This window comes from Emydura macquarii, unplaced genomic scaffold (assembly GCF_026122565.2).
Source record: "Emydura macquarii macquarii isolate MOO-44397 ecotype Brisbane River unplaced genomic scaffold, CSIRO-AGI_Emac_v2 contig_2473, whole genome shotgun sequence".
Taxonomy (NCBI): Eukaryota; Metazoa; Chordata; order Testudines; family Chelidae; genus Emydura; species Emydura macquarii.
This window is the reverse complement of record NW_027132610.1, coordinates 10,168,886-10,290,781: the sequence shown is the minus strand read 5'-3', so window position 1 is coordinate 10,290,781 and position 121,896 is coordinate 10,168,886. Positions and strand designations below refer to the sequence as shown.

Below are 121,896 nucleotides of genomic sequence, written 5' to 3'. Positions count from 1 at the left end.
TTTTTTTTATTTTAACCAACCAGGATATTTTAAGTATTACATACAATCATTAAAATTCAATACTGTATGTTAAATCTTACTCAGTGCTGCAAATTCAGGGCCAAACCCTATCTACCTTAACTGCCCTAAGTAAGGTGTGCACAATTATGCTCTTATTTACCCAGAAGGTAAACCCTAAAATGTGCTATCACCTTAAATGGGCAAGTGTCTGATTTCCAATCCCTCTTTCAAGTTCAATCTGAGTGGCATTTACACAGGAAGATCTGGTAAAACAGCAGTTGTGAAAACAGTAACAGAACTCAGCAGAACACAACTCCCTTGAAATGTTACATTGATACATAATCATTTTTGCATAGAGAAAGATGCAAATGTCCCTGCATCCCTGCAAAAAGAGTCAGTCTTTATTTTGCCTAGTATTTAAGACACAGATATCAGAAATCTCAGTAGTCTGAAAAATAATCCACTAATTTAGAGTTGTTACTCTTATGGTCCAGAAAACAATGTGTTTTGATTTTCACTTTTCTAAATTAAACACAAACAAATGCACATTGAAGCAGAAAAAAAAGTAAGATTCACAGGAACTTTTAATTAACGTTAGAAAGTAGACTAGAATCTTATTCACCAGTCATAATGAAATGTAAGAAGCAAATACTTCATTTTAAATGTTCAAGTACAGTCAGTGTGCAAATAAACTAGTATGAAAATATAATTTAATAGTGCTTTGTGTGAAAGGTAATATACAAAATTCTCAATATGATAAAAACAAATATTACAATAATTCAAGTTTCAAACAGAGTTTCATCAAAATGAGGTAAATCTAGGTCACCTACTATTGAGTTTAACACTGTTGTGGAGAAAAGATCTTCAAGGATATCTTCCTTACTGGGACTTTCAAAGGAAAGTCTTTTCAAGCAGGATTTGTTCATTAGTGAATCTGTATGATTTTCATACTGGCTTTCCTTTACAGGACTAGAATAATTACAGTTCTTGCTTGCAGCAGAAACGCATGTGAGGTTGGTTCTCTCATTATGCACTGGTGCTGCAATATTGCTATCCACCATTTCCAAATATCTACACTCTTCTTCATCTTTTGGAAGCTCTGAAGAAGCAAAAGTTGAAGTAGGAGACAGTAAGTCTGTTAAAAACTCTGTATTGCTTTGGCTACTGCATAGTGACATATTGGAGTTTGTACTATATACAGATTCACTATCTGCAACTTCAATCTGATACTGCAGTTCCTTTAATACATTTTGTACTGATTCACTTTCATTAGGAGATCCAAACTGTAACAGATCTTTTACATCTCTATTTGGAGAGCTTCCATTTCTCATCTGAGTCTTTGCCAGCTTATCAAGGGAAGCCAACTTGTTCTTTTTAGCCTTCAGCTTTTTAAGTAGTTTTAGACGAAGTTTGTGAGTTTTGTTGGCATCTGATTCTTTATCCTTTGCATCAGATTTGTGATTTCCCTTTTCACCATGGCTAAGTTTGGGATTAAAGATGGGCGTGTTGGGCTGAATTATTTTACTCCATGTGCTCAGTGAGCCTCCACACTTATTCAAAGTTGGACCATCTACAACAGGGTTTGCTGCAGGTAGACAAGTAGCAACAGAAGGACCAGTGATATTTGATAATGAAGGAGGAAGATTTCCATGTTGAGAAACAGTTGATTTAGGTGCCGCTGTTGTTTTGCTCGTACCTTTGGCTTGAAAGCCACCAAAATTAGCTGCTCCTTTAGTAGGGAGGTGCAAATCAGTCACCCTTAGTAAAGAAGAATTGTTGTGACTTTTCTCATTATTATGATTTGCTGAGGCACCTGAAGGCATGAAGGTATTATGCTTGCTTAGTAAACCCTTTACCCAACTTCCTACAAATCCTCTCTTTTGATCTTTATGCAAAGACTGGGTGGAATTATTTGTAGCAGACAAAGTTGCAACCTGAGAGTCTGCTACAATTTTGCTTGTGTTTCTAGTGTTAGATGATTTCTGCATAGTACTCTCCATTAATGGTAATTTCTTGTTCTGCAAGAATTCTGGATTTAACCTGACATTCTTGGTGTTAACAGGGCTAGTTTTGGCCTCTGCCTCATGAGGGTGTGATGGTGCTGACAAGTCACTACCATGGTTTATTGGAACAGCAGGAGCAGTATTTGCTAGGTTAAACTGTCCTAGATGCAAGGAAATGCTGGCATTTTCAGACAGTGTACACTTGTTCATAGTCAGACTACCTCCAGCAACATCTTCTGTACACGGAGCTTGATCTGAAGAAACTGACTCCTGCTGTTTCAGCATGCCTGTTTCAGCAGTGAGGTTATTTCCCACCATCTGTCCATTGTCCAATGGTTTACCTTCAGAATCAACTTGAACTTCTACAAGTGTCAGAGTTATAACATGATCATCTGCCAAATGTTCTAAGCCAGAAAGCACGCTATTTTCATTATGTCTGGCTACATTTTGTTGTTCATTAGTTGGAATGCCCACAATGTCTTTTTTGTAACATACTGTAGGTATTTTGTCTATGGCACTATCACCATCACACTGCAATACTAAACAAGAACTTGACTGTGCATCAAGAGTAAGATTTTCAGGGTTTTTACTTTGGATCTGTGCGCTCAGTTTATCTGGCACTTGGGATATCTTCCTTTCCCAGATGACAATGTGAATCTCTGAAGGAGAAACTTCAAATCTCTCACGCATATCACAATATGGACCTTTTACATCATCACATTCAAGCCAAGTTCCTGAAAAATAAAGGAAGAATAGTTTAGAGGCTTAAAAGGTACACAATGGCCATTGAAACTCAGATTATTCTTTTTTTGGGGGGTCACAAAACCCATTTTTAACCCTTTCCCTGTTATGTGACAATGCTGCGTACACCCTAGTGAACCCCCCTGGAACTAGTGAACAAAGTTGATTTCCGTATTCCATCACCTGCCCCAAAGAAAAGTTGGGGGTTTTCCACTCTGCAACAGCAAAATTCACTACTAGGTACAAACAACATGACCAAGATAGAAAGTAACTCCTTTTCCTTGGCCACACTGATGCTCTTGGCCAAGATAGTGATATAGACATCTTGTTCGAGAGTATCTGGGCAGACCTGACACATAGACCTCTCTCATTAAGATTTCATTTGGGGAATTATTTTTCATAAAGACATGGGGAAGGGGTTTTAAGAGAGAAACTAATCATATAGATAATTCCCTCCCAACCATCCCAACAGTTACAATGTTTATACAATATTGTTTTTAGTAAGGACTCTAAACATATATATCCCTACGTGTGTATGTGTTGTGTAAGTGTACACAGCATAAGTGGTGTACAGGCTAGCGTGGACAACAGCAGTGCTGGAGGCAGCACAGTATGAGTCTCAGAGTGGGCTAGCGAGATGCGTAAGCCCACACTGTGCTGTCTTCATTGCTACTGCTACCCTTACTAGTTGGATTCAAGCTAGCTTAGGTCTGTGGACAGCTTTTGTTGTGCAGACATATCCCACTGTCAATTTTAATTTAGGGTGTTTCTCATCCTGCCTCTTTTTCCCCACATAATTTAAGTAGACAATTTTTCAGCTGCCCAAGATGTTTTGATTAAAATGATCTCTTCTCTCTCTTCACTCTGTGGAAGCTAGTTTCCATGAATACTGAATAAATTTGACCCCCAGAAGGGGAGTGTTTGGGTTGTGTTCTGAAGTTGAGGAACCAAGGAGAGAAATTTACAAAAGGGTCCCTGCACAACAACCTCTTGCCACGAGGGGGTGCTCAGGAGGTGGCTGACCCTACAATACCCATGTAATCAGTACACGTTAGAACTGACAGCACGCCTAGATTATGTTTCTTGTAATTTTACCAAAGTGTAATGAACAAATGATAGTGTCCAATTGACTTTTTCCGGCAAAGTTAACAGTGTGGCAGCAAATTATTGAGTTAGTCAAATCATAATTTTAAAAAAAGACCAAAGAACGTAAACCGATTTGCAAATATTTAATACCTAATATGGATTATACACAAAAAAAGCCTTTTAATTATGTACCTAGATAATATAGTGATTAATCCAATAACCCTAAAATTAGTAAAAGAGGCAACTTTATCTGTGATAATTATAATAAAGTTGTAATAGTTACCATCAGGATTCAAAGCCCAAGTTTTGAAATGTTTTGGATCTTTTTGATACTGAACAACAGTTGTTACTTGGTAGAAATCTCCTTCAAATTGAAATGAATAATTCTTCAGGTCGTTATGTGGCAAACCTTCTACGAAATGTACCATAAATATTGGGGGTACTCTATAATCAAGACACAAAGCATTTTATTGGAACAAAAATATTGGCTCAAGCTATTAATGAAATCACAAGCAATGCATTTTGAGGATGATAGTTAGCTCGGAGCATTACTGTTCTACTGCCCCAAACCTCCCCGCACCCACTGCCCCAGGAGGAGCAGTTTGCTCCCCACCACCTGCCACCGCAGCCCCAGGGGCTGGTACTGGCGAGGCATGTACCCCTGCTTGCCCCCTCCTTGGGCATGCCCCTGATTGTTTATTAATCTAAGATTACTTATGAATTATACAGAAATGGCTGGGGGCTCATAGGAAGAGGGCACCCCAATTTTAATACAAATTCCACTTTGAAATAACCTTTTGTGAAATAGAGGTGTCAGCTTATAGCTAAATTTGCTATTGGGGGGAAAAAAAACTATAAAGAAAATTTTGTTTTGGGACAAGGACAGTTCTGCCAAACCCAAACAAGGAAGGCTGACAACCACAATTCAGGCCAAAAAATATAACATTATACATGATAGTTTTATCTTCCTTCAATACCAGATGCTGGGGAGAGGCTGATATTCAGTGTTGGGCTTTACAACCTGGCTCAAATAAAATGTCTATTTAGAGTGTTAAACTGAATAAAAATATTCCACATATACTAAAGATTTCTTACAACATCAGTGAGAATTTTAAGAATGGGTAACTGAACATTTAGTGGAAACTTGCACTTCAGTGTCTCTCAACATGTCAGAGTGACAGAACATAGCATTAATGTTTAAATCTACACATGGTAAACTTAATGTCAATCTCTTTTTCATATTCAAGATCTCAAGTGGTTCAAACTTACTTTTCCAAAATCATTTTTCTTCTTTGAGATTTATCTTTACAATTATTACATGGTGCAATATGAATAGCATTAAGTGGGTGCCAATCAGGAATTATATTTGTAAATGTTGTTAGTGTCTTCCTGCACCTGAACAGAAGAAAAAAAGTTCGATCAGTTGTCTATTTGAGATGCTCAAAAAAAGTATTAGCATTTACCAGAAAGAGGTCACAAATTTACGGGCTAAATGCAGTGTCGATTTACACCTGGCACAATTCCATTGAGGTACTGCCAATGGCATAAATATAAAGTGAATTTGCCTCAGTCTGCCAATCAATAATCAATCAATTAGTAATCTTTTATACAGAATATAATAAAATGAAACAACTTATTTTCTGCCATTCATCTGTTCACCACATTGAATGTCAATTTTTTTATACTCAAATGAAACATGGTTTTAAAGAAATTACTGAACATGTTTTTACAGAGTGCATAACCATTCAGGACACTTTAATCTGTTACACTAAATGCAAGTGCCATTTAGATAACCTGCAGGCACATCATCAAATCTGCCTTTTAACATTTTAAAACACCAAAAAATAGGAAAATGTGAAAGTATCCTCAATTATGTGAATAAGGATTAGATTTATATTTCAGATTTTACGCAATTTAGATGAATACTAAACAGAAGATCATATTCTATTTAACAGTGAAAGACATACTTATTTATTGGTCAGGTCTGGTATGCTATTCATTATAGCAACAGCAATTTGTGCACTTACAGTGGTGACACCAAAAAGTCAGCATTGACAAAAGAATCACAGAATTACCAGTTATTTCTCTTTTACACACAGGATACCATTGTGTCATTAGCCATTAGAGCAGACGCTAAATGTATACGAAACTGTTTGCAAATGCTGACTTTTTAAAGTGATGACCAGATCATTACACCATCACAACCCTTCCCCTCCCACCAAATGTACACTCTTTGTGCACAATGTTGATTTGAAGAAAAGTATTCATCAAGTGAAGACTGAACATACAATAATATAAATAAATGTGGCTTAGGTAAAAACCTAACCTGTCTCGGTGGCTGTAGCCACAATGCAAACATTCAAACATCCATGAAAAAGAATGCAGAAAAAGCATCTCGGCTTGGGGATCCTTTTGCAAAAGCAGAGGGAATGCAAAGACGGGACTCTCCTCCTTACCTTCAAAGAAAAAGAGGGAAAACAGGACTATACCTTAGAACACTATGTCAATTTGCAAGGTTATCATCTCACCCCCATGGTAGAACCATGGTTACCAAGGGAATAAACAGCATCTACACAAGTCTACATTGCTGATACTGAACTATGGGCTTCACATGTGACATGCAGCCTTAACTCTGACTTTTGTTTCCCATATTATGAAAAAATAGTAAAAATGTGCCATTTACTAATTTAAGGCAAGTTGCTGTGAGCACTTTCCAGAGGACTAGAGGATGTCAAGCCATACAAAGCCGATAGAAGGTGGGGAGCTTTAGCTGCTCTGCCTGCTTTCTGCTACTGCTGCAGAGCATCTTAAATAGCATTCATCAAGAGTTCTGTATGAGTGAAGAGTTAGGGAAGAGGATCTAACAGCCTCTATGCACATGCTGTTTTGCTATAGCTGTGGATCTCACAAAACATAAGCTTTCATAGAACTACTGCATTTTTTCGCAATAAATTACTGTTACGATGTGTCTGTCTTATAAAGAGTTCCATGCTCCAACACCAGATCTCCTAGGGACCACAGATTATCCAACTCTTTGTTATATTTTAATCTGCTTGTTTAAATGTATGTGCCCATCTTGTATCGCATGTCATCTATATTTGTTATCCTCATCATTCACAACACTTCTTCCCCATCCCTATTCTTTCCAAAGCTGTTCTTTTCAGTTAAAAGCTCTAAAATGACTATACCTAAAAGATGAGGGAAAAGATTTCTCGGTTTCTCAGAATGGTTACTTTGTGCATTTAGCAGCACTGTGTAGAGTCCGCTTCAGTGCTTTTTAAACAGTGTGTTGCACTTTGTGTGTCAAGCGCTAATGGAATAACCATTCCCAGTTAGCAGCAGGCATTGCCATTAAGTATCATTAACCCTATAGCAAGTCCCTGGAGGGCATCCCAATTAAGCAGAGTACAATGCAGTAGCCAGAATGACAACCTGCCCTGCCCCAAAATGAAAAAGCCTTCTTAAGGTTTTGAAGTTATATTCTTTCATATGCACATGTGCATTTGTAAAATGTTATATACTATATTCTCATTTTTTCCACTGCCTAAATATTACAGTTGTAGGAACTTAAGAAGTGTTTAGACAAAGATCTCCCACACCCCCCAAAGTTGTGTAAGTGTTCTACTCATACAAGAAACAGACTTTGCCTTTTGCAAATTAAACTTCTGCTGCCACTTGCACAAACACAAGTGTTTTTCATATCTGCATGCACTTAGCAGAAGAATTCCTGTGGGCCTGTAGGCACTATAGGAGAGAAGGGAATAGAGACAAGATATCTAACAGCTGCTCACTGAGTGATGGAGTGTGAGAAATACCAACGATTAACTACATCAGCAAGTTGTTTGTATAAACTTTCTTATAGAATGCATTTTAAGTATTGACACAACAGCAATCTCTGCATTTAGAGAACTGGAAAACAGACTAAATTGCTTAGTAATTACTTACCCAATTCACACTTAAGCTGGGGTTGAAGTTGAACAAATATTGTATTTCTGATTTCATTTAGATGTGACTCAGCTTTTGGAAGAACATCTAATGAAAAAAACATTCAGCCAAAAAAAAAAACCAAATCATAATTCAGATCATATGCTACATACAAAATTAATTCTCTACAAATGAATGCATTTTCTATTAACGTTTGTTTACCCACAATATTTGGATGCCACTTGACAACTAAAGTTTTCTCATTTAGGTGACTTGTAAAAGATTACATCAGAACACGTGAAAGCTGTACAACTACTTAAAGGAACCAAATTTCTACTATGAGCCATTCAAAGGAATATTTTAAATGAATCCTGTCTATAGCATTATAAATATGTTTAGACTACACATGAATTAAACAAATAGTCAGGCAAAAAACAACCTTAAGATTAAGGCTGTCTATTGTTAAAAAAATAAGTCAATCTAATACAGGTCGACTTACAGCCAGCACTGTAATTACAGCAGTGGCTGATGTACACACTCCCTTCCATGGGTTGGAGGAGTGTATCCTCACCAGGAGCACTTCCACCGACCTAAGGGGAAGTATGGGGAGTTGAGAGCCCTGTGCCTCAGCTCCCTCCCGGGAGCCCACAGGCTCCTAAGCTCTTTGTGGCCTGCCCCCCCACTCCCAGCCGAGAGCCTGGGGAAGGCATGTGGGGCTTCTCCATTCCCTGCTCTCCTCCAGAACTGGCAGCCACGTCAATTTCACAGCTCAGCAGTATAATTGACAAGGCTGCCCTAGCAGGGAGCAGGTGTACACCACCTCTGTTTTGTTGACCAAAGCTGACTTTGGTCGACAAAACTCTCTATGTAGACCAGGCCGAAGTGAAGGTTGGGAGTATGCATCAGTAATTTAAGGATAAAAAAATTAGAGATGCTATAAATATCCCCAAACCAAGCATTATAATCTCAGAAAAATCAGCGTGAAGGCCACACTTAAAAATCAAAACATTAAAGTGAGAAATGTTCAGTTAAAGCCTCCAAACAAGCTTAGCTCTGTGTTGTGGTGATGCCATGCAATACCATATGATAACAATTCAGACATTTTAATGCTTGTGGCCTCAGATTAAATGCTAGATTTCTTGAAGTACAGTTGTTCAAATTATTTTTAAACTCAGAACAGATTTTCTTGTAGGTTCTCACAATTAATTCTGTACTTAAAGTTCAGAGGAGGGCATGCTTTGTTAAGTGCAAAACAGAACTCAACCTTAACTTTGGAGTCAAGACCAGAGCATCCATAATTAAAGAGAGTACTTCAAATAATTTTGGAAACCATTTCTTCATTAAAATTTTTATATGCATAAATATATAGCTAAACTGAAATACAGCTAAAATCCACCCCTATGCTCCAGCCACTTCTGACACATCGTTAAAAACAAGGAATACAAAGGAATAGATATAGCTCTCTATTCCATCACAGCCCAAGTACATTGATGTTGCAGTGTTCAAGATCAACAAGTTCAAGTTACAGTAGAACCTTAAAGATACAAACACCAGAGTTACGGACTGACCGGTCCACCGCACACCATATGGAACCGGAAGTAACCAACCAATCAGGCAGCAGCAGAGACCAAAAAAAGGCAAATACTGTACTGTACCTTTATTGCCTCTTACAGGTAGATACATCTGGGCTGCCTGTCCCAGTCTCCACTCTCACCCCTTCTCACGGGGTGAAGACGCTCAGGTTTGCTGGCACTGCTGCCCACCCAAGGCAGCAGGAGCAGCGCTGGGGTCTATGCCACTTTCCTATAAGCCTCTGTTTGGCTGGGAGGGTGACAAATTTGCAAGCTCAGTCTGAGTCCAGGAAAGAAGCTGCTATAGCCCAAGCTGCTGATGCTGCAAGGAAGCTGCGGTCTGGAGTCTGAGCTGCTGGCTGGAGCTGGAGCCTGAGCTGCGGCTAGTATGCTGCGCTCTGGAAAAGCATCTCAATTTTAAAGGGCCACAGCCTGTACTGAGCGTGCACTGATGCTGCCCAAGCTTTGCCCACGGCTGCACTCCTGGGTCTGCGTTTTGTTCAGACTTACGAACATTTCAGAGTTACAAACAATCTCCTTGAGTCCTTTCCCTAGGTGTTTGTATCTTGGAGATTCTACTGTATTAAATATGGGAGATGGGGAGACAGTAAATTCAGAGCCCAGGACCCCTCCTGGGGGGGAGGAGAGGATATTGGCTGGACATTCCTTCTGTTTTAAACTAAGGGGGCTCAAACAAATACAGAGTATCTCAAGTAGGTAGGTCCCATGTTATCAAAGACTTTATAGATCAACACCAATCAACACTTAAAAACGTCCGCTCAGAAACCAATAAGCAATCAACACAATACTAGTGATTTCAGTGCGACTCATGTATGATTTTTCATCTCGGATAAACAGCAGATGTTAATATAAAATCACACACCTACTCCCTCCTGCCCTCAAGGCTGGAGCTGGGGCTGTGCGCCTCCCACTGGGGCCAGAGCCTCTGCTGTGTGTCCCCATCCTGAAGTTGAAGCCATGACTGTGTGCCCGCCCCAGTGGCTGCAGTGGAGGCTGGAGCCGGGCCTGTGCCCCCGTGGCAATGAGGTTGGGGGCTGTCAGTCCCCTCATGGGGCTCCAGCCGTCATTCCTCTCCCTTGAGCACCTCCATTATTTTTAGTCAGAGTCTTGGACAGGTCACAGCTGCCATTAATTTTTGTTTATTGCCCATGACTTGTCCATGACTTTTACTAAAAACAACCATGTCAAATCTTAACCTTATTTAAGTTATCTCTGGCCTGATTAGAAGGGGCTCTGGTCTTTACAATCTTTTTCAGGACTATCTACCAACAAGCACCCCTTCCAATAGATTTTGGCTAGTTATAGATCTGCATTAGTTCCCTCAGACTCATAGGAACATCTCTTTTTGTTGTGCAGACTGCCTTTGTTTCCCACTAGCTGATGACTTTTTCATTAGTCGCTCACTTGGGGTAAGAAAGGAAGTCCCTGCTAATTTACAACTTCTTAAGCTGAATCAAGAACTCACAAAATACTTAAGGCTATACTACTAGTACTGGTATGATGGGTCAACTGCTCATTTATACTGCAATATAAGACATGTTAGAATCCAATTTTTTGGAGATGAAGCGTTAGTACGTGATCTCAATACAGGAAAAAACAAGACTCAGATTTACATCAGTGATGCACAGTTTGTTTTCTACTCTTATTATGATGAAGTAATCCACAAATGAAATCTTTATGTCTACACTATAAGTGCTACAGCAATAACTATGCCACCGTAGAAACTTACTACAGCGACCAAAGAAGAAGATTTTCTGTCACGGTAGTAAATCCACCCCCTTGAGAGGTGGTAATTAGTTGATGGAAGAATTCCTCCATCGACCTAGCTGCATTGATGGGTGTGTGTATGTATTTGATCAACCTAACTACATCACACAGGGCATGAAATTTTTCACAGCCCTGAGCGATGTAGTTAGGATGACCTAACTTTTAGGCACAGACCAGGCCTCAAAATCTGCTTTTAGAAAGGATGCATATCCATCCTTAGAGAACATGTAGAGATGTCACCACATAGTTTCACCAGTTACCTGCTGGGAAAATTACATCTTTATCTTAAATTCCATAACAACAAATTGCAGCTCATCCATAGCAATCTTGAAATAGAAGAGAATGAAAACTTCTGTAAACACTATTAAATTCCTCCACATACTCGTATCAATATTCCTGTACATTCAAACTATTTAGAAATAAAAGGAAATAGGGACATAGTTACTCACCTTTTAGCTTATTTGTCTGACAGGCATTCAAGAGTTCAGTCGCTTCATTATATTTTGTAAACAGCCTCTGGATTACAGATTCTTCAGTGCATGCTTCAGTCACAGCAATCTTTAACGTTTCTAAGTGTACCAGTGCTGACAAAACACAATTTAACCAACACAGCGCATATACGTTCCTCCACTGAAGACACAAACGCCCCATGAACAATGAAGGTTTATTGTCTTCATGCAAGATTTCAGATTTCACTAAACAAAGCTCAGAATTTGGCAAAAGCTGTGTTTTGGAATGAGAGGTCTCAAGAGGACTTTCTTGTGTACCACCAACAGTAATAGCAGTTGCTAAGTCCACATTCTGCTCCAAGCACTCAGCCATTCTATTATGTTTCTGCTGATCATCAGGTAGGCAGGGCTGGGTCATACATAAATTATATCCATTATACTTGAAAACAAGATCTGTGTTTAAAGTGTGCTCAGCATCTACCAAATTGTTGTTAGTCCTAGCTTGTTTTGAACATGATTCAATAGGGGAAGCTGTAGGGCTGATTTCAAAAATCTTCCTTTTTCTCTGAGTATACGGAGGTTGATGATTTTCTGAATCAGCAGAAATTATTATGCTGTTTAAAGGTTTACAGCCCAGAGGGTAGATGCACTGAAGGGAAAAGAGATTACAGTGATGTCTATAAACCATTTATGGGTGAAAAAATTGGAAATTAATACTAACTATGCTGTTCAAATAGAGTACAGGACATTTGTACATCGATAGGTTATTAAAAATAATATAGAAATCCAACATATGCATAAGTACTGAAAGTGCATTTTTTCTGATAATATACAATCATTTTATAAGAGAACAAAATGTACTTTGATTAATGGCAATAACAAATATAATTCTCTCTATATCCCTAGTTCTCTTCGTTTCACCCCTTCCCCATAGACCTCATAATATGCCCAGGAAAGGATTTCCTCTCCTATACCCCTGCTAATTTGTAAGAACAACTCTATTCCTGCAGACCTCCAGAAGATGGAAAATGACTCAAGTCCTCTGCTCTTTCAGTCCCAAGTTACGACTATTTAAAAAGAAAACCAGAACTTAGAATTTTAACATGACGTTACATTTGAGAATTCATTCAATTAAGTTAAGGGTAACAATACTTATAAAACCATGTAGCTTGTAAACAAACAAAATCAAAAAACCACCACACAACTCCAAACACACCCAACTATTAAAAAAAACTAGGAAATTCAGCTAAGATTAAACTTAAGAAAGAAAAATACTTGAAAGTATGGACATTTACGTAGGAGAGTAAAGAGTTAAAAGCTGGACAAGTGGCCAGGCCTAAATTACAAGGAACAGGGTCAAGGCAAGGGCAAACTTTGTTTCTGTTAATTGGTGTGAATTTTAGTTAGAGTCTGTTCTCTCTCCTTCTCCTCCCTTCCTGGCCATCTGCGCAGGTGATAAGTTTATCGCTATTTCTGTGCAAGGCCTTTTGGTGGGAAAGAAGTATTATCTTCCTTCTCCTCCTGGCATGCCTTTACTTCAAAAAAATGTCAGTGTAAAATGTATAGGTTTTAAGGTGATGTGCCTGACCTCTGTATGGTAATCCTGTAAACAACAAACAGGGGTGGGTATAATTATATTCATTATGTAGTAGTTAATATTAATTTTATAGGTGTCGATGTAACCATATAAGTGTCTATGGGGAGTTGCTGGAAATGTATTCATTTACATACTGTTATGGATAAAAGAATTGTAAAGTAACCCCCTCGTTGCTCACTCTCGGTGTTGAGGTGGAACGAGCAGGCAATAAAGGGTTCCATCTCCCCAATCCACCCCCAGGACAACTTGTTTGATTATTTCTAACAATTTACAGTGAAGTTACCAAATTATTTGTAATCAACCCCCTGGCAGATACAAGCATCCCATCTTCTCTTCTTTGTCTTGGAATATTAGAAACGCTAAGAATAGCTTTGTAATGTTTCACACACGTCTTTAGTACTAAACGTGATACCTTGTCTCACAAGCAACCCTTAGTTCTTTTCATGTAATTCCCATTGTTTCAAGAACTGTTCCTAGACAGTTAGTACATGTTAGCTCTGTCTAACCACATGTGGATAATCGTCTAGCATAAGGATCCAAAGGGTCCGGAGATGTGTTGGGCTGGGGGCACCATTTAAAAGATGGCGAGTGCTCAAATTTAGAGGATGGGGTTGCTAAAAGAAAGGTCTATATATGCAATCCAACAACACAGGAAAATGATGCAATACCTGTGGATTTTCACATAGGAAAATAGACTCTTGAAAATTAACACGGTAAGTCCGTAAAGCTTGTATCTGGCCCTTCTCTTTGCAGGCTGGGCAGCACTCATCTGACGTTACTTCAGCAGAATTATAGTTCTAAAAAATAAAGTGATGTAAAATGCATACAATGATATGTTGTTTCTAAAGAGTAAGATGTAAACAACAACACTGAAAACCAACTGTATTTTTTTCATAATGCAGAAGCTATGTAATTGTAAGTTAAACTTCACAGTTTAGGATTTGATCATAGCAAATAAAATACATATAAAAGATGGAGAGTTCTAAATTTGTCTCCTGGTTACCAATTTAAATAAGATATTTTGTTTTAAAAGCTTACATATTAAAATGGTGTTCATTTTATTTGCACTGAACAAAAAGTTATTCATTGCTCATGAATATAACTCTGAACTCTCAAAGACAAATCACAGATTTTCACAGGATTAGATCAAATACTTTTGGAAAAAAAAAGCCAGTAAAAAAATTCAAAGAGGTAAAATTATTTAAAACAGAACAATCTTTCGCCATTGCTATAAGATTTCCGTGGAAAAGTAATTTTTTAAAAAGTTATTTTTGTAAAATTAAGACCAATTTTAAATATCTCTCTCAAAAAAAAGAGAAAAAATGAACTTTGCACACATGAAAAATAAGTTTGAACTGACTTTTCCCAAATACCCCACCATGTGGAGTGTAGATATCCCTATACCAGTCCCTTGTCCAATTACTTGCAAACCATTTCCAGTCTTCTGGGAATCCATCATTCTGTGCCACTGGCTAATTTATGTCACTTGTAACATTGTCAAGACCACTAAGGATTTTTCAAAGAACTCTGAAAAATAAGAAGTGAATACAAACAGTTAAATAAAAATTGTATTAATTTTTATTTAAAATCTGAATATTAAAGCACATTTTATATTTTCTCTAAGAAGCCATGGTGCTTCCCTGATTAAGATGAACAGTTATGGGTTTATAACTAGAACTGGAAAATAAAACAGCACCTAAGTGTGACTTTCATATTCATTGCAAAACAGATGAACTTTAGGTCCTGCTCCTGCAAGCTTCTCCATGTGGCAAACCCCTGCACCCATGAAGTTCCCTACTTACTTCAAAAGTGCAGTGCTCTGCCCAAACATAAAGGTCTGCCTATAGAGAACTGTTTGCAGGATCAGGTCCTAAATGGTGAAGAAGGACTATTTTCTAAAAGTGCAGACTGATATCAGAATTAGCAGAGGTAAAGAATTCTACACTGTCATCGCTCATCAAGTGAGGCACATGAAAGATCTGCTATGCACTTTCCAAATGCTAAATTTAATTTGGGTCCATAATAAACTATAAGAAGTTGCTCCTCCAAATGTGAATGTTTGCCTCCTAACTGCAAAAGGCAACTGTAAATGTTGCCAAAATCTGGATTTTTCTGACAATATAAAGTCATACTTTTACAATACTGCTACAATAATGCTATTTTACAACAGGGAGTAACATTTCACTATTGATAGCATCTTTAATCTCAAATAACTTTACAAATTTAGGGCCAAATTTTGCCTTTTTTATGCATGTAAGCAATCTCTCACAGACGTAATTAAAAGATATGTTTCTGTGGGCAGAATTCAGTACATGCCACATACAACAGAAGGCACAATCCAGCCTGTACACTGATAAAGTTATGCAGAAATCATTTCAGCCAGCAGTGAAATTCAGCTATGTCTATGATGAAAGGTAGCAGAACACATCAATTTAGGACAGCCATGTCCCAATACAGCACCCACAGAAATCAACTGAAAACTCCCACTGAGTTCACAGGTGCAGGACTGGAGCAAATGTAAAGAAAATATCATATCCCTTTGAAATTTTAGGGAAAGTTTAGGTAGGTGAAATATAATTCCTAAACTGGATCTTGGACAGGTCACTGAGGTGAACAACCTCTTTCATGCCAGGGCTATTTTATTTTTTTTAACATCTCATCTGAAAGATGACATTTCAGCAGCAAACCTCCAAGGCTACCATGCTGGGGCACTGGTTTATTTTTGACGCAGAGGAAAGGGTAGCACCTACTAAATCACCAACTCCCCTTCCTGCAGCACCTGAGTGTTCTTTGGAGTTTCATCCAAATACCAATCCTGCCCAAACCCATTTAGCTTCTAAGGTGAAAACTGGCAGGACCACTGCTTAAAAAAGTACAGCTACAGGCCATAAAAGCATTTATTCTCTATTTCAACTCCACCACAGTTCTGAAGAACACAAGCATCAGTTATATGTAATTAAAGCATATGTGTGTTGTGGAGAACGTTGGGCTCAAAAACAAACTATAATTAGAAGAGTACAACAAATAACATTGCTGGATTCACTCAAGATAATATCTTAATGAATTAACAAGAGAAAGCAGCTCTGCTAGACTATGAAACAAGCTAAGCCCTTCAACTCTCCAACCAGTGGCACAGCATTACCAAGGTACAGGGTTTCATTGATTTATCATTGTTAAATACAGAAAAAATTCATGGTTTAGATTAAATCATATGACAAGTCAGTAACTTTCAGCTGTTTGCCTCCTAAGAGATCAAATCAATATGAATTCCTAGAAAAATGTTAAGCAGAGCATGTACACCAATAAAAGCTTCCTGACTGGCTCAAAGGTCTATAATTGTTTAGTCATGCTCCCCGACCTCTAACATTATCTTTCTAGAACTTCATCTTAAACCTCCCCTCTTCCCCCCAAACCCTATCACTCTTAAGAAATTCTTGACCAGACAGACATCTAGATATTTCTGATGAATACATTCAAAATATGTAATATTACCTATTCTGGTTTTGTTTACATCAATATTTATCTTTTAACTTAACAAACATTGATGTCTACCTCAGTGGAAGTGTTGGCCAAAATCTTGTTTTTGAAATATATGTAAGAACAGAGCCACAACACGGCCCCCCCGCTTCCTACCAAAAGGCAAATCAGTCTGAACCAAAAGCTAAAACCTCAAACTGACTCTTACTGTTCTACCCTTTTAAATGTTAATTCAAGTCTGTCTGCACTTTGTATAATTTTAAGATTGTTTGTAAATGTCTGTACTATGTCCACTGGCCAGTTTATCTGTTAATTTTACCTGCTTCCAATATATTTGTAAAAATCCTATTCTAAGTACAAAAGTCACACTGTGCAATGTAATGTATCTATCTAATTGTGAAAGACACTGTCAAAAATGAAATAAGGTTTGCTCTAAAAATATGTAAGTTCTTCAGCTAGAAGTTGGCCCTGAGTGATTGAAGTGTGAATGGCCGAGCAATTGAGTTGGGTGTAGACAAAAAGAGTGATTGAACAATTGGTCTGAGTAAGGGATATGGAAACAGACATGAAGAAAACACCAGCCTCACCTAAAACGCTTGAGGAAAAAAGAAAGAAGCAAAGATGATCAAATGGCCGAAGAGGAACCCACCCTGATGACTTTGGAGCCAGCCCATTTCAAAGGACAAAATCTGATCAGGCTTGCAACAATGTGGGTGATTGAGAATCACACCAAGAATGCAGTTGCAGCATGACAATGCAAAACCCATAGACTTACATGGGGTCCTTTCCCTATAAAATGGGACAAGAGGATGAAGGCTGGAGGTTCGGGTCTACAACATCACATCAGCCAGGAGTACCGATGCGCATCGGCAGAACCTTGCTCCTCATCCTCATGCTCTAGTCACCTGGCCAGTGACTATCATGAGCACCAAGAGGCTGGTAACTATGACATCTGGAAAATCCCTATGTATGTTTGTCTGTCTCCCTGTCTGTGTATGCCTGTCAGTGTGTGTGAGTGTGAATGAAAGCATCAATTGAAACGTGTCTCTGTAATTGTAGTATTGCTATAATGTTAATACTGTTTTCCTAGTGTTTACATTATTATTAATGCTATTTCACTAAGTAAAGCACAATATTAATGTTATTACAGTGTTGATACTTTTCTTTTCTTTAATACTATTTACCAAGTTTCTGTGTTCACAATAAACGTGGCTTGTTGCCTTATCCCCTAATAAGATCCTGTAATATTTGTTATTTGGGTAACAGAAGTCCTTATCTAATTACTGTTCTACTTTTCTCAAAAAAAGCTCCAAGTACTTTATTAGGACAGTATTCAAAAGCTTCCTGTGTACCTCCTCATCCAATACCCCTTCTTTTTTAAAACACTGAAATGCTGTTTTGTAACGTACGTCTCTCAAGCAAATCACAAAGACCCATCTATATCAATGAACACTAAAACGTGTGTCCATGTTATTTATTACACATTTAAGAGTCAATACAATATATTTTAACTACAAATATCCTTTTATAGTAGGGCTGGCAGAACTAACAGAGGGGCACCACAATATATTTTTCTTTTCAAAGTGTGCAAAACAAAATAAGGCACAGGAACATCAGCTGAACTGCCTAGGCATTTACATCTGTTCAATGATGTTGGAGTAGCCTATTTGTAAGGTATGGCAATTCTATGTGAGATGTTGGTGTACTGCAATAAAGATAGGCTGCTGCTGACATGATGCACAGTGGAAAAGACTACTTAGAAACTGTTATACTGAATGTTGTATTCTGTGTTGTTCCAGTCTGACCATCACCTCAATATCACAAAGACAGAACTAGTGTATTTTCAGATTCAGGGGGCCTCATTTTTAATCTCTTGTACTCTTTCTTTCCTGCTCAGCACTGGGACACACCATTTGCAAAACATAGTACTAGAGCTACATCTAGCTCTTCCTACACAGATATAAGCAGATCCTGCATTTAAATAAAAACAATGAGAGGAACACAGTTTAAAGACTGTTTTTTAAAAAAACAGTAATTCATAAGTCAGTTTACATCTCAATACATATCAAATACATCTAAAAATAGATAACACAAACATTATAAACTGAAGTAAACATTTGACAGAAATGTAGTTAGCATTTTAAAACTATTACTCCAGTTTCTTTGTTTCAGAAGAAAGACGAGTTTATTCTGCAATATAGGATACTCCTATACTACAGAGTTAGGTCATTGTAAGGCATCTTCGGTAGACCTAATGATGTCAGTGTCTACACTATGGTGCTGCTTACCCCGAAGTAAGTGGCCCGCTACACCGACATCATAACTCCACCTCCATGAGAGGCATAGCACTTATATCAATGTAGTTAGGGCGACACAGTGTCTGTGTAGAAACTACATTACTTACATCAGCTCACAATTGGAACTCTGCTCTGACCCCTGCCGCCCTGGGGCTGCCAACCCAAGCTGAGAGCCTGCCCATGGCTCAATTTCATAGCAGGGAATCTACCAGCAATGGAATCAACATTCTTGTCAGTTTCACAGCTGCTATTATTTCACATTTTGGCTCTTGTAAGTCCTGGAGCCCAGGGGCTCCAGTTGTGAGCCTGACATGGGTCTGACAGCTTGTGATGTCAGCCCTAGGGCAGGGGGCTCCAACTGTGAGCTCCCTGCAGGCTGACAGCTGTAGACTAAATGTGAAATAAAAGCAGCTGAGGAACTGACAAGAATGTCAATTTCACTGCTGGTAGGCTCCCTGCTGTGAAACTGAGCCCAGCAGGGGTTCACAGCTTGGATTGTCAGCCAGCACCCACTTGATAGCTGGGGGCGGGGGAAGCTCTAGCTGTCAGTGTCCCACAATGCCCCACTCCAGTTGGTGGAAGCACTCCTGGTGAGGCACGCACCACCGACCAAAGGAGCAAGAGTAGACATGAACCATCGCTTTAATTACGGTAGTGGCTGTATTTCGATTTTACTTAAATCAACTTAATTTTATAGTTTAGAAATGCCCTTACTTGGAAAGTTTCAGCCCAGATTTTTAGGCAAAGTATGAATCCTAGGCCAAAAATCCCAATATCTGTGAAATTCTCCTCTCTACTGTTTGAAGGTTAAAAGAATAAATTTCCTGCAAATCAACTTGCTATTCTTCCAGCCCCCTCCCCACTTTATTTTTAAGTTAATATCAGTCGGAAGGCGTGGGGGAAAAGAGAAGGTATGGAAAGAAAATTAAGACCATAATTAAAGCTCTAGTGGAAAAACTCCAACACACACTGACCACATTATTAGTTATACATTCATTCTTTAAGCAAAAGGAATTCATTTCCTTTTCTTTGCTTGGAACACAAAATAAATCATTCATTAACTAACATGGTTTATTCAAATCATAATATGTTTAAAAACATAGGCAATTTCAGGAACACAACCACAATCTACTTTAAGTGCAAAATGAATGAAACTTATTGTTGATATCACATAAGCTACAACAAAGGATCTGTCCTATACTGTCAACACTACAGTTCAAATAGCCTGCCAGAACCAAGATTCTTCTTATGAAAAGGCAAACAGTATGTGATCCTGCAGGATATTTTGTGGACTCGCACAGATTGGGGGGGGAAAAAGGGCATGCACAGGTGAACGGTAGTATAAACTGGTTCACAGCACCATGCAATAGTTAAGTGTGCCCAGAAGCTCCACCTATACTGCTAAAATTGTTTGTAACAATGGGATTGCTAGGACAGACAGGGATTAATCATTTTATTACCATGTCAACTAGACTTGGTCCAAACAGGATTAGTTCACAGTGGTAAAAAAGCTCCATCCATATTAGCATACTCAATTGCAGCTGGAGAGAAAAGTGGGGAATTTTGGAAAAAGGCTTAGTGCAGATGCACCCATATTTTATGGCCCCAATTTATGTAGTTAATGAAGAGCATTTGGACATAGTTCCAGCTAGTGGGGTGTCTAATATACTTTATTGTAAAACTGTCATAGTAATGATATTCTAGACCCTATCCCATATGCAACAGCCAATGAGAGTGTTAGGCTTTGTCTACACTGCAAGCACTATAGCAGCACCGCTGTAGCACGGACACTTGCTACAGAGACAGAAAGGGTTATTCTGTTGCAGTTGTAAATCCATCCCCTCCAGAGGCAATAGTTAGGTTGAGGGAAGAATTCTTCTGTCAATGTAGCAGTGTCTATGCAGTGGCTTAGATCATCTTAACTATGTCTCTCAGGGGTGTGAATTTTTCACAACATTGAGCAACACAGGTAGGTTAGCCTAGATTTTAGGTGCAGACCAGCCCTTAAAGTCTGATTTACATATGATTATGTTGAACAAATACCTTGACTTTCAGCCCATTGTAGACTTGTCCAGAGACTAGAGAAAAAGCATAATTTTGTAAACTGGCAAGAACATAACTAAGCCATTATACATTAATGATGGAAACTGTACTAGCCCCATGATTAAACACTGTTTCAGCTGACACAGTTTGAATAGGAAAAGCAAGAATTCAATGTTACTTACATGGCTGTTGACAAGAAATATGCAGTCGGCATTTGAACACACACAGAAGTAAACAGCCATATGTCAGCACTACCCACACAGCATTAGTCTGCTCGCGTTAGGTCTGGTAACAGCTCTGGGAAGGAGCTGAAATGAGTTTATACTTTTACCAGGATTTATGCGGTAACCAAAGACGGACTTCCCAGACATCCAGCCTAACCCGACCTGGCGGGGAAGTTTTACCAGCCGAGGCGCACCGGACACGGTCGGTATTTGGAACAGGTCCCGACCTGGCAGCTGATCTGCCAGCGGCCTCAGTGCCCACCACTAGGGACTGAGCAACGCGGGGAGGCCCGGCAGTGCCTCCAGCTCACCTGCTCACGACAGCAGCCCGGCAGCTCCCCGGCATTTCCCCTTCAGCGGCCGCAGCGGCGGCCCACCCCACTCGGCGCGTGGTCGCAGGCGCCCATAGTGCCTGCAACCGAAGACAAGTCTGAGCGGCCGACCGGCCCGGCAGGGTCCCGGCCTACGCAGCCCTGGGGAGCGCGGAGCCCGAGGACGGAGCAAGGGGCCGGCTCGCCACAGGCCGAGCGGTGCCCGGCCGAACTGAACCGCGCCAGCCCGGCAGCGGCCCAGCCACACCCCCTCCCCGCGCCCCGGCGCACGTGGGCCCGGCCCCCGCGGGGAGCGGCCCTCCCTGGGAGAGTGCCCGCGCCCGTTACTCACCGGCCCCTCCTGCGCGCGCCGCGCTGCAGGGCGATGTACCCCGCTAGGTAGGTAGGTAGCCAGCCCTCACCCTCGGCCCCTGTGCGACGTCCAGTCGGCGTGCACCCAGCTTCCGGCGCGTCAGTTCCGCCTGGGCCCCGCCTGCAGCACGTGTGGGGAGCAACAGCCAATAGGAGGCGAGCGAGTTAAGTTCGCGCGCAGTTGAGCGGGGAGGGGCGGGAGGAAGGAGGGTGCAGCTGCGTTCTATATAGGGCCGGTCCCGTGACGTGCAGCTTCTAGAGCGTGACTTCACCAACCCCTCCCCCCCACGGGTCTAGAGATGGACTAGCCCAGCCCCCCGTCGCTGTGAGGAGGGGACGGTGGCAGTCCCCACCCCTGCTCCAGGAGAGCCCCTCCCCCCGCCGGGGAGCGAGCCCAGCAGCGACCTGCCCGGCTGGGACAGAGCGAGACGCTGTGACGCGGTCGGAGGGAGAGACGGACCGATCGCCCCCCGCCCGCGGGACAGACACCCCCGGGGCACGGAGATCCTGCTCCCAGCCGAGCACGGCGGGGCGGGGAACCCCGCTGCCGGGCGGGGCCGGAGGAGGAGAAACTCCCGGCGCGCCCGGAGCAAGGGAGCGAACCGAGGCCCGGCCCGGCCCGACCAGCGCTCGCCCCTTGGACATCTGCGTGGGACCCCCCGGGCTCGGTCTTCACTCCTGGTCTCAATACCTGGTGTGCTGGGTCCGTCCTTCCCGTCACTGATTTGGTTCAGCGGCAGGTGGCTACCTAATAGTGAGAGGCTGCTTCCGCCAGTCCCTCCCTTGCGCAGGCTTTTGCAGTTTTTCTTTCTCTCTGTTTAATTGAAAGTTGGATTATATCTGGTATTTTAAGAAAATCTCTCACACACTCACTCGTATTATGGGGACTGCCGGAGAAAATACTGCTCAGTTTCAATCTGGCGTTTGGAATTGGTGGGGAAGCTGCTGTTCCAGTGTTACTATACACTGCATTTTTTCTCTCTCAGTTTCCATCTCTGGTTTATGGACACTGCTTCTGTATTTGATAAGTCTGTTTTAGCTTTGTGTATTTTACTGTAGTGAGGGAATCTGCTACTGTGATGATTCTGTGCATGGATCTATATAGGGTTTTGGGTTTTTTTACCTTTGTATTTGTTCTTCCCAATAACTCACATATTAGTGTTTTAAAGTTTGGTCCAGTGTTCTAGGTTTTGTTCTGTTTCAAAGGAGGTTGTTTGCTTCATTTGTCAGCAGTGTAGAGATCTGGTAGTAATGTCATATAGGAAATAGCTTTTCATTTGGGTTTGATCTTTAGTGCTTTGTGGTGGAGAGCTGGATGGTGTATGTTGGCACCAGTTGTTCAATGCATTTTCCTGTAAATAGATTGGGAGAGGAAATGGATTCAGTTCCACTCTGAAGCCATTGATGCTGAAGTTTCAGTGTGCATAGAGGATTTGTTTGCAGAACTTTAGATACAGGGTTTATATTTTTTCTCAGCTGGTGTAGTTGGATATTAAAGTTGGGCCCCATTTAGTAGAATGAGTTGAATAACATTGTTGAATAGTTTCACTGGTGTTTATGTAGTGGGTTTTTTATGGCATTTAGTGCTATTACATTATGTTAATGTTTTTATAGCCTATGCGATAGAATCATACAAGATTGGAATTGGAAGGAACCTCAGGAGGTCATCTAGTTCAACCCCCTGCTCAAAGCAGGACTAACCTCAGCTAAATCAGCTCAGCTAGGGCTTTGTCAAGCCGCACCTTAATAACCTCTAAATATGGAGATTCCTCCACCTCCCCAGGTAACCCATTCCAGTGCTTCACCACCCTCCTAGTGAAAAACATTTTCCTAATATCCACCCTAGACCTCCCCCACTGCAACTTGAGACCATTGCTCCTTGTTCTGTCATCTGCTACCATTGAGAACAGCCTAGCTCCATCCTCCTTGGAACCCCCTTTCATGTAGTTAAAGGCTCCTATCAAATCCCCCCTCATTCTTCTCTTTTGCAGACTAAACAAGTCTAGTTCCCTCAGCCTCTCCTCATAAGTCTTGTGCTGCAGCCCCCTGATCATTTTTGTTGCCATTCACTGGACTCTCTCCAACTTGTCCACATCCTTTTTGTAGTGAGGGGCCCAAAATTGGACTCAATACTCCAAATGTGGCCTCACCAATGCCAAATATAGGGGAATAATCACTTCCCTCGATCTGCTTGCAGTGCTCCTACTAATGCAACCCAATATGCTATTAGCCTTGGCAATCAGGGCACACTGCTAACTCATATCCAGCTTCTTATCCACTGTAACCCCTAGGTCCTTTTCTGCAGAACTGCTGCCTAGCCCGTTGGTCCCCAGTCTGTAGCTGATGCTATCTGGTAACTTGATTATGGGGTCCAGTTATATAAAATTTTATGTATATGCAATTTATGAATCTCTGTAATAAAATTTCAGTTTGTTTTGATAAGGATTTGAGCTTTTAATTTTTTTTCCATAGTGACCAATGGACCCCATTTTTTTGCTTGAAGTTTCTAGCAAGTGTAAACTCTTTTTCAGGGACATTCTGAGTGAGAAATCATTTGCATATAATAGCTATTACATGCCTTTTTTAGCACATATAACATAGATAGGATTAGGTATTTTTTCAATTATTGTGGCTTTGTTTAAGAAATACTTCAGTAGAGACATTTCATAGGTCATTCATACCTATTCAAAAAATAAGATTAAGGTTGCATCCGTTTTTAGCCTTTCTTATCTGAAAGCCTGTTTGCAAGTTGTTGTTCTATTTTTTGTAGATTGGTATACGGATTTGATTGTCATATCTTTTCCCATCATTTCAGTTTTGTAACCATTTACAGTTCATGCCCAGGTGCTCTTTTAAAGTCTATACAACAGGTAAATATCACTCTACTCTTGTAGGTTTCTGGTCTTTTGCTTGAAGAAGTAGTCAATAACTTGTATTTTAGGGAGGAATCCAGTCTGTCTTTGTGTTTTGTGTTGTTGCTCAGGTATCTATCTCATTCTTCTATTGGAGATGTCACTGGATAGTTAGCAGCTCTTCCTGCTAACACAGATGCCTGTTTGTTTGTTTGATTTGAAAATAATCTTAGCTTAGCTTAGTCTGTTGTTACAGAAGAGTCTGAGGTATATAATGTTCCCAAAGCTCCCACTCAGAGTCAGGGGACCTCCTCTCCACCCATGACTAATCTGATAACTGAGTCCAAAATCAAACATTCAATAGGACCCCCAGGTTCGCCCCTCATAGCATCTATCATTTGGGTTTTGCCAAAGGAAAACCAATGAGTGTAATAAGTGAGAAAAGGAAGGGATTTATTAAGAAAATAACACAAAGTCCAAGACCCCCAAGGGCTTAAAGCCTGGAAACCCAAAGATGACAATAATATGATGAAGAGGTAAACGAAATAACAAGTATTTCTGACTTACAACCTCTACGCATATAGGATGGATGGAAGGAAGGAGCATACCCAGAAACCAGGAAGATGAACACAAGACAGCACAATCAGGATCAGGGACAGCAGACAGATAAGTGACTTTATGCAGGTCTCCTCTTCAGTTTTTCTTGGTCCGTCAAGATGAGAATACATGGCTATATGGTGCTATAAGCCTTATGCACATTGTATCAACCAATTGAATTTTTCCATTTTCCCAACTTATGCACATGTCTCACTAGTTATACACGCATCTCGCTAAGGTTTGTCCACACGTCTTGCTAGGGTTTCAGATCCCCTGTGCTCAGACTCACCCAGTCAGGTGTGAGAAGAAATTGAAAGGCGCTAAATTAGATTTCAGGGTCAATCAAAGTTCAGAAAAAATGAAGGGTATCTTTAATAAAATAAAGGAACTGGGTTACACTGTGCCTAGAGACACTCCATCCCCACAGGCATATATCAGAAGAGGAGGGAAAACCAGGGTTGCGGGGGGAGAAGGGAAATTTTAGGGAAAAACGTTTTCCCCTCCTCCCCAACACATAGGGGAGATAAGCAAAAGTTTGGGGTTGAAGGAGGAAGAGCTCACACCCCACATACATATATGGAGAGAAAACTCTCTTGTGTGCTTCCTCCCCTCTCCCACTGAGGAAAAATTGATGTGAGAGCTAGAACCTTCTATATGCATGTTGGGGGCACAGGTGCCAGAGATGGGGAGCAAAGGGCCATTGCTCCTCCCTTTTTAAACAGGTTGGGCAAAAGCCTGGACTTGGCTGCGACCAAAGCGGGGTGGTGTAAGGGCAGAGCCCCTTCCCTGCTGGCATGATGGATATTTGAATGTGGCGTTGTGACCCTATGTCTAGCACTGGGGATTGTAGTGGCACTCAAATGTGGGCCAGCCACCCTTCCATTGTGACGGCTCCTGGCTTCTGGCCAAATTTGAGTGAATGGCCTTGTGACTGGGTTGGAGGTTACCCATAGAAGTTGTGCCGTTTTGACTAAAATTGATTTAGCCAATTTGGTTTAGTTAAACAGTGCAACCACCATAACATGCACTCCAGTCTACAACTGGCCATATTGGTTTAGATTGCATTGGTAACTTAAAAACAATTGTATTAAATAGGCACAGGGCCTGAGACATTTTCCCATTTCCCCTTTTACATGTATGCATTCACACAAGAAGAGAAAAGAGGTTTTTTGACGTGATTGTGCAATATTTTCATTTCAGGCTAATTTATTATGTATCTAATTTCAGGACACAGCTTCAGTTCCACCTCTTTTAAAGTATGATTTAGTCACTCAGTAATTACAGCTATAGTTATATCTTCAGATCAGTTTCATTAAAAAAATTGTTTCCACGTGCTCATACATTTCTTTTTGGGCTGAAACTTTCCATGCTTAAAGTATAATCGAAGGTGAACATTTTGTACATGTGAGGTGTTTGAGAAAAATCCCTTTCATCTTTTTATTTGCAAGTATGGGGAAAAATTGTCACACACCTCCCCTTTCTTTTTTCCTAACGTGCAGAGAACTCTAAAATGACTGAACACCGAATCTTGGTTTGTAAGCCTAGTTCAGTGAGTATATCATGTTCGTGACTAAGCTGGAAAAGAATTGGCTTGAAAATAGTAACAAATGTTTGGAAATAGCATACTGGGCCTGCAGTGTAGAAAACTTCACTCAAACTGAAAGTACATTCTGTTAATTTATGCCTTTCACAAGCATGCACCCATCTTCATAGCTAGATGGCCATTGCACGCTGTGCTCTGACAAGTTGAATATGAAGAGCAATCACCATCTGACAAGCCTGACTCTTAATCTTTCATCTCTCAGGGGACACTTTTTGTACCATTGTTGTTTTTTTCTCTTTGAAAAAAAAATTTTTTTTTTTTTTTTTTTTAAACTGACATTCAGACAAAGCATAGGGTCCAAAGTTAAAATCACAGAAAGTCTAGTTGGTGCATTCTTTCTTGCATTTCTTGACTGTAATTTTAACTATTCAACTTTGAGTATTGCATACATTTTCCCTGATGATGATTTGGAACACCTGGTAGCTGAACTTTGTGACTTTGTCTTGACCCATAACTACTTCAGATTTGGAGGCAATCTATACCTCCAAGTCAGTGGCACAGCTATGGGCACCCACATGGCCCCACAGTATGCCAACATCTTTATGGCTGACCTAGAACACTGCTTCCTCAAAACTCGTCCCCAAGTACCTCTCCTTTACCTACACTACACTGATGACATTTTCATCATCTGGACCCACGGGAAAGAGTCCCTTGAAGAATTCCACTGGGATTTCAATAATTTCCAGCCCACCATCAACCTCCGCCTGGACCAGTCCACACAAGAAATCCACTTCCTGGACACTACAATACAAATAAAGGATGGACACATTAATACCCTCCTATACGTATACCCTCGTGTGTGTGTGTATGTGTGTACGTGTGTACGTACACACCCCCTATCTGATTTCTATTTCTTGCATCTGACGAAGTGGGTTGCAGCCCACGAAAGCTTATGCCTGCAGAAATTAAATTTGTTAGTCTTTAAAGTGATAAGGACTAAAGTGCTAAAGGACTCTCGTTTTTGCTGTATACAGACTAACATGGCTACCCCTCTGAAAGTATCACACAATGTTTTTATCATAAACTTGAGAGATTGTTACACCAAACAAAAGCAAAAATCACTAGCCAAAAAAGTGTGATAACATAACAGTTCATGTCAGATTTATTTTGCTCACCTGCTGAAATACGGAGTCTAAACTCTTTCCTCTGTGGATAGGGGATTTTGTTGTCTTTTCAATGAGACATTTAGCACTTTACTTAGGATATCTTTAAATCTACCCCAATTGTATTGCTGGGTAGCTTGACAGACCTACTTTCCTTACTTGCAAAAATAAATTGCGACTTTACTACCAATTTACATATTTTTAAATGTTTCTATAATCTTTCCACTTGCATTACTCCTATAGTATAGAAAGGAAACCTTTTTACTGCTCCAGCAGGTGACGGGCAGATGTTTTTGTCAAGAGGGTACGCTCTGCTTTTATTAACCTTTATGGTGTTATCACTCTTAATGCAAATGTTTGTTCTTATGGGACGGAGGAGAGGTGTCCCAAAGAATAGAATCATCTACTCTGCTCACTTAGGACCTGATCCAATTCTCACTGAAGTGAATGGAAAGACACTCATTGACTTCAGTGGGAATTGGATTGGACCCATAAAATGGCTTATTTTAGCAGAAAAAGACAACTCTGAAGATTCATAATAGAAAATTAAAATCTTTGACATCTAGGCTGTTGGTTCAGATCCAGTAAAGGCTGGTAAGGATAAAAAAAATCATTACAATCTAATAGCTCTTCTGGTCTTTGTGAAGTGAGTTGTGCTCAGCGCTATATTTAGTGGTCAAGTGTCTGCATCTAAACCTACCTTCACAACTGATATTAAAATAGCCCAGGTTCACCCTTGTTGTGGATACTAAACGGTCTCTCCCCCCCCCCCCCTTAGAAGTGGTCCCTCCAGTATATTTGCGGGCATGGTGGGGAAGGTGGTGTTACTGCTGTCTGTACTGGTACAGCACAAGCAGAGGAATTCAGTTTCCAGGGCTGTGATTTTTGCCCATTTTACAAACATTGAAAGTCACTTCCATTTTTTAAAAGAAAGAAACAAACAAACAAAAAAAAGCCCACCCTGCTTCTGTTGGCCCTGTCTTTCTTTTCCTAAAGTAAAAGTGTCATTGATCAGATTCTGTTTTGTTAACTCTATTTTGGTCACACCCTCTCCTCTTGCATTAGAGTAACCCAGTTTAACCGATCTGCTCTTAGAAGTGGTATAATCATGTCCATGTATTTGGTGTATGTTGAAAAGATTGTCAGGAGCACCCAGAGCACTAGATGGAAGCTCTTTCATTATAGTTTGTAAACATCCAAATAAATGTCGACCTGATTGAATAATGAAAAACATTATTCAATAATTTATTCAGTAGTTGAAGGAAAAAAGGTTGAATGTATTATTCAGCTTTTACCCATTATAGAGCTGGTGAAATACTGAAAAATGTATTTGCATATCATTTTTTTTTTTTTGAAGTGTCAAAGTTCATCAGACTAATTATTTGTACCAAAAAATTGAACTGCAGGGGTAATTGTAGGTTAACAGTATAACTACTAGAGTTGGCCTACATCCTGGTCGAATTCCAACATCCTACTTTTGAGAGAACTGATATAGGATATTTATTGTCTACAAGTGGGCAGGATCTCCGTCTCAAAGCACCCTGCAGAGTGCTGCATAATGGTATGCTCTGCACTTGAGTCAGTACTGATTCAGAGGGAGGAGTGTGGCCTGCTAAGGACATGCTCCAAAGCTTATTGAAGTCAATGGGAGTCTTTCCGTTGATTTCAATAGGCTTTGGATCAGGTTCCAAATCATCATCATTGTTTCCTGAATTGCCTGGAGTTTCCAGCCCTGACCCTACTTTAATGCTTGTAGACTGTTCAACAGGGAATCTAGATTAAACTAGCACTTTTATGACTTGTTGTTTCCCCATAGAAATCTAATTTACAGGTTAAATTGCCCACAAACATTCCCACTCCACTTTCCAGACTCTTCAATAAATATTTTTACGCTCACAGAATTCCCTTTAATTAGCAACTCCACCACTCAATCAGCACCTCAAATTAGGCCTGCTATAGTAAATAGTGTTAGAATTTAACACAGTGGTTCCCAACCTTTTTGGCTCGAGGGCCACAGATATCATTTTTACAACCATGAAGGGCCACCAGTCTCTGCCAGCAAGCCTCCCTCTGCCCCGCTTCCCCCCCACTGCAGCCAGATGGAAGGAGTTCAGCGAGGAGGCAGCCTTCCTCCTTGCTGATCTCCCATCCCCCTGGCTGCAGCAGGGATACCGCACGCGTCCTGTAGCCCTGTGCGCTCCACCTGCGTCCCTAGGCAGTGGCTCCGTTCTGTATCCAGGAGGACGGAAGATCAGTGCTCCTCTCTCTCTGGCTCCAACATGGGCCCCAGCGCCTATGGACCTAGGCGGAGCGCTTTTGCCATGTTCCTTGCTACAGCCGGGGGAGTGCTGATTTCCCATCCCCTTGGCTGCAGTAAGGAGCCTGCACTAGTCTCTTAGCCCTGCAGAAATGCGCACCCCCTGCGTCCTTAGGCAGCGGTTCCCTTCTGCAGCCAGCAGGAGGGGAGCCGCAGGCCACTTTGAAAGCCCCTGGGCCACAGGTTGGAAACCACTGATTTAACAGATTACAAGTGGTCCATCACATATCCAGTGCTGCATGTCAGGATGCTGCAGTCTTAGCAGCAGAAAACAAAAGACCGTTTTTCTACTTAAACTGCAAGGTACTTCGTATATTGATTTATTTCTTTTTTCTTCATCCTTAGGTGACCTTTCAACTGAATTTCTGTCATTCTCTATGGATGTCTGAGACTTTCCTGAGGCCTTCCCTCAGACGTGATAAGACACCAGCCTTTTGCAGAATTCAAATAAAAATGGTTGACAAAGCTTGATTTTTGGAGGTAGCGAGCCTTCACAATACCAGCTGAGGTCAGTGATTTTAAGAACTTATAAAAACATAGATGGAGCTCTAATCTCTCACAGACCTGATTTTTATATGTTTTTAAATACATGAAATCAACCTAAAATGACAAGTGCAATATTTGAAATAACATGTGACTCTTAAAAAATAGCTACTCATTCTATGCTGTTTTGGAAGCTATTTTGAAGACCACCTGTTTTTTTTTTCCTGCAGTAATCAGCATTTGTCAAATATGTAAATAAATGCAGAACTTTTGTGACTCCTGGAAAGAGTTTCTAAATATTTTGTCTATTGAACCAAACTCAGATATTATTAGGGCCCAGATTGTTAAACAATTTATTAGCCAACTGAGAAATCATTTTCTTTTTAAATGCTAAAACTTGCCTTATAACATTTTCAAATATTCCAGTTTCCAGTACTTTAAAAGAGAGGGAGACTTCTGAGAGTAGATAAAATGCTGCATTGTTAAAATGGCAGTCATACAAAGAGGGAAACAATGATCCATTTAGTGAATGAGAATATTAAATTGATGACTGGTATCTCTAAAACTTTTGAAAAGTTCTTTGTGTATATATAATATAATGTGTCCATAACATATATTAACTAGATAATTGATCTAGCCTGTAACTAACTACCAGAGTTTTCCCTTAACGTAATTTTAGAAACAAGTCAGGATAGCCAAACTCAGGCCTATAGCTATCATAATCTGATGGCCTTAGCCTTATTTAGTACTTTTAATTGATTTTGCATTTATATACAAAAGATAAAAGCACCTATTATGTGCTTTAGATTAGTTCATTGAAATAACTGATTTTTCAGTTTGCTGACAGTTCCCTTTCTCCCCATTGACACAACTGACCCAAACCAAAACCAAAACTTTTCTGAATTATTGGAAAATCAAAAAAGTTATAAAAATTGTTTTGTTTTGGGTATTTTTAGTCTTTTAAAATAAAAGTAAAGGAAATGAAGGGCTAGATTCACAAAAGTGAGGAGGAGGAGTTGATGATGCTCCTTCAATTATACTTAGTTGCCCAATGATTAAGATGCTCACCTGGGACGTACAAGACCTGTGTTTGAATCCTCGCCCTGGAGCAGGGATTGGAACTCAGGTCTCAACTTCTGCTGTTGAAGCTGTTCCAGTTTCTGTGTCAATTTAGACAGTTTCAAAAAAATCTTTTGTTTTTGTTTGTTTCAATCAAAACAGTTTGAAATCAACATGAATTTGCTAAATGTGTTGGTTGACCCAAATATGCATTTTTGGCCAAATAAAAAAAGTTGCCACTGAACATTTTTGCCCAGCTCTACTTTAGATGACTTTGACGGATCATAATTATTATTTATGTTATTGTAGTGACCCGAGGCTCTAATCAGGATTGTAGTAAATGCTGTATAAACACAAACAAAGGCATAATCATTGACCTAAAATATTCCAAAAAAGCATTTAATAACTTATGGTCCTGAGTCTGCACAGGCTTATGTATGTTCATAATTTTACACAGGTGAATAGTTTTATGAACTCTGTGGTTTACTTGTGTATGTAATTAAGCATGTGCAAAAGCCTTTGCAGAAGAGCAATGTAAAATTCTAATCCTGCAAATGTACATCAGAGGCCAGATCTGGCAAACAGTTAGTAGAACGACTATTAAATCTCATACTGTAACATCATTCAGCTGGGGCTGGTTAATGAACCAACAAAAAATAACCTTTTTGTGTAGACAAGGCAGGCCAAAGTTACATGAACCTATTCCATCTTGTGTATCCTCAACAGAATTGTTGATTAAATTTCAGTCAGTAAGACCTCTGCAGACTGAGTGAATGAACTCAGTGTTGGTGAGGTCATAATTTGAAGGCAATAGGATTGCAAAGCCTTTCTGAGGGTAAAGTTTGGCTTGCAGAACCTTCATTGCTAGTGGTGATGCACAAATAGGAGAGAGACCAATTTGACTCTCAATTCCAGGATGTTTGCAGGATTGGCAGATAATGCTAATGGTAATGCTATATATGATGTTTGTTTAGAAGAAAAGGGTGGAAATTCTTGGAAGATCCAAAATACAAATCTCTCTCATTGAAACAGTGGAAAAAGCAAAGTAAGGCCCTAATCATGTAAACTTTTGGGCACATACACATGAGTAGTCATGTAATCCTGTAAACTTTTGGGAGGGTCTAAAAATTTCTTTGCATGACCTCGCAAACCCTTACTCACATGAGTAGTCCACTGAGATCACTTGAACTTCTTGTCTGAGTAAGGATTACGTGTGAGTATTGGTTTGCAGGTTTAGTCTCATGGTCTGTGTCATTACTGAGCATTCAAGCATTAATAATTGTGTGCTCTTCTGTCATACAGGTAGATATTTAGAGAGTTTTAAAAATATATATTAGTTTAGTATCCTGTCATTACTGGAGCTCTTAGATATTTTTGATATAACTTGTAACCTGCTGTATCATTTTGTAGTATGGAGATGCTCAAACTTATTGTTTAAATCTGCATACCCTCTATAAGAGAAACAGAAATTTTTGGGAAATACGTAGCTTTTGGAATAGTAAATTGAGTTCATTCACATCTTGTAGAATAAAACTGGCTCAGAGATATGAAACAGAGTGGAATAACTGGCCAATCTCAGTGTTGGAACAGGCTAAGGGTATGCCTACATTAGAAACGTAAGTTGACCTAAAAAAGATGGACTTACCGCCAACGCAGTAATTACCGCTGTGGTTCACATCCACACTACCTGCCTTGGGTTGGTGGTGCATATCCTCACCAGGATTCCACTGACCTAAGAGGAGAGCGAGCCTGGTTTCTCAGCTCTGCTGGCAGCTCCCTGCTGGGAGCCTGGCTGCCCCACAGACTCCTGGTCTTCCAGCGGGCTTCCCCTTCCTCTGCTCCCTGTTCCCCGTGGGGAAAAAAGGAAGCTGTTGGGGCTTCTCCCCTCCCTGTTCCCCACTGGGAGCCAGGGGAAGTCCCCCAGGGCTTCTTGCCCCCTAGGGAGCAGAGTCCAGCTGCTCTGGCTTCTCTGTTCCCGCCCCATCTACTCCCCGCTGGGGAGCTGGGCAGCCTTGTCAATTTCGCAGCTCACCGAGGTGGGCTCACCAGCCAGGAGCGCAGGGAGTGGTTCTGAAGTTGCCCAGCTCTCCAGAGGGACAGCTGGGCTCTAGCTGCCCGGCTTTCTTGACAAGATTGCCAACAGCCAATGTAAGGGACACAACGTCTACCCAGACACTGCATCGCCCTAATTACACCGACACAAGCCTTACATTTCTCATGGAGATGGAGTTGTTATAGTGGTGTAGTAGGACATTTATATCAGCGGAAGTGCTGTAGTGCCTTAAGTCGACCTAACTATGTAGTGTAGACCAACCCGAGTAGTGGGCTGCTTCTGAAACTGGCACTAAGACTAGTGCTGGTGTGTTAATGATACAAAATTGTTTAGACTAGTCAGCAGTATGGGGCTGTGGTGAATTTCAGAAAGATTTAGCAAAATTATTTAGTGAACATGAAAGTAGATGAAATACAATATTTTGCAGTAACCCAAAATGTATGTTAAAAATGACATCTTACATGACTAAAAATATTATTGAGGTTCCTTGTTTGTTTTTTGGTTACATACAGATACAGTATGCATAGGACTATTTCAGGTTTTCCCCAGTCAGCAGTAACCTCTCATGGAGGGCAGTCTTCCACTGTTTGTGGTGTGACCCTGTTTGTGTTTGGGGAACGGGGTTGGCTGCACTATTAACCCTGCAGACCAGAGTGTGTGTATGGACTGCTATTAGAGAGGGGATGGGGGAAAGAGGACTGTTGACAAAATCCCAGCGGTCGACAGAGCAGACCTTCTCAGGCTCAGAGCAGATCATCTGTGAAGAGCTGTTTAGTATGGCATAGAAATAGCAAGGGCTTTAAGAGGGAGAATAGTTTAGGCACCAAAACTGAGAATTTCAGTTGCCTTCTATGGCCATTGTGTTCAGTTAACTCATTGTCCAGTTACAGAGGACTCTTTCTTGTGAGACCATTCTATTGAAAAACACGAATGCCTATTTTTAGTTATGAGAGAAAACTATGCACCTGTAATATGACTAAACTTCTTCCTTTTTCACTAAATTTAGATACATCTGACCCAATTATCAAATTGGAAAATCTCCCCTTAAATCCCGGGCTATGATCTTGTCACACTTCTCAATGGAGCAAATACATAGAGCAAAGTTAAGAGACCCTTGAAATATCTTTGTGCCTGACTCTAAGCCATAGTGACTCTGGTGGTCCCCAATATGGAAAGTAAATGAAGATGTGAAAGAATCCTTCTTCAATTTAATCTAATTTAAATGTTTACTTTTCCTGTACAGAACAGAGCTGTTTTTAATTCAGCTGAATACTATGAAATACTAACCATATGGTACTGTTATTTAGAAAGTCCTTGGTAGACTCCCATCCCAGAACTCTTTTCTGCCTTGATGAACAGTTCAGTTATTAAACGAGATAATCCTGGAGGACATCAGCAATAGGCTAAGCAACATAATTACCTGAGTTCATTAGAAAACCTAAGTTTAGACTCCTGAATGGCTTGAAAAATGGAAAATGTTACTTACACATGAAGCTTAGAAAGACTTCCGAAAACAATACTGCAGGACGCAGGAGAGAGAATTTCTATTAAATAAAATCTTTTAAAACAATGCACTTTATGAGCTGCATACATGCATAAATGTTGTCACAACCAGATCAGATTAATGAACAAATTAATATGAAAATGAATAAACAGTGAAGCATTTAAAACGTTCTTTTTAAAACAATTTTTCTGCAGCAATGCTGTGGCCATACTTGTCGAGGTGTGTAGAGATTTCTGTTTCCTTCCCCTATTGGGATGAGAATATATACCTACTATACATGTTTAATTGTTTTTTATTAATAGTACTAGTGATAATTATTTCCTTTTAAGTAACAGTTAAAAGAAAGAAAAAAGCCACAAATTATTGGCTGTAAGATGTCAGCCATTTTCAAATAAGGACTTGCAATAATTTTTAACCTTTCATCCTTCCAAGTATACAGACTCACCAGAATAATAGCTGATGGACATAGTCTTCATATCGTGATGAAAGTATATTTCAGGTTTGAGTGTACCTCTTAAAACTTACTGTGTTGTACTCTTAATGACTAGCTCCTCAAAGATTTTGCTGTTAATTTACTTTGATAAGACTAGTTTATAATTACTATATTTTATCAGTATTTGCTAGTTACATACTTTTAAAGCTGTGCTGTCTCATTGATATTTTTAAAACAGTGTATTGAAGCTGATTGTTGATGTAATAGCTTTACTAATTTGCTATAATTTTTACTAGTTTTGATGGTGTGACGTTTGGCCTCTAGGGGAACCATGATGAGATACCTTTAAATAGGGCAAATCCCCAAAGAACTGGGCAGGCAGACCCCTAAATACTGGTGGTTTTCTTCCGTAAGATATACCAAGCCAGCAACAAACAGCATCTGATCACCTCACTGGTTATTCAGAAGGTAAAAATACAGTTTCCTTAAAGCCATCCAGCCCTTTGGCTAGCACCCAGACAGCCAAGTCAAATATGATAGGGATTATTGAATCTTTTCTATCAATATGTAAGAAAAAGTTCTACCAATCCCAAAGGATTGGATGCATTACCAAACAGTCGATGAATAGTTCAGATCTTACCCAAATACATGCTTAAAGCCAATGCTTATTAACTAAACTAATATGTATTTAAAAAAAGAAAAAATGAGAATAATGGTTGAAAGATCATTATACATACACAGATGAAAATAAAGTTCTTAAGTTAGTTTCAGAGTAGAGATGATAGCTGAGCTTCAAAGTTTTTAGTTTGAAAAAGGGTCTCTGGAAATTACCCAAACAGCTTGGGGGTTATCAGTCCTTGTTTAAAGCTTCTTTGTTAGAAATCTAGTCCAGAGAAATGAAGACTAAATAGTCCATGTACAGAGTTTGTTCAAATTCTCCCATGAGAATTATCAGGATGATTCCAGGTTGGTGCTGGGATCCCAATCCTGCAATCCAAACTTTCCCTGACAAAAGTTGGACAGATTTGCGATAAAAAGGATCAGGCCCAAGGCTCCTTTTATAGTCTTTTAGTAGGCTATGACAGTCTCTTGTCAGCAAACATCACAGCAGGTAATCCTTGAGTGCATAAATATTTAATTACCTGTGGCTTTGAAGTATCCTCTATTTTATTTATTCACACCGATAACTAGCTACATTAGTATAAAGTAATCAGCAATTTACAACCATTCACAGTTAGTTACTACTTAAACTTCAAAGAGAAATAAAAACAATAGTATTGTTACATTCAAGTTCCATCTAAATGTTAATATCATCTTTTGATTTTTTAACTAACAGACTGTAGTGACACAGGAACTATTTGGTTACATTGATAATCACTAGCAAGATTATAGTAATTACAGACATATATCTACTTCCAAACGCTTAAAAATGCAAGATTTAACCTCAAAGTCTTAGCTATTTACAATGAATGGCACTAATAACCATTTTAATACCTTTAAACGTGTCCTCAAAGGTTGAGTTTGGTTTATTTCAGCCTGCTAGGCTCAACCCTTCCTGGCCCAGTGTCACAGATGGTTATGTGAAGAATTTTAAGTAGAAATCCATCTGTTACTGTAGCAAAACCTATTCTTAAGGCCACCTGCGATCTGTGTCCAGGTTCACCTGTGTTAACAGCCACTCAGGCCTGGTCTACACTTACCTGGAAATTCGGCAGCAGTCAATGGGAGTTATGCAGAGTAGTTTGTGTAACTCCCGTCGATTGCTGTGCTTCTGTTCTGCATGGTGTCTTCACTGCACTGTACTGACGGGAATGGTGTTCCCGTTGACACAGTGCTACACCACTTGAGGAGGTAGTTTTACTAGGTCAACTTCCTGATTGATTGAGCGGGTCTTCACTGACTGCTCAGTCGATCCAGAAAGATCAATCTGATGGCGGCGACTTTGTTGCCATCAATGTAGACATACCCTCAAATGCTTAAACGCTCCCCATGAATGCATTTCTGACCACTTTCAAACATGCAATTGTGTAAATTTACATTTTAATCAATCTTTGGAGAGGTCTGGCAAGCTGCTTCAGAATAATGGATAGTGTCTAATGTGAAAAATGATTATTAAAACTATTTAACTTTTAAATTGTGAAGCAAAAGTTATGGTTTATCTGTTCATTCTGATATATTTTTTAAAACTGAATATATCAGAAACAAGTAGGTCTGCTGGACTATCCGGGAGTGCAAGGGGCAACTAAGGAGTGTGGTGGTTTGTGTACCCCATGCACAAGGCCTGAAAGGGTTAATGTGGGCCTGAGTGGCCAATTTTGTTGTCAGGCTGCACCTAGAGGTGGGGCAGGCTTAGAGATGAAACCCATCTGGGGACTTGGAGGAGCTGGATAGTGATTATAAAGGCAGGAAGTTTTGAGCAGAAGTTCTAGGGAGAGAGTCTGTAGTTACCCTCTAGATTAGAGAGAGAGAGAGAGAAGAGAGCCTTGGGATGTTATCTGAGTAGTGGAGGCTGGCAAGTGGCCAGGAGTGACAAAGAACAGCTACTCGAGTGGAGCCGGCAGTGGTGGGAAGCCCTGGTGTAAGATAAATAAGATAAAAAACTTAAAGAATTAGAGATATTTTAAGTTTGGTTAAGGAAATATGTACGTGTTGTAAAGAAAATCCCTGGCTAGTAGGAAAAAGGAAGGCCTTGAAAATAAATAAGTGGTAAGGCCAGAAGGAATGAAGTAGGGTGGATGTCTGGCTTAAAGAATAACTAATGAGGTACGGGAAAGTTTCTAAAAAGAAGACCACTGACCTATAAGGGTTACTACAGATGGTTTTAAATAAGACAAAGAGAATTTGTTTTAAAATGAGGGGTGAATTGGTTGGGGTTGGTCCTGCTTTTGAGCAGGGGGATTTACTAGATGACTTCCTGAGGAAATCCTAATATTCTGTGATTCTATGAGTCAACAGGGCCCTTTCCAACCCACACACCAGCGGTAAAAGCCTATGTGAATTCAGGTGCAATGGAACTTGTTTTCTGAAGGGTATAAAAAGTAAACTCTTAAAGAATTCATTGCTAATACTTACCTGACCATGTCGGAGCTGACCAAAATGGGTCTAGGCACCCCCGGATTTAGCCTGTTTGTAAGTATCTTGATAAAATGCTTATAAATGTTTTGTTACTGTTTGGATGCAATCAGTTGCTTCTTATTGAGGTTTTTAAAGGACTGTTTAGAGTAATTGTATAAGTACCATTTGGATTTAATAAAGGAATTTATTGTTAAATTAGTGCTTTGTGGCTTTCCATATTAATAATTTCAACTATTTATAATTCCAGCATTTTGAAGACCCACAAAAGAATCCCAACATTAATTTCAATTGCTCTAAACGCCCAGAGCAACTTATCTTCTGGGGTTACTATAATTTCTCTCCTAAAGGCAAATTCAGTAACATAAGGGGAATAGAGGGTGGTACTTTAGATACCTATGAATGCCACTTAAAATTTAAAGAATAAGACCCATGGGTGACCCTGGAAAGAATGGTACATGTAGCAAAGGAATGAGTGCAAAAAACCCACAAAGATAAGCCCAGGTGCCACCAAGAGGAATCAGCTGATGAATGTGTCACTTTGGGAGATAAGTAAATGATTTAAGGAAAGAGAATGAGAAGTTAAAAGGAGCTTTTACACAAATTAACACTGCAGAGTTTAGAGGGAATTAAACAACCATAGGTTGTGGAAATGTTAGTGTTAAAAAAGAGAGTGCTTAGTTTGATGATAAAACCCAGTTATGGTAATACAACTTGGTACAGTGACAGCGGGTGGAAGCCTCATAGTCAAACAAATTATACAACAGGGCAAGGTGGTAGCTACTAGTGCCACTAAGTTTTGTCCCCAGGAGCCTTTATAACCATTCTGAAGGAAAATAGGCCATTCCTTTGGGAAAAGGGCCCGTAAGTAATCCGTTGTAAATGGCTGCTGCAGGCAGAGAGACAATCTGATTGGAATCATTTTATTGTGGACAATTTAGTCAAAATCACTGAAAGGAAATAAGGGGTTTCCACTGAAACTTGACTGCCTCTGAATGTACAAGAAGGGCATGTAATCTGGGAACAGTTGTGTAAAAAATAATTAGAGCAGTGCAAGGGATGTGAAGCAAAAATGTTTTTTTTTTAAAGTAGCTTTATTTGTGTAATTATGGAAGGTTTTAAGGACCTAAGCCAACACTGCTGGTTTGTAAAACCTTATTTTGTATAATAGTTCCAGAGGGGTAGCCGTGTTAGAGAAACTGCTGAGTTAGAAATGATCTGCAAATTTGACACATTCAAACTGGGTTTAAACAGAGACTTGGAGTGGCTATCTCACTACCAAAGGTAAATTACTTTGCTCACCCATTCTCACCTCCTACTCAATGGTCATCATTAGGTCTTAAGTACTGGACTCCACCTCCCCCATTGTTCTCAATGCACCTGGATATCTATAAGATGCCTCTGTGTTACCTATTTTCTGTATTACTGCATCTGAAGAAGAGAGCTGAAGTCTCTCGAAAGCTTATGCCTGCAAATATTAAATTTTGTTAGTCTTTAAAGTGCCACAGAACTCTTGTTGTTTTTCCTATTTTGTATGTTTAAAATAAATTGGCTTTTTCAAAATTCCACTAAAAATCCATCTGAATCTTTCATTCAAAGTTGCAAAATGGATGGACATTTTTTGCCAGACATAGGTAGCTAGTGTTATTTGGCATTTAACCCTTTGGGTATTTTTTCTCATCTAAAGTTCAATATCCTTCTTAAATAAGGACCGGAGGATCGTGATTGTGGCAGGGGCAGCCAGAACCAGGATAGTGGGAAGAAAGACCCTGATCCTTTCTCAGTAATAAAACAGCAGCTAAAAGAGCTGCAGAAGAAAAATGAAAAATTGAAAAGAGAGTGCACCTCTGGAGTAACAGCAGGGTAAGGTGCACAAGAGAAGCAGTGTTGGAGAGCACGGAGTCTTAAGGTGGCTCTCAGTAATCGGACAGTCACTTTGATAAGAGCACATGGGAATTCTAATTACAAAATAAACAGTTACACTTCATGTGAAAATTGATATGGCTAATGTTATAGCAAATAATAGTGCAAGTTAAACTCTTGGAAGGAATGTGCATTCCCCCCAATAGAATATGCAGTATATACAGTAAAAGGGGTGAAAGAAATGTAAATAAAACATGCTACTTAATTAAAATCCTATAAAAACTCTGAAGAGGAGCCACGATAGTTTTTCTTTTTCAGATGGCTGAATGCTTTGGAAGCAGAAGCCAATCCAGTACCAAGAAAGATCAGTGAATACATACCCCCCCAAAAAAGTGCTTAATCACTTAAAAATCTTATCCAAAAGTTATGATTAACTATGGCGTACAGTAAATGTCATTAGGGAGTGAAAATCTATATGGTGTTTTGTAAGTAAAAAAGAAGAATTAAACCAAAGTTATATATACAAGATTGAAATGCCCTAAACTGGAAACAAATCTAGCTAATGGTTTAGGGTAAGACCTATTAAATGTTGTGCAACATGTATGTAGATGATATCCTAGTGCATACTCCAGCCAGGGAAAGCCATTTAAAAATGTTGGAAGCCATGCGTGAGGTTTTAATGAAAGCTGAAGTGAAACTAAATCCAAAATAAAGGCCCAGCTGGTAAAAGCAGGAGACTTCTTTCCTGGGACTAACCCTGCAACCTAGCTAGCAAGCTCCAGACAAACAAAAGGTTAAAGTGATTTTGATGCTATCCCTCCCTACTCAGAAACAACACTGCAATCTGCTGGGCATGATAGGCTTTGTCATGATTTTGTCCCTGATTACACAGCCACTGCTGCACCCCTCTACCAGCTCCTGCAGAAGAAGTGTGAGTGAGAATGGACCCTTCAGCATACCCAAGCAGTATAATTTAAAAGAGGTTGTGGCATAAATTCTACTCCCTAGCACCCCAGATTATACAAAACCTTTGGGACCATTTAAACACATCTGCAATGGCTACACTCGAGACTATCATGATAGAGAAAAACCTAGTGTTTCTACTTCCAGCATACTGAAAGGAGTTAAAATGTTGTATACCCACCATGAAAAAAAATGTATTGGCTGTGTGGTGGGCCCTGACACAGTCCAGGTACCTGGTGGAGTTGGGATACATGAAACTATACACTGCTCTCTCTCCTGTAAAGACTCTTTTATCTGGTAAAATTAAAGATGGTACAGTGTCTAGTCTTAGCTTGACACAGATGTGCTGGCTGCTGGAAGAACACCAAATTGCAGTCTGTCCTCTTAAACAACCCTCACCTCTGCAACCAGGTTTATTAATTGATGGTACTCTATGTGAGTGTCCTTGAGAAATTGCCTCGAGGGGGCCCTCTAACTCTTTTACCCCAAGTGCAATACATAATTTAAATTCTGAAGGGCTGCAGCAGGAGGGTGTGACAATATATGTTGAGGGGTTGTCCTGTCACCAAAAAAGGACCCCAAGCGTAGGATTAGCAGTTTGGGCTCCCTCAGTTCGGGCTGAACCTGTGCAATACAGATGGAGTACACATTCAGCCTTGCATGTCAAATTGGCTGCTGTAGCAGAGACATCATCATTCTGTAATAAAGGACAAGCACGGGCTGGTGTAAAATATTCAGACTCTCAGTGGGTTTGTGATGCCTTGACAACATATCTCCCTTGGTGGAGTATGAATTTATTTTGCAATGCAAATCCCGAGCCTTTATGCTATCAATCCAACTAGCAAGTAAATTGGGTATATCAGTGATATATGTGGTTAAGCAAGAAAAACAGTGGAGGAAGCTGCTAAAGAAGCTGTGGCTGGCGCGGGTCCGGTCTGTGTCCCGCCCTCTGATTATCCAGTCCTTGCTGTTACCATGTGAGCACAAGCAGAAAACATTTGATTTAAACATTACAATAATCTGATCCAGAGGTATCTGCTCTTGAATGAAAAATAATGCATGGGGAATTAAACCAGCTAAATGGTAAATCAGAAAATTGGTGGCTCAATGAAGGGGATGATTTACCTTACCTGCTCTGGATTCAACCACAGCCCCTTAAAAAGGAAATGTTAAGACTGGTGAATGATGTGCCATTAGGGGCTCACCAAAATGCTTATGCCATTTTTCAACGACTGATTAAGATAGTCTGGTGGCCTGATTATAAAAAAAGATGTAAAATTTCTTAACAATTGCCTGGTTTGTACTAAAAATAGTCCAGCAGAAAAAACAAAATGTGGATTTATCCTGGCATAACATTTCAGGGATCCTTGAGAGAGATTGCAGATTGACCATGTTGGGGAATTACCGCTTACAAAAAGGGGCAACACATTTCTTGTAATTGTTGGTGCCTTTAGTATATGTATAGAAGCCTTGCCTCCAGGAAAGCCACAGCTCCTGTTACAGTAAATGTATTAGTGGAGTATGTCTTTTCGAAGTGGGAAATGCACCAGACCGTAGAGAGTGATTAAGAAACAACCTTCACCAGGAAGGTGATGAAAGATGCTTGCATCATGCTGGGAATAGAGCAAAACTTTCATATACTGTATTACTCACAGGCTTCTGGCTTGGGAAAAAGGACAAACAGAACAATCAAAACAATGTTGAAAAAAGTGGGGTGTGTGTGTGTGAGTGAATCAGGCAAAGATTGGGATGAAAAATTGCTTATTTTTATGGCTTTAAGGGGGATCCAAAATAAACAACTGTTGTTCCTCCCTTTACTGCTGTGACAAGCAGGGAAATGAGACTCCCAGAACATTGCTTTGCTGTCCCCACGCCAAACCTAATCAAATAAATGTTGGTCACAGAACAATGGGTAAGATAGCTGGGAGAAAAAATTACAAGATGTGTATGTGTCTTGTGCATAGTAGCAGGGGCAGGATCATGCCAAAATGAGGGCATACTTTAACAAACAAGCCCAAAATGTAAATTGGCAAATGTGGGGCAGATTGATGGTGTGCAGTTAACTGTGGAAAAAACCCTGTTTCCAGCACCAAGGTGGGGAGACCCCTACTATATAATAAGCTGCAGGGCTGGCTTTTTGTGTCTGGTCTGAATAAAAGCAGAATCTAAAAGCAAGGATCGAAGGCTACATGCTATTCGATTAAAATTGTTTAGAGGTTCCCACGAAGGCAGCACCAGAAACTGTGTTTTGATTTTCAGGCTGTTGGTAGTGTACACAGAGACTGAAGTGATTGTGCATGGAGAAAGTAACTCAATAGGTGAATAAATAACAATCGAAGTTTGGGGATATGAGGAAGTCTTTGTTATTGAAGTGATAGCTGGAAGCCCATTTCAGTTATGGTGCAAAATAAACAATGCCACTGGATACCTTATGCAATTCTTCAAGTGGCCTGAGGACAAGCAAAAGCATGATGATTGTGTAAGGATTGGCAATCACATAGCATCAGTCCCTTGTTTAGGAGAATGGTACCTTGAATTTTCCATATGTGTATGCTAAGCATGAAGGGCATTACACATGTTTTGTGTTCCCTGTAAAATGTAAGCCCTTGTTTGATCAGTGATATGTACCCTTTTCGGAATCAGGAAAGATGGCAGAAATACCATACATTGAAAAGAAAAACTCAGAGGGCCCATTGATGGATTGGTATTAAGGCTCCTTAAAGAAGTTTTGTGCAATGATATTCAATTTATACATGTACCTGTGGTGTTTAATTTGATTTCATTGTGTTTGCAAAAATGATTTTGTCTGCCAGAGCTTTGCCAATTGTATGGCAAAATGATAAAGGATTCTTGGGAAGACTTTGTTAGAAATGCAGAAGTAAATGCATCCAAATCAATTCAAAGGCAGTGCCAACCGAGCCTATCTGTCAGTGATGTAGCAGGGTAATTTGGAGACGGAGCATCAGTCTGGAACCAGATGGACACTGAGACCCTGTGGGAACATGACCAAGCCTTCCAACACATGGTGGCCATGGACACAACTAAGCCAGATAAATGAGCAAAGCGAAGAATTCATTAATCAAGAACTTTGAATGTATATAATACACGTGATGTAGTTAATTTGTTTAAGAAGTACATCATAAAGTGAATGAAATAACCAAACCAATGAGGATCATCAAAAAGAGAAAATAGCCAGGGTCATGACATGTGTTGTGTATGGAGGGTAGGCACTAGACAAAATCAAAGCCACTCTAACTGTTTCAGAACAAGGGAAACTGCCCTCTTTTATCACGACAGAGAAACAGAAAACTTGGTATGGCAAAGAGACTATTGATGGGTGTTTTAAAAAAAAAAAAAAAAGAAACGCCTCACAAGGATCCGATACCATGGGGTTAATTGTGAAAAGGATACAGAACTCCTTATCCTACTCACACTTGATGATTGCTTGTTCCATTCATTCCCTCTGAAGCACCTGGCATTGGCCACTCTTGGAAGACAGGATACTGGGCTAGAAGGACCATTGGCCTGACCCAGTATGGCCGTTCTTATGTTCACTGTCCATCTCGGTAGTTGCAGAACACCAGGTCATTCAAAGTATTGTTAAAAGACTACCAGTTGGAGCACTGCAAGGCACTGCAACCTGTAAGGTTTGAAAAGAGTTTGTTTCTCCTCTTCAAATATTGTGGCAAGATAATGACAAGGTCTGGAAAGCCTGGGACTTGTCCTGTTGCTTGTACCTGGGGGACACTTATATAGGCAGGTGCAATGTCTTGCAGAGTTGCTGGAATGGGGGTTTGCTTTAGGGGAGATATCTCTAAACTGCACAATACAGTTGAGATGCTGAGGAACTGGTGAAGTAAAAACAGTTTATGCTGGGAGTGGTAACGATTGTGTGGTGGCTGGAAATAACAACTTTTGGTGTGGATCCAAAGACTGTTCCTGTGGTTGGCCAGTGTTGTATTTCTCACTAAAATTCACTGCGATGATAAATGAAAAGACTTTACATCCCATACCCATTTTTGTAATGTAATTGAATTACAGGCTGTATTCAGCTTACAGGAGGAGGCTGCAAAAGCAGTACCCAAGTTGGGACATCCTATCCTTCCCTGGATTCTGGATTTTATAAGTTTAATAGGCAGGAAGAGGGAATTCAGGAGTTAAATAACCTCTCCTGGTGGGAATAAGCATACCATGTGGGATTATATCCATGTTAAAAATTGTCGATCAAAGCTTAGGTCGTTATCAATATAACTGTGGAAATTGTAATTTTGGTTTTGTATTGTCAAGTTTATTAGATGTACAAAATGTTGCAAAATCAAAACAAATATATTTTAAAATGCTTAATGTAGTAAATCCCATGTAGTATATAGGGTTTTAAGATGGGAAATGTAGGATAAATGTGAAATTAAAAAAATGAGAGTTGGCTTAAATTTGGTTAAGGAATTATATACGTGCTGTGAAGAAAGGCCCTGACTAGCAAGTAGAAGGAAGGCTTTGAAAATAATAAATGGTAAGGCTGGAAGAAATGAAGTAGGGAGGATGTCTGGTTCAAAGAGTAACTGAGATAAGGAAAAGTGTCTTAAAAGAAGGCCTCTGACTGATAGGGGTGTCTGCAGACAAAGAAAATGTGTCTTAAAATGAGCCAACAGGGTCCTTTTCAACCCACACACCAATGGTAAAGCCTATGTGAATTCAGGTGCAATGGAAGAACTATTGGTCAGCAAGAAGGGGAGGAAAGGCCTTGGGAAGAAAGGAGGTGGTAAATCTTTCCTGGATGAAGACTGGAAATAAGGGTGAACTGTCTCAGATTGGTTTTTAGCTGAAGTCAGTATTTGGCAGTGGCAGCACTTGTTTGTTGAAGGGCATAAAAAGTGAACTCTTAAAGGGTTCATTGCTAATACCTGCCTGACCACGTTGGAGTCAATCAACATGAGTCCAAACACCTCTGGGTTTAGCCTGTTTGTAAGTATCTTGATCAAAGGTTTATAAGTGTTTTATTACTGTTTGGATGCAGTAAATTGCTTCTCATCCAGGCTTTTTAGGCATGTTTAGATTGGGATTTAATAAAGGAATTCATGGTTAAATTAGTGTTTGTTTCCCATATAAATAATTTCAAATATTATTAATAATTCCTGCACATGGCAAAAGTGCAGGAGCTGGACTCCCAGGGAGGCAGCCCTGAGAGGCGTTTAAGTGAGAGGATGTAAAGTCAGGCCCAAGGAAGTTGGAAATGGCCTTTTGTGTTTTATTCTGGGGTTTTGTTAGGGGATTCCAAGGGAAGAGCCCTGAGAGTCCCAACCCTGAAAGAAGGGAAGTGTAGAGAGACTGTGAGGAGAAGGACTGAGGTCTTGTCTATACTAAAAAAATAAGTCGACATAACATATGTTGACTTTCAGCCACCACAGTAATTACTGCAGTGGCTGACGTCTACACTGCCCTCCTTGGGTCGGTGGAGTGCGTCTTCACCAGGAGCACTTCCACCCACCTAAGAGGCGCAATGTGGGGAGCTGAGAGCCAGGTCTCTCAGGTCCCTGCCAGGAGCCCCACAGACTAGCTCCAGGCAGGCTGCCTGCCGCCATTCCCCGCCAGGAGCCAGCCCCAGGTTTCCCCCATCCCCGTTCCCAGGGGGAAGCAGGCCAGGGCTTCTTGCCCCTGGGGAGTGGGGTCCAGTTGCCCCAGCTTCTGGCACCCCCACCCCCTCGCCTGCTCCATGCTGGGAGCTGACAGCCTTGTCAATCTCATGGATCAGCCATGAAATTGACAGGGCTGCCCGGCTCCCTGTGGGAGCAGGCGGAGAAGCTTCCCAGGGCTTCTCCTCTCCCTGCCAGGAGCTGGGATCCAGTCTCCTGCTCCCTGCCAGAGCCGGCAGCCTTGTCAACGCAGCCAGGAGCTGGGATCCAGCCACCTGCAGCTTCTCTGGTTCCAGCTCGCAGCTGGGAAAGGAAACAGCCGCCCGGCTTTCAAGAGCCAGGGCTTGAGCTTTCTTGTCCATTGAAACTGACAAGTATGATAGCCCCACCACCTATGTAAAAGGACGCAGTGTCCACATTGACACTGTGTCGCCCTAAGCAAGTTGACAAAAGCCCTACACCTCTTGTGGAGGAAGTTTTATTTTGTCGAAAAAACAGGACGGTTTTGTTGGTGGAGGGGTGATTGTAGTGTGTACACCAGCCCTGTTTTGTTGACAAAATTCATGCAGACCAGGCTTGAGAGGTTGAGTAGGAAGAAACCCAGGGAAACAGCAGCAAGGAATTAGATTGAGCAGACTTTTGCTGATGGTTATAGGGTCATTGGACTGGAACTTGGTTGTATCGAGAGGTTCCAGGTTTCCCTACCAGCAGTAGTTTGGTGGCTTGGGGCTGGAGACGGGGACAAGGATGACAGCTGTAAGAAGAGGGAGTCGGGACCATGGGGCCCAAAGTCAGCCAAAGACATGGTAGAAGATGTTGTTTTGCTGGAATTCTTGTTACTCTGAAAAGAGTGGACTAAACTATGACCTGGCCAGATGGCCAAGTCATAGGAAGGTGGACCATCGGAAGACCAGAGCAGCCATTAGAATGGAGTGCTGGAGGGGGAGAGAATTGCTACACCACCTTTGGCCAAGAGGAGGCACTGAAGCAGTGAGTCCACTCCTTCACAATGAGAATAAGGACACTGAAAAGAAACTAAATGATTTATTTGCATTGGTTTTCACTGTAAAGGATTTTGGGGAGATTAATAATCTTTTCAGGTAATACAGATTAATTACTGTGTCAGACTGAGGTGTCAAAAATTAGGTGCTAGAATAAAGTGATAAAGATCAACAAGTCACCAGGACCTGATGGTATTAATTGGTGAGTTCTGAGGAATTAAGTGGGTGAGCAGCTAACAAAAACAGGAAATCTAATTAAAATCAGCTACTATAATAGAGCATTGAAAGCTAGCAAATGTTGTATACCCCCATACCATTATAAAAAATCAACAGACGTGACCCTGGGATTTATAGACCCATGATCCATGCTTCAGTACCAGACAAATTGTTTGAAGAAATAATTAGAAAAAAAAGTGACATACCAGCATGGGTTCTGTAAAAGAAAATCTCTCTAGTCTACTAGAATTTTTTTGACCATGTCAACAAAATAGTGGATGAAGGAGAAGAAAAAAAGTTGGCATAGTATATCTGGACTTTCAAAAAGCTTTTGACAGAGTTCCTAACAAGAAGCTATTAGGAAAATAAAGAAGTCATGGATTGGGAGGTAAAGTTTTGCCATAGATTAGTAACCGGCTAAGAGCCAGAAAACAATAAACGGTCAATTTTCAGTATTGTGAGTGGCTAATATTAGGGTTCCTGAAAAGCTGCATTCAAACTGGTTTTAATATGTTGGCAAATGATCTGTAAATGAAAGGAGACAAAATGTATAGGTGATAAAGATTATTTACGTTCTTCAAGATTAGGGAAGATTGTGAGGAACTCCAAAGGGACCTAATAAATCTAGGTGAATGGGGGCAGCATGATGGTAGATGTATTGACAAATGGATGGTAAAGTAAGTTTCAGGGAATGATTTTCAACTACTTAGATGTATTTCTCAGCTCTAAGTTAACTGTAATCACTCACGAAAAAGAGATGAGTGTCATTGTGGATAGCTTATTGAAAACCTCCTCTCACTGTGCATTGATTAACACCTCTCCCCATGCTAAGTTTCCTCTTAGCACTGCTCAGAGGCAGCAAAAGTGAAAGTTCACTATATTGTATTTTTTTGGCCAAAATCATATTAAGCAACCACCAATTTTAATTGCCAAAATAATTTGGAGCCACTTTGTCAAGCAATATTAATAAGTTTCCTTGTATAAGATTTAAAATGTTATTTATAAAATGATAAAGACATATTTGAAAAACTTGGAGTTTTTAAAGTACACTTACATAGCTAAAAACAGATCAACCGTTTTTACTTTCAGTTCTGTTTTCTTTAGATGAGTTGTAAGATGAGCTTCCCCTCCCCAATTGCAATACATTGACTCTGCCATTTGGAGGAGTCTGTGACACATAATGATGAGTTGAAGGAATCTAAGTTATTTGCAAAGAAGAGTCTTCTCTCGTGAAATAATCCAAACGCAACGGAGAAGTACTTGATCAACACAGGTAAACTCTATATCCTGATTAGATTTATTATGTTTTTAGCATATTAAAGTTTAACATAAGTTACTGTGACTTTTTGGGCTTTGTGCTGGTCATTTGGAACATCAATTATTCTTCAAATGAAGTGCCACCCACATCTCATCAGAAGAATGCGTAGTTGCTGGACATTTGAGAAGTAAATTGTAGCTTTAGAAAATTAGCTCAGCGTCACTTCAAGCCCTCGTGCTTTTTGAAAGGTGTGGAGTTTATCATCTTTTCGTAATGAAACAGTTCTGCTTTTGCTAAGTCTATTCAGTGTTTTCCTATCTGCTTTTTTCATTTCACTAATCAGTGTTAATATTTTTGATTTAGTGCAGCAGCGCCTGTGCATCTGTCTGAGTCTGTTTAAAAAACAAACATAAAGTTTCCTTATCTTGGAAAGCTGTAGAAGCTCTGAGGAAAAAATCTGCTTCTGCAGCTTTCTGTGACATGGAAGCCAGATAGGTTTTGTGCTTAACAGGATTCTTAAAGTTTTAGATACTAATATTGGGTTTGTTCTTTCATAGTTGAATGAGGGTTATGTGTTGTTTGTGGAATTTTCTGTAAATCAAGTGAAACTCTGTTTCCATAATAGTAATCTTGATTGATGTTTTCCACATTGGAGTATGATTGCTTTTACACTGCAAAATTGCCACTAACCTATATGAGCACTGTACCTAATTTAAATCTTCACAAATAAATATTATTTTACTACTCTGTTACAAAGGCTTCTTATTTAAAGTGCAATAGTTAAACAGGTACTTGAACTGTTTTACTTTCCTTTGCTTCCATTCACATTTTAACTCCAGGTCCCCCCTCCAACCACCCCCTCCCTCCTTCTCTCCCTTCCCCCCACCCCCACCTTCTAGGAATTTTCTATTTGGCCAACCCAGGTTGAGGCTTTGAGCATCAATCAAATAGGGGGGCACTTAAGAGTAAAGAGAATAAACTCCTCTCAAAAGGGTTGAGGAAGTGGCTACTGTAGCCTGTTCAACTAACCTGTTCAACAGGACAACCAAACTTGGAACCTGTGTGGCAGCAGTCTGCTTTGTAACTAGAGCATTGGGTCAGGTACATATATAAAAATACATTTGTGAACGTGTGTGTATAATATATATATATATATATATATGTGTGTGTATGTGTCTCTCTCTCTCTCTTAATGTTAAAAGAAATAGAAGAGTCTCTAAGAATTCTACTGTTGAATATGAAGTTTTTGTAATTTTAATACATTAACCTCCTTTGCATTTCTTTCCACAGTCACTTTGTAAATGTGGGCTCCAGTTTTTCAAATATTTTTATGCACATGCTTGGCTTTACTTGTTTATGCAGTCCCATCGACTTCAATGATATTACTCGTGAATAATGTTAAGTGGGTGTGTAAGTATTAGAGAGACCAGTACTCACTTCTCCTTGTTAGTATAAATCTTTAACTGACAACTTAGTGTAACAAGTCAGGAACCTAATGACAATATTAGGCATGTTCTGCTCTTCATAAATATACTGTGTTAGGTGTGCCTCTATACAATAACATTGCAGGCTTTATTCTTTCATTCTTTCTTTTCATTTCATTCATTTTACATCTATGGATTTTATTTAATTTTCTCATCTGTTCATCAGTATCTTCTCTGGACACCATCAGGCCTTATAAGGGCAAAATATAATAGAACTAGAGAGATGAAAAAATAGTAGATGCCATTTGATTGGGAAAGTGAAGTGGTTAACTCTAGTCCAAAAGGAGCATAAACTTCCGATAGTCAGAGCTAACCTTTTGACTTTACTGAAGGAAGAAATCTTAAGGTTGGGAACAGAGGTGTGGCTAGAATGGTAGTTTGGAGTAGCTTTAAAAATGTAATTGGTGGTAGTGTGTGTGATTATATATACATATAGACACTTTGTAGTGGTTATGCATCAAGTTTCTTCAATTTTTAAAAACGTTGCTGGTTTGAGAGACGTTCCCAGTATTTAAAATAGGAAAAATTGCTGGAATGAGTGAAATTTTATAACGTAAGAAACTTAAGTGCACTTGTATCTGTATGTAGATGTATGTGCTGAGTGCATTTGGGCACTATTGTAATACAAATAATAAATAAGGGGGAAAGTACCTGCTAATCCTATCAGATAATGCCATAGTATTATCATAGGTGAATAAGTTAGGACATGCTGGTCGTACTTCAGTGGGAAGAATGTCCTCTCAGTTCATTATAATCAATATATATACACAAAGGATTGAGAGTCAAACTGTGGACTAGTTCAGATAGTTCCTTATGATGCCTGATAAAACACAGTTATATTTACAATGCTGAAATAGGCCACTAAAAGTTAACAAGAACATCTGTGTCTTATGTTAGTATGAATGCAGAAGTTCTGTTTTGCAAATGATGGTTCAGAAATGATTGACCTCTACAAATTAAGGGAAAAAAAGCTCAAGAATGGCTTTTAAACACCCACTTCTGTGAACTAGTCTCCCATTAAAAACACCTTTTACTGTTTGTACATGTGAGCAATCATTACTAGTATTTCTGCCACTACATGAAAACAATTTTTTGCTGTACACTGCTTCACAGATTTTTATGTAATCCTTAATAAAGTACCATTAATTTGCATACCCTGTAAAAATAAATATTATTTAATTGAAATCATCTCAATTTTCAGAGAGATGTAGGAATACATTGTATTGCGGGTTATTTGTTTTTATTTCATAAATTACTTAGAAGAAAAAAATTCTTACCGGATGATCTCTTTTCTTGGAGAGATCATGTCTGCCATTTTTCTCTAGAGGTTTTCTTGCTTCTCTGTCTCAAGTTTGGGGACAGACTTCAGATTGTTGCCTACACAGAAATAAATTGCACACCCATCTGTCTGCACGGGATCCAGAGAGGCATTGTGCTCCTGCACTGCCTTCCTGTTCTTGGCTTCTGAGCAGTGTGGCTGTGATGGAGCTATGCTGACACAAACTCTCCAGCCAGCCAGTACCCAAGATCCTTCAGAGGGTGAGACCATAGTAAAAGAAGCACCTAGAGCAACATTAAGTTAAGCCTGGAATCCCTGGGAGAGCATGGAAGGAGAATATATGGAGCGTGCCTGTTCCCAGGTCTTGCCCATGTGGATGAGCTTCTGTAAGATCGTTGGAAGGACTGATGCTCCTAAGGCCTTTTTTTACACACACAAATTGCTCTGATTTTAGATCAGTTTCTAAATTGAGTCATATCTGAGTAGCTTCCTTGCTTGAAATGGAATTGCTTTAAGGTGATTTATGGCTTGTCCTAAACAATGGGTTAATTTGTTCTATGAAGCTGTGATTTTCTAAAGCACACTAATGTGCTGCACATCAATTGGTCCATGTAGACCCTGCTGATGCACTTTAACGTAATATTGTTACAAACAGCACTATGTTAAAGCACATGAGGGACCTTTTAGTGCACACTCACAGCAGGACGTAATACTTTTAGTGCACACTCACGGGAGGACGTAATACTGTTACAAATAGCACTATGTTAAAACACACGAGGGACCTTTTAGTGCACGGTCACAGCAGGACTGTCAGGCTATATGGACTCTCTCCTCAGGCCCTATGCCACCAGCACTCCTAGCCATCTTCATGATACTGCTGACTTACTGAGAAAACTACAATCCATCAGTGATCTCCCAGAAAATACCATCCTAGCCACTATGGATGTAGAAGCTCTCTACACCAACATTCCACACAAAGATGGACTTCAAGCCATCAAGAACATTCTCTCTGATGATCATATGTCACACCTGACAGCTGAACTTTGTGACTTTCTCCTGACCCACAACTACTTCAGATTTGGAGCCGATATATACCTCCAAGTCAGTGGCACAGCTATGGGCACCCGCATGGCCCCACAGTATGCCAACATTTTTATGGCTGACCTAGAACAACGCTTCCTCAAAACTCATCGCCAAACACCTTTTCTTTACCTACACTACATTGATGACATTTTCATCATCTGGACCCACGGGAAAGAGTCCCTCGAAGAATTCCACCAGGATTTCAATAATTTCCAGCCCACCCTCAACCTCAATCTGGACCAGTCCACACAAGAATTCGCTTCCTGGACACTACAATAAAAATAAAGGATGGTCACATTAATACCACCCTATACTGAAAACCAACTGACTGCAATATGTATCTTCATGCCTCCAGCTTTCACCCTGGACACATTACACGATCCATTGTCTACAGTCAAGGCTTAAGATACAACCGGATTTGCTCCGATCCCTCAGACAGAGACAAATACTTACCGGATCTCTATGAAACATTCTTAAAACTACAATACCCACCTGGAGAAGTGAAGAAACAAATTGACAGAGCCAGACGGGTACCCAGAAGTCACCTACTACAGGACAGACCCAACAAAGAAAACAACAGAACACCATTGGTCATCACCTACAGTCCCCAACTAAAATCTCTCCAACACATCATTAAAAATCTACAACCTATCCTAGCAGATGATCCGTCTCTCGCTCAGGCAGTGGGCAGCAGACCCATCATGGCTTACAGACAGCCCCCCAACCTGAAGCAAATACTCAGCAGCAACCATGTACCCTACAAAAAGTCCAATCCAGGAACCTATCCCTGCAACAAACCCCGTTGCCAGCTCTGCCCACACATCGACTCTAGTGACAGCATCACTGGTCCTAACCACATCAATCACACCATAAGAGGCTCATTCACCTGCACATCCACTAATGTTATATATGTCATCATGTGCCAGCAATGCCCCTCTGCCATGTACATTGGCCAAACTGGACTGTCACTACACAAAAGAATAAATGGACACAAATCAGACATAAAAAATAATAACATCCATAAACCAGTCGGAGAGCACTTCAATCTCCCAGGGCACTCTGTCGCTGACTTGAAAGTTGCTGTACTTCTCCAAAAAACTTCAAAAACAGACTTGAAAGAGAAACTACTGAGTTAGAAATGATCTGCAAACTTGACACATTCAAACTGGGTTTAAACAGGGATTTGGAATGGCTATCTCATTACAAGAAGTAATTTGCTCTGATCACTCATTCTCACCTCCTACTCAATGGTTGTCATTATGCCTCAAGTACCCGGCTTTTATCCACCTACCCCATTGTTATCTATGCCCTTGGATATGCATATGTTGCCTTCTATATATGTTTCCTATTTGCTGTATCATTTCTACCAACTGCATCTGAGGAAGTGAGCTGAAGCTCACGAACATTTCAGAGTTATGCCCAACCTCCATTCCTGAGGTGTTTGTAACTCGAGGGTTCTACCGTAGTCTAATTTTCAACAAACTTGGCAGAAAGCTCCTCAATACAATTGATAGTGCAACTATGTTCTCAGAATAATACTGTTTGGGAAATATTTAGCTCCAGGTGATATTTTATGCATTTTACTGTACTTTTTTGCCTTCAGTAAAAGCAAAAGTCTGTCACATGACAGTCTGAGCTTGTTTGTACCATGTTCCAGTATGCTCAGGTGAATTATGCTACACGGGGTTGTGTAAACGTAGCAGAAGCCAGATGTCAGGAGGAGACACCAAATTGACAGCCAGGGAGCAGTATACCATACCGCCAGACCCTTCAGTGACATATGGCTCTGCAAGGACTGTGGGAAGCATCTGCATCTTTGCACAAAAGATAAGGCTCTGACCAAACATTTCCTGACTGCACATTTTAAGGCAGCTGTAACAGCTATGACAAAACAAATGTATAGCAAGCAGCCTTGAGCACAGATCACAAAGAAGCTACCACAAAGCGCCTGGTTGCAGATTAAGCTGCTGTTGAAGATACTATAAAAGTTGTGACCGAAAACATGACACATACTTTTAGCGTTGAACCTGGATCAAGCCCAGATAACAGACAGTCACTTGTGAACATTGCAACATCTACTGTGGCCCCACCTGAAATCGCAGGACGTTTGTGCCTATGAAAGAATGGCCCACAAGAAATGAAGCAGTTTGTAACCAGTAGGCTCCAAAGGGGTGAGGTACACCTCTTTGATATCATAAAAAGGCATAATCTCAAATCTGTTGCTACATCTCAACAAAACAATCAGACAAAAGAAGCAGCAGACAGCACAAGCAATATCTATTGATTGGCAGATATTGAGCAATCTGACAGTTATTGCCCAGTCTAGAAATGTTGATATCCAGGGTTTGTTAAAGTATGAGCTGTTCAACTTTCCCTCTTCATCTTGGATGGATCGCTAAGAAAGACCCAAGAGCAACACACTGTCTTGGCTGGAGAAAAATCTGATGAGCCAACAATAGCTATTACTGACCTATGGTGCTTCTGCAGATTGTGTGCGCTGATAAGTGTAAAACTTTTGGGGAGCTGGTTGATCAGCTGCTGAACATTATCTTTGAACTAAAACATCAATACACTGCTGTTGTTGGCAACAAAAGAATCAATCAAATCTGCTGAGAGAGTCCTCAGAGGGAATGTCCAAATGCAAGACGTTTGGAACCCCACTGTGTTAACACCATTATCAAAGCAATACTTGCAGATGATATCAAATTCAAAGAGGAAATCAAACATTGCAACTTTCTCATCAGTGACTGGATCATTAAGTGTGAACAAAGTTTGTCACCTGAAGAGTATATTGCTGGTGGGTTTCACAACATCTCACAAGCAATGAAAGTAGTGCCTAATAACGATTCTGCATACCAGAACTTGAAGCAGATCATGGGGAAGCACATTCATGCATGTTATTGCATGTTACCCATGCAAAGCAAACACTCAAAATAAACAGGATGCTAATGTGGAGCTTGGACTCAAATGTTGCATCTATCTGCCCCAAGACATTGCTCTATTCTTGGGATAGATAAATTCTATTTCAAAACTGTTGTTGGCCAAAAGAAGAAATTCATTCCCATGCATAGAGTGGCTATGGAGCTGGGAATGGACATTGTCTTATACTGCCAAATATTCATGCTGTTAATGGATGTGACTGTACTTCAGCTTTCAGTGACATGGGGAAAAAAGAGATGCTGAAGACAACAGCTGAGAACCAAGAGCTCACAAAGGGGTTTGAAATGTCTTGGGGGGAGTGTATTAAGATAGGCTGCTTCTGTGTCTTCCTCTCTCTCTTACTGGTATCTTTACTGTACTATGGTAAGAAACAAGCACTTCTGGATAATGTGCACTATGCATTGTTTGCTAAAAAGAACAAAACAAGTGAGAAACTGCCACCAACAATGGACTCTTTTTCAGGCAGTACCTGAAACATGCAAATTATTAGTCAAACACATGGAATTATGTAACAATTCAGTATCTTCAAGCGTCCCTTGCCAACAGTGGATGGGTGATAGATAGCACAGCACTTCTTTTTCCTAATTTGATGGTGCTGCCACCTACTCTAGAAGCCATCCTCATCTTTTGTGCAACGTGGCTGTGAGAGTACCTGTACAACAAGGCGATAGAAATGCTGCAGGGAAGATTTGGTGTGTTCCGATGCATGCAACTGTGACCGTGACGAGGGTCATAGCAGGGAATTGAACACATCCGACACAGATTCTGAGTAGAAATGTTTCAACTATTTGTAAATTACTGTGACCATTTTTGTGAATAAATATAGCTTGAAGGGGTGTTGCATTAGACAGTCAGCTCAGTTATATGTAGGGGTTACATAAGAGTACATGGTTATATTTTGTTTTTTGCATGATATAGTCATACAGGACATTCTACAGCCCTTCTACTAAGAGGCATTGCTGTTTATATAAGTAGTTTACATGAATTGTCCTTGTATTCAGTGATAGTAAGAAGATAATTACAGGTGTGCCATGTGTGCTTTACACTTATGTCCTCAGCTGAGCAGATAATATCAATTACGTTTTATAATTAGGAGATAGGGTCTTATCTGTATATTTTCATAACAATAGGAGACAGAAAAACTTTTCTCAGATCAGTCCATTCTACAAATTACAAATGCTTTGCTGTATTACATGGTACAAACAAGCTCATAGTGTTGTGCGACTACAGACTTTTGCTTTAACTGAAGGCAAAAAGTACAAGAAAATGCATTAAATATCAGCTGGGGCTATATATTTTCCAAACTTTCCCAAACAGTACTATTTTGAGTATATAGTTGCATTATCAGTTGTATTTAGAAGCTTTCTGCCAATTTTGGTGAAAATTAGACTGTTTTCTTAAGTTGTTGTTTTTTTTAACGTTTTATTTTATGATTTTTTCAGATTGGAAGCCTGATCATATTTGAACATTATGTGATACAGAAAAACTGCACCATTTCCGGCATGTACGCCCACCCTGGTCGTGAACACCAGATATGTGTCTATTGGGGCAGCAATGAAATTTTTCTAGCTGATGGGTCACCCCTTGGTGCCCAACATGGGCCCGGCCTGGACTATAAAAGAGCATCGATAGAGAGACATTCTAGGCAGGCTGGTTTGGAAACAGACTGTTGGCATACAGCAATGCATAGAATTGAAAATGTGCCGGCTGGCAGCCTGACTCAGCAAACCGGTCAGATTCCTAACACTGATTTGTCTTAATTAAGGACAGGAGTTAAATGGGAGGATGATAAATGTGTACATTTCCTCGGACGTTAAAAACTGTTAAAGTAGTCTTCTATTTATTGTGCAACTGTCTCTGCACCTTCTTCCATGCTGTCTCTTCCACGTGGAACTCCTGCCAAGAACTGATGTGTAAGGCCTCTTCCCTCTGTTCCTTCCAATCCCTCCTCAAGAGCTGCTTCTGCTGTGATGCTGGTGAAAATCACCCTGTCAGCGATGGCTAAGTTGAGGAATAGATGGGAATAGCTGACTTTTATTTTATCATTTTTTAAATAAAAATTTATAGTATATAAAATCTAAATTGATGTACACATCTAGTTTCCTATTTCTCCCCACCCCCCTTTGAATGATGCTTGTCTTCTTAGGCTTTGTCTGTACTAGAGAATTGAACCATTAGTAACTGAGGTGATGGGTTATCCCCACTGTAAGCACTTATAGTGCAGAATATCTGCACTACCATTGTTTCAGGTGTTGCCCTGATTTCACACTGAGGCCACGTCTACAGCTGAAAGCTTGGTCAATGTAAATTAAATCAGTGTACAGGCAGTGACTTTTGTATATGGTTCAAGTTCGCACGTACATGGACACTTGTGTCAGTGTGTACTCACCATGAGTGGTTGTGTCCAGGGCCCAAGCATCATTGTTTTGGGCCTGTACAAACTTTTAACACGGGCCCCCTCCTGTAATGGGGGTTGCAGCCTGGGCCAGCCCCCCCAGGGCCTCTGGGCCCTAGTAAAGTGTACCCTTCCCCACTCCCTATGTGGGGGCTCTAGTTGTGTCAGTGTAAGATGTGGTGTACTACGGATAGGTATCCCAATGTGCCTTGTGCTGCTGGCTGGGTCAATGCCTTGTGGGACATTTTCACAGTGCTTTGTGGGTTACCAGTGACTAACCCAGGGATTTCTGGGGACTAGGAGTCAAGTTCCCACCTTGCCATCCTGTAATGCTTACTCCATCCCATAATTTTCATGCTGTTTTTTAAAACTCCCACAGTCCCGTGTGCTACTTTTCTGCTGTTTCTCTGGCAGAAGCATGGATCCTACAGAGCTCAATGTAGTTCTAATGGCCATTGCTAATCAGGATGCATGATTCTCCTGTAGTTGCAGAACTTAAACAAGTACTACTACAACAAGGCATGTGATGAGGAAGATACGGACATGTTCAGGCACAATAACTGGATGCTAATGGACATAGCAAAAGAAAATGCCAGGTTGCTGTTGGCATTGCCGGAGCAGCTCCACATCATAGAGCGCCACTTTTGGGGCCAAGAAATGAGTACTGATTGGTGGGGTTGCATTGTAACGCAGGTTTGGGATGACAAGAAGTGAGCTGCAGAATTTTTGGATGCAAAAGGCCACATTTTTGGATCTATGTGCTGAGCTTGCCCCAACCCCCCAGGGCAGGGACTCCAAAGTGAGAGCTGCATTTGTAGTGGAGAAACGAGTGGTGATCACACTCTGGAAGCTTGCAACACCGGACTGCTGTCAGTCAGTGGGCAATCATTTTGGAGGTGGAAAATCCACAGTGGACATTGTGATCCAAGTGTGTAAAGCTATTAAGTGTATCCTGTGACTGTGACTCTTGCTAATGTGCTGGAAATAGTGGATGGATTAGTAGCAGTGGGGTTCCCGACTGCAGTGAGGTGATATGTAGTGCACATATCCTTATTCTGTCATCACCCCACGTTGCCACTGAGTTCTTAAATAGAAGGGGATGCTTTTCTATGGATTTGTGAGTGCTATTGAATCACCAGGGATGTATCACCAACATCAGCGTGGGCTGGTCTGGGAAGGTGCATGATACTCGCATCTTTAAGAGCACAGGGCTTTTCAAAATGCTGCAAGCAGGGATATTTTTTCCTGACCAGTGCATTACCATTGGTGATGTTGAAATGCCAATGGTGATTCTGGGGCCCCAGCCTACTCCTTGCTCCTGAAGCCATACATTGGCCACCTCAACATCACCAAAGAAAGAGTCCGCTACGGGCTCAGCAGATGCAGCATGACTGTTGAACATGCTTTTGGTAAACTGAAGGGTTGCTGGCGCTATTTACTGACTACGCCCCCCTCTGCATCCCATGTCTCCCACTGCCTGCTGTTTGTGGCAGGGGTTTTCATCTTGGGATCCTAGAAAGTGGGGCCCCTTCCAGGTATGGCATACAGTTTGTTGTAGAAGTGGCAGGTCTGCAGGGCAGGTCTGCAGATTTGTTGGTGCCTTCCCTTACCGTCTGGTAAACTTGGCAAAGTTCCTTCGATTTTTTGCAGCACTGTTGCTCATCCCTGTTGTGGCCCAGTTTCAGCATCCCTTATGCAACCTGCATGTAGAGCTCTATATTTCAGCAGCTGTTCTAGAGCCACGTTTGGGCAGTTACTTCTCCTCACATGCCGAGCAGATCCAAGACTTCTTGCCTCCTTCAGGCAGGAATGTTTAGTAGCTCTCTGTGCTTATGGAGCTGGCATTGCTGGGTGTACACCACAAAGGAGAGCTTATAGGTGTGCTTGCCAAGGTGGACAATCAGGAAAAAGCATTTCACAAATATGCTGGGGGATTTAAAGGGGTCTTCTGGTCTCTCTGACCCCAAGCATTGGAGTTCAAAATTGTGACCAGAGTAGCCACTATTGTGGGGACAGGTGCATTGTAGGGCAGCTGCTGGAGGACTGTCAGCGTCCACACAACTAATACACTATGTCAACCTACGTAGGTTAACTGTGGCTGTGTATTGCTTGGGGAGGTGGTGCTTTGTGTTGATGTAATCGGATGCTTATGTTGGTGGAAGACCAATTTTGGTGCATACGCAACTAGGTTGACACAAACAACTTAGGTTGACCTGACTTGTAGTGTAGACCAGGCCTAACCCTGTATTCCACCCCTGTAGCTGGACTGTCCTCTGGGTACCTCTCAGTTCCTGGCACAATTCCCTGAAACAGTGGCTTGTGAGATATTTGTATAGGCCTTGTCGGATATCTTGGGGAGCTCAGGGTAATTGAGAGAGAGGAGATCAACTCCCATAGTTCCCTAAGGTAACTCCCATTTAATCCCCTGGACGCAACATAATTTCCTAATATTATTCTCAAAATGAAGGCTACTATGAATTCCTAGTTCTCTCTTGTTTAGCAGGAAAGATTTTGGCTGGAGATTTTGAAAAGCAGTTATGGGGTGGGGCTTGTGAGACAACCGGGATTGTTTTGCTAGTATCTACAGAGAGCCAGAAACCAAGATAAATAGGTTATGGAGTTCATCATGCAAATGTTCACTCACCACTGCCCAAATAGATAGCTGGGTGCTGTTCTTGGGGATGATCTTAACTGGAGCATCAGTTTTGAGTCCAGTCATGACCACAGACTGGCGGGACTGAATTGTTCTGGAGATTTCGGGCAGGCAGCAGTGGCTGGACTGCTGATCTTTAGAATGAGGAAGGAAACTTTTCTGTACCTCAGTGATGAGGTAGCGACAACCGTGCAGTACCAGATGACAAGAGTGAGGGTTACTCTCACTCTGGAAAAGTGTGTTAACTGTCTTTGTTAATATTCTGGGTTAGCAAGATTCCAAATCAGTTGGCCATCAGATTGGGAAATCCATGGTAGGTGCTGTTGTGGCTGTGGTTTCCAGGGTAATTACACAGTGTGTTGTGGGGCATGCGATCCTGGTGTCTAGTGTGGCAGAAATCAGAAGGTTTTAAACAGTTGAGCTTTCTGAACTGTGCAGAAGCCATTGATGGCACATGTGCCATTCTATCCCATACCCCCATCAAGGTGAGCCCGTTAACAGAAAAGGGAGCTATTGTATGTTGATCCAGGGCTTAGGGGATCATCATGAGGAAAATTGATAATACTCACTTTCACCATAGTTCATGTAATCTTTTCTTGAAGATGCAAATACCAAAAGATGAAGGTTCAGGGTGTGTATGTATTCACCCTTTCAAGCTGATGGTAGAGAATTGTATACAGAGCTGAGGTAGGACTCTTCTCCTCTGATGCAGCTTTGAATTTTTAATGTAATAGAAGTTGTAGTGTTAATTATGAGCTTCTATTTATTTATATGGTGAGAACTCAGACAACAGGTGTGGCTGTACCACGGATTTATATAGTGGGCATTATGATATTTTCTGTCTTATTATCTGTGTGTTTCCTAAAGGTTTCTAACATTCTGTTAGCTTTTTTTGACTGTCACTGCACATTGAGCAGATGTTTTCAGAGAACTATCCACAATGACTCCAAAGATCTCGCTCTTGACTGGTAACAGCTAATTTAGACCCCATCATTTTGTATGAACAATTGGGATTATGTTTTCCAATGTGCATTAGTTTGCATTTATCAACATTGAATTTCATCTGCCATTTTGTTGCCCAGTCATCCAAGTTTTGTGAGATCCCTTTGTAACTCTTCCCACTCAGATTTGGAGTTAACTATTTTGAGTAATTTTGTATCATCTGTTCTTTTATTATAGTTTCAACTAAGTTGCCAGGTATTAAAGTAGGGTTACTGGCTTGTAATTGCCAGGGTTGCCTTGAATTTTTTTTAAAAATCTTCTAGTCATCTGGTACAGAGTGATTTTAAGCAATAGGTTGATTTTAAGCAATAGGTTGAATACCACAGTTAGTAGTTCTGCAATTTCATATCTGAGTTCCTTCAGAATTCTTAAATGAATACCATTTGATCCTGGTGTGACTTATTACTGTTCAATATATCACTTTGTTCCAGCACATCCTCTATTGACTTTTCAATCTGGGGAAGTTGCTCAGATTTGTCACCTAAAAAGAATGGCTCAGGTGTGGGAATCTCCCTGCCATCCTCTCCAGTGAAGACCAATGCAAATAATTCATTTAGCTTCTCTGCAACAGCCTTATCTTCCTTGAGTGCTCTTTTAGCATCTTGATCATCCAGTGGCTCCATTGAAAGTGTCACAAGCTTTCTGATTGTAATGTACTTTAAAATTTTTTTGCTGTTGGTTTGTGTCTTTGCTAGTTGCTTTTCAAATTATTTTTGGCATGCATAATTATACTTTTACACTTGACTTGCCAGGATTTTTATGCTCCTTTCAATTTTTCTCAGTAGGATTTGACTTCCAATTTTTAAAGGATGCCTTTTTGCCTCTAAGCACCCGTTTTACTCTGCTGTTTAACCATGGTGGCATTTTTTTGGTCCTTTTATTGTTGTTGTGGATAGAAACCAAGAACAAGACGTTTCAGCTAGAACCTGAAATGGTGAAAAAGGTAAATTTATAGTCAGTTATGTGATGATTTTCATTCTTCTTGTATTTCATTCCTATTTCTTCTTATATTGGGGACTTTAAACACATAACCTTAAAATTAGTTATCTAAAAATATATTTGCAGATGGCCTTTAACTATAGTGTCACTATTGTGATAGCTAGTATTTGAAACCAAACTTGAGGAAAAGACATTTGTATTTAGTTGCTAAGATGATGTGAGTAAGGATTTAATAATCAAATCAAACTGTTTATCAGGTTTTGATATTTTTACATAGGAATGTCGGAATTGTCAGATGGGATCAGATCATAGTCCAGTATCGTGTCTCCAACACTGGCCAAAACCAGATGCTTCAGAGAACGGTGTAAGAATCCTACAGTAGGAATATTTTGAATCTGCCCCCACTTAGGTCTCATTCTGATTTCTAAGGCCTTGTCTACACAAGAAAGTTGATGCAAAGTTGTTGATGCAAGTCACAGTGATGATCAAAAAGCGCTGTAATTACAACACTTGCACCTGTCCCTACAGTACTCGTGTTGCCGAAGCACATCGAGCGTTAGTGCTCTAGCATTGACAGTGAGAGCAGTGCACCGTGGGCAGCTGTGCAACACGTCACCTTGTGCTGCTAGGAGTTGTGGGAAGATTGAGAGGATCGCAATGCATCATAGGTGTGGGCTCAATGTCCCATGATGCAGTGACTTCCGACCTGTCATTCCATGGGTTTCCGATTGTGTTTTGCGGCATTTTTCAATGGCCCCAGTTTCCTGAGCTCCCGCCATTGCTATCTGAAAGGATGGATCCTGCACTGCTCTCCACTGTTGTTGTCAGTGTTCTGAACACATTGCGGCTGGTCATGCTGTATATCATGAGTTCCCAACTGGAACTGGAATCCGAGGCACCTGACCTGCTGTGTGCCATGCAAACAAACAATGCTGGATTACTGTTTGCATTCTTGGAGCATCTGCACACAGTGCATCACCGCTTTTAGGTGTGTGAAACAAGCACTGACTGGTGGGATCGCATCGTTATGCAGGTCTGGGATGATGAGCAGTGGCTGCAGAACTTTTCAATGTTCAAAGCCACCTTCATGGAACTCTGTGCAGAGCTCACCCCTGTCCTGCGGTGCAAGGACACCAGAATGAGAGCTGTCCTTTCGGTCAAAAAGCGCATGGCGATCACCATGTGAAAGCTGGCAACTCAGACTGCTACCGGTCAGTCGCTAATCAATTTGGAGTCGGGAAGTCTACCATAGGAGCTGTGTTAGTGCATGTGTGTCAGGCCATTAATCTCATTCAACTATGAAGGACTGAGAGTCTTGGAAATGTGTGCAAAATAGTGGATGGCTTCGCAGCAATGGGATTCCCTAACTGTGGTGGGGCAATAGATGGCACGCATATCCCAATTTCAGCCCCGCACCATCTTGCGATGGAGTATGTCAATAGAAAGGGGTACTTCTCTATGGTACTCAGCGCATGTGGATCACCGGGAGCATTTCACTGACATCAACATGGGTTGGTCAGGGAAGGTGCATGACACACATGCACCTTTAGGAAAACTGGCCTGAACAGAAAGCTGCAATCAGGGACTTTCTTTCCAGACCAAAAGATTCCAATGGGGATGTTGTTACACCCATAGTTATCCTGGGAGACCCAGCCTACCCCTTACTGCCATGGCTAATGAAGCTTTATATGGGCAACCTAGATAGTTGCAAGGACCGCTTCAATAACAGGTTGAGCAGGTGCTGAATGACTGTTGAATGTGCTTTTGACAGATTAAAAGCTCACTGGTGATGCCTTTATGGCAGGCTAGATCTAAAAGTAAAATATTCCCATGGTTATAGCCACCTGCTGTGTGCTGCATGATATTTGTGAAGCTAAAGGTGAAAAGTATCCCCCTGGGTGGAACGGAGAGGCAGATCGCCTTGTGGTTGACTATGAACAACCAGATGTCAGAGCTATTAGAGGGGCACAACAGGAGGCCATTTGAATCAGGAAGGCCTTGAGGGGCCATTTTGACAATGAGTAACAATAAGGTGTTTTTGTAAACAGCAATGCGCCATGCTATGACTGCTAGCCAGCTTGTACTGTGTATCAATGTGAGGTGCAACCACCATGTGCAAGAGGCAAAGATTGCTTATTCTTCACAGAGCATGTCTTTATTAAATGACAATTATTCACAGCACACACAAAAAGCTGGGCTGGAGAGGAGAAAGCAGTGACGGGCAGTGTGAGTTATGACAACTGGATGTAAGTCCAGCTATCGTTCTGGAAGCTGTCTGAAGGAGTGGAGTGAATGGGGTACCAAGACGAGCCGGGGGTTTGGTAGAAATGTGTGGGTGGAGTTTGGGAGGACATGGAAAGCAATGCTGTACTGGCTGCAAGGGGGGCAAGCACGCATGAATTAAGTCTGAGTGACTAGCAGTTCCGTTTGCTCCTCCCTGGCTTTTATCATGTGCTCATGACCTGCTATCACTTGCTCCTGGTTTTCCCTCCTCTCCTGCCTATCAATTTTCTGATTTTCAGACACAGTATGTCTCTGTGCCCTTTTTTCTTTTTTTTTCTCTGCAGAGAACTGGGGGAGTTCTTGAAACATCTCTGTGATCGTTTTCTTATCAGCTGCAGGCCTTCAGCAGGTGGGTGTGGGTGTGGGGGGGGGGTTTCCCCTTCAAGGACACATCTGTAGGAGCACCGGAAGCAATGAACAGAAGTATGATTGTGAGTGCAATAACAGCATTGATGCGTTACTGTAAAATACACCTCTTTCTCACTGTCCCCTGGCAAGCGGACAGCTCGACAATCAGCCAGGGCATGGTGTGTTATGACCAGGGCGAGGGAGCACTCAAGCTGGGGAAAAGGTTCTGGGTGACTGTTTGGGGTACTGATGCCGGTAGATAGGGACAAAATTTCAAATTGTGCCCCCATTTTCCACAGGCGGGGGCCATAGAAGCTGATATCTCACTCCTGAGAATAAGCAGGGATGGTAGGGTGCATCTTTTCCATGTGAGCAACTTTAAACCGTTCCTTATGTTGCTCTCCAGTTTGTCACTTTGGTCCCTGTGCAAGTGATTGCCAATTGATGTGGGAAAGTCTTACAACGGGGGAAGAAATAAAGCAGCTTTGCCGAGGAATCTCCAGCAGAGAATTGGTGAATACCTCCAGGAAAGTTTCCTAGAGATCTCTCTGGAGTATTTCAATGAAAATTCAGTGTGCATTAACACACTTTTCTGCTGCACTGCCTAGCTGAACCGTGGAATGGGAAGCACATGCAAACACAGCTACTCTTGTGCATTTCTATCCCTTCAGCCACCTGTATAGTGCAACCAAGCAAAAGACAGCTGTACCTCAAGTAACTGAGCAGCATCAGCTCAAAATAATCACTTACCCAAGCTCCCCTCTCCTGCATCCTGCACGCCAGAGCTGGAGGGCTGGGACTGGCTCAAACCCCCCAGGGTCGAGAAGAGGTCCTGGCTCCTCATGTCACTAAATGACCCACTCCCCTGCTCCACATCGTCCTCCAACTCAACCTCCTTATCCACAACTTTTTATTCTGGGTTGAATCTGGTGTCCGCTGCCTCTGGGCCCGCAGAGATATCCACAGGTCTCTTGGTGGTGGAAGTGGGGTCGCTGCTGAGGATGGCTTCCACCTCTTTAAAGAAGCGGCAGATCTTTGGCTGTGCACCAGAGCAACGGTTTGACTCCCTGGCTTTTTGGTACCCCTGCACAGCTCCTTGATTCTTACACAGCACTGCAACGTGTCCCATTCATAGTCTTTCTCCACCATTAAAAAAGAAATTTGACCAATGACCATATGTATCGAAGTTTCTTCGGCTGGAGTAGAGCTGGGACTGCACAGCCTACTCTTCCCAAATGCTGATCAGATCCAGAAGCTTCGGTGTACTCCAAGCAGGAGAGCGTTTGGTGGGTGGAGATGCCATGGTCAGCTGGGAAGATGAGATGTGAGCTCTCCACGCTGACCAAGGAGGAAGTAGAATTTCAAAAATTCCTGAGATTTTAAAGGGGAGGGACAGATGGTTGCAGGGCAGTGGAGTTCAAAATGATGGCCAGAGCGATCAGGATGGGCATTGTGGGACACTTCCTGGAGGCCATTTACCGTGACAGAACCAAGCACGGTGTGTACATTGACGCTTTGTTGCTAAAAGTTTGGTGCAAAAAGCTCTATGGCTCTCATCGAGGTGGTTTTATTTTGTTGCAAAATTAGTGGAAATGGGGGCACAATTAGTGGGCGGAGGGAGGATTGCAGTGTGCACACCACTGTTTTGGTGCAAAAAGCTGACTTTGGTTGACAAAAGTCTGTAGTGTAGACCAGGCCTAACAGGTAGAGTTTGTCTCTTGCCCTGAAGCACAGGATTTAATATCCCTTCCAGAATGTAATTGTCAGTAATTATGGCAACTTTGGATATTCTTAATATCCACATAATTATCTAATCCCCCTTTGAATCCTGCTAAATTTGTGGTCTTAGTTTCTTCCTATAGCAGAGTTTCACAGCTTAATTACACGTTTTGTGAAAAAGTATTTCCTTTTATGACTTTCGAATTTCCCACCTTTTAATTTAATTGAATGTCCTTGCTCTTGTGTTATGATGCAATGAGAATGGAAGCTCCTGATCTACCTTTTCTAAACCATTCGTTATTTTATTTATCTTTAACATGTCCCTTTTATTTGTTTCCTTTCTAAGGTAAATAATCTCAATCTTTTCAATCTCAAGAGTAATTTAACCTTTTCCCTCCAATATTCATTTATTGCATTTGTTGACATTGTTTTATTTGTGATTGTGTTGCCCATTCTTGTAGCTCGATTAGGTCTCTCTGAGCACCTCACGGTCCTCTTTGGTCCTGACTAACCTACATAACTTTATCTGGAAAATTTTCTATCTTTCTATTCACCTCTCTTTTCAGATGATTAATAAATATATTAAACACCACAGAACTAGTATGGTGCCTTGAGGCACCCTGCTGTTAACTTTTAACCATGATAAGAATTGAACATTTAATCCTACACTTTGTTTTCTGTCTCCTTGCCAGTTTTTGACCAAGACAATACTTTGCCTCTCACATCATGACTGAGCTTCTTCAGAAGCCTCTTGTGCCGAACTTTCTTGCAGGCCTTTTGGAATTCTAAATAATGTCAAGTGGTGCTCCTATATCCACTTCGTCATCGATAGTTTCAGAGAATTCCGAGAGAGACCGTTTTTCTTTTGTTGAATCTGTGCTGATTAGACCCTGTCAGCTCGTGATCTTCCAGATGTTTTGTTATTTTCTTTTTAATTCAGTCAATCAGTTTGCCAGGTACAGATGTAGGGTTTATATACTGGTTTATAATTTCCCAGATCACCTGTAGAGTATTTTTGAAACATAGGTACAATTTTTGCTACTTTCCAATCCTCTGAAATAGTAGCTGTTTTTAATGAGAGAGTTCCATGTTTTTGTTAGCAATCAGCTATTTCGTATTTGAGGTCCTTCAGAACTCTTAGATGTAAACAATTTGGGCCTACTGACTTATTGCATTTCAAATTAGCAGTTTGCTCCAGCACTATTAGTTCTCTTTCCTCGGTTTCTGAGAGTACCTTATATTTGTTATCAGGAAAGATCAGGCTCAAGATAGGAATCTCCCCAACATTCTCAGTAAGGAAGGATGGTGCAAGGAAATCATTTAGCTTCTCAGTAAGGGCTTTACCTTCCTTCATTTCTCTTTTTAATTCTTGGTGAGCCAGTGGATCCACCAATTCTTTTTGCAGACTTCCGTCTTCTGATGTATGAAAGGAATCGCTGTTTCTTTTAACATCTTCAGATATTTGCTTTTCAAACTCCATTTTGGCCCTTTTAATTTCCTTCTGACTTAATCCTGCTGTAATTTATGCTTCTGTTTATTGACTTCACAAATTCTGAAGAATTTCTGTGCGGCTCAAATACACTCACAAACCTTCAATGTATTCATAATTGTTTTCTCCTTGCCCCCCATGCCAGGGTCCCCCATTCTCTAGGTTCCCTTTTTGTTCTGGATTATGCATATTTTCTGAGACGCTATTATTTTTCTTAGTAGCATCCTTAATAGCTTTAGGGCCCTTTTCACTAAACTTCTCATTTCATTGAAATCTCCTTTTCTAAAATACGTTTTTTAATAAAAAATAAAACTAAGGGGTCACACACTTTGTTGCTTCTGTAGACTGAAGTCATTGCACACACTTGGAGCGCTTTGGAGCCCTCCATTCTCTGCCACAAGTTCTCTGTGTGCCTCCCTTCTAACCTCCTCTATTTCAAGGACTCACTGCAACCTTACAGCCCTTCCCCCATGCCAGAGGTTCTGTATCTTCCCATTCTCCATCATTCCCCACCATTCCACACATGCCAAGTCTCTGTGGGTCCCCCATTTCTCCCTTCACCATGTAACAGGGCCCCTTGTGTTACCCTCATTCTATATCAATGTCCCTCATAATCAATAAGGTGTTCTGCCCACTGATGCCTAGAACATTCCCTGAAATGTCAGAACTGATCAGTTACAACGTTCAAAATGTATTGTGTTGCATTCACACAAGAAATGCCATCAAGGTGAGTGTAAGGCATGCAAACTTGGCCAATTAATAAAATATAATGAAAATAAGCTTACAGACTTTTTTTAATTGGGAAACCACACAACAGCTTTCTCTCTGTGCTGTTGTCTTAATTGGGTGTATTACAAAGAAGTGTATTCCCTTCCGAATGCAGTAGGTTTTGAAGTGAGCCGGAACTCAGTGGCATGCTGTACTGGCACTTCTGTGGTGGCCCCTGGGGTTTTAACCTTTCATTTAAAAAAAAAAAAAAAAAAACTAGCTCTTTTTGATGAAAAAATAATCTTCAAAATGCAAATAGATGCAGTGCAGTTTTCTTGAGTCTGCAGATATAGATTGAAAGAACAGCCCTAAGAGAGGTGCAAACTGCCCCCCATTCATCTTAGTGGGTTACTAACTGAAGCTTAGTAACAATGAAAATGACAACATGAACCATGAAACTGCTGATCACTTTTGCAGAAACTTGAGATTGTGGTCTGAGTTCTCCCCACCCCTGCCCTTGCTATTCATGGGATACTTTTCTTGTGTGTGTATGTGTAATGCTGCATATGTCAGGTTTCTCTCTTGTGTTTTATTATCAGGGTCCTCTCCAGGCTTGTTGGGGCCTCTGAAGATTCTCTGTGTTTTTCTCAGCATTGCACAAGTCTCTTTTCATACCAGCTTCCCTTGTGAGATGGGCTAGATCAGTGGTTCTCAAACTTTTTGTACTGGTGACCCCTTTCACATAGAAAGCCTCTGAGTGCAATCTCTCATCCCCAGGGGCACCTGGCCATGTGGGCTCCCCACTCCCTCTTCACCCCTAACCCCCTGCATTGTGCCCTCTTCACCCCTAACCCCTGCAAACTCCTTCTGTGCCCACCTGGGGAAACAGACCTGCATGCATGGAGCGGCTGATATTGCTGCTTGCTGCCACCTCAAAAGCTGATCCTCTACGCACTCCTGGGGGGCTGTGAGGCAGGGGAGCGAAGAGCAACATCAGGGCTCCCTGCATCCAGATCACTTTCCCCACTTGGCCTGCATAAGGGGAGGGCAGAGAGCAGCAGCTCCAGGAGGGGAAAGTTACCTGGATATAGGGAGCCCTGGCGTTGCTTCTCACTCTCTTCCCCCACTCCCCACTTCCTTAGGTGGGCATGGAGAAATGTGGGGGGGGGGTGTGAGCAGTATCTGTGTATCACCGCTCATCTCCTCCCCCCATGTTCCTGACAGGAGGAAGTAGGGAGGCTCACACAGGCTTATGCACCTGGCCAGGCTCGGGGTTCACAGCTCGCGACTCCTATGTAACCATGTGACCCCTGGTTTGAGAACCAATGGGCTAGATGCAATTCTTTTTGGAGCCAATTAGCAACTCATTCCCTTCTAGTGACAGAGGATGAAATTCACCATTGTGCAGAGGGTCAGGTCAGCATAAGACGTTACGCACCGATGAAGTCCCATGTAAGGCCTCCTGCTAGGCACCACTTAAGTCCAACTTAAATGGTGCTTTAGCAATAAAGCTGATGTGGTGCATAAGCCTTGGACTGGCCATCTGCACATGGGTGAGATGGGTATGCTGTCTCCTTCACCGCTTTCCCAGCTCCTGTTGGTTTAGGGAGCAAGGCAGAGGAAGCCATGTTATAAATCTAGGTCTCTTTGAAAGTAGCTGGCCTAAACTGTTTAATAACTGTATAATGAGTTTAAGCAGTATTGGAGAACGCCTGCCAGATAGGAGACTGTTTCCACTTAGAGATTTTTATTGAAATATTGGGACTTAACCCAGGTTGGGAAAATTCCAACAATGATTTTTGACTCTGCATTGAATATTCAGCTACAAATTATTTTCTATCTGTTATTATTTAATTAGGTTTTATTATATCATTATTTGATCACAAATATCACTACCAATGAGTTTCTTTAATTTAATTCGGTGTTACATTGGATTATTGCAAATTACTTTTTAAAATGTCTCATCTTTAAATACAGCTTCTCCTTAGGGTAGTCTCCTGCAAAACAAAGCTACCACAAATATGCCAGCTGGTGACCACCTCTGTGAGTACTGAAGATTATTGGTGGAGCTTCTGAGTCCCTGCATTCAACTTGATGGGATTTCTTTCCATCTATCTGGATGTCTGAATGTAATGTGATACCTTACCACATGTTTAGCAGAGCCACAGCTTCAAGCACCTCTGCAGTTGTCTGTACATCAAAGACCTGGTTCCCACGCAGAGCAAAGAGAAATAGTAATGGTGGGGGAAAGGACACACACAGCTCCTGGCGTGGTGGGGAGAATGGAGGACCCTGGTATGGGGAAGGGGATAAGAGGTGATGGTAGAGAACTCCAGGCAGGGTGGAGACTGGGCCATCCTGGTATGCAAGGGAAGGGAAAAATGGGAGGTACACACAGAGCCCATGGCATGGGAGGGGGGAGGGGACACAGAGCCCTTGGCATGGGCAAGGGAATGTAGGGAGAAGTTACAGCAAGTTCCTGGAATAGAGAGGGATGGGGAGGGTGGCACAGGGGAACTTGTGGATGAGAATGGAGGGATAAAAGGAGCCCCTAGTATGAGGTCAGCCTAAAAAACCTCCTGTAAACCTCCTAGTTTATATAGTGTCCCAAACTGTACTAGGTGCTTGACCAACACATAAGAATAATAATCTAAAAAGAGATTACAGTCTAAAAAGCCAGCATACAAATAAGCATAGACCAAGTCCAGCAGAATTTATAAAACCTTTCTTTTAAACAACCTAGGAAAATAAATACAAAAAGCTCTCTCTAATGCAACTTTAGGTTACCTAGTTAAGTGCATCAGGAGATGACAAAGTTAAGGCTGAATGCACAGATGTAACTCTGTCTCTTTGTAGGTGTGCATAGACTTACAAGATCACATACTATTTTTCAAATAGTAGAATAGTTTTACAACCATGGGTATGTATCATCTTGTATTGTGCACAACTCTGTGTATGGCAGAGTTTATTAAAGTCATTTGTATGAAAAGTATATAGAAAACAGTACTTAAAGAACTATGCTGAAGTGTAATTATCTGATCTACTACACACAGAGCCCCTCATCCTAGTATCTGAGTGCCTCCCAAAATTATAAAGTATATACAAAGATATATCACTCTTTTTTTCTCTCCAGTCATTGGAGACTGCACTTGTTTTATTCTTTTATTGTTTAGTTTGTTTGGCTTGTGGTGTTACAGTGGGACAGGCTAAGTTGTAGAAGGGGGTCTTGTATTTTTCTACTGTTTGTGGTCAATTTACAGCAGTAGTGAAGAGCGCTATGTTCCAAGGTGTGTTTACAATTAAATTACAAAGTCAAATATTTCAGTAACTAAGTCGCATTCCATAGTATTTTATTAATGCAGTTATTTCCCTTGTTCTGGTCTCAGTTGATCAGCTGGTGTTCCCCCAACACAGGAGAGCTCTTCCAGCATAAGCTAGCATGTTTTATGAGAACTCTTTCTCCATTCTGGCATAGAGGCCATATCCTTGTTGAGAGGGGTTATGTCTAGCCATGGGAAATGTACATATGGTTCACTGGGGAGACCATAGTCAGCTGGTGTATGTTAGAACGGTCTCTGGGCTTCTATAACATGATATATGGGGCTGAGGCAACTTGAAAATCAGGGAGCTATAACCTGAAAAACTGAGTTTTTTATTTGCTTTGTACAACTAGTGTTAAAAAATATATTCATAACTTTCAAATCAGTAATGTGCAAGTATAAATTCTGTTAATAATAAATTCCCGTAAAAAAATTCTGCTTAAATATATATTACATGTGCAAGGGTTAAAGTATTAAAATATCTAGTACTATTACTGAGAAGAGAGTTTGTCATAAGATATACTGGACCACTAGGACTGAGAAATTGAGTGTACAAGAATAATAAGAAAAATTACAAAATACTACATGTGCATTTATGGTTGTGGAATTTTTTACTATGTTACGCTGAGAAATAATTTGATCATGTAATTAGACAGATTCATAATGCATATGCACAAGGGATCAAAGTTAAAATTCCATGACCAGTGTGGAAGTGGTGTTCTTCTCTGGAATGTGACTCTTTGAAAATGACCTCCAAGGGGTTTCATATTTATTGCCTTTCAGTAATTCAGGTTGTTCGGGTACAGAGCTACAACAGGCAAGCATGGCAGCCACATGCAAAATTCCTTAGGAAGCACATTGTATAGCACTCCTTACACTCTGCTGCCAGATACTTACAACATGCAGGAGAAGAGGCCCTCCTCCAAGTGCCGAGTCAGCATTATGCCTGTGACCTCTACGTATGTGCTGACATGATGGTGAGAGTTCCCCCAACCCCCCCATCTTTCCTCCACTAACTACACCACTAACATGGAGATAAGGCAGTTGATACCCATTCTGAACTAACACAACAACTAAAAATACAAGAAATTCAGAGATGCGGTTCTTATACAAATGTTAGAAATCACTTCATTGTCCATACATGATATTTTAGTCAATACTGTCACATATAGATAGTCCCACTGACTCCAGTTTCGTTAACAGAATTGGGGCTTAGGGTCTATGTTCATCTTGGACTGAAACATGAAAAGTAGGACATTCACTCATAGGCTCCTTTCATGCAGAAACAATCCTGGATTTCAAATTTGACTGTCCATCAGATATACAAAAAGTCATAGTTTGTTTGTATTGGATTTCAGATGTGCAGGTGCCCTTATGTGTGAATGGGAGAAACAATTAAAAAAAAAAATTCTTTCATGAAAATGTCCTGTTAAATCTGAGGTCTCCAGTTTGGAGAAGTAACAATAATCTGAAGTCACTGAGTCTATTTATCAGACTTTTATCCAAGAACATTTTCATTAATATATTTATGGAGTAGGTGATTACAATAAATGCATTAATTACATGCTGCTGTCTAAAAGAGTATATTTTCTCATTGGCAGTTGCATGTTCCACTAAAGTATGTTGGATCACAGACTATTATTTTGGCGTTAATGACAAAACATTGGTAAAAAGAAAGTGAATTCATCCTATACACTGCAATATAGACCTCCTACAATTTTTAAATGAGCACAAGAATTAATGTTTTTGTTATAATAATATCACTTTCTGCCAGTTTTAGTATTCTAAGATATGGTAAAATTAAATCTTTCCATTTTGTCACAGTGTTATGAGGAGGCTAAAAATCTACATATCCAGGAATATAGTGTCTGATGATTAAGATAAAAACATCCCTTTTTTGATCTCAGGCCACTCGGTTTTAATAAATCAAAAATATATATCAGTGTTAAAAAGCTGGAGCACATGGAAAGTGAGCAAATGTATTGACAGGTGCTAACACTAGTAGTCATGTTTGTCTGAAGGGGATTATGCTGTTATCAGTTAATATACTATAGCCATCTTGATGAGACAGGTTCTTCTTTATTGCTGTAGCACACTGCTGAATATAGCTAAATATTGCAACTGTCAATAAACCCACATTATTTTCCTTTACGTTATAAACTAGTTTGGTGTCACTTAATCTATACTTGAACCTTATTTCTGTCCAGCTACATCTTTTATATTTACATAGTTAGGTCCCAATCCTGCCATTGGGTCTGTGCAAGTGGACCCTTGTACCATGTGGAGCCCTATCAAGTTAGTGAGATTCTAAATGAGTGGACAAGTCTACTTGGCAGATATGAATGCAGGATTTGGGACTAAATTTTATGTTTCACCTCTGAGTCTGTTGGCCTAAACCATCAAGGTTATCTTGTAAAACAGCATTGTTCTGATGAATCTTAGCCATTCCTTCTACATTAGTATAATCACTGTATACTGTGCTGTATACTCCAGAATTTTGTCAGTCACTTATTCTGGATACCTCTGGTTAAAATATTTGAGTTGTCTAAGTTGCCAGATACTTTGGATCACTGTGATTATTTTGTTAGCATCTTGACACTTACCTACTTCCTACCTGAGATACGGCAGATAACTACTGTTTTTAGTAGCTGCAATCTGAAGTGACAGTAACCACATCAATGCAGCTATCTAGCTCATGCCATATATAAAGATGTTTATAGATTTGTTTTTATATACTTTGTACATAGAGTACATATTTTATAGTTTTGTACTTTATGGTGTACTATTTTCTTAGTGGTCTATTATTACTAAAAGCTTCCACTATGATGATAGACTGTGTTGTACATCAAATAATATTAGTACAAAAAAACACTGAGATTTGCTAGCTTTCAGTGCATACTTGTTGCTTTTTTGTTTTTGTGGAGATTTATACATTCTGCATTACCTGACTGAGAGTGAAAATATTTTTGTTTTACTAAACCACAAAATATCTTGTTTTTTGTTTACAATAAGCATTGTTCTCTGAACTACTGAATTTGAGTCCCTTTATAATTTTTTGGAGTACTAAATCAAATAGCCAGGAGGAAAGTATCATCACAAAAATTAAAAATAGATTTTGAGAGGAAACCACATACACTCCATCTCTATTCAAATTTTATATACTTTTAAAGATCACATCTGTACTGTGAGATAGGACAACAAACAGGTGAAATGATCTCCAATATGTTCAAAATAATTTAAAATAAGATTACATTGCATACCACCTAGAGCCTGCAATGATGGTGCAGAATTATTTGGTTTCTTCACGGTCTCTCCTAGAGCTCTTATTACGAATGTGAGATCCTCACAAATATTTAGTTAAGGTAGCTCCATACTTCCATAAGAAATAAGAGCATGATGGAGAAACTGAGACATAGACTTGCCTGAGGCTACACAGTGAATCAGTAGTAGAGCCAGTAGTAGAACCTGGTCCTCTTGACTTAGAACACTGTTAATTCCTCCCAACCACATTACTTTACCAAGATGCAGAGCAGACACTGTGCCCATTAACTTCCATTGTAATTGTGAGTGCTTAGCCGTACATCATATTGGGTTCCAAGAAGCTCATCTTGGACACCCAGTTGATTTGTCATCTGCCAAAATGTTGCTTTAAATGATTTGCTCATAGGAACTCTGTGTCAAAGGCAGGGACAGAACTGAGTTTTCCTGTGTGACATTTGACTACCTTAACCACAAGGCCATCTTTTCTTTTCCTGTAGTGCTCTACCTAGTTCTCCACACACCTTCCAACTTCTAGAGCAAATAAGTCAGGGAACCTACAAATAACCTGATTCACTACACAGCCCCGATTCATTTCCTGAGTGCCATCCATCCTTTGTACAGAATAAGGCAGGGGTCCTGTGGAAAAAATAGACTGAATGATAATGCATATATACAGGATACTGCACTAGGGTTGCACAGCCAAACTTAAATATGGCAATTCCCAACTTTCAAGTACTTGACTTTGCAACCTAAATAACATTTTTAATGTTGTCATGAGGGGAGGGTGTTATATGTATTTTTAGGATTTTTTTAAAAGAAAAAGGAAAATCTATTATGTGATTGCAACACTATCTCCCCGTCATGCATTATTGGTAGGGTTTGACCCCTCAACTTTCAGCGCAACTTAAGCTACAGGGCTAACTGGTGTAGCTGGCAGTAAGGCTGTTATCTCTCAGGAAAGATATCTTGCTGGAGGAGGGGGTGAGTGGATAATAGGCTGTCCAGGCCATGTTCTAGTTCTGGTTCTGGGAAGTAGTCATGGTGAAGCCCAGATTGGCTTCTCTTGCACACCTCTCCCACCAAGAGGCTATCTACTCCTGGGGTTCCCAGTGCAGTGTGTGCTGCTCTGTGGATCAGCCTTAGATTAGTGTTCATGACCAATTAGTTTGGTTTGCTGACAATGCAAACAACAGAAGGGAAATGACAGTTTTCAAAAGTTTCTCAGCCAAACCTGAACAGAAGTTCAGGAGACAAAGAAAAGGCACTTCTCTAGCACCAGGGTTTTTTCCTTGCTGAATTTCTGTGGCCTTTTGCAAACAATGGAGATGCTAAATGTAAGGGGTTTATTAGCCCTTTACTAAAACTTAGTGGGTCTTTTGGTTGGCCATATCTTGAGAAGGCAGGACCCTGAAACAGACATAGTCCCCAGGGACTGTGGGGAGAGGCCAACTCCGGTCAACCTGATTGACAGGGCAGGCAGGCTAATGAGGGAGCCAGGAGGGTGGGGGGAGCCCCGCCCGCCGTGTGAGCTGGATCTGCTTGCCTGGGAATGCCTGGGCAGAGCCGGCTGAGCTTAAGGACAGAGCAGCCAGCAGCTGGAGGCCAGAAGAGAAGCACAGAGAGCTGAGCTGACCTGACCTGACCCACAGCAGCAGAACCAGAGGGGCATCCCAGAGAGCCGAGCCGAGCACAGCTGCATTGAGCAGAGCAGGAGCCAGGGCTGGAGCCCTCTGGAGCCAGGTGCGGTGAGCAGCTGGGGAGAGCGAGGGGGACCGTGGGCAGGGCCTGGCGCAGGGAGATGCCACCAGCCCAGGGGCCTCGGCCAGACTCCGAGGGGTATTGTGATCCCGACAGGGGGGCCAACGCTGCGGAGAAGGGCTCTGCCCCTAAAGCCTGGGAGTGTGTGGCTACTGCCAGAGCAAGTGTCTGACTCTCTGCATCCCTGCAGTGCAGCCAGGGCCTGGGCAGGAGGCCTGCGATGTGTGACAGACTATGAACCTCCCTTACATCCCAGAGATGCTGTTTGTGATGGTCCCTGTGCCAGGGACAGTGTTGGGTATTTCCTTTAACCTTTCTCCTCTTTTCTTATTTTTTTATTTGATTTTTGATTGCTGTTTGTGTAATAAATTGTATTGCTTTGCATTGTATGCAATGATTAGTAGGTAAGGGAAGCGCCCAGTACAGAGTTAGTACCCCGGAGTGGGGACACCCTAGCCCCTGCCCTAAGGAAACACGGCAAGATTGGGGGTTGAACCCCAGGAATCCTGGGCCCAGTCTTGTTGGGGTTACAGGGACCCTACCACACAGGAGAGTGGAAGGGGAGCCCTTGAGGTCAGGTGGGCCTCTGGGTAAAGAGAGTGGGAGCAAGGACTCAGATCCTTTTTGCTAGCCAACTCCATCGGGGTAGTGTATAAGCCAGGAAAGTTCCCCACAATAGCGGGCCCATTCCCCCGCTTACATAAAGCATCTCCAAAAATAATAAGAGTAATTGCAAGCGTCTATTATGATGAGAAAAGTTAGGCAACTTAAATATAGGGGTTTCATCCCAGCTCCTTCTGTAGTTTCCTTCCCAGTTGTATGATGTTTACTGTGTTTGTGAGCTGTCTACTCAAACTGGCATGTAGAGTCTGGTGCCAGAATAGCAATATCAAGGATTGCAAGCTAATCTACAGTCTAGCAGCAAAAATAGAGGATTGGACTTGGATGATGCCATATTTTTTTTTGTTCTGTTACTGTGTCATTGAGTAGGCCCAGTTTTTGTTGATACTTTACCTTGGTCGTGTGGACGGTGCAGAGAATCAGATGTCTCATCAGTGGTTTTTTAGAAAACCTTATACTCCCTTCTCTTCCCATGGTTTTCTCTGGGTCATGTGCAGTCCTTAATGTACAAGTACTGTTTGCACAGGTAGTGTAGCAAAATGAGCTATGCCATAAATAAGGTTCAGAACTAGTACTGGTCAGAAAAACTTCGATGAAACCATTTTCCATCAAGACATGCAGTTCTATCCATTGAAATGCTTCGTAAAATTGTCAATTTTGCCAAAATGTCATTGAAAAAATCCTCCCCAGAACTCCTGAAAATGTCAAAATGTTCCATTTTGCCATTTTTTAAATGAAACATTTTAATTTTTTGATTGGAAGTGACTTTGTTTTTAATCTATTTAAATTTTGCATTGCATTGTAATACAAAATAAAAAAGTCAAAATTAAAATTAAATGTTTTGATTGATCTGAAATGATTTCCCCCCCCGGATTTTTCCTTTGAGAATTTTGAGGTTTCATTTCAATTTGAAATGAAGCCAGCTTTTAAAATCTCAAAATCCTTTGTGAACAAAATGTTCATCCTCCTGCCAGGTCTATTCAGAACTTTTTGAAGTATGATTATGACATTCTAACTATAAACAGGGTTTGAAATAGAATTTAATCAGTTCTGAGATGCACTCTTGACATGCCCACATGGTAGTTATTAGGTTGACATTTACCTTGTCCCTTTTGATATTTCCTATTGCTCTGGGGATGAGGGTTATTAAAGGGAATGCATACAGAAGATATTTATTCCAATCTAAGAAGGATGTATGTGTGAGAATACAGTGGGCACCTGGCATTCTTTTGGATACAAAGGCAGCTATATATGGATGTCCCCATCTACAAAATAGGGTGCTGTTCAGAGTCCACCTGCACATTTTCCTCTCCTGCTAAGCAAAAGGCTGTTGGATGGCTCTAGTGCTATATGCCTTGTCTGAACTACAAAGTTAGGTTGACGTAAGCTGCCTTGCGTTCAGCTAGTTGTGCCTGTGTCTTCTCTTAAATGTGTCTCCCCTGATATAAGTGTCCATTGCAGCGATGCAGTAACACCATCTCCCTGTGGTTTTTTAAATGCCTTTTCCTGATTATCCAGCTTGGTGAGCACACCTTGCAGCTCTCCACTGTTGTACATAGCTGCCCAGCTTACCATACCAGCTACACGTTCCGGCTTGGAGTAGACTGGAGATATTGGATCTCCTGGGCCTGTGAGGAGAAGAGGCTGTGCAGGCACAGCTACAGACCAGCTGTAGAAATATGAACATCTGTGAGCAGATTGCACGGAAAATGCAGGAGAAGGAGTATGACAGGGACCAGCAGTAGTGCCACATGAAAGCGAAGGAACTGCATCAGGCATACCAGAAGGCCACAATCGATCTGGTGCTGAGCCGCAGTCCTGCTGCTTTTACAACAAGCTGCATGCCATATGTGGCAGAGATCCCACCACCACCCTGCATGCCACCGTGGACACCTCTGAGGAGCCCCAGCCACAGACCCTTGGCATGAATAGCTAGGACGAGGAGGAGGAGGGAGAGGAAGAGGATGGGAGACATGCGTCTGGGGATCCAGCTATGCTGTGAGCCAGGACCTGTTTGAGACTTGACTGCAGTCCAGTCAGTCCCTGCAGCCAAGCATGGACAAGCCCGATGCAGAGGAAGTAACTGTAAGAGGTAAGTGTGTAAATTTATTTCCCATTATAGTGATGTACTGATGTTGCCCCCAACTTAACACAACACAGCTATCAACTTTTCATTAATTTGCTCTTACTAGCACAGGTACAACAAAGAGAGGTACTGTTGTTATCTGCTTTTCATTCCGCTGTAGAGTTAGGCAAAGGGGGCCAGGCGGAGCTGTTTATTTATGTACACAGGATGTCCCTTGAATCTTCCTGAGAGATCTCAATGAAACTTTCATGGAGGTGCTCTGCAATCCTCTCACGAAGGTTTCTAGGGATGGCAGCCTTATTTCTTCCTCTGTGATGGGACATTTTCCCATGCCAATTGGCAATAACTTGGGCAGGCACCACTGCAGTACACAGGCTAGCAGCAAATGAGCCTTGACTGGCTTTGGGACACCAGCGGCAGCTGTGCTTTCCCTGGCTTTGTTACCCTCAGGAGTGAGATATCTGCTAAAATCCCCTAACCTGTGGAAAATGGTGTCAATATTCAGTGCCATTGCCCTACACTCATAGTTTCATGCAATTGAGCAATTCCCTCCTTATTTCTATCACCCCTGGCAGGCCATACTCATCCTGGCTGGTGCTGAGAGTGGCGCTGTGCACAAGTACTCCAAAAGCAGAAGTGTCAATAAGCATGTCTTGTTTAAAACTTTAGGAGAGCAAGGGAAGGGAATTCTGAATCTTAACTTTCACTTTACAGTGTGACTATCTTGACAATGTTGCCTCTGTGTGTTTTATCAGCAGCTGCTGCCGTTGGAGCCTTGAGGGGTTCCTCCTTTAAACCTGTGGAACAGCTGAGCCAGATAAGGAGGAGAAAGAAGAGGATTTGGATGAGATCCTGCAAGCCTGTGCTGCATCAGACTGTGAGCAAAGGGCCTAAAGGGAAACATGATAGACAGCCTGAGGAAGGAAAATGGGCCAGGAGGAAGGCCCAGGAGACCGAGCAGGAAAAGGAGAGGGAGATGCATCAGGACATAATGGGGCATCTTCAGCAGCAAACACAGATGCTGCAGTTTCTTGTGGACCTACAGGTTCAACAATCACAGGCTCGCCTCCTTTTGCAGTCCTTGGAGAACTCCATTAGAGCACCTCCTTACACCCTCACCCCAACATTCCACATTGTGTCACGGGCTGCATCCCTATACCTACCACTCCACCGCTCGGGGCATTAAGGACAACCGCAGCTTCATATGCACTGACCTGTGAAAGCCACGGTTGCTGTATGTGTAAGTAAAGTGGACATGAACATTCTCTCCCTTGTTAAGTTCTGTTCCATTAATTTATTAATTTTTTAATGTATTTGCTTTTAAATTACACATACTTGAACAGCTAAACACAGAGGCTATTAGGCTGCATACGTATTTATTAGCTTATAACATTGGCTGCAGAGTGTCTAGTAGTTCTGAAAGCACCAACTTCCTTGTTATTGTACAGTGGGATCAGTGACAAATAGAGGGTAACAATCATAAATGTACAGCAACCACTTCAAAATGAATAGGGACAGTAACAGTGTTATATTCATAGATGTACACTGAGAACCACACAATTCCTAACAGGCCCCAGAACAGCAGGGCCAGCTAGAGCACAGTACTCCACAATGAGTTACTGTGGCTCCCTGTTCCAGTCTAGTCCAAGACACACTTTCGTGGCACACTGCATATTGTATCCCAGGCAAATCAAATATCTGAAATAGTGACATACTGGGGGTCTCCAGCGCCAGGGGGCCAAGCCTGCATTTCCACACACACCCCCGGCCTCATGCACCCTTCCCACGCAGGGTGGGGGAGTTCCCAGCTCCCATTAGACAGCGCTACCCCCCAGCTGCCCTGGGCAGGGGATTTTCTGGTGCTCATGGCGGCAGAGCTGGGCTCCGCCATCCCCCTCCTACACTTAACCACCACACGCCGCCTGCCTCTCCTGCTCCAGCCCCGCAGCCGGCTTGGGCAGGGTGGCTTCATCCTCACACCCCACCTCCCTGGCCAGGGGGTAGCGATGGGGAGCTCCTCCTGGTCAGCCACAGCTCCCGCCTGCCTCTGGGCTCTGTCCAGCTGCCTCTAGAGCTTCCTGCACCCCCCATGTGTCATGAAGGGCTGGCCCAGCACTGCTCGGGCCTGACCCCCTCATCCTCCTCTCGGTATGCCACTGATTTGAAATGGACATCAGATTCAGGAACAGTTCAGCACATGAATCACATTTCTTGAACCTCTTCTTGCTATTGGAACCAGACATGGTTTCCATCTGGCCCAAAATGGGGCTGCATGGAAGCCTCAAAGAAGAATGTTTTTTTCTGTGAAAGTAAAGAAACCAAAGGTCTATAATAAAAAAAATTCTGTTAGTGTTTCCCATCAGAAAAAACTGGATTGCTGACATTTATGTCGCATTCTGATCATGGAATTTGTTGTATTCTCCTAAATATTTTGTACCTATGCATTATGGAAGAAGCAAAAATAAACCACGTTTCCTATCAATTGTTTGTAAAGCACTTCAAAGGTGAGAACTATATAAGTGCTAAGCCTCATTAAAAGCATAGCAACAAGCTATAGAAGTTATGTAATCTCTTCCAGGGTTCAAATGTCAACAGAAATCAGCTAACTCAAAAATCAAGCTTGTCAATGAATTCACTGCAGCAGCAGCAGTCTCCCCAACTCTCTCTCCCAGTCTACTTCCTCCATTTAACACTACTGCTGCATCTTCCCAGGCCATCACCTTTAGCTGCTACTTCCACTCCCCAGCCATCACCCACTCAGCTATTCAAAATACCCACTCACTCAGGACAAGTGGTGAAATGGCCTTCTCAAGGCCTGCTATTTAGATAATGCTTAGAAAACTGTTGACAATAAACATGTTACATTATGCAACATGAACATATCCAGCTGAAAAAGATAAAGCAAAACACATAGTGTGTGTTGCAATAACTATTTGCAGACCTGCCAAGTCTCAGGCATTTGGAAGAAGTCCTGCTCATTGGGGATTGATTTTTAGACAGTATTTAAAGTATTTCCCATTGATCTGGAAAAGACAGATTTTAGAACAATGTCATCACAGCTCTGTATCTGATGATGAGAAACAGGATTGTGTAAGTATGGCCTATGTACAAGTTGGCACAGTAGCCTAGGTTAAAAGGGGTTAAAATGTACAATACTTCCTCTGAATGCATTGCTAGCAAGCCACACTGAGGGGTAAACCATGAAATCATTCTAAAGCTGAAAGTGACGGCACCCAAAGCACCAGTAATTCCATCCTTGGATCACGTAGCCAGGTGTTGTACAGACAGTTGTTTGGTCCCACTCTGAGCAGGAAATTTAGCTTTTTGCTTAGATACCTTCTTAAACTATTTTTTTTTTTTTAAACGTAATGTTGGCATTTGGGTGTGACTGACAAGTGGATGGAGTTACTCTTTGCCATACTGTAGTCACATTGACACACTTATTTTTGACCTGAAGGAATACCTCTGCTGTGTACTAGTTAGGATGACCAGATGCCCTGATTTTACAGGGAGAGTCACGATATTCCGGGCTTTTTCTTATATGGGTGCTTATTAGTCCCCATCCCCTTCCCAATTTTTCACACTTGCTAGCTGGTCACCCCAGTGCTAGTTCTTATTTAAGCTGGAAGAGCTGAAGTGACAAAATCATGAATAAACCCTCCTTCTCTACAAAAAGATAAACCTGCACAGGATAGTAAAGGCAATAATCCACTCCCTTGGGGAGAATGCTGTCCTGTCCTGAGCTATTCCTGCGCTTTCTGCACTTGACAATGCCCCTCCTTTTCTCACCTCAGGATGAAGATTTTAGAACCCAAGTAAGTGTATATTTTTCAGGACAATTGGTTTCTATAGTTTGATTTGCTTGCAGTATGCCGTGAAATGACAGTTTTTCTCACTAAAGTTTTAAAATGATGGTTTTGCGGTTGAGAAAGAAACAGGTATCCTGCACCAGGGTATCCACCCTGCACCCATCTCTGTTGCAGGTTCCATTGACAACCAGGCAGCACCTGTAAGGGCCTTCATCCATGGTCAAAATGAAGATTTTGAAGTGTGTGGGTGTATGTAAACATCTTCCCTTTCATCATAGGATTTCAATCTAGGTAGAACTTCCCTGTCACTACTCATTCACTCTAAATAGTCTAGAAAGTCCTTTTTATCTCAATTTCCCTCACCCTCCCCAAAGATTGGTAAAAGGGAAGACAAATAGGTATTTTAAAGGGAAAAAAGTTTAATACTCTAGCTCATCTTCCTTGGAGAAGGAAAAATAATTGTGTTCTGGAAGAGGTGGTTGGAGCAGGACCACTGACAAACTTTTCCACCTGTGTTCCTTGAGCAAAGAGTTAAAAAGATGTTAGAATATTATAGCAAAATCAATGAGAGTCCTTTAGCACTTTAAAGACTAACAAATTTCTGCAGGCATAAGCTTTCGTAGGCTGCTACCCACTTCATCAGATATTAAGATATATATATAATAGATATAAAAATTCAAGAAGAGCAAACTGAGCCTTCTAAACCGCTATGAAAGTATTTTTCTTCTAGTTCAAAACAGGAATCTTTTTATTCCAATTTTGTTGTGTATATATACTAGTGGGTGCCTATATTAGATAAAGTAGTCTCATTCTTCATTAATGACTCAAAAGTCCCATCTGAGAGACCAATTCCCAAAAGAATCCATGGCTTTCAAGACAGAAGCATCCCTAAATAGGAACTCTGAAGCTTCTCTATAGACATCCACCTGTTATCCCAGAGTAATTATAACAGAAGGCTAAGATAAGTCTTGTTTAGGATGAAAAATTAATTTATGAACAAAGTTTCTTTGAATGAGGCTTGAGGTGGCTCATGCTTGATGCAGCCTTAAATGTGAATTTTTTGGTAAGTTCTTGTTATCCAGTGCAGCAAACAGGTGACTCTAATGGTTGTATCTTTCATATAGACTCATTCAAAATAGATTTTTGACTTCAGTAAAGTTTTGGTGAGGCACTAAAAAGGGATGTGGCACTACATAAAGAGGAGAAAAAACACGTTACTTCTGCTCTTAAAATGCTAGGAACATCAACTGGCAAATAAGTTCCTCATATTCCTATACATGAGGGCAGCTCAGAAATTCACTGGACTATGGAGACATACACAGAGCCTGGAATAAAAATACCAGAGGTGATGAAAAAGCCATACTTTTAAAAAGTTTCCCAAACAACTAGAACCTCCACATGGTGCAGTGAATCAATACGTATCCTACAATCATATTGCTAAGGATATATCTCATGTTTTCTAAATCATTGGCTCTAGACCACCACTGATAGTCAGCTTAGGGATAAAGTTTGTAAATACCTTCCATTTCCTTTATTCCTCCTCAGTTCTCAACAACAATTTGAAGAAATTCAGTATGACCAGAGATACCATCTCCTACACAAAGGGCCAAAGGAGTAGTCTCTTCACAGTTGTTCTCAGGTGTGTACTCTGTTATTGGAGATAAAAGATTAATGGATTTTCAAGGGCAATACCAGACCTTAAGCACTTCAACAGATACACAAAGAACACTTCCTCCAGGATGGAAACATTAACTTCCATTTTGCCCATGATTTTTTCAAAAGGATTTTCAGATCTTAATACAGTTGCCTATCAACATGAACCCATCCATCTTTCTCACCAAAAGATACTCAGGTTTTTCTACCATTTGATAATTGTGATGGAGGACTTGGAAAGGAAGTTCTTTTGCCTTTTCACAGAACACATTCTGAAAGAGGCATCAACTAGGGAAGAAACAATTCAGAAGACAGCAAACATGATCAGAGAGCATGTAAGTTTATTTATTGTCAGTTTAAGACAAGAACAATCTCATCTTTAGCAGACCACTAACTCAGTGAGGGGATCAGATAAACACCCAAAATACTTATTCTGGAAGAAGACAGGTTAGGTTTTAAAAAGTTTTAAGATTATGAGATCTTCTTTCTGATCATGCAGAATGAGGGACCATGTTCTCCAGGGCCCTCCCTTTCTTCAGTCACATAGGGAAGCTTTCATGAGAGATCTGAACTTGCAGGGATGGAGAGCTTATAGTTGGAAAAATGGAAATCCAAAGCGTTTTGATGATACAGAAAAGAAACAAAACCCCAGTGTAAATTCCCTGGCACTTTGAGCAATAAGCTTTGCCTTTCTGCACTTTGAAAATATATCACCTTGAGAAGTCAGACAAGAGCTACGTAGTATCAGACCTTAACAAGCAGGGGAATACTTGTAACCAATCTCTTAACCCTAAGAAGCCATTCACTTCTTCCATGAAGCAAAAAGTGATATTGATTGCTTTCTTGAGGTGCTTTTACAATCTGGATTTATCTGAAGAGAAACAGACTAGTGAGGAAATAGTCTAATACTTGTGATCCATCATCCACGAAGCAGAGTGGGAACCAAGCCTCAAAGTCTGCTATAGCAAATTGGATCAAAACTGACTCTAAGGTGTTGGGCCATCCCTCCCAGTCTGTCTGGGAGGGAGGCCACGCACCCTCGCTAGAGTGCTCCTGTGGGTATGAACGCTTCAAAGGGGAATTAGCATTCAGAGGAGGAGTCTTGGCCCTTCCTGCAGGCCACAGACGATTAAGTAGTCTCTGTCCCAGGTCCTCAAGTCTATTGCCCTCAGCCCTCAGGCAGGGCGGGGTGAGCAAGCAGCCTGTTGACCTCCAAGGCTTCACAGGCCAGGGTGAGGCAACCATATCAGGGGTGGTGTGGCAAGGTGGGAGGATGACACGGGCCCTCCCGACTTCACCGCATCACAGCCCAGGGCCCTATCAATGGCAGAGTGTTCTGCCACTGGGTCAGCAGAGCTCCAGCCTCAACTCAACTGGACAGTCATCTTGTTTTCCTGGGCTCCTTCCTACCCCTCTTCCCTGGAGTAGCTGGGCCCCAGGGTCACCATCAGTCTTCTTTGGGTATATGGCCAGGGGTAGCCTCCACAGACCCTCAGAGTTGTGGGCAGCTCCTCAGTGGTACAGTGGTCAGGCTGGGGCCCTAGCATTGGTGGAGAAATGTCCTTCCCCTCCAGCAGCTCCCTCCAAACTGAGCTAGAGGGCTCACCTTTATACTTCCTGTTCCACCCCTCTGCTTCCGGTGAGGCGGGCAGGGTTGTTTGGCTCCGCCCTTTGGTGTTGGGCTGTCCCTCCCGGTCCATCTCTGAGGGAGGCCACGCCCCCTTGCTACACTGGCTTACAGCTAAAGATATTCCTCCTCTGGAAAGTATTGCAATTCATTCTACCAGATCAGTGCTTATATCCTGGACTGAGAGACTTTGGGCCTCCTCTTTTATGACTTAATGCAGTAGTGTATTAGTATTAGTGTATGTATATTAATTTATTTGTTTGGTGACAGTATGGCTAGAAAATTCAATCGCACCCTTTATTTTGGTCTGCTTATAATTCTAAATTTAACAGAATGTATACTTTACCTAGTTGTTCACTGGTATTTCACTTATCTTCTTTACTTCATATTATTCTTGCACAGGAGTGATCACATGTAAATAGTTAACTTTGAATATGTGGTTAGTCATCATACTTAGATGTTCATGTGACACCCTGCACCCCCATGTTCACCCTTATGGTATAATTGTGTATTGTTTAATGCAAAGTATGTCATATAAGATGTTTTTGGAATGCTCATGGTGTACTGATCATTATTGTTATGTAATATGTTGGTTGCAATGTCAGGTGTATGGTTATGAGGCTTCACCATGTAATATTCCCAAAGATGTGTCCTCATGGCTTGAAACATATCCAGGGAAAACTCTCCAGGAGCAGAGGGGCAGTTAACACCTCATCAAGGCGTGTATAGGACAAACCCAGCTCAGCTTTCCAGGAACAAAGGACTGGCCTGGGCATCAACAGAGAATCAATTGGACTCTTGAGTGAGTCACCATCCTTCCCTTGGCCAGCTTGGAACCATGATTAGGTAATGTTCACTGACTCAGGACATGGATGAAACCTTACAAGGACATTGTTTGTCACTTGACCCTGAGAGGGGGGTGAGGGACAAAGTCCCAGAGGGGAGAAGGAATATTATAAAAAACGGAGACATTTGCTATCTCTCTCTTTTCCATCTCCATCTACAAATTCCACCAACCAACTGAAGTGCTGACCAAAGGGGAGAGCCTGGCTGAAGAGAAACCAGCCAGCCTGTGGTGAGAATCACTGGTTTGTAAGGTTGCTGAAAGTATTAAGCTTAGTTTAGAATACATTTTGCTTTTGTTTTCTCTTGACCAAATCTGAAGTGTTATCCTTTGACTTATGATCACTTAAAATCCTTCTATAGTTAATAAATTTGTTTGTTTTACCAAAAGCAGTGCATTTGGTTTGAAGTGTGCTGGAGACTCCGCTTGGAGTAGTATGTAAGACTGGTGCATATCAATTTCTTTGTTTAATTGACTAACTTATGTGAGCTTACAGTGTTTTATGGGCATCACTGAACATTGTAAGATGGAGGTTCCTAGGGTTGCATCTGGGTTTGGGGATATTAACTGGGGCCATTCTGTTGTATAATCCAAAGAGTGGCTAGCTAGAAGCACTCACTCACTTAGTTGGGATCAGTTTGCTTGCTGGAAGCCGTGTGTGAACAGCCCAGGAGAGGGGGTTCTCACAGCAGAGCAGGGTAAAGTGGGCTCCAGGCGTGGGGGATTTGGGTGTCTCAGCCATTCTCCAGTTCAGATTGCACTAGGGGAACGTTACAGTTTACTTTTTCTAACTGTAGAGCTTTGGAAGTGTTCATATGGCTATATGTTCTGGGTATGGAGCTACTTAGGGATTTGTCCTCCTTCCATCTTTTAGGCTGCTTCCAAATTCTGAAGACTTTATGGATCACCTGTTAGTGAGGACTGCTTGCCTTGTTATTAGAGAAAAGAAATTAACAGGTAAGAACAAATTTTTCTTTGCACATCTTTTACAAATGATAACAAATCTTCTAACATCCCTATGAGGGAGGGAATTGGTTTCTCTATTTTACTTACCATTAATCTGAACCTTGTACGATCACTTACACAAGTGCAAAATAGATGCTAACAGTTATTATTTTGATTATGCATTGGTGTAAATGACTACACAGATTGCAGGGAAACAAGGGTGATTCAAGTCCATAAAGGTTAAGGCCCAGATTTTCAAGTGTTCGTTAATTTTGGATGCCTCAGCTTCTGCACAGCCAAATTGATGTATAGAAACTAAATTTTAGAAATGTTGAGCACCCACAGGTCCAACTGAAGTAATCTGAGGCACTCAAAATCAGTGGACAGTTCTTTGAAAATGTTGGACTAAGTATTTTGATCCAAGGTCACTAAGGTTATGTCTACACTTAAAACAATACAGCAGCACACCGGCAGTGCTGCAGCTGCAGCGCTGTAGTGCTTCAGGGCTAGTCTACACTTAAAATTTACAGCCGCACAGCTGTAGCACTTGTGTAGCCGCCTTATGGCAAAGGGAGAGAGCTTTCCAGCTGACATAATAAAAACACCTAAATGAGCGGCGGTGGCTATGTCAGTGGGAGAGCACTGACATAGTGCTGTCCACACAAGTGCTTATGCTGACAAAACTTATGTCGCTCAGGGGGATGTTTTTTTCACACCCCTGAGAGACAAAAGTTTTGTCAGCGTAAGTATTGGTCTAGACCAGACCTCAGTGTAGTTGCTGCCTATGCCAAAGGGAAGGATTCTCCTGTTGGCGTAGACAAGCCACCTCCCTTAGAGGCAGTAGCTAGGTAGAGCAGTAGATATTGATTCTATTTACAACTTTGTAACAGACTTCCAATGGAATTCTTCTGTTGACCTAGCATTGTCTACACCAGAGGCTAGGTCGGCATAACTACATCTCTCAAACATACGGATTTTTCACACCCTTGAGAGATGTAGTTGTGCCAATGTAAGTTCTCAGTGTTAACCAGGCCTCAGGAAGTCTGTTGCAAAACTGTACATCAAACCAAGATCTGTTGCCTTCTACTGCTTAAAAGTCAAGAGTAGAATAGATCATGTTTTGTGCCTGAAATATAGCCATGTCTGATAAAGTGATCCATATAGCTAAAAACACACATCATATATTGTATTTTTACATTGGACTACTTTATAGACATTACTGTATGGGGAAATGTGACCTAGAAGTTTAAACAGGAGGGGGGGCAGAGACCTGGATTTGATTCCTAGAGCCCTGCCACAGCTTGATATCTAATGTCTCTGTCCTCATTTTCCTCATCTGTAAAATGGAGTTATTTATCATATAGAAAGTCATAGTTTGTAGAGTGTGCAGATATCTTAGGTGGAAGGTACCATAGAAATGTGGGGTGGCTGTATTATGATGCTGTATGACCATCTATCTCAGTGACAGGCACTGATTGCTAAGGGTCGGTATTTGCCAAGGGTTTAACAAAATGTCCTGCTATCCCCTTGCCTTGTAGCAGCAGGAGCCTGGTGGGTAGGATGTGTGAGAAAAGGGTTCCCAAAGCAGGGCTCTGGGTGAGCTCTGTGGAGACAGAAGTGGCTGTGGGGCTGGGGAAGCGAGGCGCCCTTTGGCTAGACTGGGAGTACGTGGTTGCCTATGAGCTGCTCTCCTCGTGCACAGCAGCACAGCACTAAGTCTCTCAGAGCTGTACATCCCGCCTCAGCCAGCCTCCCCTCCACTCACTTTTATATTTGCGCGCCCTTTCAATCCTCAGTGACGTGTCGTGCGCCGCGGCCAATCGGCGGCGCCCTCTGGTCAGGACAATGGAAGGGGCTCCACCAATCAGGTGGGCGGCTGGCTTGGCGGCCGCCAATCGGAGCGGGGCTGTGTTGAGAGTAATGTTACCAGCGCTGAGAGCGTGAGGAGGCTGCGTATCGATCCCGCTCTCAGCCATTGCAGTGCATTGGGCTACAGCGAGACCAGGCAGCACCGGGGGCCAGCGCCAGCAGCAGCCGGGCTAGTGTCTCTGCGCCTGTGGCTCGCTGGTGTGAGTGACTGACGGACGGACTGACTGACTGACTGACTGACTGAGCGAGAGAGCGAGGCGGTGAGTATCCCGGCCCCGGCGGGCCGCGCGCTCCGGGGGCTGCGCTCGCTCTGCCGCGGCCACACAAAGGCGAATTAGGCTGCGTCTACGGTGAGGCAGGCTCCCGGCGGGCGGGCGAGTTCGTGAGGCGGGAGGGGGGGTGGAAGCAGACAGGGAAAATTCCCCCACCCCCGCCCGTAGGGCTCGGGCTCGCGCCGTGGGCACGGGCGGCGCCGCCGCGCTGCTCCCGACGCCCTGCGGCATCCATCGTCGCAGGGCCGCGGGGCCGGGCGCTGCCCGGCGGGGCCGTGTCGGCGGCGGGCGAGCCCGGGCTGCGCTCGCTGGAACATGGCTGACGGGCGCCGCGCGGAGGGCGCGAGGCGCGGGAGGGGAGGCGGGGCGGGGGCGCAGTTCGGCGGAACTTTTCCAGCCGCCTTTTCTCCCTCCGCCAGGGCCGCGGCGGGGCGGGGGGTTTCCCCAGCCGGGGGCGAGCGGAGCGAGCGAGCGGCCGGCCGCGGTGGGGAGGGGAGACTGCGGCCGGCCGGCGCGGCTACCCGCCCGCTCGCTCGCCGGGGCTCAGGCCGCGCTTGGAAGCGCGCCGGGCCCCCCCTCCCCCACCGCTGTCATGGCCGAGCGTGCGCCGGGCGCGCACACAAAGGGAGGCAGGAAGGAGCCATGTTCTCTGCGCCGCGGCGGCGGCGAGCAGCGGCCATTCCGGGAGGCAGCCGCGCTGCTCCGAGCTGGTGAGAGCGAGAGCTGCGGGGCCGCGCGCTGGGCTGCCGGGGGCTCCCCCGCCTCCCGCGCGCCCGGCCGCGCTGCAGCCGAGCGGCCCCGGCGCACGTTTCAGGGGGACTTTCTCTCACGGCCGGGCCGTTCGCACAAAATGGGAGGAACGGCGCTGCCGCCTTTCCCGCGGTGCAGCCGGCGCCATTGCAAACTCTCCCCCGCGCGCCCGGCAGCGGGACCCGCCATCGCCCTGCCTCGAGCCTCGTGAGACGCGGCCGAGGGGCGCGGGCTGCGCCTGCTAGCTCGTGGCAGCGCCGCCGGGCCGCGGCGGGCTTAGCCTAGATCCGGCGTGCGGCCACTTCGGGACGCTTCACGGCTGCCAAGACGTGATTGATAAACCCGCAGGCCTTTTTTCTCCCCAGCGAGAGCGGCGCAACAGCACGATTAAAAACAATTACTGTGTGTGGAGTTCTTTGGGGTGGGGTGGGGGGGTTGGTTACACACGTGGAAGCCACAAACTGCCCCTTCGGATTTAGAATTAAATCCATCTCCCCTTCCTCTGACATTATTGCCTCATCTCTTTCCAGAGTTCATAAATCAGGAAGACTTGTGACACAGACACACACACACACCACCTACTGTGTCCTGTTCTCACTCTTCCTCCCCCTCCCTTCCTTTGTAGCATTTTCAGAAAATCACTTTTTAAGGGGTCTTAAGTTTTCCTCCTGCTCCCCCCCGTGTTCAAAATGGCGGGAAGAGGGCATTTAAATGTAAGTTAATATGAAATTGCAAGGTTTTAATTAGTGTTCAAGGTGAAATGACTTGCAATATTAATAAAGTGCTGTGAAATATGAATTCCCCTGTTGAATTTTTTTCATGGTCCTCCTGCTTCCTTTCTATGAACAGGAGCAAGTGAGCCCCCTCATCCCACCTATGTGTCACTAGACTAGCCTCGACTGAAGGGGTTGCTCTGGAAGCATCTCCATTGCAGGCAGAAATGGCTCCTGATTCATCAGCCTTATTTACTCAATAGACACTTCAAACCGGATGTGTTTAGTCACAGAGTAGAAATCTGTTTGTCCATACGCCAAACTGATCGGAAATGCTGCTTCTGTGGCAATACATGCACACACTGCCCACTTGTTTCACTCCTCTCCTGAGACCAAAGTTTATGCGGCAGTAGGTGTTTTTCCCCCCTACCATAGTTATAAAGAAATTACCTACCTTGTGTGTGAATGTGCTGAAGAGACTTTTTTGTCCCCTCCCTCCTCAGTACCCTTCAAAAGGTATGGGGATGTCTTCTCAGTGAGCACACTCCTGCTAAGTCATGTAAATGTCATGCTTTTAAAGTAATTGGTTGGAACATAACATGTTTCAGTGCCATATTTAATTCCACTATTTCTAGCTGCACATTGTAGGGAGCAAAAGTTTTGCAGTATAATTGAAGTGGAAAGTAACTTAACAGATAGTTTATATGAAACAATACAGAAATAAAATATGCTAATATTTGTAAAGCATTTTGAAGGTGAAAAACGCATGAGTAAATTCTTTATAACCCAACAGACTGATCCAGATAGGGCAGTGTTTCTCAACCTTTTAAGTAGTAAGTACTCCCTAATTTCTGAAAATTATAATAAGTACCCCAACACTCAGTTTTCCACTCTGTTAAATACAGTCTTTCCCCCTTTACTGCTGGATGACTGTATTTCTCGTAAAGCAGGAGAGTTCTGAATTCTGCAATGCTGTGTGGCTGTAGCAGATAATAAAATCTCCTGCTGTTTCTCCCCTCCTCCCCTTCCTCCATATAGGAGCAAAGGTCAACACCAGCCAATCACTATGGCTTGATGGCAGGGTCACATGATATTCTCACACAGGTGGGAACTTGTGAGTTCTGAGCAGGCACTAGTAGCCACCAGAGTGGATAGCAGCGCTCCCCATGGCCATCCCTAGGGGGGTGCGGGCTTGAGGCAAATTACACTGTGTGGGTCCCTCTTAACATTTTTATACTGGTAAAATCTGGGGCTGTCATAGTTGTCAATTTCACAGCCCTAGTTGACAAGTAAGCCTGTGGGTAGAGCCTGGCTTCAGGACAGGGTAAGCCGCTAGGTTCTGCCTGGTTTTCTGGGCAGTGGGTTTTGAGTCGGGGAAGGGAGCTGCCACCTGGGCAAGTTGCATGTGGCTGCCGTCTGGCTGCCAACCCGGGAGGTGGGCGACTGCCACCTGCTCCGAGCTGGAGTGGAGGAGGTTTCCGCGCAGCCTGGGACCTGGGGATGTGGGCAGACGCCAGGCAGCTGCTGCCCGTCTTCAAGCCAGGGTGCGGGAGGCTGTCTCTCGGCTCAGAGCCAAGGTGCGGGTGGCATCCACCCAGGTGCGAGCGCAGGGCGCAGGAGACTGCCGCTGGGCTCCCACCTGGGAGCTGGGACTGGGCAGGATGCAGGTAGCTACCACGCAGCTTCCCAAAAAGCCAGCAGCTGCTGCCCAAGCCAGCGGCTGCTGCCTGGTGTCCCAAAAAGCCGGTGGCTGCCGTCAGCCTCCAAGCTCGGAGGTCAGACCGGACAGGAAGCCGACGGCTGCTGCCCGCCTCCCTTCACTGGGGTTTTCACCGGGTACCCCCTGGCTGTGTCTCTCATACCCCGGGGGTACATGTACCACAGGTTGAAAAACTATGAGGTAGGGTACTGTAATATTTCTCCTCTCCCCCAGTATCTTCCTGTTTTAAATTTTTCTAGCCCTTAATTAACTGACATATGACTGCTATACTCTACCAACCAGGAGGGGAGCAACTTCCTTTGAGACTAATGCCAATACTTACCTGCAAATTGGCTAGCAACAGACACTCTTGATTGCTAATGACTATTTAAATATAACTGTCAGGAAGTCTTTTTGATAGCCAAATGTCTTGTAGACCAGGTTGTTTATATCGACCAGGTGGTGTCAAAAACTGTAATAGTCTTTTTTTGCAAGTAATAGATTGTCCTTTGGGAGAGGAGGAGAAGGCTGAAGTTTATATATAATCTGAGAGGCCCTCAAAAAAAATTACAGTTCAGAAAGCTGCTTTTACAGATCTTAGTCAACATACTCTTTTTTTCCCCAGTTTCCTATGATATTGTGTGGGAGCCAAAAATAGTTTTAAAGGTTTATGTTTTTCTTTTGTGTTCCAGAAAATCAGCAAAAATGGGCAAAGGTGATCCTAAGAAGCCAAGAGGTAAAATGTCCTCGTATGCCTTCTTTGTGCAGACTTGCCGGGAGGAGCACAAGAAGAAGCACCCGGATGCTTCAGTGAACTTTTCAGAGTTCTCAAAAAAATGTTCAGAACGGTGGAAGGTAAGATAAACCAAAAAACAATACTACCTTACAGGATTACATAGAGTACCTCAAATGAATATAAATTTATTATTGTTTACTTACATTGGTCAGATAAACTTGTGAATGCATTTCCTGTCTAATGTTACTCCCACTAAAATTTTAGAATAGGCTTGGATGCACTTCTCAATCATGCACTCATCCAATTTATTGTTTTATAGACTATGTCTGTTAAGGAAAAAGGAAAGTTTGAAGATATGGCAAAGGCTGACAAGGTTCGTTATGAAAGAGAAATGAAAACTTATATACCACCCAAAGGGGAAACAAAAAAGAAGTTGAAGGATCCTAATGCACCAAAGAGGCCTCCGTAAGTAGATTTTCCAGTTAGTGTGTCTTGTACAAGAGCATTGTATTGAAATGTATCCATAAAATGATCTTTTAAAAATCTAAGTTTGGGGATTTTAAGTATAGAAAAGTACACAATTTCCAAATATAGTGCAAATAACCACATTTAAAAATCAGTTGGATTTACTGTTACAAACACCAGGAGGTGATTTTTTTATTTATTTATTTTTTAAATCAGCTTGGAAACGTGTAAATAACTATTGCAACAATTTGCCAAGGGTTGTGGTGGATTCTCCATCACTGATCATTAGATTGGATGTTTTTCTAAAAAATGCTCTAGGAATTATTGTGGGGAAGTTCTATGGCTTGTGATATACAAGAGGTCAGACTAGACTATCATAATGATCCCCTTCTGGTCTTAGAATCTCTAAATTTGGTCCATTTCAACTATCGTTTACTTGGAACTTGATATAAAATTGCTGGAGTGGATTCATCTTTTAAGAATAAATACAAAAGCTGTTACGCTCAATTTTGACTCTGTTTATTATAGAATTTTGCTAACAGACAGCCCAAACAACTCTAGTTTAAAATTGTGGTAGAATATTAGGCCCTAGTCCTTCAATCATTCTGGGATGTGCAGAACCTTGTGTCCACGCAGACTTCCTTTGAAGTCATTGGAGCTTTGTACTGGTGCAGGGAACGGCCTTTATGAAACAGCTTGCAGAATTGAGGCCTTCATCTTTAAAGTAGGCCATACCACCTGAAAGATAAATGTGAAATTACCACGATACCAAGCTTGTGTAGTGCTAAATCTTGCCATTATTTAAAAATGGAGCCAACACTAAAAATATACTAAACAAAGAATTTTATTTTTGCTTTGGCTGGTATTGACATCTGGAAATCTTTCCACAGTAATCATGAGATTATTCTAAAATTTCCTGTGAAGGAGTTTGAGGTGTCCATGTTCTCACAACTAATAAAATTAGAAAAACTTGGGAAGTAACATGCAACATAAAGTGCACTAACATGTTGCACGTTAATTGCTCCGTGTAGACCATGCTGGTGCGCACTAAATGTTCTCTAGTGCACTTTAACAGTGTACTGCCACATCACGTAGTGAAGGTCTTAAAACTTTCTATGTTTACTACAATAATTTAACCTTTATACTTAAAATTACAATTTTTCTTTTCAGTTCAGCTTTTTTCTTGTTCTGCTCTGAGTTTCGTCCGAAAATCAAAGGGGAACATCCTGGTTTGTCCATTGGAGATGTTGCAAAGAAATTGGGAGAGATGTGGAATAACACCACTGCAGATGATAAACAGCCCTATGAAAAGAAGGCTGCTAAACTGAAGGAGAAGTATGAAAAGGTAAATACTGAGATTCAGTTGTGAGCAAAGGGTTCCTCACCCCTGCTCCATTCAAATTTTTTGGTGCTGAACAAAAGATGTTCTGAACAGCTGAATGATTAAATAATTGTAAATGATCATCCCTCTTTTTCATGGCAAAATAATGTAACCATTCAGTGTGCATAAATCAGTGAGAGTTGTGTGTGGAAGGACTAGGAGATTGACTTGATTTTTAAAAAATGCCTATCGACTACTTTTGCATTGTATGTCACAAGTATAATTATGAAAATGTCAAATTGCCATAGCATCTAGAATACCTCTAATAACGTGTTCCTATGAGGATTCACTTTCATTCGTCATACTTCAAATCTCATTCTTTGATACTTTAGTACATACTGTTGTATCTGTTTTGAGTATTAAAAGTAATGGTTCATAGCAGCATCTGAGTTCTGCAACCAGTTTGCACTATTAAGTAATGCCAATAAAGGAAAAAAGTCCTTACATTTTTTTTTTTTTTGCCACATACTATTGAAGCAATAGTCACAGCATATATTCACATTAATTATCTTAAACAGTTTTTAGTTTACTCTATAAAGTGTTACATATTATTAGTCCTCTAATATTTTAGTGTTAGACATGTAGTCTATTGCATTCACTTTGATTTTTCCCTTCAGATAAATCACAAAGATAATAATAATGCACCTTAGAAAATGCTTGTCGATCTATTAACCTGATTTCTTGTATCATTAAGGCTAAATCCTACTTTAATGATAGGAACTGTATTTGAGTATTGGGGTTATAGAGCTTTGCCACCAGCATGTTAATTTCTAGAGCCATATTCCCATCCCAGGACAAGATAGCTAAAGAAAAGAGGGATGGGATGGGAGACATGCCAACTCTCCTTTCTAAAGGAGTAGTACACATGCCTAGCTGCTGTGTATTGCACATTTTTGCATGTATGCTGAAATCCTGATCAATAGTGTCCCCTTGTTGGCAAACAGAACCAGTTAAGGGGTGATGGCACATTAATGGGCAAGTAACTGTAGTGGGAGCTTCTAGCACTAATAGGAATCATGTCCTGCAATACACTGTGGGTTAGAAGACGTCCTGTGCCACACAAGGCATGATTTGGCCTTCAGTATGTTAATTATTGACATATAAAGCTACATTTTGGTATGATATAAATGGAGAGTAAATTCAGAGCTGCAAGTAAATTTTCCCCAATAGTTTGAATTATAAATTGACTGACTAAAGCATTTTAGTTTAGGGTATTGTAAAATAATCTGAAACCACTAACTTTTACTTGCAGCTGTTTCTCCTTTTATTGATATCACCCAAATTTGTCAACTAAATTTGGACACACATTTAAGATTTGATGTAGTATGTAAAGCTTCCTTCTAAAGCAAACTTGTGAGTTCTGAGCCCCTGAAAATCCAGAGTTTGTAAATATTTTGTTTAAAGACCATTGACGTCTGAAATAAATATGAATTTAAGAGATATTGAAAACTGTAATACGAGCAGTTTAAAAAGTAATGTATGGGAGAAACATTTTCAAGGCTTAGGATATCTGCCTAAAGCTGTTGCCAGTCATAAATTTAATATGTACTAGGATTATTAGAGAGAAATTATATTCTATGCTTTTATTTTTTAAATAAAGCTAGGAGGTCAAACTGATTTTTATGACTTTGATTGGTAATCATCTAGCTTCATTTCATGATTTGTCTAAAGATTGAAAAAGTGTGAATTTGAGTTTTATGCAGCGTTAGCCAATAGGATACATTTACTGCATGCAGAAGGTGGCACTGTCTACTCATTAATGAAAGTTCTTGTACTTCTTTGTTTAATAAACTTCAGTTAAGCAGAGTGCCATATAATTGCATTTCAGTGAGGTGAAACATTGCAAATATTAGACCATGTCATTCTGATGTGTTGTGGATAGATCATTATAATTTTATGTCCTAGATAAGGATGCATATCTGCAAATTCATAAGTGTCATTTGAAAGTTTAGTAGAGCTCTTGTTTTGGTTAAATCTCTAAGAGGTCCTTTTCCCACTTCTCTTGTCCAAGGATATTGCTGCATATCGGGCTAAAGGAAAGCCTGATGTAGGTAAAAAGGTAGTTGCCAAGGCTGAGAAGAGCAAGAAAAAGAAGGAAGAGGAGGAGGATGAAGATGATGAGGAAGATGACGAGGAGGATGAAGATGATGAGGAAGATGACGAGGAGGATGAAGATGATGATGAATAAGTCTCTTCTAGAGCAATTTCTTGTCTATAAAGCATTTAACCCCCCTGTACACAACTCACTCCTTTTAAAGAAAAAATTGAAATGTAAGGCTGTGTAAGATTTGTTTTTAAACTGTACAGTGTCTCTTTTTTTGTATAGTTAACACACTACCAAACATGTCTTTAGATAGCCCTGTCCTTAGTGGTATTTCAATGGCCACTAACCTTGCCTGGTACAGTGTGGGGGTTGTAAATTGGCATGGAAGTTTTAAAGCAGGTTCTTGTTGGTGCACAGCACAAATTAGTTATATATGGGGATGTAGTTCATTTTTCATCTTCGGTTGTCTCTGATGCATCATAAAAATAATTGTTGTTCTGTTAACTGAATACCACTCTGTAATTGCAAAAAAAAAAAAAAAAAAAAAATTGCAGCTGTTTTTGTTGACATTCTGAATGCTTCTGAGTAAATACAATTTTTATTAGTATTGTTGTCCTTTTAATAGGTGCCCTTGAAAAATCATAACTTTTCTTTTTTGAGGGGAACTCATCTTTGCTTTATTGTATGCCCATTTGGGATCACGTGATTATTACAGTTTTCAACTTTTCATATAACCAGCTGATAAACAAAGCTTTGATATGCATACCCTTCAGAATCATGATAGGGTAGGAAAAGAAATATCCAGGCATATAATAAAATTATTTTCTTCCATAACTGGAAACAAAACAAAAAAATCTCAACCAACTGATATTTGCTCGGATTTTGTGAAATGTAATATTCTATTTAGTTGCGTAAGTTTACCAGTCTTGGAGAGTTGAGAAGTATAGAATTCAATTTTACAGCATGGAATACTTCAGAGGAAAAAAACCTTTAAAATGCTGTCCTAGAAGGACCAATAGGAAGGGTATACTCTCATTGTGGTGTGTGAGGAATTTACAGATGTGACTCCATGAATGTAATGAAAGTTGTATTTGTAAATCTCCAAACACTTGCAAGCGATAAACATGCCCCTTTAATGTATGAAGTTAAAAATTATAGAAGTACCATATTAATCTTTTTGTGACAACATAGTGATGGCTTTGGGGTTTATACCATGAAACTCTCCTGGTAGTAAATGGCCCACAGGAAAGGATTTTACTTTCCAATGTTTCTATGAATGGTACCATTATTATTTGTTAAATCTATGTAAATTCATATTTGTAATCTTAAAATTCTAGTTTTAGCCCTTTAAACAAAGTTGTATATTGTCTCAAATTAGAAATGAGATAAGATGTATTTTTCCTGTTAGGTTTTATACCGCACTCTTCATGTTTGCCCATTTATAAGTTAAATATAGCTGTATGGAAAAGTACATTTTATTAAATTTTGCATTTAAAAAGTGAAATGTTTAACTATGATATACCAACAATGTCTAATTTGATCAAACATAATTCTCTTCCAAAACCAAAGCTAAGTTTTTGCATATTTAGTAAAACTTCAAGTGCTGGCAACTGTAACTATTTTCACATATACCTGCTTACCAGTTTGGGGGACAATTTGGCAATTCTGTCATTATAAAATTATGGTTCTCAAGTGCCAGTGTTTAAAAAAAAAAAAAAAAAAAAAAAAAAATTAGCATTGTAATATTACACGCTTTTGTGATGGAGTATTGTTTTGTTATACAATTTTGACTTTCAGATTCTTATTTCAATTTGCATTTGTTTATGTATAACTTCAGGACAAATACTGAACACCTGAATCCTGGATGAAACTAATAAACTAATAATTGCAGAGGTTTTAAATATTTAGTTAACTGACTTGCTTTGTATCCTAAGGTTTTTATTTTCAGATATATTTGCTTTCAGCTTCAAACAAAAGGGGAGTGCCAATCAAAAGGTCTCTTCATGGAGACCGGGAAATCTAGGACAGAAACGTATTTAAATATTGGTGATTGGACACTTGACTCTTAAACCATCATTCACTAGAAATAATTTTATATGCAGTAAGATAGTTTGTTTCTCTTGGACATGCTGGAGAAAATAAATTATTGATTTTTTTTTTTTTTTAATTCTCAAGAAAACAAGGGGGCCCTCCTCATGGGTCTGTTCTAAATGCCTGACTGACAAAACTAAAACTCAGATTAATTAATCGGTCTCAAAAATAAAACATAGAGGCTATGTGCTTATTTGCCAGAATAGGACAGTAGTTATCTTTTGCCTCAATTGTCAACATCTTTGCTTTCAGTAAAGGTGAAAATGCAGACACAAAAACAGCATCCCCAATTATGAAGATGGGTGATGGGGGATCTGTTATAATTAGGCTTGGAATAATTTTATTTTTTATAATTTTGATAGAGATCGACGTTTTTCAGCATTTTCTATTTTCATCAACTTAATTTTAATAGTTGTGGGAAATCACAATGACAGTAGATGTTGAGATTAAAAAAGTTAAAGCTTTATACCCATTAAAACAAATTCTCAACATGTCAAATGAAATAAGCAGCACTTAATGTGTCTATCTGTAAATGTTGATATTAATGGAAATATTTTTTCAGAGTTGCATGTGTATGGTGAAGTTGACATTTACCAAAATTTACAGATAAAAATGAATCCTTCCAAGCCTAATTATAATTACTATTTTCTGAGAACAAGAACCAAAGGTAAATTTTCTTCAAATGTAACTATTGTTGGAGATCCATTATATGACATGAATGCTCCAGAGATCTCTGGAATCCTAAAGGTTTATATTCTGCCCTCATGTGAGCACACAGCCCCTTGAAATCAACTTGGAGGAGGAGGGGTGCGAGGGCAAAACTTTGATTTCAGTTATATACAAGAAATTCAATGAGTCGAAACTATATTGTAATACAGTAACAAGAATTAAATTTTATATTTGGAAAGAAAAGATGCCTTTCAGCTTAGAAAACTATTACCAAGATAAAATATACATCTACGACACATGGGAGTTGGACTGTAAACTCAAATTGGTTCTGCAACAGCAATAAGTCAAATCTGGCTGCAGGTGTTCTGAGGCCACTTATTGTGGACATCTTTGCATTTGCCTTAATATGATCTGTAACAGTTCCTGCTTGCTGAAGAATGAGAGATGCAATCACATCGATTTAGACATGGTTCTCTATAAGAGAGCTAGATAATAGTGTCAAAACAAAAAATGATACATGTTCTAAAGGCTTTAACCTTCATATAAAAATCTTGCTTTTGGGAGAGGACCTTGCTGGCACAGGTATAATGGTGTTTAGGACTGGGGTGGGAAGAATTTGCTTGAAGATTGACTAAGGGGTAATACTGATATATTTCAGGTAAGATCAATTATGGACTCTATTTGTAGTAAGATTTGGTTAGTTTTGGATTTGTCATAGACCTTGAAGCAAGCTGAAGTCTGCTCCTAATTTTAAAGAGAATTCACATCCAGTTTTTACACTGATTTAACTAAATATATAATTAACATGATCCTTTATATTGGTGCAACTATGTCCAAGCTAGAGGGTTGCACCAATTTAACTAAATCAGTTTTCTTCGAGTGCTTGCTCATGGCCATTCCATTGTAGTGTGTGCATGCCCTCATGCACAGTTACCAGAACTTTTTTCCTTTTAACAGTACCCACAGGACCGGCTTTGGTGCCCCCTGGAACCCCATGCATATGCTGCGCTATGTCAGGCGCTGCTGGCCCTATGCCCCCTCAAGTTTCTTCTTTCCACTTGTGGAAAGCGTTGCTGGAACAGCTTCGGCTTGCATCGCAAGTGTTCAATCCCTTTTGTTCTTTAATAGTTTGTTTGTCTTAGGTAGGTAGATTAGACCTTAAGAGCTGTTAATAGTGGTAGTTGGTCACTTAGGATAGTCCTGGCTGGGACTTTGCCAGGAGCGGGGCATGCCCCAGTCACTGGGTTTCAAACCGTGTGCCTCCTGTGGGAAGGCCTTTCCGCTGAGTGATCCCCATCATAGTTGCCTAAAATACCCGGGGGAAGCTCATTGTAAGAACAAATAAAAAATATATAAGGCTTTCAGACCTCAGACTCAAAAGGACAGAGAAATCCATTTGAAAGCCTTACTGATGGAGGCATTACTCAGACTGGCCTCGGAACCAACCCATTCTACTTCAGTACTGAGTGTGGTGGCCCCACTCCGGCACCAGACTTCATCGCTGTCGAGGAAGAAGCAGCGAAAGCAGCTCACAGAGTGGGGACACTCCCCTGCACTGTCCAAGAAAGCAGGGTTGAGCATGGGGCTGTACTGAAGCCACGCAGTGGAGAATTGCTCGCCATGGCTGGAGCCTATGTCTCCAATCAGACAATGGAGTGGGGGGGCGCCTCTGCACCTGCTGGTGCTGTCGACACCAGAGGCGTTTCAGGCAGCACAGACCTTGTTGGTCTTGCCTATGCCACTTCCACCCAGAGAGAAGGGGCTGGTGTTGCAGAGGAAGCCCATGTTGGGACCCCCTGGTTGGCTCAGGCGATCTCCAGAGCAGGGAGGAAGATCCCCAATAGCCCAGTTGCCTCGGGTGGAGGGGTTGACACAGTGCCTCTCCCTCAGAAGTTGCTCAAGGTCACAGTGGCCGGAGCACCCTGCATTGGTGGGACACGGAGCAAGGTCAACCTCCTGGCACTGGTCACGATCTCCGGCATGGGGCGAGGTTTGTCCCACGAGGCCGCGCCTGTCGGGGTTGCCTGCAGGAGGCCACTCTCTACAGGGAAGTCAGGACCTCTCACTGGCACCAAGGAGTTTGCCCACACCGGTGTGGCACAGAACCTGGTTGCCAGAGCCCAGTAAGTCGTCGGTGCCCAGGCACTGCTCCGGGTGTTTCAGTTCGCAGTCAAAGCCTGGTTCCTCACATTAGCACCAGTCGCGGCACCGGCACCGGGTCTCGTCATCACAATCAATGCTGCCGAGGAGCCGTTTTCCAGAGTGCTGGCGCACCCACAGATTGGGTCACTGCTCCCCCGCCATTTGGCACCGTTCAGTGGGAGCCTCCGAGGCAGCCCTACTGTGGTCATCTGACAGTGAGTTGGTGTCCTCTCAAGAGGACCGCCACGGGGTGGGTCGTCGCTACCAGCATAAGGTGCCGGAACACCCTTTGGCGCAGGCAGCCCCGGGATGGTTTCAAGGGCAGTGGCCACCCCAATGGCCATATTGGGAACCTTGGGGGTTTCTGGTTGGGCTAGGTCTTCAGTCGTTCACATTGTCTGGGGTGCAGTCCGCACCACCGGCACTGGAGAGGGGTCATTGTTCGGCCTCCGACGACAATTCGGACCCTCAGGAAGGGACCTCTGTTGGGGCCCCTCATCAGCGGGAAGGGATGCCACCACCCACCGCGCCCTTCCAGTCTTCCTCCTTTTCCCCAGATGAGACGGTCAATCAGGGACACTCGGCACCCCTGGTTGATTTCAGGGAGCATCAGGAGCTTCTAAAGAGAGTGGCTTCCAACTTGGGGTTGGAAGCAAAGGAGCTGAAGGAGGTGTTGGACAGTCTCTTCAGTGTCCTGGCAGCTGCCGCCTCAGCCTGGGTTGTCCTCCCCGTGCATGAAGGGGTTTTGAAATTAGTGAAGGCCTTAGGGCAGATCTCTTCTCAACTTCTAAGGGGGCTGAGAAAAAATATTATGTTCCAACCAAAGAATTCAAGTACCTTTTTACCTACCCCTCTCCCGGTACCCCGGTGGTGGATGCAGCCAACCAGCGGGACAGGCAGGGACAGCCCCAGCTTCACACCAAGAAACAAAGACAACAAGAAATTGGACCTGTTCGGGAGAAAAGTTTATTCGACGGCAAGCATGCAGTTTCGTATTGCCAATCAGCAGGCTTTTCTGGGCAGGTACAACTTCAATTTCTGGGATGCGTTAAAGCGCTTTGCAGACGCTCTGCCACAGGATCAGGTGCTGGATTTTAGCATCATCCTAGAGGACGGTATCACTGTGGCCAGGGGAGCACTGCAGTCGTCTTCGGACGCAGCAGACTTGGCGGGCATATCCATGGCCTCTACCATCTGTATGTGCAGGTGTGTGTGGTTGCAATCCTCGGGGATGTCCCAGGAGGTCCAACAGTCCATCCAGGACCTCCCCTTCAATGGGTTGGCCTTGTTCTCAGACCAGACAGATGCAAAGTTGCATGGTCTGAAAGACTCAAGAGCCACACTCCGCTCCTTGGATCTTTATACGCCCCAGATCTCTAGACGCCAGTTCTATCCTCAGGGCCAGCAACAGCAGAGGTACCAGCCAAAGCAGTTCACGCCCTACAGACAGAGGGACAGAAATAGGGGGTCTAGGAGATGTCAACCAATACCAGGGTCCTCCTCAGCCCCGCAGCAAGAGTCATCTTAGGCGATGGAAGGAGACCATTTTGAAGGTGTGCTCGAGGGTGACGTTCCAGCCTGTTCCCTGGATCCCTCCTGTCCCTTCTCGATTCTCATAGCTCCCTTCCTGTCTGAATGGGCCAAGGTCACTTCGGATCGCTGGGTCCTTGGCATAGCCTGCCGAAACTATGCCACTCCAGTTTACTCCTACCCCTCCCAACAACCCTCCCTCCCCGTCCCTCTTCAGGGACCCCTCTCACGAGCAACTCCTCATGCAGGAGGTAGAGGCCCTTCTCAGCCTGGGGGCCGTAGAAGGAGTTCTACCAGACATGAAGGGGAAAGGGTTTTACTCGAGGTACTTCTTTATTCCCAAGGCAAAAAGGGGTCTAAGACCCATACTAGGTCTGTGTCGTCTCAACAAATATCTCAAGAGGCTGAAATTTTGCATGGTCTCCCTTGCCTCCATCATCCACTCCCTGAATCCAAGAGACTGGTATGCTGCCCTCGACCTAAAGAATGTATTCTTCCATTTTTCTATCTTCCCAAGCCACAGATGTTTCCTCCATTTCATGGTAGCTGGCTCCCACTACCTGTTTGCAGCACTCCCCTTTGGCCTTTCTTTTGGCCCTGAGGGTGTTTACGGTGCACCTGAGGCACAAAGGGGTCCAAGTATTCCCCTACCTGGATGACTGATTGATCAGGGGCAGGTCCAGGGCCCAGGTCCAGAACAGTGTAGATCTGACATGCACCACCTGCTGCTGGCTGGGCCTGCTAATAAATGAATAGAAGTCTACATTAACCACGGTGCAGCAGATAGAGTTCATTGGGGTGGAGCTGGACGCGTCCCAAGCCAGAGCTTTCCTACCCCAGCCATGCTTCGAGACAATGTCTGCCATCATCGCTCACCTGCACCTCTGCCCGACGACAACAGCCAGGCACTGTCTGCAGCTGTTAGGCCACAAGGCAGCCTGTACTTACATAGTAAGGCTGGCTCACCTAGGACTCAAACCTGTGCCCCGAGCAGACATTCCCTGGACCGGATGGTCACAGTTCCCTCCCAGATCTTGGCCACACTAGACTGGTGGTGGAGCCCCCGGGCAGTGTTGAGGTGTATGCCGTTCGAAGAGCTAGTCCTCTCGGTCACCCTGATATCAGATGCCTCGGACTTAGAGTTGGGGGCCCATGTCAGCACCAATCTCAGCATACAGGGGGTTTGGTCGAGGGAGGAGAGAGAGTGTGAGAGAGTTCCGGGCTATTCGACTAGCATGTAGAGTGTTCCTCCTCTTTATTGCAAACAAGGTGGTGCAGGTAGTGACAGACAGTACAGCGGCCATGTATTACATCAACAGGCAGTGGGGAGCCTGTTCCTCAGCCTTCTGCAAGGAAGCCATTTGTCTGTGGGACCTGGCGGCGAGGCGCATAATTTTCACATAATAGCCTCTCACCTCCCGGGAGTGAGGAACGATGAGGCAGATGGCCTCAGCAGGTTGTTCTTACCCCACCATGACTGGTTGCTGCATCCAGGTGTGGTCTCTATGATTTTCCAATGGTGGGATTCTCCCTAGGTAGGCCTGTTTGCATCAGCATGGAACAAAAAGTGCCTGCAGTTCTGCGCTCTCCGTGGTCTGGAGGCCGGGTTGCTCTCCGACGCCTTCCTTCTGCAGTGGTTGGGGAGCTTCATGTATGCTTTTCCACCCATTCTTCTCCTTCACAAAGTCCTGCTGAAAATCGAGAGGGACAGGGCAGATGTGATCTTAATTGCACCGGCCTGACTGTGCCAGCACTGGTTCAGCATGCTGCTGGACCTATCGATCGCCCTCCCCGTTTCCCCCCCCCCCCCCTCTGGAGCTTCCGAGATGGCACGATCTCCTGTCCAAGGATCATGGTCGCTTGTTGCACCCAGACCTGGAGCTCCTACATCTTATGGTGTGGAGGCTCCGTGGCTGAGCGCAGATGAGCGAGCCTGTTTGGCACAAGTTCAGCGAATCCTTTTGGGTAGCAGGAAACCTTCCATGCAGGTTGTATATCGGGCTAAATGGAAACGTTTTACCTGTTGGGCAGAGTCCCAGGGGATTTCGCCGGGGTCGTCGCCGATACAGGCGATCCTGGAGTACTCGTTGCAACTAAAACTCCAGGGGCTAACCGTGGCCTCCTTGAAGATCCACCTAGTGGCTATATCGGAATTCTGCCAGCTTTTGGAAGGGAGGTCAGTTTTCTCCCACCCTATGACAATAAGGTTCCTGAAAGGTAGAGAGGCTTTATCCGCAGGTCCGTGATCCGGTGCCTCCTTGGGATCTCAACCTGGTCCTCTCATGGCTCACGGGGCTCCCCTTTGAGCCCCAAGCTACATGTCCTTTACTGCTGCTGTCTTGGAAGGTGGCCTTCCTGGTGGCCATTACCTCAGCAATGAGGGTTTTCGAGATTAGGGTGCTGACCTCAGAGCCTCTTTATACTGTATTCTATAAAGACAAGGTTCCGTTGCGGCTGCACCTGGCCTTTCTGCCTAAGGTGGTTTCCCAATTTCATTATAACCAAGACATTTTTCTCCCCATGTTTTTTCCCAAACCGCATGGTTCGGAGGAGGAGAGGAGGTGGCACATGCTAGATGTTAGACGGGCGTTAGCATCCTACATTGAGCGCACGAGACCATTCCGGAGATCTACAGAACTCTTCATTGTGGTGGCTGATCGGATGAAGGGCTTACCTGTTTCCACCCAGCTCATCTCATCGTGGATAACTTCCTGCATCAAGTTCTGCTATGAGCAAGCAAAGGTGCCGCTTCCAGGGATAATTACAGTCCACTCAACCAGAGCTCAAGCTTCATCTACAACCTTCCTACCCGAGAGTGCCTGTTGAAGACGTCTGCAGGGCTGCCACCTGATCGTCTGTACACGCCTTCATGTCCCACTATGCCATTGTCCAGCAGGCACGGGATGATGCAAGCTTCGGGAGAGTGGTGCTGCAGGCAACTCATCTCTAACTCCGGCCCACCTCCAAGGTATTGATTGTGAGTCACCTACAATGGAATGGACATGAGCAAGCACTTGAAGAAGAAAAGACGGTTACTTACCTTGTAAGTGTTGTTCTTTGAGATGTGTTGCTCATTCCATTCCATGACCCACCTCCCCTTCCCTGCTGCCAGAGTAGGCGGCAAGAAGGAACTGAGAGGGCATAGGGCAAGCAGCATCTCATATACCGCAGTATTTGCACGGGGATCCAGGAGGCACCAAAGCCAGTCCAACAGGTAGTACTAAAGGGAAAAATGTTCCGGTAACTGTGTATGAGGGCGCACAAACACCTACAATGGAATAGACACGAGCAACACATCTCGAAGAACAACAGTTACCAGGTAAGTAACCGTCTTTTTCTACTGATTTAGTTAAATCTGTGCAATACTGAGTGTAGACAAGTTCTTAGAAATTTGAGGTAACAGGTATGAAATGACTCAAGATTTTTACAGAGAAATTAGAACCATGCTAACATCTCTGAGGTTGAACCATTTTAAATTGTTTTTATTAGCATAACAAGCCCATCAAGAACGTAAGTAGGGGCTGTGCACAAATTGGCTTTCTCTTTAAACTTCATAGAAAGATGGAATTGCAGTCAAAGTACCGCTAACGGAGGATAACCTAGACAGCTTTATGTAAAATGTAACTAAACTGTTTTTGTTAGGAATAAACAGCTCTTGAACAGTTTACATAACACTATCCTGAGGGCTAAGCCTGCTACCCAGGATAAAAAATACCTGTGCCTCTTCTTGCTCCACAGCCAGGCATGCAAAAAATTAAAGGGATAAAACAATTGTACTGTATTTAATTGTAATATTGTTTCTACATAATTTTAAAAATGTAATTTATGAAGGCATGTCAAATACAAAAAATATTAGTTACATAAAATATTAGTTACAAAAAATATTAGAACATATTAGTTAATTAATTTACATATACATTTGTCAGATATTGGCCAATAGTATTTGACCAGCTCCAGCTGGTCTAATACTGCAATAAAAACATGCTGAACCAATCATTTGGCAAATAATGAAATTCATCCAATAGTTTTTCAAATAGCCCTGCTTACATTGTCTCTCCTTTTTGCTGTATTTCCCTTTGTGGCATCCCTCCATATTTCTTTCCTATAATAGATAAGTGTGTATATTTATTCAGAGTTGTCAAAGGAAAATGCTCTTAATAAGAAAAAGTAGGGTGGGGACATTTTGCTCTGTAGGCTTTGTTGTACACCACCTGAAAATAGACAACTCAGGATCTGTCTACACATGAGTTATTCCAGAATAACTCCATGTATATACCCTTATTCTGGAATAAAAATGCCTTTTTCCAAATTGTCTTAATCCACTTTAAACTAAACTAGAAAAAGACATTCTTATTTCAAAATAAGTGTCCGCACATGGAGGTACTCCATAATAACTATTCCACTTGAATAATTTTCATGTATAGACAACCCTCAGACTTTCTTGAATGTTTGAGTAATAAAGTACAAACAAATGGAAACTTCTAGTGTTTTGTACAGTTAGTATACATTTTCATGGCTTTCTAACAGATTATGTCACAATTTTTCTTTTGATTCCATGGATTTAGGCAAAAGAGGGCAGTATTTTTTCCTATAAACAATAGATTTTCCTTTAAGGAGAAAGATCAGATTGTTCTAAAACTAATTTGTGCCATTGAACCATACAGTATTGGGTTCCACTTACAGAACACCTAATTTTGAAACTCATCTTGCTGAAGTGATTGCTATTAAAAGTGACCTGCAAAAGGGAAGCTCTCCTTTTTTGCTTCTTTATGATGGATAAAAACCTTCCACTCTAAAATGAATACATATGTTCACTTGTTTTTACATTAGAAATTCAGACCGTCTCAGTTGGAAGACTGGAGAGGTAGTGAAGTGGTGATATCACAAAGAGCTAAAATAATGAAAGGTTGAGCAACAGAGAAGGTATTTTTAGTCACTGTTTAAAACCACCTTTTTATTAACATTTAGTTCTCTCTTCGAATGGTTGCTCATATGCGTTCCACCATAGGTGAGTGCGCGCCCCGTGCACGAGTCTGCGGAAGCTTTTTTGCCCTAGCAACCCCGGCGGGTCGGCTCCAGTGCCCCCTGGAGTGGCGCGCACATAGCGCGGCGTATAGGGTGCTGCCGACCACGTGGGCCCTCAGTTCCTTCTTTCCGCCCATGACGGTCAGTGGAACGCTTGCAAGTAGCAACCTCTGGACTCTTAATCTGTAGTTAAGTTTTCTTTGTTTAAAATAGTTAGCATACTTTTTAGTGTAAATAGTAGATAGTATAGTGTAAATAGTTAGCCCTTAGGGGCTTTTCACTGGAGTCATGCTGGGCTCCACGGGGTTCAAGCCCTGTGCGGCTTGCTCAAAGGTCTTCTCTGCGAGTGACCCGCATGATCGCTGCCTCCGATGCCTCGGGGAGCAGCATCGCAAGGATAAGTGCCACATTTGCAAATCGTTCAAGCCCCGAACACAAAAGGACAGAGATGCCCACCTCCGGGCAATTCTGATGGAATCGGCACTACGTCCCGACTCGGAGCCCTCCAGGTCGCCGACGGCACCGAGCATCTCATCGGTGCGCAGCGCTCCTCCGGCTCTGACAACGGCAACACACCAGAAGACGGTACCAAAAAAGAAAAAATGGCCTGTGGCCGCAACTATGGACTCCCTCCTGCGACCGGTACAGCAGGGGGTGATGCAGGAGATGCCCCAGCCACGTGCCGTCGAGACCACTCCGGCACCGGCATCTCCTCGCAGGGAGCCTCCCCCGACCCCGGGGGGTGGGGGAGTGCCCCTGCAGGGGCCGTCGACGCTGGAGGCGTTTGCAGCGGCACAAGCCCTCATGCCCTTGCCTACGCCTCCGTCCCTCCCTCGGCTGAGGGAAAGCCCACGCTGGGCTACCCCGGTGGGCAGAGGAGACGGGACTCGGTGTCTCCCCCCAGATGGTCAGGGAGGGGGAAAACGAGAACCCCCCCTCCCAGCTCCGACCGCGAGTCGTCGAGCTCCTCCACACCGCGGCACCGGGGGCGATCCGGAGGTTCCTGGGGGAGCCACTCCAGCTCTGCATCAAAAGGGAGGAGGTCCTCGGAGTCCCAGCACTGGTCAGCAGCCAAATTGAGGGAGACGGGCCAGCCGAAAGAGCCACAGCACCGCTCTCGTTCATCTTTGGGCACCTGGCACCGACCACAATCCTCGGTGCCAAGAGACACGGTGCCGACAAGAGATCGACGCTCTCGATCTTCAGAGCATAGTCTGGTGCGGATCCCGGTTACCCACATGCAAGCCAGGCACCGGTCTAGATCCCCGGCTTATAGCCCGATAGTGGCGCAGGGAGACAGACGCCACTCCCGGTCAGTCAGCAGCACCCGTCATCCAGGGCGGCGTGACAAACCAAGCCGCCGGGCTAGATCTCGATCCCGGACTCCGAGCCCAACGCGCACTTTGGCACCAGATGCCCCCGCACCGCGTCAGCACCATCTCTCCCCGGTACCGAGGGGACGGGACCAGTACCGCTACACAGGGTCCCGAACGCGTAGTCCAGTACAACCTTCGGCACCGACAGAGGCACCTGCACCGCATTGGCGCCCTCAGTCCCCGGCACCCAGGGACAGTTCTCGGTTCTGGTATAAATCGAGGTCAGTATCGCGCTCCCCAGCATGACGTACGGTACCGAGGGATGACCCGGCACTGCGTCGGCATCCTCAATCCCTGGCACCCAAGGACGGGCATCACCGCCGACGCTCCTTGAGGCCTCTAACACACAGCCCGATACGATATCATCGGCACCGACACACCTCGCGGACCCACTCACGTAGCCCGGTATGGGCCCCGGCACCGAAGCTCTTGGCACCGGGGGTCCCTCCGGTACTGCGCCATAGCCCTGATAGAGGACGTAGCTCACGCAGTCCCAGGGTTCAGACAGGCAAACGTTGCTGTAAAACCAAGACACGTTGGAGGTATTCATCTTCCTCCAGCTACTCTCCCCCCCGCTGGCCCGGCAAGCGCCACCGTGACTGCTCGCCCTTGTCGCGCAGCCCATCTCCAGCGAAGGGGCAGCGCAAAAGGAGCCGACGATCCCTAAGCCCAGCTCAGACAGGGGCTGCCTCATACCTGGCACCGGGCCCGATACCGACATGGGGGCAAGGACCATGGCAATGGCCCTACTAGGGACCCTGGCCACCACAAACAGCCCAGGGAACAGGGTCTCTGCCATCAATGAGGACCCAACCTCCCCCACCTAAGAGTCCACAGGGCAACGATCAGTCGTCCTCTGCCACAGTCCTCCTTCTCCTCTCCCCCTGACACGACATCCAGGGACAAGAGGACCCCGCTCCCCGATTTCAAGGCCCACCAAGAGCTTTTAAAAAGGCTCGCGGAGAACCTAAAGATCGATCTCAAGGAGCTCTCCGAGGAGGAGGACCCTATCTTTGGCATACCAGCCTCAGCAGGCCCATCTAGGGTAGCGCTCCCGGTTCATGACTGCGTATTGAAGCTGGTCAGACCTATCTGGGAGACCCCCGCCTCGGTAGCCCCCACATCAAAAACAGCGGAGAGGAAGTACTACGTCCTACAGCAGGGCTTTGAGTACCTCTACAATCACCCAGCCCTGGGCACGCTGGTAGTGGACGCTGTTAACCAGCGGAAAAGACAAGGTGCCCAATCAAACACTCCCAAAAACAAAGAAAATAAAAAATTGGATCTTTTTGGGAGAAAGGTCTACTCAACCGCCGCACTCCAGCTCCGCATAGCCAACCATCAGGCCCTCTTGGGGCACTATAACCTAAATCTCTGGTCTTCACTCCAGAGGTTTGCACAGGCCCTACCCCAAGACCTCGCAGCGGATTTTAACACCCTGCTCCAGGAGGGGACAACGGTGGGGGGAGCTACGACACAATCCGCCAGTGATGCAACAGATGCGGCGGGAAGAGCAATGGTGTCGGGCGTAGTCATGCGTCGATCGTCCTGGCTACAGTCCTCAGGCCTGTCATCCGAGGTACAGCAGGCAATACAAGACCTGCCCTTTGAGGGTACAGGCCTGTTCTCAGATAAAACGGACGACAAGCTGCATGCCTTAAAGGACTCAAGAACCACACTGAGGTCCTTGGGCCTGTACGTGCCTCAAGCCACAAGACGCCAGGGCAAACAGCAGCCTCAGAGGCAGCAGCAACTCTCTCCCAGGCTACTCCCTCGACCACCTCAACCCAGGAGAGGTCGTGAGCGGTTTAGACAGCCCAACCATCGGGACTGCCCAGGCCCTGCCAAGGGCTCCCAGCCAGGGCCGCGGAAAAACAATAAGCGCCCCTTTTGATGGGACGCTCGAGGGTGGCACCTCCCCCATTCCCACGGCTCCTGTAGCCGAACTGGATTACACCCCGCCCTTCAGAGACACGGCCGTTCCTCCGAGAGTGGCAGGGCACAACCTGAGACCACTGGGTGCTAAGTGTGGTGCGGAGAGGTTACGCCTTGCAGCTCTCAGCTTTCCCACCAGATTCTCCCCCTACCCCGTCCCTCTTCAGGGACCCCTCTCACGAGCAACTCCTTCTCCAGGAGGTCCACTCTGTGCTCCGCCTAGGGAGGAAGACCCCCTTATGGAAAGGGGCAGGGGGTTTTATTCCCGGTATTTCCTTATCCCCAAGGCAAAGGGAGGCCTCAGGCCTACTCTAGACCTTCGCCGTCTAAACAGATTCATCAGACAGCTCAAGTTTCACATGGTCTCCCTAGCCTCCATTATTCCCACACTGGATCCAGGGGATTGGTATGCCGCCCTCGATTTGAAGGACGCATATTTTCATATTTCTATCCTCCCGGGCCACAGACGTTTCCTCTGCTTTATGGTAGCTGGTGGCCACTACCAGTTTTCGGCCCTCCCCTTTGGCCTTTCCTGAGCGCCCAGGGTATTCACAAAGTGCATAGCGGTGGTGGCAGCCTACCTGCGGCACAGAGGGGTTCAAATCTTCCCCTACTTAGAAGATTGGTTGCTTCGGGGAAAGTCCAGGGATCATGTGACAAACAGCTTAACCCTGATGTGCGCGACATGCAACAGGCTGGGCCTGCTCATCAACGAGCAGAAGTCCACGCTGACCCCTGTACAGCGCATAGAATTCATCGGGGCCACCTTAGATGCAGTGCAGGCCAGAGCCTTCCTCCCACAACCTCGGTTCCAAACCATGACTGCCATCATTTCCGAGTTACAGAGGTCCCCCACGACAACAGCCAGGCACTGCCTCCAGCTGTTGGGACACATGGCGGCATGCACATACATCGTGAGGCTGGCTCACCTCAGGCTCAGGCCCCTTCAGGGGTGGTTAGCCTCAGTTTACGCCCCGGCCAGACACTCACTGAGCAGGGTAGTCACTGTCCCGCCCCAGGTCCTAGCGTCCCTGAACTGGTGGACAGACCCGAGACAGATAATGAACGGAGTCCCATTTGCAGACCTGGTTCCTTCTGTAACACTGATTACAGATGCTTCCGATGTCGGTTGGGGGGCCCACATGAGCCGCGACCTTAGTACACAAGGTCGATGGTCACTACAGGAACGGAGCCTCCACATAAACATTCGAGAGCTCCGTGCAGTCCTCGTAGCCTGCAATGTTTTTCTAAGATTCCTGAAGGGCAGGGCGGTGCAGGTCCTCACAGACAACACCGCAGCGATGTTTTACATCAACAGACGGGGGAGCACGCTCCTCGGCCTTGTGCCAGGAGGCGATTCAACTGTGGGACCTTGCGGTGAGGTACGATTTTCATCTGGTTGCCTCTCACCTCCCAGGGGTGAGGAACGACGAGGCGGACCGCCTCAGCAGGTCATTCTTACCCTGCCACGAATGGTCACTTCACGGGGAGGTCATAGCGTTTCTTTTCCGCAAGTGGGGTGTTCCCCATCTGGACCTGTTTGCAACGATACAGAAGAAGAAATGCCCGAGATTCTGCTCACTATGTGGCCGCGAGCAGGGCTCCATTTCGGACGCTTTCCTGATAGACTGGTCGAGGCCACTACTGTATGCTTTTCCCCCGGTTCCACTGCTTTCCAAAGTCCTCTTGAAAATCAAGAGGGACAGAGCGGACATTATCCTGATCGTGCCGGCATGGCCGAGACAGCACTGGTACAGTATGCTGCTCGACCTATCCATCGCCAGGCCAATCCCGCTCCCAAGGTGCTACGATCTCCTCTCCCAGGACCAGGGTCGCCTGCTCCACCCGGACCTGGACTCCCTCCACCTGACTGCATGGAGGCTCTGTGGTTAGCAGAGGGAGAAAGAGCTTGCTCGGAGCAAGTCCAGCGCATCCTCTTTGGAAGCGGGAAGCCCTCCACTCAGGTTGTATACTGGGCAAAGTGGAAATGTTTCAGTTGCTGGGCCCAGTCACGGGGCATCCCGCCGCTGGGCTCTACCATACAAGCCATTCTGGAGTACCTGCTACACCTAAAGACGCAGGGCCTGGCCCTGGCCTCTCTGAGGGTACACCTGGTGGCCATCTCGGCCTTCCATTGCCCCGTGGAAGGGAGGTCTATCTTCTCTCACCCAATGTCCATCAGGTTCCTCAAGGGGATAGAGAGGCTATTCCCACAGGTTCGCGACCCATTGCCTCTCTGGGACTTAAACATGGTCCTTACTATTCTCACAGGACCCCCCTTCGAGCCTATGGCTACATGCCCACTGCTCATCCTTTCCTGGAAGGTAGCCTTCCTAGTAGCCATTACATCGGCTAGGAGGGTCTCCGAGTTAAGAGCCTTGACCTCGGAGCCCCCCTACACGGTCTTTTATACGGATAAAGTGCGACTGAGACCCCACCCGGCCTTCCTGCCTAAGGTGGTGTCCCAGTTTCATTATAACCAGGATATCTTCCTCCCCGTGTTCTTTCCTAAACCTCACGGTTCGGAGGAGGAGCGGAGATGGCACTCACTGGACGTCAGGCGAGCCTTGGCCTTCTACATCGACCGGACCAGACCGTTCCGGAAGTCCACGCAACTGTTCGTGGCAGTCGTGGACCGCATGAAGGGCTCACCTGTCTCCACCCAGCGCATCTCCACCTGGATCACCGCCTGCATCCGCACCTGTTATGAGAGGGTGAAGGTGCCGCTCCTGGGACCGGTAACGGCGCACTCAACCAGAGCCCAGGCCTCCTTGGTGGCCTTCCTGGAATGAGTGCCCCTGTAGGATATCTGCAGAGCGGGAACTTGGTCATCGGTCCACACTTTCACCTCTCACTACGCCATCATGCAGCAGGCAAGAGAGGACACAGCCGTCGGCAGAGCCGTGCTGAGAAGGGCCTCTCGCCAGTGACTCCTTCCCGCCACCAAAGGTATGGCTATCTAATCACCTATAGTGGAATGCATATGAGCAACCACTCGAAGAGAGAAAACACGGTTACTTACCAATAACTGTTGTTCTTCGAGATGTGTTGCTCATATCCATTCCACACCCACCCTCCGTCCCCACTGTCGGAGTCGGCAGAAAGAAGGGACTGAGGGCCCGCGTGGTCGGTAGCACCGTATATGCCGCGCTATGCGCGCGCCACTCCAGGGGGCGCTGGAGCCGACCCGCCGGGGTTGCTAGGGCAAAAAAGCTTCCGCAGACTCATGCACGGGGCGTGCACTCACCTATAGTGGAATGGATATGAGCAACACATCTCGAAGAACAACAGTTACTGGTAAGTAACCCTGTTTTTAACTAGCATGACTGGCATTTTGGATAAATGAAGCCTGTACTAAAGACTCAATACACTTTAATTACAATGTAATAAACTCATAAGAAATGGTTCCGTCCCAAGAACTTCCAGAGGTCCTCCATCAAAACCATGTAAAATCAAATGATATTTTTAAGGTGAAAAAAAGGGAAAAAACATTTTTCAGGCTCTCTTTATACATTATAAAGCAGAAGAAGGCACAATTATTTGCAGAGCATCTTTAAGAATGTAACTTAATGGAGACAGGAAGAGAGGGACCTCATGAAGCAGTTCTAAAGGATGTTTGATGGGGGCATTTAATACCAAAAGAAGATAGACTGTTCTAAGGAATCTCTTTATGTCTGGATGAGAAGAAATTCAAAGGTGAGATATTGCATCACTTTTTTAATATTGTGGAGTAGAAAGTCTGATAAGATCATCCACCTATGCTAAGCAAAATATGTGAGCAGCTGAGGCCATCAATGTAGCAGAAAATATGGTTGCTCCTTGTCTAGCTAGGCAAGTCCCAGCATGAAAATTGAGTGAAGCCTTGGACCATTACATTTCTCAGCTGACCTATTCTGAAAGGAAGGCCCGATCTACATTTAAACATTAGATTGACCTACGTACATCGCTCAGGTGGGTGAAATATTTTGGGACCTGAGCACCGTGGTTAAGGAGACCTAAGCCCCAGGGTAGATGCAGCTAGGCTGATGGAAGGATGCTTTCGTCGACCTAGCTACTACCTCTCGGAGAGGTGGATTAACTCCATTAATGGATAGTCCACTTCCGTCAATGTAGGAAGCTTCTACACTCTGGCATTACAGCAGCATAGCTGGAGTGCCATAGCTGTGCCCGCTGTAGCAGCTGGAGTGCAGACATACCTGAATTTGTATGTCTGCCTTTTATTATTTCCTTAGGAGGTGATGACTTTGCCAGTAGGCCTTTATGCTTTTTCCTGGTTTTCACTTTTTGAATACCAGGGCCTTAGAATCCAAGAAATTTGTCATTGAGAAACTATCATAAGATTCAGAAAGGGAAAGTTCTATCTTCGAGTGATTGCTCATATCCATTCCAATATAAGTGAGTGCACGCCCACAGTGCACGGTTCCCGGAACTTTTTTCCCCTTAGCAGACCCCGTAGGGCCGGCTCTGGTGCCCCCTGGAGTGCCGCGCCCATGCCGCAGCACATGAGACACTGCCGGCCCTACGCCTCTTCAGTCTCTTCTTTCCGCCCGTGACGGTAGGATGGAACTAGCACTTGCTCTCTGCAAGTATCATTCCCCTTCTTTTATCTCTTTGTTAATCAAAGTACCTAGTTAGTTTAAGTAATTGTTAAGTGTTGTAGCTTAGGAAGAAGTCCCTGACGGACTTAAGGTGGCCGGGCTGTGTCCCGGCCGCCTGAGTTTACACCACCCCCCCCCCCCGGTACCTTAAGTGCCGGGGGAGAGAGCAGACAAGAGTAAGATATGCAAGGCTTTTAAGCAGAGAGATCAGGTTTAAAGCCTTGCTCCTATCGCAGTGCTCCGCTCTGGGTCCAGGTCGTCCTGCTCCCCCTCGGTGTGGAGCGCACCATCGGCACCAACGGCACCGGATTCCACTCGGCACGGAGCAGCATCCCCGGTGCCGACGACGAGGAGAGCGCATGGAGCATGGACACTCCCCTGCGCCGTGGGTACGGGCAGAGTCGAGGACAGAGATGCACCAGCCACGACCCGTCGAGTCCCCTCCGGGTCTGCATCTCTGTGCAGGGGTCCACCCCCAACTCTTCAGAGTGGGAGAGTGCCCCTGCCAACGCGGAGGCTGGTGGCATGAGCCTTGTTGGCCGGCCTATGCCACCTCCGCTGCCCCCCGCCGAGGGAGAAGGGGCTGGGGTCCCGGGGCAAGCCCGCGTGGGTCCCCCCGAAGGGTGGTGGAGGTCCCCGGTACGGGGAGGAAGATCTCCCGCCAGGCAGCCACCAGGGGTAGAGCGAGGACGCTCCCCCAGCGGGTCGGCACCGGAGCTCCCAGCGGCAGTGAGGCTCCCGTGGCACTGGACCCCCAGTGGCGGTGCGGGGCTCTCCCAGCACGGGATCCCCAGCGGCGGTGCCGGTGCTCCCTGCGGCAGCTGGGCTCCTGCTGGCTCTGCAGCCCCAGGCGAGGCTGGAGACCCCAGCGGCAGTGGGACTCCAGCCGGCTCCACAGCCCCAGGCGAGGCTGGAGCCCCCAGTGGCAGTGGGGCTCTCGCCGGCTCCGCAGCCCCAAGAGGAGCCGGAGCTTGCAATGGCACCGCAGTTCCCCGCGGCACTGGGATCTACATGGCACCGGGACTCCACGCCGTGCTGCAGCTCTCCACAAGGCTGAGGGGCTCTTTGGAGCTCCCCTCAGCGGTAGGCAGCGGAAGCACGGTCCCCAGCGTGGGCAGAATCCAAGAAATTTTTCATTGAGAAACTATCATAAGATTCAGAAAGGGAAAGTTTCATTCAAACTTTTTTCTTTTGAACTGATGTATAAGGAATTTCTTTGACTTATCAAGTAGTATTGGTGTTAGGGGGTTTGGGTTTTTTTTTTTTTGAGCCTCCTAAGTTATACACAAATCTGGATACAGCTGTCTTACACACAAACCTGAGTCCCCCAGGAAGCCTGAAAGGAACATTGAAGGAAAAATGCCTGAATACCTATCAATTTCAGGGAGTGATCCATTGAGCTAGGTTTCACAATCAGGGTCAGTAATGGCTGGGCTGCAGGAAGAGGCAGTTCTCATAGGCTCCTCCAAAACTCTACTTCCTGGCCACTGGATTGAGAAGCCAAAAGGAGTGGGAGCAATAACCAAAAGCATTTGATTTCCTCCATTGGAGCAGTTGAGACTTTCATCCTTTCTGTGTCTCAGGGTTACTCTGAATGTCTCCAGTTCTGCTTAATCTTAGCGAAGAGTAGAGAAAGAAGTGTGCCTCTGAAGACAAGCGGCTTGTGGCTAATAGTGCTGAAGTACTGCTTCAAGGGCCCTGGAAAACCAGTGAGATGAGCCAGTCCAGGGGTAGGTAGTTGCACTGCCCTGCTCCACTCTAACAGATCATTGTCTGAAGATGAAGAGCCATGTTCAGTAGCTGTGGCAATTGAGGCAGCCCCCAGAGAATGATGTGGGAACAGTTCCACTGCCCCTCACTCACACGACCCCTGGTGGTTCCAATTTGTTAAAAAGGCATTTTGAGTCCAAATGCAATTAGAAATTAAAAAAACAAACAAACAACAAATAGAAATTTTCTGAAGTAAAGTTTTTTAGAGTATAGGTTTTAAAGGATCAAACTCCTCAAAGGGCCCAATTAAAACCAAGAAGGTTTGGGTTTTAAATTCAGGTGTGGCTCATTCCTCAGAGATATACACACAAAAAAGCCAAACATGCATGAATTGTCGTCCTCCTACAAAATAGGGTGGCTCGGCTACCTCTACAGCATCTTCTTAATTTCCTCTGGATTTGGAGGGGCTTCTTCACAGGTCAGTATTGGGTGAAAGGCAGATACTGGGTAGCATACATCATCTGTCTTCCTGCTGCCAGAGATTAGTTAGAAATAACATAGCATGGGAATCACCTTGCTATCCATACCCTTGAGGGTCCCAGAAACAGCTCTACCCCACCTCCTGGAGAGGTGGATTACCTATGCCAACAGGAGAACCCCAACCGTTGGTGCAGGTAGTGTCCATACTGAAGAGCTGCAGTGGTGTAGCCGCAGCGCCGTAGCATTTTAAGTGTAGACAAGCCCATAATTAAGCT

General features: G+C 43.1%; 2 protein-coding genes and 2 long non-coding RNA genes across 8 annotated transcripts; 2 read left to right on the top strand and 2 right to left on the bottom strand.

Moving 5' to 3' along the window:
- Positions 1-693: 693 nt before the first annotated feature.
- USPL1 (ubiquitin specific peptidase like 1) lies at positions 694-22,006 on the bottom strand. Of its 4 annotated transcripts, none has more exons than XM_067562935.1 (10): positions 21,864-22,006; positions 21,512-21,612; positions 14,520-14,686; positions 13,828-13,956; positions 11,563-12,211; positions 7,776-7,862; positions 6,157-6,286; positions 5,100-5,225; positions 4,114-4,274; positions 694-2,737 (listed from the first exon to the last, which is right to left on the bottom strand). In XM_067562935.1, the coding sequence occupies exons 3-10, from the start codon at positions 14,616-14,618 to the stop codon at positions 780-782; spliced, it is 3,339 nt and encodes a 1,112-aa protein (XP_067419036.1). In that variant the 5' UTR covers positions 14,619-14,686; positions 21,512-21,612; positions 21,864-22,006; the 3' UTR covers positions 694-779. The 4 variants fall into 4 exon arrangements, with proteins under 4 accessions (XP_067419036.1, XP_067419038.1, XP_067419039.1 ...); XM_067562937.1 differs by having other exon boundaries at positions 14,583-14,686; XM_067562938.1 differs by lacking the exons at positions 14,520-14,686; positions 21,864-22,006 and having other exon boundaries at positions 21,512-21,516.
- Positions 22,007-22,136: 130 nt separating this feature from the next.
- LOC137162980 (uncharacterized) lies at positions 22,137-58,756 on the top strand. Of its 2 annotated transcripts, XR_010922593.1 has the most exons (4): positions 22,137-22,637; positions 30,701-30,863; positions 49,737-49,905; positions 58,119-58,756. It is a non-coding gene; the product is annotated as an uncharacterized lncRNA (long non-coding RNA). The 2 variants fall into 2 exon arrangements; XR_010922592.1 differs by lacking the exon at positions 22,137-22,637 and having other exon boundaries at positions 24,670-30,863.
- A 26,690-nt stretch (positions 58,757-85,446) lies between these two features.
- On the bottom strand, positions 85,447-88,281 carry LOC137162979 (uncharacterized). Its single transcript, XR_010922591.1, has 3 exons — positions 88,131-88,281; positions 86,587-86,715; positions 85,447-85,585 (listed from the first exon to the last, which is right to left on the bottom strand). It is a non-coding gene; the product is annotated as an uncharacterized lncRNA (long non-coding RNA).
- A 4,427-nt stretch (positions 88,282-92,708) lies between these two features.
- HMGB1 (high mobility group box 1) lies at positions 92,709-101,966 on the top strand. The gene is made up of 5 exons (XM_067562933.1): positions 92,709-92,987; positions 96,132-96,294; positions 96,495-96,640; positions 97,811-97,985; positions 100,033-101,966. Exons 2-5 carry the CDS (start codon positions 96,145-96,147, stop codon positions 100,207-100,209), a joined length of 648 nt encoding a protein of 215 aa, XP_067419034.1. The 5' UTR covers positions 92,709-92,987; positions 96,132-96,144; the 3' UTR covers positions 100,210-101,966.
- The last annotated feature ends 19,930 nt before the right edge of the window (positions 101,967-121,896 follow it).

Bases quoted from the DNA above. Each gene is read 5' to 3' on its own strand.
- USPL1 (XM_067562935.1), bottom strand. From the start codon at position 14,618: ATGATGGATTCCCAGAAGACTGGAAATGGTTTGCAAGTAATTGGACAA. The intron at 6,287-7,775 runs GTAAGTAATTAC...TTTTCTTTGAAG, and splicing joins CCAGCTTAAGTGTGAATTGG to GTAAGGAGGAGAGTCCCGTC. The intron at 4,275-5,099 runs GTAAGTTTGAAC...TCTTGATTATAG, and splicing joins AGAAAAATGATTTTGGAAAA to AGTACCCCCAATATTTATGG.
- HMGB1 (XM_067562933.1), top strand. From the start codon at position 96,145: ATGGGCAAAGGTGATCCTAAGAAGCCAAGAGGTAAAATGTCCTCGTAT. The intron at 96,295-96,494 runs GTAAGATAAACC...ATTGTTTTATAG, and splicing joins AATGTTCAGAACGGTGGAAG to ACTATGTCTGTTAAGGAAAA. The intron at 97,986-100,032 runs GTAAATACTGAG...CTCTTGTCCAAG, and splicing joins TGAAGGAGAAGTATGAAAAG to GATATTGCTGCATATCGGGC.